The 144,179-nt window shown below is 49.2% G+C and overlaps 1 protein-coding gene across 1 annotated transcript; it reads right to left on the bottom strand.

The window, feature by feature from the left end:
* On the bottom strand, positions 29,632-115,664 carry BMP7 (bone morphogenetic protein 7). Its single transcript, XM_018057630.1, has 7 exons — positions 114,731-115,664; positions 84,096-84,288; positions 59,173-59,321; positions 40,293-40,490; positions 35,332-35,408; positions 33,387-33,497; positions 29,632-31,671 (listed from the first exon to the last, which is right to left on the bottom strand). The coding sequence occupies exons 1-7, from the start codon at positions 115,146-115,148 to the stop codon at positions 31,522-31,524; spliced, it is 1,296 nt and encodes a 431-aa protein (XP_017913119.1). The 5' UTR covers positions 115,149-115,664; the 3' UTR covers positions 29,632-31,521.

The raw sequence follows: 144,179 nt of genomic DNA, 5'->3' as shown, positions 1-144,179 counted from the left end.
GCATACCACCCTCACAGGTTCTGGGGCACTGGCATCTCTGGGGTGTTGGCATCCACAATGCTCTATCACAAACAAACGCTGATACAATTTCTGGTCTCCTCTCTCATCTCAAATGGTTCTTTACTCACAGACTGTGTAAACCTGAGACAAAGGGCCTCAGGGAGCAGGGGAGTCAGGGCTGCATAGAACTGAGAGCAAAGGTGAAAGTTCCTGATAAAAGCAAGGTGTGCAGGAAAAGAGCTTGCCTTGTTCTCCTGCTCAGAATGCCATCATGCTAGGATGCTTGACTTGGAAGCTCAGCAGCCATTTTGCCACCGTGAAACAGCACCAAGCATGGGGATTGCAAGCCAGATAGAGGCCAGGCTGAGGCCATTACTGAAGAAAAGGCATCAAACCAATCTTGGAAGCTTCTATCTCCACACAATTGGTGGGGTTACTAAATCTTTTATTTAAGCTACATTGAGGTATGTTCTATTCTTTGCTGATAAAAACATTTCTAAAAGATATGAGTGATGGTTGCGATCATTTGGAGTATTGCTCAGCATCAATCACTCCCCTCTCCTGCACTCTATGGGCAAAGTATCCCTCCTGACTTGATTGACCATGGACCTGGCTGTGTAATTTGCTTTGGCCAATGAACATTTGTGGACGTGACACAAGCAGTGGCCTCCAAAGTGTGTGCAGGCTTTGGCTAGCACTTGTGCCCCAGTGACCCACCTGGAGAAGACTAACCTCAGGATCGGCTGCTGCCCCTTCAGTTTGAGGCTCAGAGCAAACACACATGGAGCTGAGTGAGCCCAGTTTGAGATCTGCAACCCAACTCAGCAAACCCCCAGACTGAAGCAGACCCCAACAGAGCCCAGCCAAGGTCAGCTGAGCTATATTCAACCAGTCTTTGTGCTGCAACCCGCTGAGTTTAGGGATTGTGTGTTACACAGCATTGTTGCATCAATAGCTGACTAAGACAAAGAAAGTGCCAGAAGGCTGTGCCCTCCCCTTCCCTAGGACTCCCAATATTAGGTAGAGGTGAGTGATAGAACCTCCTTTTACTTCGAGGATCTGAGAACACAGAAAACCCTATGCCAATCATTTGTAGAAGAGGATTCAGGGAACAGCCAGCTCCTGGCGTCCTGAGACACACAGGGGGAAGCTGCCTCAGCAACCTCTGTCTGGTGTGCATGGGAGCTTCACAGAGTTCCTTTAGCTCCAAACTCCACAGCATCCAAAGAAAGCTTGCTGTGGGCCCTTGGGCTGCTCTGCCGATGTGGCCCAGGGACCCAGGACCCTGGAGAGGCTTTGCTCTCAAGATGCAGACTGCACAGGTGTGGCTGCTGAGAGCTGAGCCCAGGACGGAGGGGAAGGGGGCAGGCTCAGCAAGTGCCCAGGTTGGATCTCCTGAGCAGATCAGATCCTACTCACTTACTTGGGGCTAGATGGGCCCCCTCAGCTCTGCTCCAGGGAAAGGAGGAGCCCAAATCCCTCAAGTTAGGTTTCTGCTCCCTGGAACAGGGGGCTTGAAAGAGAAATTCACTTCAATTAATTCAAGAGAAATTAACTTCAGAGTTATTGTCCTTGCACATCATAGACAGTAGACCCAAATTCACATTCATTATAGACAGAGAGGGGCTCCAAAATCACTGCAGATTGTGATTGCGGCCATGAAATTAAAAGATACTTGCTCCTTGGGAGAAAAGCTACAACAACCTAGACAGCATATTAAAAATCAGAGACATTACTTTGCCAACAAAGGTCCATCTAGTCAAAGCTATGGTTTTTCCAGTAGTCATGTATGAATGTGAGAGTTGAACTATAAATAAAGCCAAGTGCCGAAGAATTGATGCTTTTGAACTGTGGTGTTGGAGAAGGCTCTTGAGAGTCCCTTGGACTGCAAGGAGATCCAACCAGTCAATCCTAAAGGAAATCAACCCTGAATATTAATTGGAAGGACTGATGCTAAAGCTGAAACTCCAATACTTTGGCCACCTGATACAGAGAACTAACTCATTAGAAAATATCCTGATGCTGGGAAAGATTGAAGACAGGAGGAGAAGGGGATGACAGAGGATGAAGATGGTTGGATGGCATCACCAACTCAATGGACATGAGTTTGAGCAAGCTCTGGGAGTTGGTGATAGACAGGGAAGCCTGGTGTGCTACAGCCCATGGGATCGCAAAGAGTTGGACACTACTGAGCAACTGAAGTGAACTGACTGATTAGAGAATTTACTTAGTCCCTGGGTGAAGTGGTCAGCTTGCTTCAATCTGTGCATCTCAGTTCCTGTTGAGCTAAACCAGGCTTTGCAAACTAGGGCTTGTGGGCCAACTCCACCCTGTTACCCACTTTTGTAAATAAAGTTTTATTGGAACCACATTACCCATTTATTTACATATTTTCCAGTGCTGCAAAAGCAGGTTGAATAAATGCAAGATGGTCTGGTCTGCAAAGCTGGAAATGCTTATTATCTGGTACTTTGCAGAAAAAGCTTGTCCACCCCTGAACCAAACTGTCCCAGACTATCTTGCCAGCTCCAAATTCTAAATCCTCACCAACTGAACTTTGCTTCCATTAAAGTAATTCAACAGTGCACACAGCATTAACAGGAATAAAACTGGCTTTATGAAAAGAAACCAAACCCTTGAGTGGGCCAGGGAGCTATTTCCCACATACCACAAAATTCTGCAGACTTCCCCCTCCAATTAGCCGACGGGATGTGTCAGGGGCCTGCCTGGATCGCACGGCAGCGGGACCCCACTTCTATCCAAGAAAAATGACTTTTCCTCTTACAGTTCACATCCCCTCCCGTCCAGCACTTCTTTGATCCTCCCTCGGCCCCGGGTTCTTCAGGAGAGGCCAAAAGAAGAGGAGAAGTCTATTTCTTGAGTTCCACATGGAAAGCTGCTCTGGCCAGACCCCACCCAGCGCTGTGGAGGCCAGCAGAAATCTGATGTTTGTGTCTATTAATCATAGGCAGAATCTGCAACTCGAGCCCGTGTACCAGAAATGAATGGAAAAAGTGCAACCTGACCACAAAAGTATTATTTTATAAATAAGGCCCTTCAGTAGTGGTTAATTGGACACACGTTTTGCAAGATTTGGGGAACGTTAAAACTATCATACTCACATTGACAGTCTGGGTTCATGTTACAGTGGTGGCCATTTTCTGGGCCCTGGCAGGCCCCAGGTTGCAAATTCCAGCTCTAAGACTTATTTTCCCTGAAGGATGTCACTTCTCCACCCCCACCCTTAAGCAAAAAAAAAAAAAAAAAAAAAGATAGAGATGGACTGAGTATATGTTTAACAGCTCTGTAAATCACTCAACATACTTGAATCTCATCAAAATTCTGCCAGAAATGATTTTCACAAAAGCAGATGGCCTGATTCGGAAACTCATTTGGTACTCTTTAAATTCCACCGGATTTCGATGAGTTCCTACTGTGTGTCAGCCCACACCATGCCCTGGGAGTAACTGAGGGAGTTGTGTCTAATACTTGGAACTACAGCCAAGAGAAAGAGAAAGCTTCAGGGGTGGGAAATAGGAGAGAATGTCCAGGAATACAGAAAACTAGCCGCAAGGATCATGAGATGCAGCTCAGGCCCCTGTTTGTTCTGGGGCCATTTAAATTTCACAAAAATCTCATGGAGACAGAAGATCAAATTCAAGACCAGTTCTGAATACTGTCTCCCACTTTCCTCACGCTCTGCGGCTGATGTGGGAACAGTACAGGGACTTAGCCACACTAGAGGGACAGCTAGAAGGACAGGTTGAGAGCCCAGAAACTTTATACACTTTATCACTGATTCCTTAAAAGCGACTCCAAAAGGCAAGATCAATTATTATACCCAGTCGTCAGATGAGCAAACCAAGTCTCCTGAGTTTCTCAGTGCTGCCATCAAAATGTTCCTGGGTATAGAAGAAAATTGGAGAAGAAAATGGTAACCCACTCCAGTATTCTTGCCTGGAAAATTCCCTGAACGGAAGAGTCTGGTAGGCTACAGCCCATGGGGTTGCAAAGAGTCGGACACGACTGAGCAATTCACAGTTTCACTAGTTCACTGGTAGAAGAGAATAGCACGTAAGCTGGGGACTTGAAAGGTCTTCCCATATCCACCTGCTGCAAAAGCAAAATTGCTTTGAAATCTGAGATTTTTACAAAATAATTTTATTGATTTATTTTTAGCTGTGCTGGGTCTTCGTTGCTGTGCTCAGACTTTTTCTAATTGCAGTGAGGGCTTCTCATTGCAGTGTCTTATCCTGTTGAAGAGCACAGGCTCTAGGCATGAGGGCTTCAGTAGTTGTAGTACATGAGCTCGGTAGTTATAGTTCCTGGGCGCTAGAGCACAGTAGTTGCAGCACACAGGCTTAGGTGCTCCTTGGCATGTGGGATCTTCGAGGTCCAGGAATTGAACCCATTGTCTCCTGCATTGGCAGGCAGATTCTTTACCACTGAGCTACCAGGGAAGCTCTGAAGTCTGATTTTTAGTGAGTTGTTTTTTTATATCCTTCTGTATAACATTTCTCAGTCTGTTTTTGCATAAAAACAATGTTTCTTAATGGTCTATCAGTAATTCCAGAAATTTCCCCCGAAGCAAAATTTTAATAAAATTACCTTTCCCAGAGGACATGCCTCATTTCTTCAGTGGCTTTTCCAAATCCTTCACTGCTGACTTTATCTGGAGAGCAACATGCCCCCCCTTAAGAAGCTTGGTTAGAGAGCGGGACGTGTAAACCGATGGCCACTGGCCCTCTGGTTCTGTTTGGCTTGTGTGGTAGTTTTAAGTTTTCACACACATATACACGCACATCCAGATTTCCAGGGGCTCTTGAAAAATAGCTCTTATGTGTCTCTGAGTAGTGGCAGCCCCTTCGGGCTGGGCATGAGTTCTGCAGTTTATCCAGTCCCCACCACTCCCTAGCGTCCTATACTCAGACAACGTCACTGACTTATATACTCGTTTGGACTCTGGAGACATTGGATATGGGTTCTTGGATCTATTGGCATTTGGGGTTCAAAGAGCTAAAAAGCCACTAGGTCCTCCTTGGAAGGAAGAAAGAAAAGTCCATCACAAAAGAGCCCTGTAGGGCTGTGCCAGGCAACATGGAGGGAGGAAAATAGCCTCCGTGATGTTCAAAGAAGCCATTTTATTTTCCACTCTACCTCTGATGCTGCCCGGGGTGATTGATTAGAGAAGCTCGTTTCCTTCGGTTGGGAAAAAAAAAAAAAAACAGAATGCAAAAGAAAAAGCCAGTGTTCGATAAAACATGGAGACATGACGCAACAGTGCTTGGAACCCGTGGAGTGGAGCTGTTAATTGCTTCCTTCCCAGGGACGGGATGCTGGTTCACCCCCTCTCATGCACTGGGTTGTGTTTGTCAAAGAAAGTATCAGCCTCCCATAACTCTCTGAAATGATACAATACATCACTTGAAAGTAAGCTAGGATCAACACGTTGTTAACCATTTGATCTCGCAAGTCAGAATTAATGATAGGTATTTTGCACAAAGAGAATAAAATGAATGTTAAAAGCCTATTTACGTTAAGTAAAGACATTCCTGCTGCATCAGGGTTGAGTTGGAGGCGATTTCCTGCGGCACAGCTGTTCCACGTTTGTTAGTCTGCGGGTGGGTGGCAGCAGCCAGTAATCAGAGACAGACTGAGAGTGCGGGAGCTGGTCTGATGAGGGGACGGGAATCTTCCAGTGGAAGATCCCAGGGACCGCCTGGGGGGCCCCCAGTCCATGCAGAGCAAACTCCTTCAGAGCTTTGGGAAGAGTCAGGGATCAGTTTCTTCATCTGCAAAATGGACTTCATTCGTTCATTCTGAAAATACTCGGAGAGCCTGGGCTGGGCATGCGGGTTCTAGTGGGGAACAGAACCAGGTTCCTACTTTTATGGATCTTACATTCTGAGCAAATCTATTTTAACAGGTAGAGAAACAAGAAGATTTAGAAATAATAATAATTTAAAACTTCTAGGAGCAGGAGGGATAAATTGGGAGATTGGGATTGACATATATGTGCTTGCTTGTTTTAGTTGCTGAGTCGTTTCTGACTCTTTGCAACCCCATGGACTGTAGCCCTCAAGGCTCCTCTGTCCACAGAATTTCACAGGCAAGAATACTGGAATGGATTGCCATTTCCTTCTCCAGAGGATCTTCCTGACCCAGGGATTGAACCTATGTCTCCTGTATTGACAGGCAGACTCTTTACCACTGAGCCACCAGGGAAGCCCATATATAAAACAGATAACTAGTAAGAACCTATTGTACAATAGGAACTCTACTCAATACTCTGTAATGACCTATATGAGAATAGAATCTAAAAGAGAGCGGAGATGTATATACATATATGTATATAAACATATATATGTTTATGTGTAACTGATTTTGCTGTACTGCAGAAACTAACAATATAAATCAACTATACTCCAATAAAAATTAATTTTAAAAAACCCTCTAGGTCATGATGATGCTAATAAGAGAACAAATGAAATGAGATATGCCCTAAAAGGACCAAGATTGGTGGTCAGGGACTAAGGAGGTGATACTGGAGTTGAGCCCTTAATGCGTGTAGGTGGAGTAGCCAAGCAAACACTCAGGGGCAGAATGTTCCATCTGCTACTGAAGCCCGTGCAAAGGCCCTGAGGCAGGACAGGGCTTGGGGATGTTCAAGCTACAGCAAGATGCTGGAAGGTGCTGGAAGCAAGGAAGGGAACAGAGTGGAGGGAGAAAATGCTGGAGAAACAGGGACAGTAATATGGAAGGCTCTGGACACCAAGAGCCTGGCTGCTGTGTCAGGTGTAGTGGAGGCTCCACTAGAAGAATTTCAGTGGGAGCATAATGAGATTTGATTTTCATTTTAAAAAGTTCTTTGACCCTGGTTGGAGACAGCGGGGGCAGTGGAATCAGGGGAGCAGGTTCAGGTCATTGGCAGGGACGCTCCAAATAACTGGTTTTTTTGGGAGGTGGTGGTGGGCAACACCATTCAGTGCTCCTAGGGAGTTAGAGGTTAGGATCTAGGAAATGTTTAGAAAAATCCCATAGAATGGGGGCGAAGGGGCACACAGGAGAGGCTCAGTACACACAGAGTTGACTTCCTGCACAAGCAAGCCTGCTTCTTGAGCTCCTTTCTCCCACTGACCACAACAGACCTTGCACAGAGACCCTTTAATTTCTCAGATTCATCAATTTGCTGTGACTGCCCAGACAAATGAGAGGTTTTCTGGAGAGGATCAGGGACCATCAGAGAGGGCTTCAAAGCTGGCTCAGCTCCCCTGAGTGGAGTGAGTTTCTTGTCCACCGGACAGCTCCTGGGGTGTGAAGGCTGGGGAAAGAGAGTCACTGAGGTCCTAGACAGACACCCCATCAGAGATCCATCCCCTAGTTGTAGCAAGGAATGGCCACCAAGCAGAAAAGAAAGCAACTGGTCTCATTTCAAATGTTCCAAGTTAGTATTTTCATCAAATATCGGCTTGAATTAAGTTCTATTTTCCATTCAAAATAAGATCTTTATATTGCAAAGAATTTTCACCTGTTCAAGTTTATATCCATATTCAACAAACGCTGTTCTGAACACCCCTGCTGGTGAGAAGGTTTTAGGTAGGGCACAGACCTTTAAGATTTTTTGTGTTTACTTTTAACTATATTGGAGAAAATATAACAAGCACATCAAACACATGACTTAGAACTGCTTGTGTGTGTGTGTTAAGTCACTTCAGTTGTGTCCGACTCTTTGCGACCATGTGGACTGCAGCCCACCAGACTCCTCTGTCCATGGGATTCTTCAGGCAAGAATACTGGAGTGGATTGCCATGCCCTCCTCCAGGGGATCTTCCTAACCCAGGGATCAAACCTGAGTGTCCTGCATTGGCAGGTGGGTTCTTTACCACTAGCGCCACCTGGGAAGCCCTGGAATTGCTTAAGTCAAGGCTAAAGTGGGTATTTAAGTGAGGAAAAAGAAAGCAGGGTTACAGTTGATTTATATAAAATGCTGAATAATAATTTGGTTATTTTATGGGTACAAGTAAAAATCATGGAGTGACTGAGCCTGGGGAACTCTTGTTCAGCAGATGGCTGCAAATCTAGAGAACACACTTGACGTGTGCTATTGCCTCCAGATGACAGGTGGCAAAACAAGTGATAAATACATCTCTCAAGTCATACATCTGGTTACATGCCAGGGACCAGATGATAGATTTTTTTTTAACCCTTGGCTCAAGGGTTAAGTCTCTACCGGGCTAAGAAGTCACCTATTATAACATGTGATTTTTGCAAACTCACCCCAATACAGCATTTCTCAAGGCTTCTCTAGAAGAAGAGAAAAACATGATAAAATGTGATAAATATCACTTTGTTCTTATTTTGCCTTCAATAGCAGTGACTCTCAACCAAGGGTGACTTAAGCTCCCAGGGGACGTGACAATGTCTGGAGATGTTTTGGGGTCACAGATGGGGGTGAGGATGCGGTGGATGGAGGCCAAAGTGATGTTTACCATCCTCCCAGGCCCAACTCAGCCCCCACGACAAGGAAGGAGTCACTCCAAATGTCAGTCATGTTCAGGCTGAGAAACACTCTAGGTCCTAATGAGGACCCATCTTACTTATTTCATGAAATCGAATCTCAGACTGAAGGACTGGAAATTCATCTCTCTATTGCATTACTAGCAATTACCCAGAAATGAACATTTTGTTGGCCAAAATGTGGGGACTGTTTTCTCATGAATAGCTTTCATATAATAATATGACTAATAAGAGCAAATGTTTACAGAGTCTTCATGTCATACCAGACATGAGCCTGAGGACTTTGCATGTAATCCTCACCACCATCCAATCAGGTAGGGATAGAAGGGGACTCTGAGGCACAGAGAGGTCAAGCCACTTGCCTGAGTCCCCATAGCCTCTGCCTCAGAGGCAGGATTTGACCTCAGTCATTCTGGTTCCCAAACTGGTGTAACTACACTGTTGTTCAAAACAGTATTGAACATGTAGCCTAGCATGTTAGAGTAAGTATTTTCTATGGGACATTTAAAATGTTCATTATTAGATGGGGGGAAGTGCCACACAGAAGACTTCTGTTTTTCCTGAGTCGGTCTTCATGAAGGAGGACGCACTGCTATTCCAAGTTATTCCCTTCTATTGTAGTTGCTGTCCTTAAGTTGTGTCCAACTTATTGTGACCCCTTGGACTGCAGCTCACCAGGCTTCACTGTCCTTCACCATCTCCTGGAGCTTGCTCAAACTCATATTCATTCATTTGGTGATGCCATCCAATCATCTTGTCCTCTGTTGCCCCCTTCTCCTCCTGCCTTCAATCTTTCCCAACATCAGGGTGTTTTCCAATGAGTCAGCAGTTTCCCTGTTGGCCTTCATTCCTTTGGGTCCTCAGGTGCCATGTGAACTGAATGGGAGTGGTTCATGGGGAGGGCTTTTGTTCAGCTTCCCAGACCCAGGACAGATCATCAGCTTGCTTGAGTGGGATATTCAGGCTGGATGGTGAGAGTAGAAGATTCTGAAACTGTGCAAGTCTTATCATTTCCTTCCAGGGAGCTAAGTGCATCTAGTTCTGGTTCTATTCCAGGCACTATGCAAATAGTTCCTGGCTGCTATGTCGTCCCAGTCCCAGCTCTTTGGGGGTAAATATTGTTCATTTTTGTTTTTTATTGGGTAGAGTTCACTTAACACAATTCGGAACTTTAACCATTTTAAGGCATGCAGTTCAGTGGCTTTTCATGCATTCACAATTTTGTGCAGCCATCACCACTGTCTAAGGCCAGACATCTTCATCTCTCCAAAAAGAGACCTCATACTCATAAAGAAGTCATTCCTTATTCCCCATCCCCCAGGCTTGGCAACCACGAGTCTACTTTCTGCCTGTGTGGATTTGCCAGTTTTGGACAATTTCTGTAAATGGAGTCATGCAATATGTGATTTTTTGTGTCTCGGTTTTTCAATTGGCATCTTGGCTCCAAGATTCATCCATGTTGTAGCAGGTGTCAATGCTCCCCTCATTTTCATCACTGAATAATATTCCACTGTATGGATATAGCACATTTTGATCATCCATTCACCAGTTGATGAATGTTTGGGTAGTTTCCCCTTTGTGGCTATTGTGAATAATGCTGCTATGAATACTCATGTACAAGTTTTTGTTTGAACACCTGCTTTCAGTTCTCTTGGGTATGAAATTTAGGAGTGAAATTTCTGAGTCCTGTGCTAATACTATGCTAGATAAAGTCTTAAGCTCACTTGAAAAATGGAAACTCTCACGGTGTAAACTTGCCCAAGATCACTCAGTAGTAAGCATTAGGGTTGGAATTTGAATGCAGGCCATGAGGCCATAACCACTGGGATCCCCTGCCTGTCATAAAAGGAGGCTTGGGAGAAACTGTACACAGATCAAATGACACAAATGCTCATTTATTTCTGTTAACTTTTATATCCTTTTGGTTTAATTTTATTTCATTATAAAAGTAATCTTTGCTCTTTGTGGCATGCCAAATGCTTTTTAAAAGCAAGTATATATTTTATAAAGTCCACACAAGGTTATTTTTAACATAAGTAAATGCAGTGATGGCATGATACCCTAACAGAGTGGCGCTCAGCTTTAATCAGTTTAACCTTGGGAGGGAAGGTTGAGCCTCGGTGGCCCTGGGCTGTGCCATCCCAGGAACCCGAGTGATGGGGACTCTGTGGGCCTCAACTGAGCCATCCCAGGAAGCTGAGGACTGATGGCCAGTGACGATGGCCCTGAACCAATAGCATCAGGGACTGGGTGGTGCAGCGCCATCCGACTTATGTTTATTCTCAGATAAGACGCTATCTTCTCTCACATTTTTTTCTTTTCTTCTCCCAAATGCCTATTTGAAAACTACTGGAGAATGTCCTCTCCCCAAAAATGAGGTAGAGAACATTTGAATCAAATAAATACATACATGGGGTCCAAGATTCAGAAGATTCAACACAAGACAGAATCAGAAAGAATCCTAAGGACACAGGGGACCCAGGCCAAGAGAACACTGAACCCACCTTGTTAGAGAAGTCTTCAGGAGTGATTTCCTCAAGAAGACAAGCTTAACAAAACACCCAATGTCCCTGAAGATTTTGAAAAGAGACAAATAAATAAGTGTTTGGATTTGAATTACTGTTAAGTATATAGAAAATTCAACCAACATAAAACACTGAAAAATCATTTCACTCCAGGAAAAACAAGATAAGTAATCATGATATACTACATGGCTTACCTTTGAACAGACAGCATGCTCTTGCTTAGTTGATAAGTCGTGTCTGACTCTTCACAATCCCACGGACTATAGCCTACCAAGCTCCTCTGTCTGTGGGATTTTCCAGGCAAGAATGCTGGAGTGAGTTGCCATTTCCTTCTCTGTCCTTCACATTTTTTTTAGATAAGGAAACTGAGGCTTGGACAGGTGGGCTGACTTGGTGTAGGGAACTGGCTGGTCTGGGAGCCAATCCAGCTCTTTTTGACCGTAAAGCCAGAGAGGTTTATTTATTATTTACTCTCTGCCTTTATATTCATCATTGCACTTGATTCACAGCAAACCTGTGAGTACGTACTTTCATCAGTTCGATTTCTGGTCAGGGAGCTAAGATCTCACATGCCTCATGGCAAATATATCTGTGTATATATATATATATATATATATATAAAGCAGAAGTAGTCTTATAACAAATTGAATAAGGACTAAAAAATGGTCCACATCAAAAAAAACAAAACAAATCTAAAACCACAACAAAAAAGGAGGTCACACATCAGCACAGACACCCCTGTTTATTTTAAATTTGTATGTAATACTTTGGTTTTTGAGTGCTGACTCTGCTGAGTGCTAATAGAATATACTGTTTAGCTTAATCTTTCAAGCACCCCTGAGAGGACAGTACTACCCATGAGCAGATTTAGATACAAAATTGAAGACTTCGGGTTCTGTCACCAGCTATGGCCACACAGCCCTCAGAGTAAGAACTGGATTCAAACCCAGGCACCCAGACCCAGAAGGCACCCACATGAAGGCACTCCCTGATCGATGGCCACAGAGCTCTAACTCCTCCACCACGGCCTGTGGCTGGTGGTTGGGGTCTGTGGGTGCATGGCATGGCCCTGTGTTGTCCCTAGAGACTCATGCCCTGCACCAGCACCCACCTCCACTTTTAAATGTTTTTAAAATATTTAGCAACACACAACCTGAGTGTGGTGTTGGCTGTGCCACTGGGTGAATGCTGTCCCTTTAGACTCTGGGCTGGGGGCAGTGCAAGAGGCAGATTCAAATGGCTCTTTGCCAACTTGCAACTTTTGGCTGCAGCCAAAGTGAAGACCATCTCTGTTCTTCTTCAAGAGCAGGCAGGTGCAGGTGCTGCCTGCAAGCCCTGACTCCCAAGCCTCTTCAAATGCAGAGCCCCAGGCGGGAGGACAGAATTTGGAAGATGCTGGGATTGTGAATAGCTTTGGAGAAGTAGCCAAGGGGATATGGGTTGGGATGGGAGTAGGGGATAGGCTCTGATGCCTGGCCCTCCATGTGCAGGGCAGATGCAGGACGGGAAACAGGAACCACATCAAAGTGGTGGGAGCCCAGGCCAGAGTGGGTGGGGGCTGAGGAAGTGTACAGCACGCTGATAAAAACCCAAGCCCCACAGAGCCACCTCCATGTGCAGGCATGGAGCCTGGACCAGAGGCGTGAGCAGCAGTGATGTTGGCAGGTCCAGGATGGCACTGAGAACTCAGGCTTGTTGGTCAGGGGGTCACCATTGCCAGTAAAGGAGCCTGAGGGAGCATGCCCTGCAGGGGTTAGGATCACAGGCTGTGGATCCAGAGGGCCTGGGCGCAAACCATAGCCCAACCAATTGCTAGGATTGTGGTGATGATTGCAAAACTCTGTGAATATACTCAAAATATTGACTTGTGTGCTTTAAGTGGGTGAGTTGTATGGATGTTATCTTTAAAAGCATTAGTCACTCAGTCATGTCCGACTCTTTGCGACCCCATGGACTGTAGCCCGTCATGCTCCCCTGTCCATGGGATTCTCCAGGCAAGAATGCTGGAGTGGTTTGCCATTTCCTACTCCAGGAAATATTTAATTACACTTAAAAAGTGCTTTTTAAATTCCAAAGTGCTGGACAGTGGCTGTTATGATGATGACCACAGCACAGCACTCACATGCGTGTGCTCACACACTCACACTCACATGCACACACACAGTCCTGGCTGCCTGAGTGCCAGACCTGCACCACTCCCCTGCTGGATTCTCCCTGTTTATGCTTCATCTTTAGGAAAACACATCTGCTGCCAAGTCCTCCAGGGAGAAGCCCTGAATAAATACACCAACTAGGAGGAATCCTTCCTGCTGCAGACTTCATCCTGTGATCTGCAGCAGAAACTGGTCATCAGGAGTCTGGTGGGACACGTGATATGGAACCTCCAAACTCTCCCCAGGGCAGGGACAGCTTTCTGACCTTATCAGGAGGTGCACAGCTTTCTTGCCTTGGTTCAGGTTGCAGATGACAGCAGGCTGAGGAGACTAGTGCCCAGATATGCGGCTCCCCAGAGGAGTCAACATTCAATTATGTTGTGGTGACTTAGTTGGGGGCACCTCTTCTCCTCTCTCTTTCTCCCTCTTACCCCTCTCTCTTACCCCAGTTTTTGTGTGTGTCCATCTCTGACCCTCTGATTCTCTTCTTATCTTTTCCCATTTCTCCTCTCATCAGCATGTTTGTAGCTACTTCCATAGCTACAAAATGGCTGCTGTACCTCCAGACATCACAGCCACATTCCAGGCAGGAAGAAAAGGCAAAAGGAACATTAAGCAATGCCTCAAAATATTTTGCAGGTGTTTATGACATAGACACAAATCAGTAAATGTTTGAATGCTCCTTCTTTTACCTAAGCACCCCAGAACCACCACCACTAAGGAAGATTTTTAAATTTCGCTTGCTCAATATTTTCCTTCTTTCTCGCTCTATAAAGTGGTCAGCCTATTCCTGGGCTTCTGTGAAATAGAAATGGGAGGATAGATAGAAGCAGAGGAACTGACAAAGCAGGAGGCACAGGATGGGGAGAGGGAGGGACTGACCCGGCTTGGGAAGTCTTGGCAGTTGTGATAGTTCTGGTACTTAAGCCCTGTGGGCTTCTACCAAACCTGCACTTACCCCACCCACAACCGGCATTTTAGCTCATTCATTCATTCATTCTTTCTCTCAATCCCCCATTGATCTCTCCCTAACTTCAACAAGAACTAAGGGGTTCGTCTCTCAGACAGTGATGCAACAGCCTTGGACTTGTGAGCCTCCCCCAGAAGACTGTCGGCTCTTTTGGTTCCTTTGAGACTGGGAGTCCAGCATGCTGTCTGTTAGACAAATGGAGGAATGCAGGGACGTGCCACCTGCTTCTCGGAGAAGGACCCTGGGTGAAATTAAAAAAGCTCAAATGATCAGCAATTTTCTCCATGACCCCTAGATGCTGGAATCTTGCTGTGATACTCTGGTCTGGTTCTCCTCTGAGGTCAGGACCCAGGAAGCCTGATTGGACCATCTTATAACACCTGTGCTGTTACAAAGCCTGGAGCATCACCTTGGGGGGATGGAGGCAGGCAGACACACTTCCACACTGGCCAGCCTCCTCCCTCCCACAGGACGGGCTGGGCAAGTCCTTGCTTGGTCCTCATCTGTTACTAGGTGTCAACATGTCAGTGCTGGGGGAACCAGGATTCCAATTAACTGTGGTCTCACTTGGCTGAAGGTTGGCTAAAGACCTTCTCTTTCCTGTACCTCCCGTCTCAGGTGGTGGCAATCTACACCAGGGTGGGGATAATTTCCACCTTGAGTCAGGTGGGTCCTCGAAGAAATGATAAGCCTGATAACTGTAATAACAGCAATAATAACACCAGTCATCGTGTACTTATGATGCTCCATACTCCAATGTGCTAAGCGCATGATATTTATTTTTCTTTTTAATTTTCACACCAGCTCTATTAGGTAGATGCTAATAATTATATCCATTTTGCAGATAAGGAAACTGAGGCTCGGGGAAGCCAGAGAACACAGCCAATAAGTGGGTGGCGGTGGGACTTAATCGGAAGGGGTATCATCAAGGCACACGTTTTGGTCCATGCTCTCCTCTAGTCACCCTTCTGCCTGCCCTCTACCGACTGCCTTGTGTTGCACTTTCCTTGCTCTTCATGGGAGTTAACTTACTCTAAAGTGTGAGTGACTGCTAAGCTCAACTTATCATACAAATATTTACTTTTTAATTTTAAATGCTAGTTTATCCAAATGCATGTGTAGTTGGGGGAGTAGAGGGTGCATATGCGTGTGGTCAGTCACTTCAGTCATGTCGGACTCCTTATGACCCTGTAGCCTGCCAGGCTGCTCTGTCCATGGAACTCTCCAGGCAAGAATACTGGAGTGGGTTGCCATGCCCCTCTCCAGGGGATCTTCCCCACCCAGGGACTGAGCCCATATCTCCTGCATCTCCTGCGTGGCAGGTGGATTCTTTATTGCTGAGCCACCAGGGAAGAAGCAACTTACAGAGTAGCAGTTACCAAGCAAAAAGGCACCTTCCCTGTGTCTGTGCCCAGGGATGAGACCGGGGTGCAGAGGAAGACCTGCTGACTCCCCTTCCATCTACACAGGCTGTTGCTCTAGAGACAGTGAGAACATCACTTCCAGCTCTGCTAGGTTGTGAGTAAGCCCTTCCAAGCTCTTCTATGGAGACTGTTCATCTCCAGCCCTAATGACCAGCCTGCTCTCTGCATTTCCAGGTCTTGTTTGGACTGGAACAATTTAAAATGCTCTCTCGTAATTACAGAGGTTGTGCAGGCGGGGGCTGAGCCTCCGGGAGGCCACTGGACCTGCACGTCTCCACCACAGCCAGCAATTTCAGTAATGATAGTCATGCCTGCCGTTTATCTTTGGGGTTTCCAGAAATACAGGGACTTCTCCAGACACTTGTGACTGTCTGTGATATGAGTGATTCAGTCTGCGTCATCCTCTGAGGCCGTGAAGACCACCGTCTGGACAAGCCAGAGCACTTTCAGTGGCCATTCAGGGAACATTAAACTCAGATGAATTCAGACAATTGACAGGGTGAAGAAGACTTCAAAGCTGCAGCTGGAGAAAGACAGTTTTTCCAGGACTCAGGGATTTCCTGGGATGTAGGACTTCCAGTTTTAAAAACAAGAAAGTCCTGGCCAAAGCAGAATGATTTGGTCACCCTTTTCCTGGTGAACCCAGGGAACTGAACATACATTTTCTTTGCTCTATCCATAAACTGTGCCAAAAATAGTTTTAAATAAAGGTATGACTCAGATAATAAAGAACCTGCTTGTAATGCAGGAGGCCCGGGTTTGATCTCTGGGTTGGGAAGATCCACTGGAGAGGGGAATGGCAACCCACTCCAGTTTTCTTGCCTGAGAATTCCATGGACAGAGGAGCCTTGGCGGGCTACAGTCCATGGGGTCGCAGAGAGTCAGACTCGACTGAGTGACTGACACTTTCATTTTCACTTTCATATATGAGAAGAAAGAGCTAAAAGAGTTAAAAGAAAGAGTAGTTTCTTCTGCTGCTCCTGCTGTTGCTAAGTCGCTTCAGTCGTGTCCGACTCTGCGACTCCATAGACAGCAGCCTACCAGGCTCCGCCATCCCTGGGATTCTCCAGGCAAGAACACTGGCGTGGGTAGCCATTTCCTTCTCCAGTGCATGAAAGTGAAAAGTGAAAGTGAAGTCGCTCAGTCGTGTCTGACTCTTAGCAACCCCACGGACTGCAGCCTACCAGGCTCCTCCGTCCATGGGATTTTCCAGGCAAGAGTACTGGAGTAGGGTGCCATTGCCTTCTGCGGTAGTTTCTTCTAGAAGGCACTAATGTCCAGATTCAAGGTGCCCATGTCCCCATAACAATAAAATTCAACGTGATGAGTATTCAATTCATCTGTATCCCCACTGCAGGTAAGAGCCAGTGCGGATGAGGTGGGTCACAGCTGATCTTTATTGTAAATCTGGTATTATAGGTTAGCTCTTTATTTAACTCTGCACAAACAGAAGCTAAATTTAATACGTAATTAAAGGAGAGTTTTCTATGGGTAAGAAAAGGAAGAAAAGGAATTGATTTTGTATACATCTGCAAAACAGGGGGTGGTGGCGGGGTGATCTGCTTTCAAGCACAGCTGGATTCCGCAGCTTAAGTGATGTCACCAAGGGCTAGGATGGCTATGCAACCCAATTTGGGACGTTTGCAGTTTTAGCCCAGAAGTATCCACACTCCAGGGAAAGCTGTCTGTCCCAGGTACACTGGGCCAGTTGGTCCCCCCTACAAGAGCCCAGGTTTTCTGTCTTTCTGCCCTGCCCTCCTTGGGGTCAGCATCTCGCTCAGATCCCACAAGGCGGCCCCTTAAACATTTGTGTGTCAGCCAATGCCAGGTGTCTGCCGCTGTTAATGTCACTACCTATTTTTTTTAACGTAAAAAAAATCTCTTACTCAAATTTTATTTTTAACCTTCCTATTTTTCGTGCATTTACGTTTTTTGTTAAGCTTCCCAGCAAACCTTTTTTGGGAAGCAGTCCATCTATAAATCCTAAGTCAATAAATACATCACTCTCCTTCCCACAGGTGTCCTGGTGGAGCCAGTGTTCAGGACAGACCCGCCGGGCTTCCCAATGAGCAAAGTGAACTCTAGCCTGAACGACTGCACTTGTTCCTTTAGAGCAGTCAGTGAGCAGGACATTAGACACTTTTGTGTGACTGTGAATCCCTCTCAAAAAATTAATTAAATTACTTTTGAATGAAATGTTAGTTCAAATTAATTTTAAATCAATTCAAAATTAATTCAGAATACCAAATTTAAAATTCAATGGAATAGTTCACCAGCATACGTAAAAGAAAAGAAAAAAAGATATATCAAATATTGTTGAGGGTGTCCAAAAGATGGGATTCTTAATCATTGGTGGGGAGAGTGTAGCTTCCGTCACCTGGCAGAATCAGCCAGAGCAGATGATTCACAGATCCCGTGACTCAGCTTGGCTAGTCAGTTCCTAGTGGGAGACCCACCAGAGTTAAGAGCATTCACAGCAGCGTTTTCTAAGTAAACAGAAGCTGGAAACTACCAAATGCCCATCAACAGTAGGGTGGATGGTCACACAATTCAATATTATATAGCAACGAAAATGAAACAAAGTGCAACTAAGCACAGCAAGATGAGCCATAATGTTGAGAAAAGAGGCCAGTGTTGTGGAGCAAGGATGCTATTTCGTTCGTATAACTTTCCCAAACTGGCAAAACCAACCTATGGAGTGAGCTTTTCAGGCAATGATTACTCTGAGAGGTGGGGTGATGATGTGAAGAGCACCTCTAAGGATCATGATCCTATTGCCTGACTGATTTCAGGGGCAGAGACTCACTTTTTATTCATATTGTGAATATCCTGCATAGCTATCATACTTCAGTAGAAAACTGAAAATAACTATATGTGCATAATCTTGATCATGTTTCCCTTGTCCAAGGGTTGTGGGGACCAGGCTGATAGTGACCCCCTATTATCCTGTCTCAACTGAAATGGCACCATCACAGCCCCATGAATTCTCTATGGACCCCGTCACTATCTCTCTGGGGGTTGCTTTCTCTGGCTGGTGGGTTGTCACTTGCTTGTTGGCTTCCATTGGTTGATTGTGTTGTCTCTGCTTTGCCTCCTCACCTGCGAGCACAGGAGAAGAGGAGGCTGTCTGTCTTCTTCCTGCTCTGTGCTCTGTTTCCAGAACAGTGTCTGGCACAGAGGAAGAGCTGAAGCTGAAGCAGTCCTTGTAAGGGCTGGATGTTGAAAGAACTGGTCAGACATCTGTCCACAGAACAGAGGTATGGAAGTGTGTAGTGTTTATATCCAGGCAGAGGAGAGCATGGAATAGGTGGGTGATGTTTTACCTTTTCCGGTATGCAGTTCTTTATTTTCAAATCTGGGATCAGGAATAATCACTGTTAACCAAAGGAGCATTCTGAGGATGAGTCGTAGGCAGCCAGAGAAAGGCTTAAGGAATGACATTGCTGGTGAGCACCCTATAACCAGTGGTAGGGACGGGAGGTCACAGCTAAGCAAAGGCTGGGAAGAAATGCCACCTAGATGAGTCCACCCTGCATCCCTGGCACTCACAGGCCCTGTCTGGCTGAGGATATGTGGGCAGGAGCTGTAGCAGGTCTCTATAAACACGTGACTCTCTGTGGGTGTCACAGACCAGGCATGACAGACTCTGCCAATGTCATGCCTTCACACACAGGCCTCCAGCCCGCCGGACTATTTATACCCCTGGAATGTCACTGGGCCCCCGGGAAGCAAAGACCCCATCAAGGTCACGGCCGCTGCCCTGTCTCAGTCCTGGGCATCTGAGAAGCCCCACTCAGGGTTATCACCAGGCCCCTCTGAAGATAAGGAGCCTCCGCTTGGCCCCACTAATGGTATTATTTTAGGGACCACTCAGAAGGACAGGCTGGGATGGAGGCCCAGGTCATCTGTCATTCTTGCCTTCATCAACACGCAAAACAAGAACGGAACAAAGGCCAGTGCTTGTTTGAAGGGCTGGAGAGGCTCCGCTGAGCTGGAAAGTCATTCTACCCAAAGACGCTTGGGAAAGGCATTTGCTTAGAACAACTCTCCATCTCCCCCTGGATGGCCCACCCCCTACCCACAGGCCAAGTGGGTTGCCAGGTGGAGGGGCAAAGTCATTGCTTCCAAACTCAGGGCTGGACAAAAGGCCTAAAATGATTTCTGCTAAAACATCCTGAAGTTGATCAGATCTGGATTCAGTTAGAAGGGTCAGAGCTCAGATATGTAGTTTCTCTGTTGGCTTTAGCTATCCAAACCATTTTTATTCAGCATTTCTTTAACTTCAATAAGTTGGACATGTACACGCAAGCGTCAAGGACAAGGGCATGGGTCTCTGAGCAAGTTGTGACAACATCTCATCCCCACCTTCACCCCCCACTGTCCCTCACTCCCGCCCCACACACAGGCACAAGCTTTTCCTGGAAATTATTTAGTCTGTTAGTCAGCTCATGGTATTAAATAATGACGTGAGTTTGGAAGAAGACGGATCTGAGGTCAGAGTCATCTTTCTTAATCTCCCTCAGTCCCTTCCTTTCCCAGAGCAGGAAGAGAGGAAGGAACCACAGGGTTGGGGATGAAAATCAGAAGATCACTTTCAACGCTCCATTAACACATGCTCCTGGGCACTCCGGAGAAAACATCTCACGGATGATCCCAAGCTGTGACCCAAACGCCAAAGAGGACAATCGGGTGGAGCTGACAGACAGCCCCCAATCGCATCTTGATCTGAACTGCCAGGCTCCAGGGGTTAGGGTTAAAGTCCTCACCTACCAGGAACAGAACCCAAGTCTCCTGACCCCTGGCTTGTTAACAACATTAAAGACATTTATTCACCAAACCACGTCAAGGGAGCTCTGCTGTGTGTCAGGCCTTGGGTTGGGCATGGGGGACACCACAGCAGCCTAGAGTCCAAGATGGACAAGAGCCACACAAATAAGGGAAGCGTTCAGTTCGTCAGGTGGCAATGAGCTTTACAGAGAGAAAGCAAGCAGGAAAAAAGACAGGGAGGGCCAGGGCAGAGACTGCAAGTCACCCGCGGGCATCAGGGGAGGCTAGCAGGCAAGTTGATTTGGGACAAAGACCTGAAGGAGCTTAGGCAACAGCCTGCAGCTGTCTGGAGGAACAGCTTTCACGGCTGGGTGGCGGGACGGGCGGGGTGGTGGGGAGCAGACACAGCCAGTGCAAAGGTCCCGAGGCAGGAATGTACACTCGGCATGTGGAGACCGGCAAGTGGGGTGGTCCACCTGGAGTGGAGTGTGTGAGGGGAGGGGGGTTAGCAGGGCTTACAGGAGGCTGATGATAACCCCAGAGAGGGCCAGGCCCTGAGCTGTGGAAGCGGCAAATATATCACCTTATAGAAGGCGTGACATATGTTGGTTTGTATCAACTGCTTTCCCTCACAACACTTCTGACACCAAATGTATGGAGGGCGGGGGTGGTTTCTCTCCACATCAACCAGTTCTCCAAATCTCTTGCTGTCCAGTCACTGTCGTGTCCATCTCTTTGTGACTGCATGGACTGCAGCATGCCAGGCTTCCCTGTCCTTCACTATCTCCCGGGGTTTGCTCAGACTCATGTCCATTGAGCCAGTGATGCCATCCAACCATCTCATCCTCTGTTGTCTCCTTCTCCTCCTGCCCTCAATCTTTCCCAGCATCAGTCTTTTCCAATGAGCTGGCTCTTCGCATCAGGTGGCCACAGTATTGGAGCTTCAGTTTCAGCATCAGTCCTTCCAATGAACATTCAGGGTTGATTTCCTTCAGGAGGGACTGATTTCATCTTCTTGCTGTCCAGTTGTCCCTACAGTCTTCTCCAGCACCACAATTCAAAAGCATCAATTCTTCAGTGCTCAGGCTTCTTTATCGTCCAAATCTCAGGATATCAACAATTCAATTCAATTCCAACACTGTCTCCCCAGAGAGAGCACAGACCCCAGAGTTTAAATATTCGGGCACCAATTGGAAACCCCAGGTTGTCACCTGTACTTCTATAAATCAGGGGTTTCCACAGCCCCTCTTTGGGTTCAATAATATGCTGGAGTAGCTTTTGCAGGGGTCCTCAATCTCCAGCCCACAAACTGGTACCTCCTGTCAGATCAGCGGCAGCATTAGATTAGAAATAAAGTGCACAATAAATGTAATGTGCTTGAATCATCCTGAAACCATCACACACCTCAGTCTGTGGAAAAACTGTCTTCCACAAAGCTGGTCCTTAGTGCCAAGGTTTCGGGACCACTGGGCTACAGAACTCAGCAAGGTGCTTTACTTACTATTACCCGTTTATGTGATTTAGGTCATACCTGAATGGTCTAGTGGTTTTCCCTACTTTCTTCAATTTAAGTCTGAATTTGCACTAAGGAGCTCATGATCTGAGCCACAGTCAGCTCCCAGTCTTGTTTTTGCTGACTGTATAGAGCTTCTCCATCTCTGGCTGCAAAGAATATAATCAATCTGATTTCGGTGTTGACCATCTGGTGATGTCCATGTGTAGAGTCTTCTCTTGTGTTGTTGGAAGAGGGTGTTTGCTATGACCAGTGTGTTCTCTTGGCAAAACTCTATTAGCCTTTGCCCTGCTTCATTCCGTATTCCAAGGCCAAATTTGCTTGTTACTCCAGGTGTTTCTTGACTTCCTACTTTTGTATTCCAGTCCCCTATAGTGAAAAGGACGTCTTTTTTGGGTGTTAGTTCTAAAAGGTCTTGTAGGTCTTCATAGAACTGTTCAACTTTAGCTTCTTCAGCGTTACTGGTTGGGGCATAGACTTGGATTACTGTGATATTGAACGGTTTGCCTTGGAAATGAACAGAGACTATTCTGTCGTTTTTGAGATTGCATTCAAGTACTGCATTTAGGACTCTTTTGTTGACCATGATGGCTACTCCATTTCTTCTAAGGGATTCCTGCCTACGGTAGTAGATATAATTGTCATCTGAGTTAAAGTCACCCATTCCAGTCCATTTTAGTTCACTGATTCCTAAAATGTTGATGTCCACTCTTGTCATCTCCTGTTTGACCACTTCCAATTTGCCTTGATTCATGGACCTAACATTCCAGGTTCCTATGTAACATTGCTCTTTACAGCATCAGACCTTGCTTCTATCACCAGTCACAACATCCGCTGGATCATGGAAAAAGCAAGAGAGTTCCAGGAAAACATCTATTTCTGCTTTATTGACTAGGCCAAAGCCTTTGACTGTGTGGATCACAATAAACTGTGGAAAATTCTGAAAGAGATGGGAATACCAGACCACCTGACCTGCCTCTTGAGAAACCTATATGCAGGTCAGGAAGCAACAGTTGGAATGGAACATGGAACAAGAGACTGGTTCCAAATAGGAAAAGGAGTACGTCAAGGCTGTATACTGTCACCCTGCTTATTTAACTTCTATGCAGAGTACATCATGAGAAATGCTGGGCTGGATGAAGCACAAGCTGGAATCAAGATTGCCGGGAGAACTATCAATAACCTCAGATATGCAGATGACATCACCCTTATGGCATAAAGTGAAGAGGAACTAAAAAGTCTCTTGACAAAAGTGAAAGAGGAGAGTGAAAAAGTTGGCTTAAAGCTCAACATTCAGAAAACGAAGATCATGGCATCTGGTCCCATCACTTTATGGGAAATAGATGGGGAAACAGTGGAAACAGTGTCAGGCTTTGTTTTTGGGGTCTCCAAAATCATTACAGATGGTGACTGCAGCCATGAAATTAAAAGATGTTTGCTCCTTAGAAGGAAAGTTATGACCAACCTAGATAGTATATTCAAAAGCAGAGACATTACTTTGCCAACAAAAGTCCATCTAGTCAAGGCTATGGTTTTTCCCGTGATCATGTACGGATGTGAGAGTTGGACTGTGAAGAAAGCTGAGCGCCAAACAATTGATGCTTTTGAACTGTGGTGTCGGAGAAGACTCTTGAGAGTCCCTTGGACTGCAAGGAGATCCAACCAGTTCATTCTGAAGGAGATCAGCCCTGGGTGTTCCTTGGAAGGAATGATGCTAAAGCTGAAACTCCAGTACTTTGGCCACCTCATGCGAAGAGTTGACTCATTGGAAAAGACTCTGATGCTGGGAGGGGTTGGGGGCAGGAGGAGAAGGGGACGACAGAGGATGAGATGGCTGGATGGCATCACCAACTCGATAGAAGTGAGTTTGAGTGAACTCCGGGAGTTGGTGATAGACAGGGAGGCCCGGTGTGCTGCAACTCAAGGGGTCGCAAAGAGTCGGACATGACTGAGCGACTCAACTGAACTGAACCCATTTATTATAAAGGATATAGCTCAGGGTCAGCCACATGAAAGAGATGCTTGGGAGAAGGAGATGGCGGGGAAGGAGCATGCGGCCCCCAGGCCTCCTGATTGCCACCTTTCCAGCAGCTCCACGCACTCACTCACCTGGAAGCTCTCCAGCCTTCCTCCAGGTCAGGGGCGGGGCTGAGAGTTCCAACCCCCCAATCACAGGGTCCTTTCCTCTGTTCAGTGTAGCTAGCTCATTTGCATAAACTCAGGTAGGGCTGAAAGGAGCCAGTTATGAAAAACCTAAACTTCCTATTCTTCTCATCACTCAGGAAATTCCAAGCCTCTTACAAGCTGTGTGCCAGCAACCAGAGACCAAATCCAAATATTTATCTTTTATTATATCCTGCCTTGCAAAGGATTGAGGATGTTGAGATGGGGAGATTTCCTAGGTTGTGTGGGTGAGCCCCGATGTAACCACAGGGTCCCTGGAAGAGGGAAGGAGGAGGGCTGGAGAGAGTTGTAAAGAGATGCATAGATGTCCCAGACATCTTCATTGAACAATTGACAGTGGCAGAGGGTGAATCAGACACTGGGCAGTACTCCTAAGTTCTCGCTCTGTCCGCGGGACACGGGGCCAGCTATGGAAGCTTGGGGATCCAGAGCAACATGGAAGCACTCAGAGCCCTGGGTGGTACCCAGGCCACATGCCCTGGGGGTAGCTATACAATCTTACAGCACTGGCCACCGGCGCTAGGACAAGACTATGGCTACGATGCCATTCTCGCAGCCCTGAGCTAGGGCCAGCCCCAGGCCTGCATTCCATGGAGTGGGGGGCTTGAGACCTGGCTCCACTCGGCCACCTCCTCTGCCACCAGAGAGCCATGGCGAAGATGGGGCGGGTCGGAAGGACCCAGCGCCAGGAAAGAAGGCACTGCCCGCCTGGCCCAGGTGCACTTCGCCTCTGTCCAAACAGCTGTCATGACTCCAGAGACTTTGGAGAGCTCTGTGTTTTTCCCCTTCTATTTTTATTTCCTCAAATCTAAGCCCAAGAGAGGCCGGTGCCAGAATGCTGGAGGGATGTGAGCCAGGAGGACCTGATCCACAGGCAGAGGACACCGTGTCTGGAAGAGGTCACTGTGAACATCCCTGGAAAAGATGGATGGCCTCCAACCTGGGGCTACGAGAAGGCCTGGGTCCTGGGAGAGGGCAGGGAGTTGCGCGAGGGGGAAGACCCCACAGCTGATTAAATAAGGGAGCTGGACTTTGAGCTAGTGCTGACCCCAGGCCCCTCTGCCCAGCACACACTCCCTCTGTGTAACGAGAATTCACCCCTTCTCAAATAAACATTTGTAAGCAGGCAGCCAAGGCCTTTTCCCAGGGGCGGTGAGAGGGCCTGTTCTCGGCTGCCTCTGTGTCACCTTGACCAGGTGCTACTTCCATCTCAAAAGATAGAGAGGTCTGAGTGTTCACCCCACCTCAGCCTCTGCATATGAGGAGCAGGAAGAGGCTCACCTGGGGCAGGAAAGAGTAAAATGCCACTTTCTCCGGGAAGCCCTCCCATATTGCTTCATCCAAGCCCCTGCCCCGGTCTTCCTATCACGTCCTCTCTTGCTCTTGGCACGTTCCATGGCCCTGTCGCAAGGCCCTTTTGCAGCTTTCAAAGCCTTTTCCTTGCTGCCTTCATTGCTGCCTGACTCCCTCTGCTCTGGCTTCCTTGCTATTCCTCCAGCCTGGCAAACAAGTCCTTCCTCAGGACATTTGCACATGCTAATTCTTCAGGCAAAAGTGCTCTTCCCCTTGGTGACCCCATCGCCTTTCCCTGACCACCCTTTCTGAGAGCCTGGCCGCCGACACTACCCTCCCTTCCCTTGCTCATCATTGTCGTTTTTAGTTGCTGAGTCCTGTCTGATTTTTTGTGACCCCACGGACTGTAGCCTGCCAGGCTCCTCTGTCCATAGGATTTCCCAGGCAAGAATACTGGAGTGGTTTGCCATTTCCTTCTCCAGGGGGTATTCCTGACCCAGGATTGAACATGCATCTCCTGCATTGCAGGTGGATTCTACCACTGAGCCACCAGGAAGCCCCTGCTCATTATTACTCACCACTAAATGACAGGCACAGCAGACACTATGCTCGGTACCCACGGTACTCTTGCTGCTGCTGCTGCTGCTGCTAAGTCGCTTCAGTCGTGTCCGACGGTGCGACCCCACAGATGGCAGCCTACTAGGCTCCTCTGTCTCTGGGGTTCTCCAGGCAAGAATACCAGAGTGGGTTGCCATTTCCTTCTGCAATGCATGAAAGTGAAAAGTGAAAGTGAAGTCACTCAGTCGTGCCTGACTCTTAGCAACCCCATGGACTGTAGCCTACCAGGCTCCTCTGTCCAAGGGATTTTCCAGGCAAGAGTACTGGAGTGGGGTGCCATTGCCTTCTCCGACGGTACTCTTAGGAGCCTACAAAAATATTTTAATGTTTATTTAAGGAGAAGATAAAAATACAATGCAGCCTGATTTGTATTCATCTTGATACCAACACAGTCATAATAGAAAACCTGTGTTATTTTGTTTGGAGAAAGAAGCCCAGGTGGCCACGCTGTGGTGCCAGACACTGTTGGTTTCCTGTGCCCCGGGAGAACACATGCTTCCCTAAGCAGAGGCTGTGCTTTGCTCCTGTAACGCCAGTGTCCGCAGCCCGGTACACAGAGGACAAAGGAACTAGTGAGTGAGCGAATGAAGGCTTCTGGCCAAAAAGGATGCCTGTGCTGCCCCCAGACACCTTTGCTCCTGCAAAGGGAACTGTGGTTTGGCCATTTTTATTTATAGTCTTCCCTCCCCTCCACAGCTGACCAGCCTTTCCCATGTGCTGCATCTGGGTCCAGCATGCCTGGGTGAAGGCTTGGAATGGGTGGGGGAAGCTGGGCTGGGCTCCGACAACCCCCTTCCAGTCGTGGGGCAAGGAAGGAGCTTCAGGGCTCACACAGCAGCACTCACTGCAGCTGGGGGCACAGTGAGGACCATGGAGGTCAGCCAGGATGCCCAAATTCTGCAGCAGGAAAGCGGGTCAAGGTCTCAGAAGAGGGATAGGCAGCTTCATGATGAGGGCTGAATGGTGGTCCCCTCAAAAGACACATCTGCATTCTAATCCCTAGGATGTTGGAATGTGACCTGACTTGGAAGAAAGGTCTTTGCAGACGTAACTAAGGATCTCAAGGCGAGATCATCCTGGATTATGTGGGTGAATCCTAAACCCAGTGACAAGTGTCCTTCTAAGAGACACACAGGGGAAGGAAGGACACGGAAATTTGGAGAAGCCATGTGAAGACAGTGGCAGAGACTGGAGAGGTGCAGCCACAAGCCGAGGATGTCAGCAGCCACCGAAGCTGCAAGGAACACAGCAGGTGCCTTCCCTGAAGCATCTGCAGGGAGTATGGCCCTGCTGACACCTGGCTGACACTTACAACCTTTCAGAATAGTGAGGACACATTTCGGAACGGTGAGGACACCTCTCTATCATCCTTTGTGATAGCAGCCTTGGGAAACTGATATACTCAACTTCTCCAAAAGACATGAACAGAGGGAAGGACTCAACATGTACATGTGAGAATTTTCTGAGCAGGTGGCTCCATGAAAACTGCTAAGCCTCCCAGCCTCCCAGCGAGGTGCACACATTGTCATCACCAGGTAACGAAGTAGAAATCAGGTCAGGCAAGCTATACTGTATAGCAGGTGGGCCTATTGGGCCCAGCCAAGGGGGAAGCTAAAGGTTCAATGTCATATTCACAGATGAAGTCCCTCAAGCCACTTGGAAGCGGAAAGGAGACCCAAAACCTGAGCCTGTGGCCGAGGACTTAGCATGCATTCAGAGACAGATGTAGGGAATTGGGGAAGGTCATTTGGAGAGTTTCCCCACATTTCACAAACAGACCTCGGAGGCTCTAAGATAAACACAGGGTCGAGCCTAGGTGTTGGGTCCCAGGTCCAGCAATTATTAGCTGGTGACGTTGAGTAAACACCTTCACCTCTTTGTGCCCTCTTAGAATGGCCACTGATAACATCACGTCAAGTGGTGGTAGCCATGGTCCCTGACACAGGTGCCCAGTGAGTGGGATGAGGAGATGAGGCTTCAGGGTGACAAAGAGCAAGAGAGGTGGGAACCAGGAGGGAGTAAGGTGCAGGCCAAAGATGATGTCACCTGCAGTGCTTCAGCCAGACGCACCTGCCTGTGGGGATCCAACTGGCAGTCTATGGGGGAAAGTGAGCCAGAGAGCAGCAACGGCTTGTCTTCTTCCCTCTGAAGTGTGGCTCACTCAGTCAGGCTTTTAAAAAAATTACTTATTTAATTTTGGCTGCACTGAGTCTTTCTTGCTGCGTGGGCTTTCTCTAGTTGCAGCAAGTGAGGGCTACTCTCCAGCCGCAGTGCGAGGGCTTCTCATTGAGGTGGCTTCATCTGCAAAGCAGGGGCTCCAGGGTGCCCGGGCTTCAGTAGTTGTGGCCCAAAGTCTCAGAAGTTGCAGTTCCTGGGCTCTGCAGCACAGGCTCAGTAGTTGTGGGGCACAGGCTTAGTTGCCCCATGACATATGGAATCTTCTTGGACCGGGGATCAAATCGATGTCCTCAGCATTGGCAGGCAGATTCTTAACCACAGGACCATCAGAAGCCCTCAGTCCAGCTTTTACTTTCCTACTCTTAACAGAGACAGGGGCACGCATCAACAGATAACCGACACTTTTAAAAACAGCAGCTGACGTTTGTGCCTTCCTGAGCTAGATAAGAGGGAGCAGTGAAGACTGTGGCTACAACTGTGCTTGGGCTCCAGCCGGAGCCGCCACACAAGAACGGGGCCTGGGAGAGGCCAGATTTGCCAACTGCTCAGGAGAAGCCAGAATTTGAGATTTTTTTTCACCCCAGTTTTCAGATTTTCAAAAACGTGTTGGCAACGAATTCACTTTTAAAAAATGTATAAACACCATGCACGCAGGAGGAATAAGACACGTCTGCAGGCCGCATCTGGCCCTCTGGTGCGCGGCTCTGGTCTCCAGCCTGGAAACAGAACACAAGCTGGATCACGCATCGGGACAATGACAAGAGGGTTTGGAAACCAGGGGCTGGAACTTGTTAGGAGCGGCTGCTTCATTTGAGGCAACAGGGAAAGAGCAGGCAGCCGGGCCAGGGAATGGGCCCAGATTCTAACATCCATCAGGTGACCTCAGCATGCACTTCAAAGTGGAAAGGGACCCGAGCGACTGCTCCACACTGCATGGCTGCGGACTGCTGCGTACACAGCAGGCCCCTGGCTGCCTTCGCCAGGCCCGTTGGGGGCCATCCATGGCTCAAGCCGGGAGCCAACAGCAGCCCCCAAACCGCTGAAATAATTTGCACTAGACAATGCTGGGCTCTGGGGCCTGCGCCGCTTTAAAGTTTTGAGTGTACACTCCCCCTACCCCCATTACTATTTCTTTTTCTTTCTTGTGCCTCTGTTTTATTGGGATGACTAAATCTTTCAACTATGTTAGCAGTAAACACAGCTAATTTACCCCCTGCCTCTTTGAAACAGCTGCTGACAGCTGCACTGTAATTCAATCAAGGATCTTTGTAGTCAAGCCTACCAAATTCGCATTTGTTGTTTGGTTCCATCTCTCCTGCCCGGAGCCCCACACAGCTGTACCGAATACTGATGAGCGTCCCTTTCTCCCCCAGGCCTGGATGATAAACAGTGTGTTAATGGTGGAGGCTAAGGCAAAGAGTTCTCAGCAGACCAAGAGAAGTCCAATATCCAGGCATTGAGAGAAAAAACAACACAGACATACACAGGCCCAAAACCAGAACCAAATGTCTTCTTTTATTGCAAAGTCAAAACCCTTTTTATTTAGTCTATATACAGCATTTTCTCTGAGGACTGCTCTATGCAACGGCTGAAGGTACATCGGTCTGACCATTTAATAAATAGTCTTAAATAAGAAAATAAACAGGTTGGAGGAAAGCAAGCTTGTTGTCCTGAACAAGGGATTGGAGAGGGTCTAAAATGAGCTTCAGATGGACATAAATAATTTCTTTGTTTTTTAACAGCTATTTACAGGTTTCAGTGTACAAATGATGCTAGGGGTGTACGTGGTGTGAAAGCTTGCAGCAAGAGGGAATCACGCCAAATCCCCAGATCTGTCAATAGACAAAACAAAATGTAACAAAAACAGCGACTCTGACTCTTCCCCATTGACCAGGCAGAGTGAAGGCTGCAGCCCAAGCTACTGAAGAAGAAAAAATAAAAGAAAATTAAAACAGGGCCCCGTGTTTCCAGGAACTAACTTAATCAACATGGAGAGACAGTTCTTCACTAGACCAGATCCAAGGGGCTGCAGGCGTCACCTGGATAACCCTGTTCTTTGTTCACAGACAGCCTGGTGGTCTCCAGGGCCCATGGTGCAGCTGGAGGCTGGGAACCTTCTGGCTAAGGTGAGGGAGGCATGTGCCAAGGGCCATGTCAGAAATGGTACCTTCCAGTCAGAACACTCTCAAGACAGCTTCCTCAGCCTTCTGTTTGAGATGCATATCTGCACATCCTGCTCCCAGCAGACCTCCCACTGTGTCATCTTTCCCTTGCTTCCAGGGGCTGAATCTTTTGCAAGGTCCTCCCGTAGGGGTCTGCGAATGAAAGCTGGTGACTACAGAGGCCCTCATCAGAGCCCAGACTCTAGGATGCTGCTATCAATGGCCAATAGAGGTGTCTGCTTGGGGGATGGATGACTCTCCTGCCCACCCACCCTTGTTAAGAGCTAGTGTGCTTCTTAAAATAGGGCTATGGTGGCCCTAACTCAGGATTGAGCTGCAAGTTTTGTCCTGACTGCTTTTCTTTCACTGCCACCTCTGACTTCCTACTGGGGGGAGAGTTGGAAAGCCAATTCCAAGTGTCTGCCAGTGCTTCACACACTTATCTTAATTTCTGCCACCAGGCACCTGGCTGAACGATGGAACCTACTTATCCTTCAAGGTCAACACACTCCCAACTCCAAGGAGAAATTTTCCCTCTCCTTCGCTGGACAATTCTTGGCTTTGGGGTGAGTCTACATAAACAGTGGGCCTGGGCAAGCCTCAGAATGAAACTGGAATGGCACAGAAAGGGGGCCTCCACTCCCTCTGCCAGCTACAGCTTCTGTTTATGAAATCAGAGTAAACCAAGAAATGGGGATAAATTGTTTAGGAAAATATATCTGTACCATCCTAACCATTTTCATTCATTCGTTTTATTGTGACATTTATTACAGGGACTTGTGTGTTCATCTTCCTCTCGCACAAATAAGAGCGTGCCCACCCCTGGCCACACCCCCTTTCTCCCGCTGCTGGTGGCTGGGCTGAAGAGTGTCGTAATTACCCCTGGGAATGAGTCAGTGCACGGCTGAGACTTCACAGCCAGTGATCGGGGCCCAGCAATTTTTCTTGATATATATATTTTTTTCCTGTTAGGTTTTGCCTGCAGCAGCTTGTAGGATCTTGTCCGTAGGATGCTGATGAAAATCGGATCAAAAGCCATCTGCCTCTCAAATTCCTTAACACTCCTACAGCATTATAGTTGGGGAGAGGGAATGGGAAGGCCTCACAAAATGCAGGTGGTCTGCTGGCTCCTCGCCGAGGAGGTGGGAGGTGCTGGACGGTGAGAGACCCAGGATCCAGAAAACCGTGACTCGGAAGCGTGTGACTTCCAGGAAGAGCTAGTGGCAGCCACAAGCCCGGACAACCATGTTTCTGTATTTCTTCAGGATGACGTTGGAGCTGTCATCGAAGTAGAGCACGGAGATGGCATTGAGCTGAGTCGGAGCACAGCAAGGCTTGGGCACTGTTTCTGGGTTGATGAAGTGCACCTGGAATACACCCCAAAACGGTGGTGGTGGTGAGACCTGGAGAGTCACTCCTCCCTGGCCTCCATATTTCTGTAAGGAACAGGTACTGCTTGGACAGAATCCCTACTGGTGACACTCACTGGGCACTCCCAGTACTAAGCGCTTGATGGCTAACTAACTCAGTTCCAGGGTTATCCTGGACTTACAGATGAGAGAACCAGAGCACACAGGGTCACACGGCATACAGTTAGGAAGATACTGGGGGCCGGGTCATTCTCCCTCATGAGGCTGTCCTCTTTGACATTCCAGGATGTTTGACAGCATCCCTGGGCTCCACTTCCAGAAGTCAAAGGCACTCCACCCCCACCCCTCAACTGTGACAGCTAAAAATGTCTCCGTATGTGCACGCCAAGTTGCTTCAGTCGCCTCTGACTCTTTGCGACCCTTGGACTGTAGCCCACCAGGCTCTTCTGCCCATGGGATTCTCCAGGCATGAATACTGGAGTGGGTTGCCGTGCCCTCCTCCAGGGGATCTTCCTGACCCAAGGATCGAACCCATGTCTCCTGCAGCTCTTGCACTGCAGGTGGATTCTTTACCGCTGAGCCACCGAGGAAGCCAGGCGTTGTCAAATATTCCCTGGGAGGCAAAACTGCCCCGAGTTGAGAACCCCTGGGCCAGACAAGGGTCGGTCTGCAGGTCAAACCCTGCTCTGCCACATGTTTTTATAAATAAAGTTTTGTTGGCACACAGCTACACCCATTCATCACACAGCGTTTGTGGCTGCTTCTGCATTATAACAGCAGAGGTGAATAGCTGCAACAGAAAACTTATGACTCTTAAAGTTCAAAATATTTACTATCTGGCTGTTTTCAGAAAAAGATTGCTGGCCTCTGGACCAGGCCTTTCCTGTCCAAGAAAAACAAATGCAAATCACAAGTGTAATTTAAAATGTTTTAGTAGCTACACTCTACAAAATGAAAAAGAAACAGGTGTAATAAATTTAAATAATATAATTTAACCCTGCATTTCAAAGCTATTATCACTTCAATATACACTTAACGTAAGTCATGAATGAGATATTTTACATTTTTTTAAACTAAGGCTTCAAAACTCAGTGTGTATTTTATAGTTGCAAAACATCTCAATTGAGATTGGCCACATTCAAGTATTCAAGAGCCACATATAAAAGTGGGTACCATATTGGATGGTCCGAGTCTAGGCATATTAGATGATTCTGCCTCAATAAACACCCTTAAATGGCTAAGCCACGAAATCAAGGCCAGGAGGCAAAGATGTGAACTCTGGGAGGGGACTAACTCTCAAGCCTGCCTCACCTGTAGGAAGCCCAGACGTTGTGGAGCAGGGGATGGGGGAAGCCCATAAAGGTGGATGCTTACTACCAGGAACAAGCCAGACTGAGGCAAGGCCAGGACAACTGCCCTTAGGCACAGTGATGTTTATTTATGATACTTTTAGGAGCCCATGAAACTGTTCTAGCTGCTTTTAAAACTAGGAGAAATAAATGCACTTCAGGGTTGAAGATCATACACAATGATCATACTTATATGCTGTTTATGGAGGAAGGGCCCAGGAAGGCAACAGGGCCTAGAGCTCCAGAAATTCATGACATGTTAGAGACCTGCTGTGGCCCCAGCTTGGAGGGGCATAAGGCTGGATCTGGCGGCCCTGCTGCAGCAGTGGGCCACACCCCGGACGGCGCGCAGGCCACACTCACCAGCGTCTGCACAATGGCGTGGTTGGTGGCGTTCATGTAGGAATTCAGAGGGAAGGCGCACTCCCCCTCACAGTAGTAGGCGGCATAGCCTTCGGGTGCGATGATCCAGTCCTGCCGGGAGAGATCAGAGAGCGTGAGGGGGGGCGTGGTCAGAACACCCTGAGAGTGGCAACTGCAGGGTCCCGCCCTCCAGGCCAAAAGCCTCCTCCTGTGGGCCAGATTCTGAAGCTCCTAGAGGTCAAAGGCATAGCCCACCTCCTTCTGGGCAGCTGGGGCTCCTGCAGAGGCAGAAGAAACAGGAGGCAGCCTTTCTCGGTCCAGTGCGTGAGTGCTCAGCCGCTTCAGACTCTGAGACACTGTGGACTGTTGCCCGCCAGGCTCCTCTGTCTATGGGACTCTCCAGACAAGAATACTGGAGTGGGTTTCCATGCCCTCCTCCAGGGGACCTTCCCAACCTGGGGATCGAAACTGCGTCTCCTGTATCTCGTGCACTGCAGGCAGATTCTTTACCTACCCATTGAGCCAGCTGTGAAGCCCTTGTCCCAACAGACAGTAAAAATGAGGGGAAAACCAGGGGGCTGGGCTGAGCCCAGAATGGACACTGGCTCTTCACTGAAAGGCGGGACAGACAGGGGTGACCGGGGGTATCAGTCTTACCCCTGCTATGTGGTAGCACATGGACAGTCTGTTAACAAAGCCTTCAGACCTCGCTTCACCCAGCACAGTGCCCAATACACTGTGCGACTCAACAAAGGATGCTTTGTGGTCAGGTCAGGACAGAAATGGCGCTCTAGCACTAACTACACCCCTCAGGGGCTCAAGTGCACCTGGGGGCTCCATTCCACACTAGAATGTGAGCAACCCCTTAGACTGTGGATGTTATCCTAAAAGTGAGGACAGAATCCCAGGAGAGCTCCAAGCTGTCTGTGTGCACAAGAGCCCTGAGGGCATATCTGGGAACTCTGTCCTCTGGGAACAATCTGGACCCTCCCACGGAAATACAAGCTCTGTGAGGGAAGAACAACAAAACCAGTGGCCCTGGTAATCTCATGACAACACCCTCTCCAGGGATATTTGGGCTTCATGAAGGCAGGCACCTTGCTATGTCCAAGGCTGCAACTCCAATGCCTAGAAAAGGACCCAGGAGGTCATAGAAACTCATCAACAGTTGAGATACTCTTTTTCTAGGATTCATCCCTTGCCCTTTGCCCTGCTTCAGCTAAATGGTTCTATAGGGGGTCAGCCATGGTCCTAGGACATGATTCCAGCCCTATAATACCTGATTGGTTCAGGAACAAGCACCTAGCCTAAGCTGGGCCAATCAGCCCCTTCCCTGGGAATCTGAAGCACAGATGGGGGAAGGAGGGACAGACAGACACCACAGAGGGTGGGGGCCCACCCTCCAGGTGGCTGGATTCCAGCACATGGACTTGGCCATATCTGAGGGAAGCAGCCAGTGCAGGATGCCAATGGGGTTCACGTGGAGAATGAGGTTCACAGTCCACAGTGTTTGGGCTTTCGTTTCTAGCCTGAGTCTCTAGCAGAAACCAGGTTTCTGCTCCTGGGTTTCATGAGGCATCCCTGCAACCTCTAGTTAGGACATGAGGCTTCCCAGGTGGCTCAATGGTAAAGAATCTACCTGTCAATGCAGGAGATGCAGGTTCAATCCCTGGTCAGGAAGATCCCCTGGAGGAGGAAATGGCAACCCACTCCAGTTTTCTTGCGTGGGAAATCCCATGGACAGAGGAGCCTGATGGGCTACATTCCACGGGGTTTCAAAAGAGTTGGACATGACTTAACGACTAAACAGCTGGAATCTCAAGAGATGAGAACCACGGCTCACTGCACATAGGGGACCCAGTCCCACCGCCATGGTGGGGAGCACAGGGGAGCCCATACCAGAGGCTTCCAACACCGGGGCAGACCCAGCCACCCTCCCCCTTACCTGCCAGCCCAGGTCCCGGAAGCTGACGTATAGCTCGTGCTTCTTACATGCCTGCCTCTGGTCGCTGCTGCTGTTTTCTGCAGTGATGGGGAGCAGAGGTGCAGTACCATGGGGAGGAAGAGGAAACACACGCGTTAATGCTTCCTCAGTCTAAGGCAGTGGTGCGACCGCAAGCAAACTTTGGGAGCTGGACACAAAGGTCATTCAAGCATCTGTACCCTCAAAACTCATTTCTACTCCCTGAAAATGGCCTCCGTAGGGGAGGTACCAAAGCCCCCATCTCTCACACAGCCTTAATTGACAGCTATCCCTGGATCCTCCTGTGCACACTGTTTCCTCTGGTTTGGTTGCTGATGTCTGCCTGGATTCCATGTGGGAATCCATGTCCATCTGCATCCCGTCATGCCTGAATGGGCGCGTCATGCCTGAATGGGGGCGGGGTGGGGGGTGTGCTGCTCACGCCTCGAGATGCTCAGCCCCATGGAGGGAGGCAGGAGAAGGCACAGACAGGGCCTGGGACAAAGCCCCCACCACCGAAAAGACACGAGAGGGCAAAAAGTCAAGTCCCATTGACCTTTCAGAAAAACACAACACTGAGGTTTCTCTGCGGAGCGAAAATTATGCACTGGGGTTTTCCAGAAGTATGTAGAGTTGGTAGGAATTTGGGGTGTGGAATTGAGCAGTTGTAAACATGCAGGAATATCTGTTTCTCTGTCTCATTCCTTGTGTCTATCTCTTTCTCTGTCTCCCTTTCTCTCTGACACAAACACACACTCTGCTGCTGCTGCACAATCTTCCCTGTACCCAGAAGCAAGAGGGATTCATTTTTTTTTTTTTCTTAACCACAATCTCTCTCTCTTCCATCTAAAATTTCCCACAGGCTTTCTATTGGTTTTTTTTTTTTTGAATATTCCTAATTTTACACACATCTTTATATCTAGAGTTGAGAGAAGACATTTTAAAAAAATGTACAAACCAGTGAGGAAATGACGATTATGACAGAATGGCCTATAAGGTTCTAGGAGGGAGGGATCCTGGACTCTAGGAAACACTCAGAACCAGTGAGATGATCCCAATGAGGGGGGCAGGCAGCACTGGCCTTCGGGTGTCTTGGGCCCTCATTACCTTGGTGCCCAGTACGCCATTCATTCATTTGTTTGTTTGTTCATTCACACAAATTGTTACAGAGCATCTGTGGGTTTGCAGATACTGGTTTGGGCACTGGAGCGACAAGTGTGAATGAAGCATCGAGGGGCTTATCTTCCAGCAAGGGAGGCAGATGATAACCAAATGAGTAAACACCAATTACGTTCCATCTAGATGAGCATGGAGGAGGAACTAAGGGAGGAGAGGAGGACAGGAAGAATGTGCTGGGGCTCTGTGCTGTGGGTGCTAACCCAGAGCCTTCAGAGGAAGTGGTGCTTGTGTAAGGACCAAAGGAAGTCAGATGATGGGCCAGGTAGGAGATTCCAGGATGAGGACAGGGTGGGATGGCGAGGAGGGTTAGAAGCCTGCAAGAACCAGGACAGGAGTGGTGGTGGGCAGAAGGACGGGAATGAGGCGGCGATGCTGGGGTCGGCGGTTGGCAGCGAGGAGGGGAACGGTCTGCACTGAGCTCCACCACTGGGGGTGAGGGAGGTTAGGGAGGATGGAGCAGGAATGGGGGTCCTGGGCCCCTCTTCCTCACCTCAGGACCTAACCTGAGGGCTGAAAGAGAGCGAGAACACCAGCTATGAGGGTAGCAGGGCTGCTCGAGGGCCTGGTGGTCATTCATATGCAAAGGTCAAGGCCAAGGGGCCCCTCAGAGGGGAACCGAGCAACCTCCTGGACCATTCACACTGTGCCATCTGGAATGCACAGACACTGAGCAGAAATCCAGGAAGGCCTCCATCGCTGGGACCATGCCTGTAACCCCAGGTAGCAACTCCACAAGCCTTCTTCCCCTCCTTCCCTGTAGACAGGCAGAAGGGAGAGGGGAGAGACAGGAGTGACCTCAGCTGTGATGCTGTGTGAAGGAGCCTCAACAAGACAAAGGTCTGAGCACTTTAGCCTGGGCCAGGGGTGTGGCAAAGAAGCTGTGTGTTGAGAACTAACATTGCTGGCTGTTTGGTGCTCTGAGTAAAGAAGAATCTGAAGGTACGTGCAGGCTCACTGAGAAGAAAGTGCCTTAATTGATTAGCAATGTCTAATCAATTACGAGTAGGGGCCTCAGTGCCAATTTCCCCAACCTTGAAAACAAGGCAGTGATATTTGGCTTAATGTTGAAGCCCAAGGCCCCACAGGCCAAGGCCCAGAGCAGCTCCTGAAGCTAGTTGTGGGCATGTCAGTATGGGCTGGGCCCTGGCTCTGCCTTCAGGGACCCCAGACACCTGGCTCCTTCAGGCTCCCCTGGAACGTGGCTGCTCTGGGAGGAAGTGGTCAGAACTATTTCACTCTGACCTCTTCTTAACAGAAAGACAAGGAAAAGGAAGAAGAGATGCTCAAGAAGTGGACTCCCAGCTGGCCTGCCCTCCTGCCCTGCCCCACCCACCCCCAGCCAAAGCGGGCAGGCAAGCAGGAGCTGCTTCATCCACCTCCGCAAGCCCCGCCTGAGCAGCTGCCTGGACTCAGCTCCCACCCCCACGGGGCATCTGGCGAAGATGGCTAATGACCAGGGAGTTGGGTCCAAATGGGGGTGGGAGAAGGAAGTGGAAGGGAAGTGAGGATCCCAGCTTCTCACCCCAAACCACACAGTCTGAAGGGCAGTTGAAGGCCTTTGGGGGGCAAGGCCGGTCGGCAGAACATGTCCAGTCCCTCCAGCACACACAGGACTCCCACGAGGGAGGGGCTTCTGCTGGTGTGCCCCTGCGGCAGGATTCTTAGCCCATCGCGGGAGGTGTGTGTGCTCAGGCGCTCAGTCGCATCCGACTCTTTGTGATCCCATGGACGCAAGCCCACTATGCTCCTCTGTCCATGGGAATTTTCTAGGCAAGAATACTGGAAGGGGTTGTCATTTCCTCCTCCAGGGGATCTTCCTGACCCAGGGATCAAACCCATGTCTCCTGCATTGGCAGGCAGATTCCTTACCACTGCACCATCTGGGAAAGCCATGATGGGAGGAGGTAAAGCACGTTCAATGGGCATGTGCAGGCAAACACACCCTACGAGATTCTGGTTTTTTAAGACTATGGTGGGGCCCAGGCTTTGGTATTTTTTTTAAATTAAACCTCCAGGCAGGATTTAAGTGAACTTCAAACAGGACCAGGAAGTAGAAATCTAGAGCAAGAAAGCACATCCTAGTCAAGGTAGATGAGCTGTCATGTGAGGTAGTGAGGGCCCCGTCCTGGGGGTTATGTAAGTGGAGACGATGGCGGTTTGGTAAGGATGTGGTGGGGGAAGCTGGGTGTGCAATTCTAAGACTTTGAGGGCAGTCCCTCCCCTTTCATTACCTTGGTTAGACCACTACACCTGACAGGCCTCTGAAACATGGGAGATTTTGCAAGGCTGACATTTGCCAGCACTTCCTGCCTGCCTGACATGGAAAAGCCTCTAGCAAGTCTCCCTACGCTGACCCCTCTCCAAGCGCCCCACCCTGCTCCCCACCATTCTCAGAGCAGCCAGAATGAGCTGCTTATCAACCCCACCCCACATCGCAGCTTGAAACCCTGCAAAGGCCTCCAAATTTGCTTTGGATGAAATTCAAACTCACGATGTGGCTCCCAAGAGGACACTTGACTCTGCTCACTCCCCAGCCGCACCCTCCCTGTCCCAGCCACGTGGCCTGCCCTCCACTGCCCGCCAAAGCTGCCATGAAAACTCCCTCCACTGTGCGTCCCACTGTCTGGAGTGCTGGTCTCCAGCCCACCCAACCTCACCTTGGGGGCACCAGCTTGCCCCTGAAGAAGTCTCTGAACCATCCCCTAAAGGGTCCCTCATCACTATCTCCTGGCTCCCAGGGCTGTGATCAGTGTGCCTGTGAATGACAGCCCTCTTCTGCCCACCTTGCATGAACTGTGGGCCATAGCTGGGCTTTCGCTGTTGAACCCCAACCCCCAAAAACCTGGCATAGAGCGTGCTTAAAATACAAATGAAGAGATTTTGTTGCTTTTAATTGGGGGGATCAGATTCTACTTGAGCAGCCTATAAAAGAGTGGATGCACCTGCCAGAAAAGAATTCTTACAAAATCTCTGCGCACAAACTCTGGAACCACACAGACTCACTGGAGTCCATCTGGCAGGGCGCCCTGCTCTTAGAAAACATCACCAATCACAGTAACTGTATTTTTGATTTTCCCTGAAAAGGAAAATGAACAGCAATTTCAAAATTCTGGAAATGACCTTCCAGGTAAGGCAGAAGAAGCTATTGACAATATATGTGGATCTGAGGGTGGGGGCTGCTCTGCCACACCCCCTCACCCTTCTAAACACCCCACGCTCCCTTCCACACTTCCTCCCACCAACCCCAGGCCTTTTCCAGCTCATGATGAACCCAGAGCTGGGAAGACTCTACAAGAAAATCTTACCATCCATGTTCAGCAAGTGTTAAAGTTTGCCACGAGTTTCAGATGCATTTCACTTGAAGAAATAAAATTAAAGATATAGCAATTCCCCCTCACTTTTTCTCCCTCCCTTCCTCAGGATGATGGGGTGAAGTCTTTCCTCTGTGTATGTTTTCATAGTTTTCCTTCATTTATTTGTAGCTCTTGTTTTTTTTGTTTAGAAATTTCGCATGATTTGGCATTCTGTGATACTCATGTTCTGCTACTTGCATTTCAAAATGAATTTATGACACAATTTACACAATGAAGATGGTGAGCTCTGGGCAGGAAGGGATTCTGTGGGTGGTGCTTCCTGCTATATGGGTTCCAGAACCATCTGTGGAGCACATGCATGGATGTTGAGCCACCCCTGGCTGGAGTCCTGCAGGGGGCTCCCTGTGGGCTCCTCGGGGTCCATGGAGCAAACCCCCCACCCCGGTGTACCTGCGACGTTGGCCACCCGCAGGGCTTCCTGGTTCTTGGGCGTCTTGGAGCGATTCTGGCTGCGCTGCTTGCCCCCCGTGGAGCGGGTGCTGCGGAGGTGGACTTCAGTGGCCTTGAAGAAGGCCACCATGAAGGGCTGCTTGTTCTGGGGCCCCTGCCGCCCGATCAGGCCCGCCAACTTGGGGTTGATGCTCTGTCCTATATGGGAAGCAGTCAAATGCCCAGAACAGGTGGTTAGTGGGAAGGGCTGAACAGATGTCACGTTAGCGAACCTCACAATGTCCATCCATGTACTCGCCACACCTCCATCACAAGCATGGCCTCAGCACTGCCTCTACCCTGGGTTGTCCCAGGAACTTGGAACACAGTGGGAGTCACAGAGAGAACTCCCTGGCCTCTGGGCGTGCACACTGGTGGGGAAGGCAGGCAGGAATCATGCAGGGCAGGGAGCCCGTGGTGATGTGTGCGCGGAGACAAACGGAGCCGGGAGGGGTGTGACACAGTGTGACTCAGCGGCTCGCGACTGAAACCCCCACCTGACGCCCAAAGGAAGGGGGGTGGTGGGCAGGCAGTGGAACCTCTGAGTCCTGGTCTGACTCCCCATCCCTCTTCACCTGGGCCCAGCCACATCTGGAATCAACTTTACCAGCAGGAGAGACAGCCTTGGAGGCAGGACAGGCTCTGGCCCTGGGCCCACCCTCCTGGGTTCACGTCTGACCTCTGCCATTTGACACACAAATGCTCCCAGCAGACCTCTGCACACCGAAAGTGCTCATTAGATTAGATGCTAGTTCAGGACAGTGGTCCAGGAGATCAGACACGTGACGTGAGGGCTGAACCCAGGGGCCCTGGCTCTATCTGAGAGGTCTGGGGAATGCAGCGGAGGCTGTGCACAAGCACTGCTCAGTGGCAAAGGATCTGAAGGAAGCCAGAACAAGAGGAAGAGGGATGCCAAGAGAATTGGCAACCCCGGATACTGGGTGAGAAGGCGGGTGAGGCAGTCATGGTGTTCTGTGCTCTGAGGGTGGGTCCAGTGTGATGGGGGCTAAGAACAGGCTACCAGCTGCAGCAACAATGAAGCCATTGGTCAATGCATACTTCACTCATTATTGAGACGTATTAAAACGTGTTGTTACCCCAGTGTTAACTGATCAGAGACATCTCAGTATTCACTTACGTGACAAATTGCCAGCCGCAAGTGTTAATTTCTGCAGAAGTTCCCCCCGGTCAATAACTACTATCATGTCCAGTGGTGATAAGTATTCCAAAGGAAGATAAAGCAAGAAGACAAAACAGCTCAGAGAGGCTGAAAACTTGCCCAAGGACAACGAGCTTGGAAGTGAGGGAGCTGAATTTGAAACCAGGGCAGGCTGCTTAATCATGACAGATATGGTCCCTTCAAGTTTGGTGAAAGGGGCTGGAGGCCAGCGAAGGCACTGGGCCCAGTCACTCTGGAATCAACTTTCCTTGGAGCTCTCCAGACAGGCCAGATGTCCACAAACCCAGACGTCCAAGGACCAGCTCAGCATCAGGGACATTTGCTTTAGCTGTATTACAGCAAATGTTCAAAACAGCTCCCCCACCCACCACTACCTCACCTTAGTCCCTCTTAACGCCAGCTTTCCTGCATTCTTTAGCAGGGTTTCCTCGAGTTCACTCATCTATAATTTGAATGATTCTATAAAAGAAACCATTAAAGTCGAGCCCCTAGGAACTGTGCACCACCCCCCTCCCCGCAGAAGGCTGTTAGGGCAAAATAAAAATGCCTCCCTGAAAATCTGATGCTGTTTCAGATCCACTAAATGCAGTCACTGCACCTCTGAGGGAAGGTGTCTGGCTCACTTTGGCCGCTGGCAGTACAGCCAGGTCCAGGGTCCCACAGCCTCAGCTGAGAAATGGAAAGACAGAGGGAAGAGGGTCTCCAGGTGGCTGAAACCTACATCTGCAGGTGACCAGCCCATGAGGGAGCTGCATGCTGGGGCTTCTATTTCCTCATCTGTGAAACAGGGGCAATGCCAATTGTCTCATCCATGCCCTCTCCCTCCCACCCCATTTCTTGCTATTCAACTCAATTTTTATTTAGGCAGCTGTGTCTTAAACTGACTCCAGCCTGGCCATAGTGGGCGGGGCCTGTATTCTAATACTCAGCAACCAACCCTCCAGCCATAGTGATTGGTTCAAGTGACCCAGTTGAGCCAATGAATGGAAGTTTCCAAGTGTAGGGTTCAGAGCAACCTTCTCTTTCCCTGGACAGCATTGAGGAAGGAAGGAGAGCCCAGAAACAGCCACCATCTGGCAACCATAGGTGGACTACATCACCAAATGGGGCTGGGCTGGTGGAAGGAAGGGCAGAGAGAACAGACATGTGATTTCTGGTGATATCACTGAGCCACTGGATCAAACCAGTTCTAAAGCTGGCCAGATTCTTGCCCCAGTCACCCAAATGAATAAACCTCTTTGACTGTTTAGTACAAGTTGCCATCTTAGGGTTTTTCTTACCCCCTTTTCTTAGAGGCTTGGGGACTAGGGAACAGGGTAGCAAGTTATCTTGGGCCTGGCGGAGCACAGGCACTCAGAGGGTGGGTATGGATTATTCCCCTTCTGTCACCAAATATGAGAAAAGATTAAGGCTTGAAAGGTAAAAGCTGTGTCACCACAACAGACATTCAGCTTCAACAAAACACAGGAGTATGGAAAACTACAGTGAAATGTCCCTTCACTCCCACTAAGATGGCTAAAATAAAGGCAGACAAAAAACAAATACTGGTGAGGATGCGGAGAGAGTAGAACCTTCATATGCTGCTGTTGGGGTTATAAAAATGTGGCAGGTATTTTGAAAAACAGTTTGGCAGTTCCTCAAAGAGTTATACACAGAGTTCTCATACAACCCAGCAATTCCACCCCTAAGTATACACCCAAGAGAACTAAAAACATAGGTTCACAAGTGTTCACAGCAGCATTATTCATAATAGTCAGAATGTGGAAACAACCCAAATGTCCATTAGCTAATGAATGGATAAATAAAATGTGGTGTATCCATACAAAGGAATATTATTCTCTATAAAAAAAAAATGAAGTACAGATCCATGTTACAGCATGGATGAACTTTGGAAACGTTATGCTATGTGAAAGAAACCAGTCACAAAACATCACATATTATATGATTTCATTCATACGAAATGTCCAGAATAGGTAAATCCATAGAAACAGAAAGTAAATTTATGGTTTCCAGGAGCCTGGGGAAGGAAGGGCATGGGGTGAGTGCTAATGGACAGGAAGTCACTTACAGGGAAGACCACTAGACAGTGTGATGACTATACAAGAAGGTAAATGTACTAAAAACGACTAGATGGTGAATTCCACGTTTTGTGAGTTATAAGATAGTTTTTTAAAGTACAAAGAAGGAAAAAAAGGACAAGGACTTCCCTGATGGTCCAGTGGTAAAGAACCCACCTGCCAATGCCGGGGAAACTGGTTTGATCCTTGGTCCAGGAATATCTCACATCCCTCAGAGCAACTAAGCCTACGTCACAAATACCAAAGCCACCTTGCTCTATAGCCCGTGCTCCGCAACAAGAAAAGTGACTGCAATGAGAAGCTCCAGCACCAAAACGAACAGTAGCCCCCACTTGCCACAACTAGAGGAAGCCTGCACGCAGCAGGTCAAAAATAAATAATACATAAATTAATTCATTAATTTAAAAAAAAACCACAGGGGTAGGAATGATCCATCCACTGAATGCTGGGAGACAGTTTTTGTTAATAAATAGTATAAGGATGCCTATCACAGTGCCTGGCACTCATGGATTTAATGACCATTTACTAAATGAACGAGTGCCTTCCATACCAACAGCGGATGGAGCACTCACAGGCCATCCAACCCTCTACATGGTCCCACAGAACAGATATTGCAATGTCACTTTATAAAGAGAAGAAAGGTTACACTATGAAGGCCTTGCAACAGGTCGGTGGTGGAGCCAGGATTTGAACTCTGTTCTGTTGGAGCCAAAGGTCAAGTTCTCAGCTGTGACATCAGCATGTCCCAGAGCTGCAAATACCCCAGTCTCCCTCCTGGGCTGTCCCATGTGCTAAAAAGAGGTCAAGGTTCCCTAACACAGGGTGGAGGCTGACATGAGCTTAGAGGCCCTCTTCACTCAGGGCCACACCTCCAAGAGCCACCCAGGGGTGGGGGAGGAGACAGCTCTCTCCCAGCCTCGTCTTCTCCCTGGTGTTCCTTGAAACATCAACTATGTGACCCTGGTAACTGGGAAGAATGCGGAATAAGGACTCCGAACTGGCTCCATCCCCTGGCTTCCTCTTGGGGTTGTTGTTGTTCAGGTGCTAGGTCAATGTCCTTTGTGACCCCATGGTCTGCAGCATGCCAGACTCCCCTGTCCTTCACTATCTTTTGGAGTTTGCTCAGATTCATGTCTATTGAGTCGGTGATGCTGTCTCACCATCTCATCCTCTGTCACTCCCTTCTCTTTTTGCTTTCAATCTTTCCCAGCATCAGGGTCTTTTCCAATGAGTCAGCTCTTCACCTCAGGCAGCCCAAGTATTGGAGCTTCAGTATCTGACCTTCCAATGAATATTCAGGGTTGATTTCCTTTAGGAGTGACTGTTTTGATCTCTTTCCTGTTTAAGCGACTCTCAAGAGTCTTCTCCAGCACCGTGGTTCAAAAGCATCAATTCTTCAGCACTCAGCCTTCTTTATGGTCCAACTCTCACACTGGGACATGATTACTAGAAAAACCGGACATTTGACTATATGGATCTTTGTCGTCAAAGTGATGTCTCTGCTTCTTAATACGCTGTCTGGGTTTGTCATAGCTTTTCTTCCTGTTAGGGTGGGAGGTTATGAAAACACTACTTAGTGCTGTCCTTGTTGTTTCACAAAAAAACTGGCTTGGGGGCAACGTACTGTGGACATCTTTCCTTGTCAATGGAATGCATGTTGATCTCATCTCTTGTGGCTGCCCAGGGGTCTTGCATCTGCAAATCCTTTTGCCTTGTCCTCTTCCGTCCCAGATTTGAACAAACAACTTGCTTATTCATTTACTGGTTCGATCAACGATTCATGGAGCCCCCACTGTGTGCCAGGCACTGTGCTGTGCTGATGCTGGGCGTAGCACCAAGCAAGGTGGCAGCCCCCATGAGCTGAGCAGAGAGGGAGATGCGCTCAGGGACGAGGGGGGGCTGGTCAGCGGTGAGTCACATGAGGTCTCCATGGGGGCTTGGGGTCATGTTCTAGATGTGACAGCAGCCCCAGAGGATGTGGCAGGGCCAGAGTTCTGTGATAAGAGGCCCACTGGGGCTGGTGTGTGGGGAGCAGATAGAGTGGGGAGAGGGGAAGCCAAGTGGGGGTCCAGAAACAAGCCCCCACCCACCATGCCCTCCCCTGGACCCCCATAGTGCTCAGGGCAGCCTCTCTGGACCCTGAACACACATCGTCCTCCTACAAATAATCAGCAACTCGGGGCAGGGATGGTCCTCTGCACCCACTGTTCCCACACAGGCTAGAGCTCTCAGACGGGACCCAAAGCTCGTTTCACCAAAACTCTGGCCCACAGGCAGGAGAGATCAGAGGCAGGACTGGTCACCAGCCCTCGGGCTGCCTGTCTGTGCAGGCAGCTAGATCCTGACCAGTATGCCACTGGCGGTAATGTCATACTTAAGCATGTCGTACTGAGCCCACCCAGCATTTACATGTTGAAACTTTCACCTTTTTACTGCATTTTACAGTGCATGGAAAAACCCTAGTCCAGTTAAAGGGATTTTCCAAAATTCATACCCCAAAGTTTGCTAAGTCTGTAATTCTGTAAATAGTTTGAGCCTTTCCTTCTAGTCTTTTCTCTTCTTACCCATGCACATATTTGATAAAGTTGGAATCATACTTTGGGGGAAAAAAAGCACGTTCACCAAGAAGGTGATCGCAAATACAGCCGCCTCTCTATCCAGCACTGGGCATTTGGGCTGATGGTTCTCTGGGGCACTGTCGTGGGCATTGCAGGATGTGTTAGCAGCATACTTGGCTGTTCCCAAAATGCATCCCCGACATGTTTGCAGACCTGGCCATGTGTCCCCTGGGAGCAAAATGTCCCAGGTTGAGAGCCAGCAGTTATGTATACCCTCCCAAAAGTAAGTTAGGCAACAGAGACATGCAAAAGGGAAGTCACTGTGGTCAAGTTTTTTGATGTGAAACCCAGAGACAATGTGATGCTTTGTTAATGCAGGACAATGGGATGAGGGGACATGGCATGGAGTACCAACCAGCCAACTAAACAATCCACTCATCTATTTACAAATATCCCTGGTGCCCACATGTCCCGAGCCCAGCACCGCTCTGTGCCCGGAGGGTGGAGGGGTGTTCCGACAGGAACAAGACAGGTCTAGGCCCTCATGAGGCCGACAGAAGGAAGGGCTGCCAAGTGACAGGCAGAACATGATATGGTGTGATTCCACAAGGGAGCAAAGAAAGTTAAAGCATATACCAACATATGTGGATATGCACATACATAAAGTTTATTTTTGTTTTAATATCCCCACAAAGGGCAGAGAAAGGCTATATTGGGGGAGAGGACGTGTGGGTTGGCTGGGAGAGGAATTCCTTCTCATTTTATGATGTTACAATATATGGGCTTCACTTAGCACTTACAAGTATTTGTTTTATTTGTCTCTAAATGTCCAGGGCAAACCACACTGAATAGAGAGCCAAGCCAAACGTATTAGGTAGAGGGATTGAGCTGGGTGACATTCATCTAGGGAAAAGAGACACATCTTATTTTAACATAGGTCTGTATCTTTGGGAAAGATGAAAAGGATTTATATTCTAGACAAGTGTTAGTGCTCGTGCTCATTCACACAGGGGTGTCCAACTCTTTGGACCCCAGAGACTATAGCCTGCCAGGCTCTTCTGCCCATGGGATTTTTCAGGCAAGAATACTGGAGTGGGTTGCCATTTCCTCCTCCAGAGGATCTTCCCGTCCCAGGGATCAAATCTGTGTTTGCTGCATCGACAGGTGAATTCTTTACTACTGAGCCACCTGGGAAGCCCTAAATGAGAGTTAATAGGTTTAAAAAAAAAAACCTGAAGATTTGCCCAAGGATGGGGTTATCAGATTTTGCAAATAAAAGTACAAGATGCTCAGTTAAATTTGAATTTCAGATAAATGAATAATGTTTGCAATACATGGGACATACTTATATTATGTAGTGATTTGCTGTTTGTCTGAAATTCACATTGAACCAGGCCATTCACACTGAACAACCATCTATGTTTTATCTGCCAAGACATGCTCCTTTAGTCAAGATAGCCTTTCCTGGCATGTGATGGTGACTGACCCTGCCACAGACTATAACAACCACAGTGCGGAGGCCTCCCACTCACCCAACAGGTAGGTAACAACTCTACCAATTGCTGATTTCTTCATCCTTGGAAGAATTCATGGCTTGCCTGTCTGTGGGGTATTCTGTTTCTACCTTTTGACTTTTCTTAAATTTTTGTTTTCAAATTAATGTATAGGTTCCAACATTTTGGCCACCTGATGTGAAGAGCCAACTCCTTGGAAAAGACCGTGATGCTGGGAAAGGTTGAGGCCAGGAGGAGAAGGGGGCAAAAGAGGGTGAGATAGTTGGATGGCATCACCGACTCAATGGACATGAGTTTGAGCAAATGCCGGGAGGTGGTAAAGGATAGGGAAGGCTGATGTATTACAGTCCATGGGGTTGCAAAGAGTCGGACGTGACTGAGTGACTGAACAACAAAAATCGCCCTTCTTTTGGTAAACAGATCTGTTTTAATGTGTGTATGGGTTCATCTCAGCATCACTTCTATCAGGATACAGGGCACTGCCCACACTCCAAAGAATCCCCTTGTGCTGCGTAATCTCAGTGCGTCCAACCAGGGTTAAGCCTGCCCTGTCCAGGGGACAGTGGCAGTTTTTACAACTTGGGGCAAAGGATGCTACTGGCATGGAGTGGGTGGAGGCCAGAGATGCTGTTAAACATCTGACAGCATATAGGACATCCCCACCCCAAAAAATACACAGAAAATGACAACAGTGCCATGGTGGAGAAACCCTGCTTTCTTGTTGCTCCCTTCCCTGACTCCCAGAATCTAGCGATGCCTGACCTTTTTGCATCCTTACAGGTTTGCACTTTCTAGACATTTCATATACAGGCACGCCTAGTTTTCTGTGTCAGCTTATTTCAAGCCACGTGTCTCTGAGATACTCTCATGGTGCCATGAGTTTCATGGTCCACAGTGTGGATGCATGAAGTCTGGTGATGCATCAGCAGCTGAAGGGCACGTAGGCTGTTTCCAGCAGGGGTGAGCACAAGCGTCGTGAGATGTTTACGGACAAGTTTTGTGTGGACCTACGTTTTCATTTCTGTGATGTGAAGCAGAGATGCAATCCTTCACGCTGCCCATGTCCCACATTCTTTGCACACTCTCAGAGTCGATCAGGGCTGGCATCATCCCGCCTGCCATCTAGAGAGGCCGGGGAGGCTACAGAGCAGCTCTGCTTCCCTGGCAGGGCTGAGTCTGCTGCTAACACTAACCAGGGGTGGCCAACTAAAGTCCATGGGCCAAATCCAGCCCTCTGCATCTTTTTGCAAATACAGTTTTGTTGGAACAAAGCCTTGCACATCCATGCACACATTTACCATCTGCTTTGCTGCTGCTGCTGCTGCTGCTAAGTTGCTTCAGTCGTGTCCGACTCTGTGCGACCCCATAGACGGCAGCCCACCAGGCTCCCCCGTCCCTGGGATTCTCCAGGCAAGAACACTGGAGTGGGCTTTAGTCCATATATTTACTGCCACTCTAATGACCAAGTTGAAGAACCTCACAGAGAGCGTCTGACCCACAAAACCAAAACATTTATCATCTGGCACTTTATAGAAAGAGTTTACTGATCTCTGGACTAACTGACCCAGATCCATATAATTCTAGACTTGTAAAGAAAACCAAAAATGTCCCTGTGAGATAAGATGCCTTTACTGTCTATTATCTGCCATGGAAAGGGTTCCTGGAAGAGTGGGCTCTACCCATGGCTGGTTCACAGCAGATTATTGAGTATGTGCTTCATGCCAGGCACTGTGTGGAACCCATTCTGCGTCCGGCTCCTCAGGCAGGACCACTGTGCTACGTGCTGTGCTTAGTCGCTCAGTTGTGTCTGACTCTTTTCAATCCCATGGACTGTAGCCCACCAGGCTCCTCTGTCCATGGGGATTCTCCAGGCAAGAATACTGGAGTGGGTTGCCATACCAGGGGATCTTCTCAACCCAGGGACTGAACCTGGGTCTCCCACATTGCAGGCTGATTCTCTACTGTCTGAGCCAACAGAGAAGCCCACTGACTACTAGCTACTCCATTTACAGATGGAGAAAGCTGACTGGAGGCTACAAACTTGACCACTGAGCCTTCGCCGAGTGCAAGTGGCTGGAAAAGCAGAAAGGAGAGATTGCCCAGGCACGGACACAGACCACTTCTGGGGCCTCCAGGAGTTGGAGGGATCCATGGAGGCTCAAAGGGGAGGTCCTTACAAGAGGCGGGCCAGGTGGGGAAGGGTGTGGATGTTGGACTCTGGGAAGTGAGTTGAGGACCAGGGACGAGCCAGCGCATCAGGCCACGGCTGGCAGGTCCCAGTGGCCCGAGCAGAAATGGCACGCCCAGCCCAGAAGAGCCCAGGAGTAGACGAGAAGCACAAGATGGGCCGCCCAGAGAGGAGGGAGCGCAGCTCAACTGCAGAGAGTGGGGGCATTGTGGTTTTCTTGTGGCTTCTTTGTTTTCCAGGCCTACAGCTGTTGGGTGCCCCTCAGAGTCCCAGAGCATAAGAATGCTCCTCCTTCATTGTGCAAAACACATTAATTCCAGCCACTCCTCTCGATGGACTAAGTGACCAGTGAGAACACAGTTAATGTTTGTGACATCTCCTTGCCCCAATTTCCCAAGGCCACCCCAGCCGCCAGTGACCACCAGCCCTGGAAGGACCCACCCCAGCCTCCTGGTCATCAAGGCCTCTTCCTTGGTTCTCTCGCTCTGGCTTCTGAACAAACAGGATGTGAAGCAATCACAAGGGCGAAGGCACCTGGGAGCCAGCTGTGCCTCGGGTGGACTGCTCGCCAACCTCAGCTTGACGGGGCTTAGTCTCCTCGGCCTCTGTGGGCGATTGGCTCACTCCCGGGGTTGTCCCCAGCTGCTGCGGCTGGCGCCACACTTGCACAGCATATGCCCTCAATCCTTTAAGTGCCTCGCAATCCCATTTGATCCCATCTGGGCTGATCAAGAATAGGGATATGTACTCTTGCAGCCCTGGAGAGAAGCCTGAGGGCCTCTCTGCACATAGAAGTCCAGCATGAGCCTGAATCTGCCTCCTGATGGCAGAGATAGGTGGGTGGGAGCAGAAGGGGCCCTTCTGGTCTTGGAGCTCTGGGGAGGTCAGGAAGCTGGAGGTCCCCTACGAGAGAGTATGAGAGGGGAACTGAGACCCTCAGATTATATTCTTGGGTCAGGGAGCCAGGGCTGATCAGTGCTGCCCTCCCAAGCCGTCAGTGATTTCTTAAGCAGACAAGGGAGAGAAGGAGGATCCTGTAAGTAAGGACAAGAGACTGGAACCCTTGTCTTGGGAAAAAAGGAGTAGGTGCTTCTGTGTCTGCAAAGATGTAAAAGACTCCAGCCCAAATCAGTATTCACTTCGCCGCTGCTTGGCAATGGGAGGCAGTATCATGAATGCCATGTGCAGGAAGCCCCCTGAGCCGTCCTCAGGATGGGAGAAGCCTTGTCTTGTTCAAGCTGGAGCAGAGTCTACAATAGTCCCCTGGCCCATCAGAGCTCCACACAGATGTTTGTTGAGTGAATAAATGTGCTTTCAACGTAGGCCAAAAGGCCCTTGACTGTAGGAAGCTGGTTCTGACCACCAGGTGCTGGGGCTCAGAGGGTTCATCATCACTTCCCAGGCTGGCATGCAGGCCCTGGGCTGACTTGTCCATCAGGCCCGGTGGTCAGGCCCACGGTATTTTTAGGGGCCCAGGAAAACACTGTAACGTCTCTTAAAATCAGACACAAAACATGAGGTTTTTAGGGCTGGACACAATGTTTTCATTTTTAATCCAGCTAGGATTATATTCGTTATACCCAGATGGTTATAAACGTAATTTTTAATATTTTTGAATGGAGGGAGGACCCCTGGCCACTTCAGTGACACTGGCTCCTCTAGTTAGTCCTGTGGGAAACCCACTGTCTTCTGGGTCCTTTTTCAAACTCCCTTCTCAGGAAAGGGGATTTGGAGAGAACAGCCAGGCAGAAACCAAGACGCTTTAGGGTCCCGGGCTCTGTCTGCATGGCCAGCTGTGCACCCAGCAGGAGCTTGTTAATGACACACTGCCCCCAGGTATGGCCACTGGAGACGTCATTCCGCGGACTGGGTGCTGGCCCTGGGCTCAGCATTTTACATGAATTCACTCTTCCTCCCAGCCATAATCATGCCCGAGGAACAAGGGACATGGCATCAGAAGGTTGGACTGAATTCCTAAGATCACATGAGGCCGCCCTGTGGAGCACCAGGCTCCTGGGTCCTGGAGTCAATGCAGGAGCTGCAGGCCTAACCCCCTTCTGCTCCTGCATGAGACCCCCTGGTCCAGGCAGGCTGTGAGGGTTCAGCTCTCAGTAGCACCTCCTGGACAGCCCCCTTGCCAGCTGGAAAGCCCTCCACTCTAGTGTCAGGGTCCCTTCTGCTCAGGAGGCCTCTTCTCCCCTCTCCCACCACCCCTGGGGGGTGGGAGGGTGCCCAGCCTGTGTGGCTGGGGCAGGGGAGGAGCTTCCTGTCCTCGTCTGTGCAAGGCGGGACAGCAGACACCAGCCCTCCTTCCGGCAGCATCCCATCCTCAGAGATGAGATGAGGCTCTCCACTTGGTTCCTGATGAGCCCCAGGTGCCCGAGGGGTTTATGGGCTTGCTGGCTGGCGGAGGCCCCAGCTGTGCACACTTTCTGACAGGAGGGCTGCAGCTGGAGGAAGAGGAAACAGATACACGCTTCCTGGGTGGTCTCAGGCAGCATTTGGAGACCGGGCTCACCTCACCTCGCACCAAACATCAGGAAAGGAGGTCTGTAACTCCTGTACTTCACAAGGATGGAAGTGAGCTCGCTGTAAGATGCTGCATGCCTAGCTCAGCGCCCCATCCCCTCTCCTCCCAGATGGGGCACTGGGAGTTGGGCACGGGTGCCATGCCCTGGAACTCGTCCTCTCCAGGTGCCGTCCAAGGCAGCGATCCTCACTGAGTTCATGTTACACCTAGCAGCTAGCAGGTCCCAGGGCAGGGACCAGGCTATTTCCACAGGCCACGCAAGGCTGGCACACAGTATTTGCCCACTAATCTGCCCATCACGTGGACCCCAACATTCACAGACTCCCCAGCAGGCCCCGCTGATCTTGCACCTGTGTAGGCATCCAACATGAGATGGTTTGAACTCACGTTTAGATGTGGCCAGCCTGAGCACCATCTTATAAACAGTGTACCCCAAAACATGGGGCATGACTTCAACAGAATCTTATTACTGGGCCAGATCCCAAGTTACTGAGGAGCTTGCAAGAAAAGGCAGATTCCTGGGCCCATCTTCGGGGACTTGCCATCAGAGGGTCTGGGGGTGGAGCCTGGGAATCTGTATGTTCAATGTGCCTGCCACCCTGAGGATTCTGATGCAGAAGGAACCCCGTGGAGGAAAAGTTTCCCAGCCAGGAGCCTGTGGTCTCAGAAATGCTGGGCTCTCTCGCTTTTTATCTCATCCCCCCTTCAAAGATCCCGAAACTCACATGCCCAGCTGGCCACTGAATATTCTGCCCCTCCCAGATGGTGTGGGTGGGTGGGCCTTCCCTGACTTGGGCAACCAGACCAAACTTGCTGCCTCAGCGTGCACAGCACCTGGACAAGTCAGGTCCCAGGGCGGCAGCATCCATGCCCAACTCCAGGGCCCCATAAGGAGAGGAGGAGGTGAGGCACCAAGTCAGAGGCCCGGCATCAGACCCTTACCCTAACTCTAGGCAGCATCTTGCGGCCCCTAGGCTATACTCCTCCTGCACGGAGGCAGCTGATGGAATATGGAGACTCAACACCCCTCAGGGGCCTCAGTTCCCTCGCCTGTCCCATGGAGATGTTAATAATAGCATCCACCCAACTGGTAATGGTGAGGATTATAGGAGACAATGGCAGAAAGCACTTACTTTGTGCTTAGCAGCTACCACATGTTAAGCAATTAAGCTTTTCACTCGCATGAGCTCATCTAATCCTTCACAACCACCCTGAGAGGTGGAAGATATTATTAACCCCATTTTCCAGATGAGGGGCATTAAGTGACTCACCCTGGGTCATGTGGCCAGAAACAGCAGAGCTGGGACTCAAACCTGGGGAGTTTAGCCAGCTCCTGAGCCCAAGCTCTAACCATCGGGCTATGACACCTCAGTACATGCCAAGCCTCAGCAAAAGGTGGGGGACAAAGACCCTGGGTGTGGGGGAGAAAGGGGTTGGCAGGCTTGACACTGGGTTGAGTGTCACTTAAGAGAAAAACCGAACCTAAGCCATCCCGAGCCAGAAGGGTAGGCAGGAGAGAGGAGCACCAGACCCATGAGGTCAAGTTAGCAGGCCAAACCCATATCCACAAGTTCAGGGAAAAGGTCACTGTGAAGGAAGCAACCAAGTCTCCCTCAGCCTCACTTGTGCCCCATACCTAATATGTTCCACAGGGACTTTTAAGAACAAAGAAGAGCTGAATGAACCTATTGCCAAATAAGTTTGGAATTCATCTATGCTGTTGACCCTATCAGGAGATTCACAATGGACATCGGCAAAATAAAGGTTCTGATAAGTCCTCCAGTGAAACCTACTTAGTTCATCCCACCTAGCCTTTCTTGCACGTAACTGATCATGATTCCTCACAGAACACAGTTTGAGAAACTCTGGTCGTGGCAAACTCCTTCCATAAACAGCATTTCTGAAAATAATATTTTCAGCTTTTCTGGGCCATGGTGTCGCTGTCACAAGTCCTCACCTCTGTTGCTATAGCACAAAAGCAGGCTCAGGTGATGGCATAAACCACTTAGTATGACTGTGGAATACTAAAACTTTATTTACGGACACCAAAATGTAAATCTCATATAATTTTATGTCACAAAATAGTCTTTAAAGATTTTGTCTCAGCCATTTAAAAATTTGACAACTATTCTTAGCTTACAGGCACCCCAAAACAGGCTGGAGGCTGAATTTGGTCCACCATGCATAGCTTGCCAATCAGGCATAGAACAACAGGAAACTACAGTACCTTCTAGGACCCCACTCTAACGTGTTAGGGGCACGGAAAGGGGAAGGAAGGTTTGGGGTGGGAGGGAAGCTTGGGGGAAACCATCAGTAGGAAGAAGACTAGACTGGATGGAAGACAAGTGCGGCCCTAAACTCTGTGACCGTTCCCATGTAGCATGTGGCCATAGACAGATAATCCTGGAGAAAAAATTATAAAATGTATCTATGCTGTCTAAATCTACTTGGTAAAACCCAGCACTGACCACAGTAAAAGAAAAACTGAAAACTGGAACAATATTTACAGCTCAATCACAAAGGACAAAATGTCCCTAAAATGTAAAGCAGAAAAAAGCCCAACACCCTCTGCAAGCAATGGACAGAGGAGACAGACAAGGAGGAAATGGCAAATTTAGAGGAAGGGCTCAGCCTCGTTCAGAGGAGAGAAAAGCAAAGCAAAACCATGAGATCCCATGTGTCATCTATCGGATTAGCCAAGACAGGTAAGTTTGAAAGCTGATGAAGACTACGCCTGCCAGTGCGGGAGAGGCATGTTTGATCCCTGGGTTGGGAAGATCCCCTGGAGGAGGAAACACCACACCAGTATTCTTGCCTGGAAAATTCCAAGGGCAGAGGAGCCTGGCAGGCTACAGTCCATGGGGCCACACAGAGTTGGATACGACTGAACGACTGAGCATCTTTCTTCCAAAAAAGAAGGGGCACCAGTGCCCTCATACAAATGGAATGACCTCTCAGGAGGGTAAATTGATAATACTGATCAAAACTACAAACAGACAGTGTAACTTTTAGGAACTATTCCTAGAGTTACACTCACTCAAGGGGCCAAGGACATATGCGCTGCAGCCCTGTTTGTGACAGTGAAACACGGGAAACTCGACATTCATCACGGGGGGCCTGGATGAGTCACCGTTGGTGGTAGTAACAACTTCTAGGGCATGTGTATTACGAGCCGAGTCCTCTTCTCAGCCCTCGCTACTCAAAGCACAGTGTGGGGACCAGCAGCCTCTGCATCGCTTGGGGGGCATTTGGACCACAGCCTCCTCTTTGCCCCAGACCTGCTGAATCAGAATCTGCATTTTCACAAGAAGCCCAGGGATTCCTGTGTACCTCAGGACATGCTTTTTAAAAGTTTTCTGTATTAACTCACTCAACCTCAGAACAAGCCAATGGCCCAGTTCAGTTCAGTTCAGTTCAGTCGCTCAGTCGTGTCCGATTCTTTGTGACCCCATGAATCGCAGCATGCCAGGCCTCCCTGTCCATCACCATCTCCTGGAGTTCACTCAGACTCACGTCCATCGAGTCCGTAATGCCATCCAGCCATCTCATCCTCTGTCGTCCCCTTCTCCTTCTGCCCCCAATCCCTCCCAGCATCAGAGTCTTTTCCAATGAGTCAACTCTTCGCATGAGGTGGCCAAAGTACTGGAGTTTCAGCTTTAGCCTCATTCCGTCCAAAGAAATCCCCGGGTTGATCTCCCTCAGAATGGACTAGTTGGATCTCCCCGCAGTCCAAGGGACTCTCAAGTGTCTTCTCCAACACCACAGTTCAAAGGCATCAATTCTTCGGTGCTCAGCCTTCTTCACAGTCCAACTCTCACATCCATACATGACCACAGGGAAAACCATATAGCCTTGACTAGACGGACCTTAGTCGGCAAAGTAATGTCTCTGCTTTTGAATATACTATCTAGGTTGGTCATAACTTTTCTTCCAAGGAGTAAGTGTCTTTTAATTTCATGGCTGCAATCACCATCTGCAGTGATTTTGGAGCTGAAAAAATAAAGTCTGACACTGTTTCCACTGTTTCCCCATCTATTTCCCATGGAGTGATGGGACCAGATGCCATGATCTTCGTTTTCTGAATGTTGAGCTTTAAGCCAACTTTTTCACTCTCCTCTTTCACTTTCATCAAGAGGCTTTTTAGCTCCTCTTCACTTTCTGCCATAAGGGTGGTGTTGTCTGCATATCTGAGGTTATTGATATTTCTCCCGGCAATCTTGATTCCAGCTTGTGTTTCATCCAGTCCAGCGTTTCTCATGATGTACTCTGCATAGAAGTTAAATAAGCAGGGTGACAATATACAGCTTTGATGTACTCCTTTTCCTATTTGGAACCAGTCTCTTGTTCCATGTCCAGTTCTAACTGTTGCTTCCTGACCTGCATACAGATTTCTCAAGAGGCAGGTTAGGTGGTCTGCTATTCCCATCTCTTTCAGAATTTTCCACAGTTTATTGTGATCCACACAGTCAAAGGCTTTGCCATAGTCAATAAAGCAGAAATAGATGTTTTTCTGGAACTCTCTTGCTTTTTCCATGATCCAGTGGATGTTGGCAATTTGATCTCTGGTTCCTCTGCTTTTCTAAAACCAGCTTGAACATCAGGAATTTCATGGTTCACGTATTGCTGAAGCCTGGTTTGGAGAATTTTGAGCATTACTTTACTAGCATGTGAGATGAGTGCAATTGTGTAGTAGTTTGAGCATTCTTTGGCATTGCCTTTCTTTGGGATTGGAATGAGAACTGACCTTTTCCAGTCCTGTGGCCACTGCTGAGTTTTCCAAATTTGCTAGCATATTGAGTGCAGCACTTTCACAGCATCATCTTTCAGGATTTGAAATAGCTCAACTGGAATTCCATCACCTCCACTAGGTTTGTTCGTAGTGATGCTTTCTAAGGCCCACTTGACTTCACATTCCAAGATGTCTGGCTCTAGATTAGTGATCACATCATCATGATTATCTGGGTCGTGAAGACCTTTTTTGTACAGTTCTTCTGTGTATTCTTGCCACCTCTTCTTAATATCTTCTGCTTCTGTTAGGTCCAGACCATTTCTGTCCTTTATCGAGCCCATCTTTGCATGAAATGTTCCCTTGGTATCTCTAATTTTCTTGAAGAGATCTCTAGTCTTTCCCATTCTGTTGTTTTCCTCTATTTCTTTGCATTGATCGCTGAAGAAGGCTTTCTTATCTCTTCTTGCTATTCTTTGGAACTCTGCATTCAGATGCTTCTACCTTTCCTTTTCTCCTTTGCTTTTCGCCTCTCTTTTTTTCACAGCTATTTGTAAGGCCTCCCCAGACAGCCATTTTGCTTTTGTGCATTTCTTTTCCATGGGGATGGTCTTGATCCCTGTCTCTTGTACAATGTCATGAACCTCATTCCATAGTTCATCAGGCACTCTATCTATCAGATCTAGGCCCTTAAATCTATTTCTCACTTCCACTGTATAATCATAAGGGATTTGATTTAGGTCATACCTGAATGGTCTAGCGGTTTTCCCTGCTTTCTTCAATTTGAGTCTGAATCTGGTAATAAGGAGTTCATGATCTGAGCCACAGTCAGCTCCTGGTCTTGCCCAGGTCTTGCAGCTGAGTCACAAGGGAAGTACCCAATAACTCGGACATAGCTGCCTCTGGGAGGTGGAATGCAGCAGCTGGAGGAAGGACGTCAGAGGGAAGCTATTCAGTGTTGCACACATCTGGAACTTAAATTTTGAGCCTGGAACACGTATTGTTAATACCTAAACTAAAATACGGGCTTCCCTAGTGTCTCAGACAGTAAAGAATCTGCCTGCAATCCTGAAGACCCAGGTTTGATCCCTGGGTCAGGAAGATCCCCTTAGAGAAGGGCATGGCAACCCACTCCAGTATTCTTGCCTGGAGAATCCCATGGACAGAGGAGCCTGGTGGGCTACAGTCCATGGGGGTCACAAAAGAGTTGGACACAACTGAGTAATTAACACAACATAACACACTAAAATATAAATTTTTAAAAACTGGTATAAGAAAGATGTTACACATCCTAAAACCACCCCCACTTCATAAGAAATAGACTTTGTGGAAGGAGAAATTGGCACAGCCAGGCCCACCCTACTGCTCCACTTGCCTTCCTGTCTGCCTTCTCAGAAAACACGGTCATGGCATGTGGGAAAGATGCTGGGGGAGGGCAAACAGTAGGTTCTCCAAGTATTCGGGATTCGGCACTACACTCAGTCTCTTGGAAGGGGGTTCATGCCTCACACCAGTGCAATGTCCTTCACTGGGGAGATTTTGCCCTGCAGGGGACATCTGACAATATCTGGAGACATTTTTGGTGTCACAAGTGGGAGAGGCTATTGGTTTCTAGTGGGGAGAGGCCAGGGATACCATGAAACATCCTACAAAGCCCAAAAATCCCAGGATGTCCTGTGTCCTGAATTTGAGGGGCCTGCATCAGCACAGCTCAGATGTTGAATGTGCGAGCATCACTAGGGGCTCAGCTGAAGTGCAGGTTCAGATAGGGCAGGCCTGGGACGGGCCAGAGGGTCTGCATTTCTAACGGTGGGGGCCACCTGTGCTGCTTTGGAACCACACTTGGAGCAATGAGGCCTTACCCAACCCAGCTTTGGCCAACAGTGTAAATGCCATATGAAAAAGGGGTAGAGACTGCTTTCATTTGGATTAGGATGCTGGATAGGAAGTGCTGATGGGGTAGGGAGCAGAGGAAACCTGGTCCTAATAGACATGAGTTGAGCTCCCTCCGGGGCCTACAGTTGCGGGCCACATCTGCACGAGCTGGGGTGCTGGCCAGGGACTTACCGTCCAGAGTCTCCACCGACAACTGCAGGCCCAGGTTGTGCCGCGGGTTGACGACCCAGTGGTTGCTGGTGGCTGTGATGTCAAAAACGAGCCAGCCCTCCTCTGAGGCCCAGAGGGTGCGGCTGTCGAGCAGGAACAGGTCAGACTCCCTGCAAGAGAGGAGAGAGATGCAGGCTCCAGGTCAGCAGGTCGTGGCCTGGTCACCTCCGTCAGCCAGTCAGCCACTGGTGCATGGGAGGACTTTGTGAGTGGGGGAGCTGGCAGGAGGTCTGCCAGCCCCTCTCCCGACAAAGTGCGTTCATCAGACAAAGATCCAGCCATGGAGACAGCCGATGGGAGACAGAGTGCAGAACGGGGGTAAAGAGATATACAGGAGACAAGGAGCTGCTGTAAGACAGACGTGCCCTTCAGATTTGTTGGGGGTGACAGAGGATGAGATGGTTGGATGGCATCACTGACTCAATGGACATGGGTTTGAGCAAGCTCTGGGAGATGGTGAAAGACAGGGAAGCCTGGTATGCTGCAGTCCATGGGGTTGCAGAGAGTCAGACACGACCGAGTGAATGAACAACAACAACAATGTTGAGGGAATACCAGTGGGACAGAGGACAGGAAGGCAGGAATCTCGCCATCTCCATGAGGCTAGAATCTCAGGGAACAGAAGTTCACCCTTGTTCACTTATTCACCACTTGCCAGGCACTGTCCCACGTGCTCTATACATGTTGTCTCATTCAGTTCTTACAACACTAGATCTCTGATGGATCCATGATAAAACCATGACTTGCCCAAGGTCATTTTTCCAGGAAGATGCTAGACTGGGGCTTCAGCCTGGCAACTGAGCACCAGTGCAGAGATGCTCCTCATTTTCACACTATATAATTTCTTCATGAGGCCACCAAGCATTAGGAAGTGGACCCCAGACTAACATCATTAGTAGAGGGAGTACTTTAATTCTCTTCCTCAGATTTGTAGTAGAAAATAGTTAAAACCGCAATTGACCTTGTAAGGATGGAGGGTGAATGAAGATGGGTAGATGGATGGATGGATGGATGGATGAATAGAAGAAAGATGGATGGATGGATGGATGGATTTTTACATTCCTAGATAGTAGAATTCGAGTATATAAGATATCATAATGTCCCTTTGCAACTTTTAATTATAAGAATTAGAAACAAATATTTTGAGTCCTTTGATAGCCAGTTAATATATTTGAGCTCCTATACTGTACCAGGCAGTGGGTACAGTGATGAACAGCATCCAACCAGTTCCTGCTCCAAGGTATTGACAATCTTTTTCATACTGGGGGGAATCTAATTTTCCTGGGAAATTACATGGTTCAGTCGGTAAAGAATCTGCCTGCAATGGAGGAGACCCGGGTTCAATCCCTGGGTCGTCAGGAAGATCCCCCGGAGAATGAAATGGCAACCCACTCCAGTATTCTTGCCTGGGAAATGCCATGGACAGAGGAGCCTGGCAGGCTACCATCCACGGGGTCACAAAGAGTCAGACACGACTGAGCAACTAAACCACCACACCATGCATGTGATTGAGATACGACTTCCGAGCTCATGGACAGCAAGTGGAGTCACAGTACAAGGCGGTGCCTTGTCTCCTAGCCAACCAAACCACAGTCTCTTGTGACTGTAGGACACTCACTGCCTCTGCAATGCAGAGAGATCAGAGGAGCAAGGAAGACTTTTTAGAGCCACAGAGCATTTTGAGGATGTTGTTCAACTTTCACGGCCAAACCGAATTAAGATAAGGAGACACTCTTCTGTGATCCATTTACTTCTATTTTTTTCCCGGGGCCCTTTCAGATGTAGCTTCAAAACTGACTTGGAGAAGGATGTTCACACAGATCCCAAATGAGAGTTTCCACTACTCTCTTCATCTCCAATTTGCCTTGATGGCTTTCCTAGCTATGGAGAGTTACCAAGACTGTCAACAAACCAGCTTGCTGCTCTCAACAATTAACAGATGAGAGAAGAAACACACTCCGAAACAATCCCCTCACTCGCTCAGGCTCCCAGGGCCCCAGCAGGAAACCACCACACTGCAGCACAGAAGTCATCAACCTGGGTGGCGACTCTGCCAGAAAATTGTTATTTGCAGGAAAATGTGACCAGATATCCGGATAGGCCCTGATGGACAGTAAAACAATGAATAGTAACTCAGGGAACAGAATCAGGCCTTTGGAGAGAGAACGCTTTGCCAAACGATACTAAAAGTTCTCTTATTACAGCCGGGACACCGAGGGCCAGATGTTACAGGCGAGCGTTGACTCATTGTGAATCAACGTGCATGCGAGCGCAGCCTCCCTCCCCTGAGTCCTGGTTCGCAGTGTGTTCCAGCCTTGCTGAGGAGAGCCAAGCCTTCGTAGAAGGCATTGGGACAGGACAGCCCTGTCAAGGCGGGAGAGTGGGATGCTTACACAGGCTCCGCTGTGAGATGGAGGGCTCAGCCCCAGGTTGGCACCATGAACAGGACAAGCAAGAAATTACTCAGCAGCCACGTCCAGACAGACGGCTGAGAAAGTGCGAATTTCTTGACACCACCTGGAGCATCTTATTAGAAATCAATGGCTCTTACTCCAGGAGGAACAAACAAGCCCTTTGTGACATGTATATTCACCACGAACACACCGACCTTCCTAACTCAGCCCAGGTGAGAGCAGAAGCTGGACACGTCAGGGTGGGGACCCCGTGTGTGCCAAGTCACTTCAGTCTTGTCTGACACTTTGCGACCCCGTGGACAGTAGCCCATCAGAATCCTCTGTCCATGGAATTCTCCAAGCAAGAATACTGGAGTGGGTTGCCATGCCCTTCTCCAAGAGATCCTCCCAACACAAGGGCTGAACCCATGTTTTCTACAGCCCTTCAACTGACAGGCGGATTCTTTGCCACTAATGCCACCTGGGCTTCAGGGAACCTAAATGCCCTCTCTCCCCTTTGCCACTGCTGAGAATCTAGGTGCTTTCTGTGCACCAGCTCCCTGATCTCCAACAATCAGGTTACTGTTCCCATTTTATACACAAGTAGAGTGAGGTTTAGAGAGGGGAGGACAAAAGTCCACATTGATAAACCTTGAAAGTGAGAGAACCAGGGCACAGTGCTGGAAGCGTGACCTGAGGACTTGGGCACTTAAGCCTCGTCACTTCCTTAACTCAACCCCTCACCAAGGGGCAAGAAATCAGGAGCTTGTTCAGTCCTGCACGATGCGTGTTATTGTCACAGCATTGTGGGGAGCAGAGAAAATATTAGAGAAGGGGTGTGGGATGAAGTCCAGGCAGCAGGGGAGGAAGGAAGCAAGTAGGGCAAGCCAGCTGATTGCAGAGCCTCAGTTTCCTCCTCTGTAAAATGGCCAGAATGCCCTCTCCTGCAGCAGGTGAGGGAGCTAAGGGAAGACTACTCTAAGGACAAACTCCCAAGGCTCCTGGAGCATTGCTATAGTTACTCCAAGTCATGCCAGTGTTGGTGCACAGTCCCTGCGAGACAGCAAGAAATTCTAGGATGGGGACTTTATCCTGGTCCCAGTCCTTATGTGATTTCCTAAGATCCCCACATATCCACCCAAACAATAGACCACATATCCACTCAAACAACATTCACCTTTGACACCAACATTCCTCAGAGTGTATCAGGATGTTCACAGTCATGCACTGTCTGCAAACATGCCATCAACAATTCCTCCTCTCCCTCCCCATGCGCAGCGCTCTCATAAATGGGGAAGTCTGCTCGCACCTCTCACATCTGCAGGGACCATCTGACTCGCTGCGGACCAGTGGGAAGGAGGCCCTGCCATGTCCAGGGCAAGAACGCAACAGGCTTCTCGGATCTGCTCTGCTGCCCACTGGACCGGCAACCCTGACTGCTCTACTGGAGAGAAGGCACGGAAGGGGAACAGGGTAGCAGCTGTGGAGGAGGAGGGTCTACGAGGGGAGAAAGAGAGAGAAACCAAATCAGCCCTCACGGGAGGCGCATCTAGGGCGTTCTGGCCCCATCCACGCTCCCAGCTTCATTGGGGACTACAACAGACACTACCAATAGTAGAAAAACTGCCTGGCTGAGCCCTGCCCAAATTCCTGAGCAATTAAACGACTGTTGTTCTAGCAACTGCGTTGTGGGTGGCTTGTTCACCACAGAGATAGAACCCAAACAACAGTCACACTGTTCAGAACCGTAAAATGGACAACTGACCTTAATCTACTGAGAGGGACAGATGAGTGAAACAGAGAGCACACCCCAGTGCTTCACAGCTCCATCAGAGGATGTGCTTGCTGACAACGGGGATATATGGTATTAAGTAAGAAGGTGTCATGAACAGGATGTGTGATTTGCAAATTTCTGGGAAAATAGAATATGCTAACATTGGTTAAGAAAAAAAGAAACAGAAAATTCGAGTCAAGATACTCAATATGTACTAGTGACTTGAAATAGGAGTAAAACACCTTCCCTAATCCACATCCAGATGGTTTGATACTGTATTTTTACCAAGTTCACCAAATTTTTTTTCCAGTTTTTTATTTTTTTAATTTTAAAATCCTTAATTCTTACATGTGTTCCCAAACATGAACCCCCCTCCCACCTCCCTCCCCATAACATCTCTGTGGGTCATCCCCATGCACCAGCCCCAAGCATGCTGTATCCTGCGTCAGACATAGACTGGCGATTCAATTCTTACATGATAGTATACATGTTAGAATGCCACTCTCCCAAATCATCCCACCCTCTCCCTCTCCCTCTGAGTCCAAAAGTCCGTTATACACAGCTGTGTCTTTTTTCCTGTCTTGCATACAGGGTTGTCATTGCCATCTTTCTAAATTCCATATATATGTGTTAGTATACTGTATTGGTGTTTTTCTTTCTGGCTTACTTCACTCTGTATAATCGGCTCCAGTTTCATCCATCTCATCAGAACTGATTCAAATGAATTCTTTTTAACGGCTGAGTAATACTCCATTGTGTATATGTACCTCAGCTTTCTTATCCATTCATCTGCTGATGGACATCTAGGTTGTTTCCATGTCCTGGCTATTATAAACAGTGCTGCGATGAACATTGGGGTACATGTGTCTCTTTCAATTCTGGTTTCCTCGGTGTGTATGCCCAGCAATGGGATTGCTGGGTCATAAGGTAGTTCTATTTGCAATTTTTTAAGGAATCTCCACACTGTTCTCCATAGTGGCTGTACTAGTTTGCATTCCCACCAGCAGTGTAGGAGGGTTCCCTTTTCTCCACACCCTCTCCAGCATTTATTGCTTGCAGATTTTTGGATCGCAGCCATTCTGACTGGTGTGAAGTGGTACCTCATTGTGGTTTTGATTTGCAATTTACAAATTCAATGCAATCCCTATCAAGCTACCAGCCATATTTTTCACAGAATTAGAACAAATAATTTCAAGATTTGTATGGAAATACAAAAAACCTCGAATTGCCAAAGCAATCTTGAGAAATAAGAATGGAACTGGAGGAATCAACTTGCCTGACTTCAGGCTCTACTACAAAGCCACAGTCATCAAAACAGTATGGTACTGGCACAAAGACAGACATATAGATCAATGGAACAAAAAAGAAAGCCCAGAGATAAATCCACACACACATGGTCACCTTATCTTTGACAAAGGAGGCAAGAATATACAGTGGAGTAAAGACAATCTCTTTAACAAGTGGTGCTGGGAAAACTGGTCAACCACTTGTAAAAGAATGAAACTAGATCACTTTCTAACACCGCACACAAAAATAAACTCAAAATGGATTAAAGATCTAAATGTAAGACCAGAAACTATAAAACTCCTAGAGGAGAACGTAGGCAAAACACTCTCCGACATAAATCACAGCAGGATCCTCTATGATCCACCTCCCAGAATTCTGGAAATAAAAGCAAAAATAGACAAATGGGATCTAATTAAAATTAAAAGCTTCTGCACAACAAGGGAAAATATAAGCAGGTGAAAAGACAGCCTTCTGAATGGGAGAAAATATTAGCAAATGAAGCAACTGACAAACAACTAATCTCAAAAATATACAAGCAACTTATGCAGCTCAATTCCAGAAAAATAAACGACCCAATCAAAAAATGGGCCAAAGAACTAAATAGACGTTTCTCCAAAGAAGACATACGGATGGCTAACAAACACATGAAAAGATGCTCAACATCACCAAATTATTAAGAGAAAATTGCTTTCTATACAAACTGGTCAAGAAAACGCAAGAGGCAAATTGAGAAGCTATCTTGTAAAGCTAGCATGATTCCAAAGACGGAGAAGGCCAATTTGAACAGACATTTCTTTAAAGATACACAAATGGCCAGTGAACACACAAACAGAGGGTCAACATCATTAGCCATTGCTGTTGTTTGGTCGCTGAGTCCTGTCCAGCTCTTTGCAACCCCATGGGCTGTAGCCCGCCAGGTTCCTCTGTCTGAGAATTCTCCAGGCAATAACACTGGAGTGGGTTGCCATTTCCTACTCCAGGGAATCTTCCTGACCTAGGGATCGAACTAGCGTCACCTGTGTCTTTTGCACTGGCAGGCGAATTCTTTACTACTGAACTACCAGGAAAGCCCCTTAAATAGCACAACTCTGAATATACTAAAAACTAATGAATAATACATTTTACAAGGTTGGCTGAATGATGGTATATGAATTATATCTCAGTGAAGCCATATTTTAAAAAGTGAATAAAGTCAACCTAAGTTCAAAATATAGAGCACAGTGTCATGATGCTAACAACTTTTTCTAAGCTGACACACCTTACTTGGGGAACCTAAACACAAATACTCCGGAGCTGCAGCAACAGTTCCTTCTGAAGGGTGTTTCTCTCCTCTACACACACATCAACATTGGCTCAAGTCAGCAAACACCATCTGTTTCTGAAAGAAGTGAGACAGTACGAATCTGCATATTTCCAGTTTTATTGGGTCAGTGGAGCAAACCCCGGCACGGTGGCTGGCCTGGCTTCACCTCCTTTTCGGGGTGGGGACAGTTCTGCCCACTCCTCCAGGCTCACAGAGGCAGCCGGGCTGGGGAACAAACTTAACCTCCCAGTGAAAGAAACACCAGGAGATCACGAAAGCAGACTTCGCTCCTCCCGAAATCCAGGCTCCCCCAGTCCTTGCTCTGTGTGAGGCACAAACCACCAGTGATCCCAACTCTGTGGCGGGGAGGGGTGTCAATATTTAACCACCAGCCAGGGGACAGAGTGGGCTTCCCTGGTGGCTCAGATGGCAAAGAGTCTGCTTGTCATACAGGAGATCTGAGTTCGATTCCTGGGTCAGGAAGATCCCCTGGAGAAGAGAATGGCAATCCACGCCAGTATGCTTGCCTGGAGAATTCCATGGACAGAGGAGCCTGGCAGGCTATGGTCCCTGGGGTTGTAAAGAGTCTGAAACGACTGCATACCTAACACTTTCACTCTTCACTGGGGTCAGAGTACTACTGGGGCTTGCAGGCTCCCCCTCCCAGGGACACCCAGGAGAGTAGCTGAAATCTAACCCACAGAGGAAAGCAGGAGGAAGCCTATGCCATCACCTGACCCAGTTTCCAGCATCTCAACCCACCTCCCTCTGGAAAGTTCTACCATGACAGAAAAGTGGGTATTTTAAAATCTCCAGCGTGGGAAGGTGGAAAGTCCTTTTCTTTCCGCCCCTTCCCTGCTTTTTTTTTTCTTTCTGCCCTGTGGTTCCTTAGAGACTATTTAGAGACTGTGATCTCAAGGAGGGCCTTTGCCCACGACCCATTCCCGGAGCAGTAGAGCCCCACGCAGGATGCAAGATGCCAACCGCTCCGCCCAGGGCCTCTGAGAAATCATTAACACTTTGCACACTCTTAGCTCCTGGGAACACAAGCCTGGAAGGATGGGAAGCCTGAGGATTCCTCTGGCCCCTGGCTCTGCAGGCAGGAGTGAGAGTTATGGTCCAGGGGCTGTGAGTGCATCTCACCTGAGGACAAGTAAACCCTGAGGAAGGACCCTCAGGGTGAGCAAGACAAAGGAAAGCATTAGATTCGAGGGGTGAGGCTGCCCAGGGAGGTCATTCCTTGAAAAGTGTCTCCTGAGGGAGGCCAGAAGGGTGAGCAGGGCTGATGTAGCCCAGGGCAGGAAGTGTGTTCCAACAGAGGGAACAGAATGTGCAAAATCTCATGAGAGAGGCAACCGTGGAGGGGCTCCAGGAGCTCGGTGAGCACAGGGGTGGGCCGTGGCACGAACCTGCAGGGCGGCCTCCGGCCACGGGAAGGTTCCGATGCTGGGAGAGCAGAGAGTTTTAAGCAGGGAATGGAAGTAATTGGCTTTGGGTAGACTCTCGCTAGGGCTTCCCAGGTGGCTCAGTGGTAAAGAATCCATCTGCCAATGCAGGAAACTCAGGTTTGATCCCTGGGTTGGGAAGATCCCCACTCCAGTATTCTTGTCTGGAGAACCCCAAGGAATGAGGAGCCTGGCGGGCTACAGTCCGTAGGGCTCACAAACAGACACAGCTGAGCAACTAAGCACAGCACACAGACTCTCCCTCAGCCCTGCTCTGACCCTCACCCTCACTCTGTGGCTCTTTGGGAAACTGCAGGGCTGGACATTTCACTTTTAAAACCCTACATGTTGTAAACAGTTTCTGGGCCTCGAGAACACTCCTCAGAAGGCAGTAAGCGATGGAGAGGCCAGAGCTTTCCCAGACTAATTCGATGTCACGGAGGGGGAGCAGGCGATGGCGCTGCTAAGGATGAGTCAGGCTGGGAAGGCAGCAGCCCCGCCACTATGCACCTGGAGTCGGCCCAGCCGGCAAACATCAGCCCTGCAGGGAAGCGGGGAAGGAGATCAAAGGAGCCCACGGAGGAAGTGGGGCGTGGCTGCCCTGAGGCTCTCGGTCCTGGGAGTGCCCCTCTGGGCAGGGGAGGACCCAGCCCAGATCCCAGAACCCCACTGGGCTTCAGGGAATGCCCCATCTTTCTTCCAAGTCACCCAGACTGTCCCTAGTGATCCCAGGACAGGAAGATGAAGTCAGGGAGGTCCAAGGCTTTTTTTAAACATTTTTTTTTCTTAAGGCTGCGCCTATCCAGGAAGCCTAAAATTAAGTCATTTGGGGAGAAAGGTGGAAAAATACACACACTAAAGCACAATATCCTCTCGCAGCCAGAGCACGAGTCACCAGCCCACAGCTTCCCCACCCCCAGGACTGTCTGTCCATCTGTCTGTCTGTCTCCCTCCTCTCTTCCCTTCCCCATCCACCTACCAGGGCATTCACAGGAGGGTCAAGAACACTCCTTCCCAGAGCCCAAGAGGCCTATGTTATCAAAGTCAGGATGCAGATCAGCAGCCATTAAGGTCTGGGTCTCCGCTGCCCCGTTTGCAAGACGAAGGGTTGCAGTTTGCCAAGCTCTCAGAAACTGTCTCCCACAAATAAAGTATTGAGAGAGGAAAATGAACAGGTTGAAGACCACAAAGTTCTGTATTCAAATAAGACCAGAAATCACCAAGAGCAAGCACCAGAAGGCACTAAGAGGTTTCACGAGGCACATCAGCTCTCGAGAGGCTCTGAGAGATCCTGGACTGTAAAGAAACCATATATAGTTCTTAGGACTATAAAGAAAGCTGAGCACTGAAGAATTGATGGTTTTGAACTGAGGTGTTGGAGGAGACTCTTGAGAGTCCCTTGGACTGCAAGGAGATCAAACCAGTCCATCCTAAAGGAAACCAGTCCTGAACATTCACTGGAAGGACTGATGCTGAAGCTGAAACTCCGATACTTTGGCCACCTGATGGGAAGAACTGAGTCATTGGAAAAGACCATGATGCTGGGAAAGATTGAAGGTGGGAGGAGAAGGGGACGACAGAGGATGAGATGGTTGGATGGCATCATCGACTCAATGAACATGAGTTTGAAAAAGCGCTGGGAATTGGTGATGGACAGGGAAGCCTGGCACGCTACAGTGGACCTCCCTGACTTCAGCCTGGTGGCAAAGAGTTGGACATGACTGAGCGACTGAACTGAGATCCTGCTGCAAAGCACTGCCTCCTCTGGCCATGGAGAGTGCTTACAGAGGCTCTGAACTTGTCTACACATGCAGATCATGGGGGCCGGCGGTGGACAGCAATGAGGACTGGAACTAGAAATGGGATGCAGCTACCAGCTGGAGAAAACATCCAGGAGGTCTAAGTGGAGCTCAAGATTCTCCCCAGGGTAGATCATACTCTGAGGAGGTCGGGGATGTAGGGTTGTGAAGTAAGGCTTTGGGTCCTAGGAAAGTTGAAATCAAATCACCTCAGAGTGATCCTGGGAAGGCTCTTTTGTTTGTAAAGTGGGGATAGCAATGAGCACTATTCTAAGGATGCACTAAGTACAGTTGAGATGCCTGCATGGAGCTGAAGGCTTAAGGCTCCAGGGTACAACAGAGCTCACTCACAACCACATCATTCTGCCCCTCCGAGAGGCAGCAGTCTTAGAACAGGCCTGGCATGGAAACGGCCCATTGAACCCCACGATACCTAAGAGGCAAGTCCTGTTGTCCCTTTCACAGGAAGGAGAGTGAGGCTCAGGGAGGCTTACAGAGCTCCTGGGGTGGAGGGAGAGCAGCCACCTAGAGGAAGCTCAGCATCCTCTTTCCACCCTTCTGGCCCCTCCCTGCTTCCATCCCCAGCAGCCCTGCTGGGCCTTCAGAACCTCCATTCTGAACAGATCACCGTCCTGCTCTAAGCCCTTTATTAGCTCTTAGAATAAAAAAGCCAAATTCCCCACTGTGTTTCGTGAAAAAGGAGAGGATGTAACTGCTGGTCCAAACTGGGGAACACTGGGGAGAAAAAGGAGGCATTGACAACTCCAGGTGGGCACAGGGGGGCATTTGTCACCCTTCCTATAGGCTCTGGCGGGGGGGGCTGGTCCCCCTCCCTCTCCAACACCTCCTCTCACCCCACTGTGCTTCTGTCTGCCCCCCAGGGCTCCAGCCACCCCAGCGTCCTTTCAAGCTTTCATCTGGGCCAGATTCCACCCACTCCAGGCCATGGTCCATGCTGTTCCCACTGCCTGGAACACTGTTCCCTGTCTTTTTTCCCCTGTCACATCTGGACACCCTGCAACCCCCCAGGGAAGCTCCTGCCTGACGGGCACATCCTCCTTTCCAGCACTCAGGTTGGAGCTGAAATGTGCTCCTATGGTTCTCAGGTTTTCCTCTCACCCCAACACACTGTAAGCTCCTCAGCGGCAGGAACCAGTCCTGCTTTGCTCACCTCTGTCGGCATCCCAGGTTCTAGCAACCAACATAGGACACAGTAGGTCTCAAAGACCTTTGAATGAATGTGCTGCTAACTGGAGTTTTGTTTCAGGCAAGGAGGTTTTCTGGTGTCACTTTCTGTAGTTTTATGTTACTCAAAAAAAGGACGAGTGAGTGTTGTTTCTAATGATTCAAGTGCCTCTGGGCTTCTCTGGTGGCAAAGTGGTAAAGGATCTGCCTGCAGCGAAGGAGACATGGGTTTGATTCCTGGATCGGGAAGATCCCCTGAAGGAGGAAATGGTAACTCACTCCAGTTTTCTTGTGTCGGAAATTCCATGGACAGAGGAGCCTGGTGGGCTACAGTCCATGGGGTCGCAAAGAGTCAGACACAACTGAGCAACTGAGCACACACCCACACAGGTGCCTCCAGAAGTGGGTTTACCTCCACTTCCCTGGGCCTCGGGCCACCATCCACTCCATACCCACCGGGAGTCTTCTTCCAGCTCATGGGCACCAGGCTGCCTGGTAACGCAGGCTGGTCTGTGCCCAGGCACCTCCACATCCCCCACCTTGCACAGGGCCTGCCTGGGTAGTCGCAGGGTGGCCAAACCTCCCCCAGCCCACCCCAGTTGGAGGCTGCCTGGCCGCCTAGGCTTCACCTCCTCCACTTCTGTGTCCTCAGCCCTTGGTCAAGGTCAGCTCCCTGATCTGCATGTTGTCAGGAGAAACCCAGAGGACACAGATGGGCAGGGGACCTCGACTAGGAAGAAAGTCAACCTCCAGTTTACTTTGGGACCCAACTCTTGTTCCTGCTTACTTAAGATTCCAGGATTTGGGCCACAGAATTCCCAGAAAACTGGTGGTCTGGAATTTTGTTCACCCCGGGCATGATCCCTACAGAAACCAAACACTGAGAAATGAGCCATGCTGGGGATTTCAGAGCTCAGAGGTGAGACATAAAGGCCCCTGGGTGCTCCCAGAACAACCAGGCCTTGTGGGGCACGTTGTGGAGCTCTGAGACGGGAAATCCCGCGCGCCAGGCAGCTGCCTGCGTCTGGCATCCTGGGGGCGGGCGGGCGAGACGCCGAGCATGGGAGACTCATCTTTCGAGACTTTCCCCGGTTGCTCCATTTCCTCCAGCCTCCAGCTCCAGCCCGAAATAGCACAAGGTAAATTCAGCCTCCTTCACACACACACTCAAGGAATAAACAAACACACTCATGTTGGGTCATCTTTCCTACCTTTAAAAAAAAAAAGAACCACAGGCTGTTTTAAGATTCCAAACCCAGACACAAAAACGTTAAGTGAAGCTGGGAAAAAGGAAATGAACTCAGCAATGGAGTTTGCAGACAGAGCAAGTGTTGTGAGGACCACAGTCCAGGTTTTCAAAAACAAAGACCAGATCGCGAGGCAGAGGAGGTAGGGGTGCTGAGACTGCGGCCCCTCAAAACAGAGAGGTGACAGGGCGCAGGCAGGCTGAGGACACACCCCTGTGCCGGGCATCACACGTGCCTTATGCCACTGTACCCCTGCCAGCCCTGCCAGGTGGGCACACTTGTCCTCTGTTATATTTTGTCCCTCACCTAGGAGAAGATCAACGGCAAAGTGTCTGCCCGCAATGGGGGAGATCCAGGTTCGATCCCTGGCTCAGGAAGATTCCCTGGAGAAGGAAATGGCAACTCACTCCAGTATGCTTGTCTGGAAAATCCCATGGACAGAGGAGCCTGGTAGGCTATAATCCATGGGGTCACATAGAGTCAGACACGACTGAGCGACCTCACTTTCTTTTTTTCAGGAGAAGATCCTGAGTCAAGGCTTGAATGCAAGTGGTTTGTCTGAGAAGTGACCCCAAGAACCACCAGGAAGAGGGCGGGAAGTGAGGCAGGGATGGAAAGAGGTCAAAACATGGAGCTGGGGGCATCTGGGACTCCTACCCGCCAGGCCCCCCCGGACGCTGTCTGAACATAGTTCTGCATGGTACTTCCTAGGGCACGAGGAGGCTGGAGTCAATATCCACTTGCCCTTGCCCACCTGTGATGGAAGGATGCTCTGGGGGCTTGATTCCACAGTGAGTTGCCTGCATCCTCGGGTCAGAGAAAGCCCCAGGGCAGGAGAGGGCAGAGCCGAGCAGAAGCAGCTAGACTGTGGCTCCAGCCAGCCGTCACAGGGAGGAGGCCTTGTCCCAGGTCACAGCTGGCAAGGTCAACACAGCAGGAGTGCCCATCTTGGGCAGCCAGGGACTCTGTCCCCGTGATGATCTATAGGGGGAACCTGTGGGTGGGGGACCTTGGAGAGAAGACCCAGTGATGAAGGGGAAGCCAGTGGGTGGTCCCTCTTACAGGAATCAAGACTACAGACTTCATGGATTCTTCTCCTAGGAAGAAGGAGGGATGTGCCCCAAGCCCTGCACTTGTGAAAGTTTCTCAGTCATGTCCAACTCTTGGTGACCCCATAGACTGTACAGTCCTTGAAATTCTCCAGGCCAGAATACTGCAGTGGGTAGCCTTTCCCTTCTCCAGGGGATCTTCCCAATCCAGGGATCAAACCTAGGTCTCCCGCATTGCAGATTCTTCACCAGCTGGGCTACAAGGGGAAGCCCAAGAATACTGGAGTAGGTAGCCTTTCCCTTCTCCAGGGGATCTTCCCAACACAGGAATTGAACCGGGGTCTCCTGCATTGCAGGTGGATTCTTTACCAGCTGAGCTGTGAGGGAAGCCCGCCCTGCATGTGTAATGCTGGGAGACGTTCTCCAGGGGTTCTGGTGGAAGACGCTCTCCAAGGAGACACCCCATTCTTCTTCCTTTGACAAGGGCTGGCTTCTCGGGGAGCTGCGCCTTCAAACCCTTGTCCCACCTGAAAACCTGACTCACAAACCACCCCACACCCCTATTCCCCCGGTCTGTGGACCCAACCCTGGAGCCAAAGGTAGAGCCCAAATCCCTCACCCACAGCATCAAGGGGAAATAAGACATCTGCTTTTGGACCCAAGTGTCATCTTTAAAAGCCCCTAACTAGGCTCTGAGGAAGAGCCCCCCAAATTTAAAATCCTACCCCCTTAAAGGCTCTCATCATCTAGTTTTCACTCAAGAAGAGGAGCCACAGGATGTGTGTCAGGCACCAGGGGTGCGATGGTTGAAGGCCCCGGAGGCCACAGGCTGAGGACCCGGCGATCTTGACAGCCTGCATGCAGACTTGGAGGAAGCGGGTGTCGAGTTGGGTTTTGAAAGGGGTCAGGTTGAGACAGACGAGCAACAGTAGCAGAGGATTATGACTAAATGCTCTGTCTAAAGCTGGTTGATTGTCAAGGTCACCAGGAAGAAGCAAGGTATAAGAAACCCATAGGCAAGAGGTGCCCAAGGAGACGTGACGACCAAATGTCACGTGACATCCTAGAGCGGAAGAAGGGCACCGAGTAAAAACCGAGAAAACCTGGGTCAATTATTGACTTCAGTTCATAATAATAATGCATCAACATTGGTTCCTTAAATACAGCAAATGCACCAAACTCACCAATGTCATTCGGCTTCCCAGGTGGCACAATGGTAAAGAATCCATCTGCCAGTGCAGGAGACGCAAGAGACACAGGATCAGTCCCTGGATGGGGAAGATCCCCTGAAGGAGGACATGGCAACCCACTCCAGTATTCTTGACTGGAAATTCAGGACAAAGGAGCCTGCCAGGCTACAGTCTCCCGGGTCACAAAGAGTCAGACATGACTGAAGCAACTTAGCACACATGCACACGCATGGGGGATCTTAGCCCCCGGACCAGGGACTGAACCATACCCCCTGCAGTGGAGGGCGAAGTCTTAACCACTGGACCACCAGGGAAGAGCCACTCCCCCAACTGCCTCCAAATGCCCAAAGCCCTGGGCACTATAGAGGGAAAAGAAGAAAAGGGTGCCATTGCGGGCTGGCAGTTCGAAGACAAAGGAGGAGCCAATGTTTGGAAGCATGCTGAGCATCTATCCAAGTGCCAACTTCCACCCTGAACTTGAAATAACCAAGGGCTTCCTTAGTCACGGTTGACTCCTTTAAAACATCCCCTTCCTGGTAAGCCTGCATTTCCCATCCTTACTGAGTTCACATCTGAACAGGCACTTTTCTTCCCAGCTACAGATGACCGCTCATGACCAAATTGAAAAATATTAATTCTCTCTGTCTCCTGCCAAAAAGGCTAAAGCAATTACAGGCCCTGATATGAAACACAGATGTTAATACATTTGGAAAAACAGACTCCTATGGACGAGCAGAGGTCCAAGTATGAAGTGCTTTTGGAATTAAAGCGCTGGGATCAAGTTATATAGCCAGCCCCCAATACTGAAGCCCATTCTTCCAAAATTCATTCCAGCATAGGGATCCCGGGGCCAGGGCACACAGGCTGACATGTCCCCTACTTGCAAACAAGAACCAACCCACCCTTGGGTACCCACTGGCACACAAACTCAAAATAATATAATTATAATCATCACAGGGAAACTTCCCTGGGATCGAAAAGTATTATAATTATGGGCAATTTTCACTTTTTGGAAATTGGGCTCAGATGCTGAAGAAAGATTGCAAGAGAGGTGTTCTCGGGTTTCAGTTCTGGAAGAGAGAACACATTGGAAGGTTTGCAAGGATGGACGGACCCAAGGCTGGAGGCTCAGGAAGTGAGAGAGGGGCGCCAGCAAGTACCTGTTTCACATAGCCTTGTGCCAGCCACTGCGCCTGGTGCTAAGACTCCTCGTGAAAGACACTGCTACCGTCAGTCCATTCAGGAAGCCCATGGCTAGGAGGCTAGATCCCTCTAGCTCCATTCATGCTTATGTGTCTTGCTGAGCACCTACTGTATGCCAGGTACCAGGCACAAAAGATGGAACAGTGAGCAAAGCACACCAGATGCCTGTCCTCAAGGAGAGTTCGTCCCTGGCTCTGCTCTTGGGCCACCATGATGGTCTCCACACTCCCACTCAGATCTTCGCTGAGGCCCAATGAGGCTCATGGGGGCTCACGAGCCGCCCGACTCCAAGTGGATCCCGAGCCCTTGGTCTTTACTGACTGTCCACACAGCATCTCTGAGACAAGCAGGGCAGCTCTTCTGTCTTCTCAGCCTCAGTTTCCTTGTGCAGAAAATGTTTCCATCCCATTACCCATTTCCTAGGATTGCCATGAAAAGAAAGGGATGTGTGTATCCACCAGCCAAGGAGGAAAACCAGATATGATCAGGCACAGATACAAACGTCCTTTCCTTAACCCCTAGCCCACTACTGTGCCTCAGTTCCCTTGCCTGCAAAATGGAGTGAATGGTGGTACCCCCCTCGGGGGCTTGGGATGGGAAGGACAGTGACAGCACACTGAGTGCTCTGGGCAATCAGCTTCATCATCGTGCAGGTTACATCACGAATTCAGAAGACATCGGCCAAACGAACGAGATGTAAAGAAGGGGCCCTTTCTATGAGGTGGGTCTGCAAGGGGCTGCCTCATGGGACACTTGATCACCTTGACCTTGGCATTCATTAAGTATTCAATCCATGCAGTGACAGGAACAGGGCAGAGAAGCAATTCCTTATAAAGGCTCCTCAGCATCTCTATTTGGAATCTCCTCTCCCAGAAAGGTGTCTCAGTTGCCACCTGCTCACTCTGGGGAATCGAACACTAGCAGAACATCGTCCTGGGAAAGGAGGCAGGGCAGGAATCTCCACCTGCACTGAATGGATGACAGGACTCCCACAAGGTCCCTCAGATCCTCAAGGAAGCAGGAAAGAACAAGGAACAAGTCCACTCTGGGGATACTTGGACTTGTTACATCAGAATTCTGGGGGGGTGGAGGGGGTTGGAGGGAGGGGGTGGACCCAGCACGTGAAATTTTACTTGATGCCTGGTTTTGAATTCCGCCTTTAGTGTGCGGCCTCGGGAAGGTCATCCGACCTCTTTGTGCCCCAGTGACCCCATCCACAAAATGGGAGAATAACACGTCTTGAGGATGCCGTGAGGACTTAGAGAGGGTGCGGGCAACTTGGAAGCACTCGACGCAAAGAATTGCCACCACTGACTTGTGTCTTGCCCTGTGAAGCCAGTTTGGGGATGAGTTACAAAAGGAAATGGAAGGCACAAAGGTTTTAAAAGGCATCAAGGCCCACATTGGCCCTAGCCCACAGGACAGGGGGCCAACAGACAAGTGGTCCCGGGCTGCAGAGCAAGGCAGGCCAACTGCAACTTGACCAGCACAACTTGAGCTGGACACAGCTTGGTGTCCACTCAGTGGGGGTCCACTGGATGCAGGTTTTTTCCCAGCGTGATCCCTTTGGGCACGTGAGTAGACCCCAAGGGCCCCTGAGTCCTGCTGAAGCTGCTCTGTACCGGCATTTGGAGAAGGCCCTGGAGGAAGGTGGCCAGGAGTGCCTGGGTACCCTGGACCAGGCTGCTGCCCCCTGACCTTCTAGGACATTCCAGCCGTGCCTGGACAGCCAGTGCTCCCTCTTTGCCCTCTGGGAAGCTGAACCAGCAACTCCCAAGAAAACAGCTCAAAACCAGAGCTCACGCCCTGGGGCGGAGGTGCTGTGGTGCGAGGTGAAAGCCAGGAGATGCAGAACCAGGCACGTAGGCCCTCTGTGGGAGCAAGAAAACTTCAGGAGCTCCCAGAAACCTCGACAACCAGCGCCCGACAGCACCTCTCCATTCAGCCTGCGCCTGCCCCTGCCCCTGTGCCGCAGAGCTGTCAGTCAGGGCCTAGGCCACACTCGGGCTCAGTCCTCTGGGAGGGAGACAGTCTTCTCTGAGAGACCAAGCCAAGAGGAGTCTGGGGGCCTGGGCAGGAAGAAATCTCTCCCCCTTGCTCTCCTGGGTGTGTGTGACAGCCCACAGAGGGAGAAGAGCGAGCTCAGACAACTGTTCTCAGTTTGGGCTACACAGTGAATCACCTGGGAGTTTAAAAAATCCTGATGCCCAGCCATACCCCAAACCTCAGTCGTGTACTGAGTATGCACATAATTTGCGACCCCTTGGAAAGGGCTCCTCTGTCCATGGAATTTTCCAAGCAAACATACTGGATTGAGTTGCCATTTTCTCCTCCAGGGGATCTTCCTGACCCAGGGGTTGAACCTGCGTCTCCTGCTTTGGCAGGCGGATTCTTTACCATTGAGCCGCCTGGGAGGCCTGGTTATGCAGGTGATTCTAATGAACAGCCAAGGGTCAGGACTACAGCCGGGAACTTGGAGTCACCCTGTTTGAGCCTCTTTCCTCCAGGGTGCCGCTGTGACCAAGAACGCAAGCCCTGGAATCCAAGAGACCCGAGGCGGAGTCCCACCTCTGCCCTGTTGGAGCTGTGGGGTCTCAGGTAAATAACTTCCCCTCTCTAAGCCAATCGCTACACCTGGGAAATGGGGATATCAGGTCTCTGCAGGGTCATCTCCAAGGTCCTCAATGAAGCTGAAGTGCCCTGCAGTGCGACCATGTCCCTCTGCCCACTGCTCACAGTGACTGAAGTCAGATAAGAGGCAGTCTCGTTACCAAGTCCTGACACGACAGACTTGGGAAGGGTCTGATGACCTGCTGCCCTAGGGCTGCCCCAGGGCATGGAGACTGCAGTGCTTTGCCCACAACCCCCACCCCCCCACAGTGGGACGTCCTCTCCCGCAGCAGTTCCTCTCCCAGTTCTGTGCATCACTTCCCCGGGAGCTTGTCAGACACACAGAAGCTCAGGCCGCACTCCAGCCATCTGACTTGGAACCTGCATTTTCACCGTGTCCCTCTGAGGTCACCCTCCTGGCAGCCCAAGTCCCTGAGACACACCGAGGGACATTTTTTATCCAGCTGCCAGCTTTATCTTGACTTTGGCAGTGATGGAGTCCCCATGAGGGGTTCTGCTGGCTGGTTGCCGCCAGGGTGTCTCACTGACCAGCTGTGTTTCCTACAGGTGGGGCAGATCTGCAGAGAAAAAGCATGGACCCACAAGGAGAGGGGAGGGGAAGGGGGAGGCTGGAAAATGTCCAAGTTCCACAAATGAAACCCATGAGCTTTTGGGACCAGCACCTTCACCCTGAGTTGGAACCAAAGCTAGAGCCAAAAGGGACAAAAGTGGGACCAGCTCCTGAAAGCCGAGCCCCACTGCCCAGCCCCTGGTCCAGGGTTCAGAAAAGAAGGGCAAGACTCTAATCCCTTAGCACCTCTCGCCACACCTCTTCCCCAGCAAGGCCACTGAAGCCAAGGCCACCTTCCCCAGACCTGCTCCTCAGCCCCCACTTCCCCCACAGCAGGCCAAGGGCGGCCCCAACACGCTTCTCCAGCTGCAAGCTGAGCCCGAGGGCCATGGAAGGCCTCCAGCTTGGCTCATTATCGGAATTTAATCTGGATTCCAAGAGATCAAGAGGACTATGTGGAAAGTGGCTGCCACAGGGGGAGAGATGCTGAGGCCGACCCAAAGCCGGCTAATCCCCAGCACCCCGAGGGCTTTCCTGGAGCTCAGGCAGAGCCTCGCCAGATGTCCCAGCTCCAAGCTCCGCGCAGCTGGGCGGTCGGTGTCGGGGAGGCCAGGACTCCCTTAGCAGAGGGAGCAGGCAGCTACACGGCGAGGCGGCGGGGGTGGGAACAGGGCTTCTCTCAGAGTCAGATCAGCCAAAGGCCTTCAGCTTGAAGAGGGTGCATGACCCAGGTTGGGGAAATGCAAACTAGGGCTCCACCTCCAAGCAAGCTCAGGCTTACATCCCCATGAGATACTGCAGAATTGCAGCATAGAGAGGGTAAAGGCAGTCCCACCCCCAAAACCCAGAGTCCTTCATTTTCCTAAGCAGGTCTCTGCATCCTCGGCAATGAAGGTGATGATGATGGTGACGGTGGTGAGGATGGTAGTGGTGAAGGTGGTGAGGATGGTGATGGTGATGGTGGTGAGGACGGTGGTGACGATGCTGACAGTGATGGCGATGCTTCTAATATCTGCTAAACCTTCACTGAGCACTTACTATGCTCGAAGTAAATTTGTCAGCTCCCTTTATCCTCACCACAACCCTGGGAGGTAGGTTCAGTTATTATCCCCATTGCACAGAGGAGGAGGCTGAGCCTCTGAGGGGTTACTACTTCCCAAGGCCACGCTGGTACCGGGATTTGAATCTATACTCTGGGTGTTTTTACTTTGTTTGTTTGGCCATGCCTTGCAGCATGCAGGATCCTCGTTCCCCAATCAGGGCTGGAACCCATGCTGCCTGCAGTGGAAGGACAGTCTTAACCACTGGACAGCCAGGGAAGTCCCCAAATCTACACTTTAAAGAGCTGGACTGTCCTAGCTGGGGAATTACATCATAGGATCATTTTGATTCTGGATTCAAAAACAAAACCCACCCAGAAAAAAAGAATCAATAATTTTTTGAAAAAAAATTTTCTAACCTTTTAACTTTTGGAGAATGAGGGCCTTGCTTCTTTCTTTCCAGTACTATGGATAAGAAGTTTGGAAGTCTAAAGCAAGCAGCCCTGCCTGCCCACTGGCTGCCTCTGTCCACTCCCTGCTCTACACTGTACTTTGCACCTGCCACATCGTCCTATGCCACCGCCTCTGTTTGAATGTCACCTCCTCGAGGGGCAAGGACTGGGGTCCAGTCACACCCACCCCCACCCAACACACAGCAGGTGCTCAAACACTTGCTGATGGGGAACTGGGTCTCCCAGCAAAGCCCAAAGGCCCCTAAGGCAGGAACCCAAAGCTGGGCTGAGCGTCCCCAGAGATGGCCTATGGCTAAGCTGCTCATCAAGACAAACTGCGACGCTGGCCACAGAGCCACTGACAGCTGTCCTGCCCATTCCTCTTCCAACCACAGTGACTCAGGCCTTCTTTTTCCCCTGGGCCTCCAGATTCACCCCCCCAGATCTCAGGCAGGGGTGAGGAGGTGGCCACTTCAAACTACGACGGAACCAGGTGCCCACGAAGACAGCAAGTTGACACAGGCAGAAAGACGAGGAGCTGCCGGCAACCACTGCGGAAGCTAAAGGCTGGTGTTTCATCTAAGCGAGGACCTGGTGGCGTGCCCCACCCTGGCACCACTGCCTCCCTTCTGTCCTTCCAACAACCCATGCTTGCTTGTCTCCACCTCAAGACAGTGGCCCCTACAGTTCCCTGAGACACCCTCTCCTCACCCCATTTCAGATCCTTCTAAGTCATTCAAACACCCCCAGCTCAACAAGCCGTCTAGGAACACCAATCGCCTTATCAGGCCAGTGGGTCTACTTATTTGCTAAGTTGTTGACTGCCCATCTTCTTCACCCTATTATGGATGGAACTGTATCTCCTGCAAACGTATACTCCAGTCCTGCCGCGGAGACCTCTGAATGGGACCTTCTTTAGAATTAGGGTCTTTACGAATGTAATTAGGTAAGTAATGAAGTCGTGCTGGAGCAGGGCAGCCCCTAAGCCAACATGACTGGTCTCTGTATCAGAGGAGGAGAGGCACACAGAGAGCCCTCAGAGCCGTGTGACAACAGAGGCAGAGACCAGCGCAGTGCGGCTGAGAGCCAGGGATGCAGTCAAAGGCCAGCCTCTTCCAGAAGCTGGAAGAGAAGGGCAGGATCCGTTCCTGCAGACGCCACCCGGATTTCAGACTTCCGGCCCCCAGCTCTGTGAGAGAGCACACTTCTATTGTTCTCAGCCACCCCATGTGTGGCGCTTTGGGAGGGGATTTATAAATGCCCAACGGGGAATTCCCTGGTGGTCCAGTGGCTAAAACTTCGCCTTCCAATGCAGAGGATGACAGTTCAGTCCCTGCCCTGGGAGTTAAGATCCCACATGACTCATGGCCAAAGCAAAACAAAACATAAAACAGAAGCAATATTGTAACAAGTTCAATACAGACTTTAAAAAAAATCACCCACATCAAAAAAAAATTGAAAATAAAAAACTGCCCAGCTTTGAGACAAGGTCCCTGCCGCCATGAGCTGGGCTGGTTTATCCCAGTGGTTTAACAGAGGTGGTTGAATAAGTGAATGGCTGGGCTCCCATGGGATCTCTCCAAATGCACTGGCCTCTGTGTCCTGTGGGGGCAGCTCGTGCCCACCAGCCCCATCTTGCCATCACTGAGTCTCTGCTGTTCTTCCCAGCACGTGGACTGGAGGGAGAAAGCATCGCAGGTGCTTGGGGTGCTAGTTGGGGTGCTCCTCACATCAAGGGCAGTGCCTGAGGACACTCCAGTCCTGAAACAAGCTCCACCCACATCAGCAGCATCCCAGCTGACCCCAGTGACCCGGCCAGGGAGGGGGAGCACATTCCTGCCTGGAAATCTTGGAGGAAGAGCCACCCAGGTGACACCAATCAACCCTCTCAGTCCTGCTCAGCCAAACCCAGTTGGGGCAGCTACATTCCTGAGGTTAAACCTCTTGATGGAGGTTTCTGAGGCAGGTTTGGGGAGCCTCCCAGGAAGCCCAGAGTGTGAGCTGGGCTCGAGGTTTGCACAAGGGGACCAATCAAGTGCCACTAACCAATAGCCTCTGGGTACCTGCCTCACCCTCAGTACATCAGCCTTCACTGAAAAAATACAGTCAAACATATGCTCTTGTTCAAGAGCCCCAGGGGCTTTGTGAGAGTATGGAGCAGACATATGTCACCCTTGGGGAGTGAACTCAATGCTTCTTGTTGTAATTGGGTCTGGGAGGCAGGGTCCAGACTGCCAGGGTTAACTGGGGCTTCTGACGGCCTTCAGCAAGATTTGGAGGTGACTGACAAGGCTGTCGCTGCCTGCCCAGAACCATACCCACATTCCCTCCCCACTGGAAGGGTCTGTCATCCTCTCCAGCAGGGGGGCAGTACAGGAAAGTGTAGACAAGTGGGAACCCTAAAATGCAGATATAGTCCACACTGAGATGCCATTTGTCACCCATCAGACAGACTAACAAAGATCAGAACGGTTTGAGAAGACCATGTTCAGGAGTCCATAAGGGCCACAGGCGTCCTCTATGTGGCTGGTGGAAGTATAAACTGACATAACCTCCAAAGAGAACAGTTCAGCCAAGTGTATCAGAGTTACTGACGTGTGGGCCCTCGACCCCACAATTCTGTTTCTAGAACTGTATCTGACTGATAGGCAAGTGTTGGCCACACAGCCCATGCTGTTTATAATTCATAAAAATTGAGAGCTCAGCATGTGCACACAGACAATTGGCTAAATACCTTCTAGTACCACCTGCGCGATGCGAGATGCATGGTGATGAGAAGAACAAGGATACTCCCGGGTAGTGATGTGAAAGGATCGACAAGGTTCACGGTCAAGACCATGAAGGTTTAGTAACAGATGTAGGTGCAGGAGACACTGCAAGATGAGATACCATTTGTAAAAATATTTAAATGCACAAATATACTTGCTGATTTGAAAGAACTCAAGAAACTGGGGGCATAGACAGTTAACTAAGACAAAACACTGGAAACAGTCAAGAAAAACTTGGTTTTCTAGTGTTTAAGATGACCCCCCAAGTGACAGTGCTTGCCAAGCCAAATGTGCTAAAGGTTCCCTTTCTCACTGAAGAGGCCAGCACAGTCCAGCAGAAAGAAGGCACCCACACTGTCTTCCTTCCATTAATTATGATGAGTGGTAGGGAGGGGGAGGTCTGACATCCCAAAATGTCTAAACACTCAGCCACCGGGTTGCACGACCTAGGTCGAATCCACCTCCGGACTTCAGAATGTCCCTGTTCGGGGAATGTTCCAGCTCATTCTCTTAGCCTTCTCACCCCTTGGAGGACTTTGAAACAAAACTAAAAGGTCTCAAGAAATTAAAGTCTTTCAACAGAAGCTTCCAGTTCCTGACCTCAAGATTCTTGGAAGGCTAAGAGTTCTCTGCCTGTTTATTTTTCATTTGTGGATTTTTATCCCCTAAACATTTCATTACAAACAGCCACTTTCATTGGTGCCCTTATATCACATGTTGGGTTTCAGTGATGCGTGGGAGATAGGCAGACTGTGAAAAATGCTTCTTCCTCTTCTTCATCCCCCTAAAGACACACTGACCCAGGCGACCCATAAATATCCATAGGGGGCCACACAACTGCACGCTCCCGTGACTGTCCCTATTCCTGACCCAACCTGCTTATGGTGATAGTTTTAAGAAATGGTGACATACACCATTGTGTTGTTTGGTCACTATGTTGTGTCTGATTCTTTGCAATCCCATAGACTGTAGTCTGCCAGGCTCCTCTGTGCATGGGATTTCCCAGGCAAGAACACTAGAGTGGGTTGCCATTTCCTTCTCCAGGGGATCTTCCTGACCCAGGGACTGAACCCACATCTCCTGCATTGGCAGGTGGATTCTTTACCACTGAGCCACCAGGGATGCCCAACCTACACCATACACTTTCTCTAAAAAAGATAAACAGCCTGGCATGTGGTTGGTGCTCCCCCAGTCAATCCTAAAGGAAATCAATAATGCTGAAGCTCTAATACTTTGGCCACCTGATGTGAAGAGTCGATGCATTAGAAAAGACCTTGATGCTGGGAATGATCAAGGGCAGGAGGAGAAGGGAGCAAGAGAGGACAAGATGGTTGGATGGCATCATCGACTCAACGGATATGAGTTTGCACAATCTCCAAGAGATAGTAAAGGACAGAGAAGCCTGATGTGCTGCAGGCCATGGGGTCGCAAAGAGTCAGACACGACTGAGCAACTGAACAGCAACAATAACATGGGGAGTAGCCACGACAGACCGTGCCTCATCCTCTGCCGCTGCCTCCTCTCAGCAGGAGCTCAGGACCCCGCCCAGGCCCCGGGATGGTACCCACCTGCCCAGGTGCTCTTGCAACACCTGGTAGACACTGATCCGGAATGTCTCATTGTGGAAGTGTTCCCGGATGTAGTCCTTGTAAATGCGGAACTCAGCTGCAGTCACGGCCTCCCCTTCTGGGATCTTGGAGAGATCAAACCGGAACTCCCGGTGGTGGTAGCGCGGGTGGAAGAACTCTTTGTCATGTTCCACTGGGAAAGGAAGGAAACACACATGGGTACCAAGAGCTCATTAGTGACTGGGTTTCACTCTGCAGCTCAGAGTCCAAGCATCATGTCTATGCTTGATAGAGACCTGCCCGTAACTGGCAACCCCTGCTGATGACTGCCTGTTCCAGGCCAGGCCAAGCCGAGAATGGGGGTGTGGACCTCCAGTTTACAAATGAAGACAGCTGAAGAACCCAGAAGTACAAAAATGTATGTTTGCCCATTGTGTGCTCTGTGATGGGTCTCACACTGAGCACTGCTGGCCACCACATGATAGAACATGGAGGCAGGATTTAGCCCCATTTTACAGATGAGGAAACTGAGGCTCAAGGAGGCCAGGTAACTTGCCCAAGGTCACAAGTTAGGTGAGTGGCTGAACTCTGAAACCCACACTCTTAACCTTCATACTCCCAGGAGGCAGGCGGCCTGACACTAAGTATCAGTTGTGCCAGGTGAGGTCTTAGCCAATTTACTTGACCGGTGTGTGTGCCCCTTCCTCCAGGGTTAACACTGGCCTTTTCTCATAGGGAAGATCACAGGAGGTAATGTTTAGGACAGAGCCAGGCAAATGGAAAATAACTGCATTTGTCGTAGTTACAGAGCCTCTCAAATGAGCTTTGAGAGAAACAATCACCATAAGAGAAATAAAATGTGCATGCGACCCCATGGACTATAGCCCCCAGACTCCTCTGTCCATGGGAGTCTCCAGGCAAGAATACTGGAGTGGGTTGCCGTTTTCTCCTCCAGGGGATCTTCCTGACCCAGGATCCAGCCAGGGTGTCCTGCACTGCAGGCAGATTCTTTACCATCTGAGCCACCCACAAAACCTCCCCACTTATATACAGAGCTGGCAATGAATGGACGGGCAAGGAACATGTCCGCATAACAGTGGGGGTGTCCAGGTGGCCATCCACTGTGAAAGCTGCTTTCTTCAGACTTGGATAATGTACAAGTACAAGTTGACCCCCTGACCAGCCCTGGGGCCTGTCTCGATCCTGAACCTCCACTGTCCCGCGCAGCCTGACGCCTAGTAGGGCTCCATTAATCTACCGGATTCAATACATTAGTCTTCGTGTAATTCCCGAATTATAATTTTTTAAACAGCATACATGCAGTAAAGCACACAGACCTAAGTGTTCCTGAAGTTCTGTGAATTTTCTCAACACAAACGCCCCCAGAGCACAACACAGCACATTCACGACTAGCGCCAAAGACACCCCCGCAGGGCGCCTCCCTAATACCAGACCCTCACTTGTCCCCAGAGGTGACTGCCATGCAAACACCCGATAGCACAGACTCACTTTTCCCACTTGGGGTCTCCCCACCTGCATCCGCATCCTTCAATCAACCGTGTGTGCCCCCCACCCGCTCTGTGGCTGCGTGGAGCAGCAAGTCACTCATTCAGCTGCTGTACTGGATGTCACTGTATGGACAGGCCACAGCTGACTTTTCTGTAGGCATCTGGGTAGTTTCCACTTTGGGACCATCACAACTGGGGCCATGATGAACATTCTTGCTTTTTGGTGAACACAGTTCTATGAGGTAAACACCTTGAAGCAGGACTGCGAATGCACAGAAACCAAAGGTTGGTCAAAGGTAAGCATTGTGAAGGAAGGGGCATGGAGAAGGGTCCCCGAGTGTTAGCCTGGAGTGCCTGGAGTGCAGTAATGCCAGCAGTGGATGTAACTGGGAGGAAGAACCCCACAGGCGAAGCAGGAAGGAGGAAAACACATGTGGAGGCAGACAGGTTAAACTCGAGGTGACCTGCAGGAAATCCACGCAGGAAAGTTGACGGGAGTTTTGAGAGTCCAACTGGGGACTCCTGAGTTGCATTTATGGATCACATTTTGTGGGAGAGAGGCACACACAAGAGAAAAATGTAGTGCCCTCGGACCACTATTGCATGAGAGATGGAGAATACAGACATGGCAAGAACTCAGTCCAGGGAAAGAAGCAGGACTAGAGATAGGCCAGATGAGACAACCAGCCTGTGGCCAGACTCAGATAACAGGGGCAGGGTGACCATTCACGGGATTTGGTCATCAGCTGCTCAGAGACCCCAGGCAATGGTCATGGTCAAGACAGCCATGCAGAAAAGGCAGAAAGATCAAGACTGTGGCCAGCGGCACATGAGAGACATTTGCACCATGAGTCGGGAGCGGGGGACGGTCTACCCATACAAGGCTGCCTCCACTCCCTCCTCCAGCAGCTCTCCTGGCCAGGGCTAGGAAGACTTGATAAACAGTAGTAATCATGTTAATGGCCCAGCTGCTCCTTCCAAAAACTTTACGGTTTTTAGAAAAAGCTTAGTTAACTTTCCAGACTATGCGATCCTTTCACTGTTCCCTAAGATGCAGCTAATCTAAGAGAGGGGACCCAGAACTGTACAAGCTAAGGAACACTTTCCACGTAAAAACTGTAAGTCCAGCATCAGAAGTCTGTTCCTCACTCAGGAGCTCAGTCTGGACCACACAGCTCCAGTTATGGGCCGGGAGCAGACCCTTGAACCCCTTTCAAGAGGCTCTGAGAACCAGCAGAACCAACCAAAGTCCACAGTATAACCAGAAACTAGAGCTGAGTTTTCAAAGACCCCTGACTGCTTAGGATCCCCTGGCCCAGTATCCCCACCCCCCAAGCCGATTTCACTCTGAAGCTTTCAACCCCATCTCCTTCCTGTCCTAGGGGGATACGATCCATTCAGAAGATTCTGGCACATGCCAGAATTCACTGGAGCTGATGTTACCAAGGCTGCTGTCACCTAGTGATTTACGGCCCTGCAGCTTCAAGGATGTGAAATTCGATGACGGCTCTTCATTCATTCCAAGATTTACACGGCAAGATTAAGGAGCTTGAAAAAGCCGCCAGAGGCGTACCGTAAATTGGGAGTTCTAGAGAAGTGAACGAACATTACAGGAGAATGCTCTCTTAATAACATGAGCGTTGATACACCCTGTTGCTCTTACAGAAGAGAGGAGACAGTCCTAAACATAGTGAAAAGCAACATCGCGTAAAAGTCTAAAATGATAAACCCTGCCACGAAAATATTTCGATGTCTCCTTGCCCCCCACTGTATTCTACAAGAATTTCTTGACTGCCCAACATGAGGGAGAGAGCACTGTTGACCTGCTAGAGGAGAGAAACTGATAAAAGCTCACTTGGATTGTAACTCTGACACCCACCCAAACCCCAAGCTAGGTAAGAGCCATCATTTTTAAATGTGGTAAAAATGCAGGGTTTCCCCCGTGACTCAGCAGTAAAGAATCCATCTGCAACACAGGAGATGTAGGAGACATCGGTTCGATCCCTGGGTCAGGAAGATCCCCCAGAGGAGGAAATGGCAACCCACTCCAGTATTCTTGCCTGAGGAATCCCAGACGGAGCAGCCTAGTGGGCTACCGTCTACAGGTTGCAGAGTAGAACATGACTCAGTGATTGAGCACTCTCGCAGGCAGCAACAGCACACAAGTGTTCTAATTTTTTCCACAGTCTCTCACCAACACTTATTTTCTAATGATCTGTTTTGATAGTAGCCATCTTATTGATGGGAGGTGGATGGTCACCGGTCTCAAAGCCCTCCCACAGGCCTGAATGCAACATTACATGTCACACATACACAATTCCTCAAATTCTTATAAAACCCCTGCTCAGAAGTCAGCACATGCATTGGCTCCATTTTACAGATGAGGTCACTGAGGCTCAGAGGGGTAAAGTTGCTTGCCTATGGCCATACAGCTGGTCTGAATACTTCCCCACTCAGCCACACTCTCTCCCTCATGCCAGGAACCACTGCCAAAACTCTCAGCCGGGTAGACAATAACAAAAAAGACACCCCTAGGACTCCCCTGGCAGTCCAGTGGTTAAGAATCCGTGCTTCCGTTGCAGGGGGCACAGGTTTGACCTTTTGTTGGGGCACTGAGATCCTTCATGCTGCACAGTATGACCAAAAAATTAAAATTAAGAAAAAAGACCTCCCTAAAGTATACTTCAAGCTCTCAACACACATGACATGATCACAACAGTAATCTCCTTAGAAGCTAAATTCACGTGAAGACTGCATCCTGCTCAGGTCCCTCTTTGTAAATCTTGCTTGTGCCAGAGTCACCCCGAGGGAGGCTGACAGCTTGAAGGTAGGGTAGCATTTATCCGTCTCCCCATCATCCCTCCCCAGCCCCCCAAATCAGGGGGTGGGCCCTGCCTGGCAGAGGGCACACAAGCAGCATTGTCTCCCCTGAACCGCCTCTTCAACTCTCGAACTTTCCACCAAATGCTTTGGCTGCCAATAGGACCACCTGGAGCCCTAGCGCCAGGCGCTCCGAGAGGGTCTTCAGAGACACTGCCTCCTTGTTAGATGCCGGGGGCTGCATCCCAGGACGGGGGGCGCAGAGGCGAGCCCACTGGCGGCCAGGCTTTTTGTCATAAGCATGGCAGCCGCGCAGATGTGGGGTGGGGGTGGGGCAGGGAATTACTGTACCGCAAGATTAAACACTCCGGTGTCAACATGTGTGCAGTGTTGCTCGAACAATGTTATCATTGTGAATTGAATGGACCAAAGGGTTTAGGGGATGGGGTGGGGAGAAGGAGAAAAGATGGGTTTAATTATCTCTAGGGCTGAAGCCAGTTGTTTGCCTAAAAAGCCCCAGACGCTGCTAGAGCTGCAGAGAAAAAAGGGCTATAAGCTTCCATCAACTTTTCCACCATAAACTAAGGCAGACACCCTTCCCCCATGAGTACCCCATCTCCCCAGGGGGGAACCCACCCCCAAGGATCTCTAGGTCCCCACTCCCTCTCCATCCTTGGCTAATTGAAAATGAAGGGAAAGAATGGAAAGCAGTTACTATTTCGACTAAACTAGTGATTCTCAGCCTGGGGCAATTTTGTCCTGCCCTTACCCTCCCCGAGGGCTACTGGGCATTGAATGCCTGCATCCTTCCCCCTACTCAGCCCCTGTAACAATTTAGGGAGTGTGTGCTACTGGCATCTGGTAGGTAGTGGCCAGGGACATTGCTAAACATCCTCCAAACTATAGGGGATGGTCTAGCCCCAACTGCCAACCAGACAGAATTGAGAATCCTGGAGCTAACAGACACACAAGCCTCATGAAATCTTAGTTTCAGTCCCAACCGGGCTCTCATCTGTCTAGGTGGAACCTCAGGCTCAGTGGGCCTCAGTTCTTCCCTCTGTAACAAAGGAATGGATTTAATTGTTCTGTGAAGAAGGCTGAGCGCCGAAGAATTGATGCTTTTGAACTGTGGTGTTGGAGAAGACTCTTGAGAGTGCCTTGGACTGCAAGGAGATCCAACCAGTCCATTCTGAAGGAGATCAACCCTGGGATTTCTTTGGAAGGAATGATGCTAAAGCTGAAGCTCCAGTACTTTGGCCACCTCATGCGAAGAGTTGACTCATTGGAAAAGACTCTGATGCTGGGAGGGATTGGGGGCAGGAGGAGAAGGGGACGACCGAGGATGAGATGGCTGGATGGCATCACGGACTCGATGGACGTGAGTCTGAGTGAACTCTGGGAGATGGTGATGGACAGGAAGGCTTGGCGTGCTGCAATTCATAGGGTCGCAAAGAGTCGGACACGACTGAGTGACGGAACTGAACTGAGCTGAAGTCCCATTTCACTTCTGTTGTGTGTATGTATGTGTCAATCACTCAGTCATGTCCAACTGTTTGCAACTCCACGGACTGTAGCCCACCAGGCTCCTCTGTCCATGGAATTCTCCAGGCAAGAATACTGGAGTGGGTTGCCATTCCCTTCTCCAGGGGATCTTCCCAACCAGGGGACTGAACCTAGGTCTCCCCCTTTGCAGGAAGTCTTCACCCTCTGAGCTACCAGGGAAATCTTCACTTCTATTCAGTTCAGTTCAGTCGCTCAGTAGTGTCAGACTCTTTGTGACCCCATGAATCGCAGCCTCCCTGTCCATCACCAAATCCTGGAGTTCACTCAGACTCACGTCCATCGAGTCAGTTATGCCATCCAGCCATCTCATCCTCTGTTAGGTTGTACCATAAAGAGCTGGGAACTTTCTATCGATTTTGACCTATATGTGGTTCAACCTAAAGTTTAATTTTACACCTTCACTGTCCAGTATGATAGCCACTAACTACATGTATATACTGGGCACTTGCAATGTGGCTGGTGTGGCAGTGTCTATATTTCTTTCAGAGTAATTGGTTTAAATTGAAACAGCCCCATGTAACCAGGGGCACCCATACTGGACAGCAGATACAGAAAAGCTCAATCATGATGGAACTTACATAAAAGTTCAACCATGGTGGAACTTTCAATTGGACAGCATGGCTCTGCGGCATCAGTGGGCTGGCTTCTGATAGCGACATGACAATATAGAGCTTATCACTAATAAGGGTCAACTACATGTTCTCAGAGATACACCAGAGGTTGCTCCTCAGAAAGTTCCCAGGGTGAGAAATTGCATGGAAGTGGGGAGAGCTTCGGCTTCCCCCATGGCTCAGCAGTAAAGAATCCACCGGCAATGCAGAGGATGCAAGAGATGAGGGTTCCATTACTGGGTCAGGAAGATCCCCTGGAGAAGGGCACAGCAACCCACTCCAGTATTCTTGCCTGGAGAATCCCATGGACACGCTCTTCATTTTCATGCATTGGAGAAGGAAATGGCAACTCACTCCAGTGTTCTTGCCTGGAGAATCCCAGGGACAGGGGAGCCTGGTGAGGTGCTATTTATGGGGTTGCACAGTCAGACACAACTGAAGCGACTTAGCAGCAGTAGCAGCATGGGGGAACTTAATTCCAGAGCTGTGGGAGAGGCCTGGAGTGGACACAGATGGGTCCCAGGCTTTCAGTCTGTCTGTAAAAACAGGCATGATGACCCCTGCCCCAGTCACAGGGCCACCTGGGAGCTTGTCCCTTGGTAAGTGACTTCAGGCTGAATAATCATCAGACCCACCAAGTTCAGGGGCGTGGGGGCAGGGGCACGGCCCCGAGGTCCCCTCCCCTTCACTGAGCGGGCCATTCACCCTCCCTGAACACCTCCTCCTCGCCCATCCTGTTCATTTCCTTCCTAGGAATTCATGCTCTGCATTCATGATTGATTGGCCTGTTGACCTGTTTATTAACTGTCTTCTAGCTTTTAATTTCTAGAGTAAGACCTGGGAGAGGGCACAGGGCATATGATGCTTGAACATGGAGCCAGGATGGGGTTTGAATCCAGGCTCTGTCACCCATGGGGCACTTCGGCAAGTTACTCTTTGTCTGTCAAATGCAAGGATGAGGAGAGTAACCCTGACTTCACTAGGTTGGCATAGGATTAAAACAGACCACAGATCCTCAAGCTTCAGTGTGTTCCAGAATCGCCGGGGAGCTTGTTAAAACACAAACCACTGGACCGACTCCCAGTCTTTCTAACATGGGAGATCTGGGGTGGGGCCCAAGAACCTGCATTTCTAACAGGCTCTCAGGAGACGCTCATGCTGCGAATCCTCTGTCTATGCGATTCTCCAGACAAGGATAGTGGAGTGGGTTGCTGTTTCCTTCTCCAGGGGATCGAACCTGTGTCTCCTGCATCTCCTGCATTGACAGGCAGACTCGTTACCACTAAGCCACCAGGGAAGCTGGGCTCCCTTAGGAGGGCAGAAAAGCCCCCTGCAGCCCTGCTCAGCTGGAGAAGCAGCTGAGAATTTGGGCTGAGATGGGGCCTGACAGCTTGGGTTGACTTGGGTTCTGCCAGCAGTGACTTGGGACCTGTGAACCCATCTCTGTGAGGCTTAGCTTCCCCTTTGATAAGATGGGAACACAAAGAGGCCCCCAGTTATGGGGTTGTGGTGAGAATTCAAGGAGACAGAGGCCAGCAATCATGGGACATGACAGGGACACATGCCAGACTAGAGCAGGCCCCAGGAGTGGCTGGGGCGGGAGAGGCACCACAGGAGCCCGCGCTCCCCTCCCCCAGGACAGGAGGGTGCCTGCCCAGACCTTCCCCCAAAGCAGGCAGAGACTCCTGGGTCAGCTGGGCAGGCACAGCTGGTTTAAGGTATTTTAGAGGCAAATCAAATCAAATGAGAATTTATAATCCTTCCTGAGGTCTGGGTTCCATCAACCTAAACTCATTAGGCCCGAGCAGTGCAGGTGCAGCTAAGGAAGAGATTGTTCCGCGTTTCCTCCATGCTGGGCACCCATCTCCCTTTCAAAATAAGAGTCTTCTCTAAAACCCCACATACTTGGAGCAAAACTCTCATTACAGAGGCATCAGCTTCCATTTCTGCAAATAGGACCATCAAGAGACGTGCAGAAGCCAGTCCAGGGGACTGGCAGGCGGAGCCTGGCAGAAACCAGCAAACCAAAACCCACATTCAGAGGACTTCCCTGGTGATCCAGTGGTTAAGACTGCACCTTCCTGTGTAGGGTTATGGGTTCGATCACTGGCCAGGGAGCTAAGCTCCCACACGCCTCATGGCCAGAAAGCCAAGACATAAAAAACAGAAACGATACTGTAACAAATTCAAAAACGACTTTAAAAATGGTTCACATTTTTAAAAATCTTAAAAAAAAAGACCCTCCTTCATTTCATGCTCATATTTTAACAAAATGAACTTGCCTTCCCAAGCTGAACTATCAAAACATCCTGAAAACTGCATTGCTGTCCCTTGAAACTATTTCTGGTAAGTGAGGGAGAATCAGAGATCAAACCAAACAATGGTTCTGAAATTACAGTGTGAGTCCTCTGGTGAATGTAACTGCAAACAGATTTCCAATGTGAGTGTCCAGTTTACATGAATCAGGTCTGAATAGGGGTCATCTTTCCAACTCATTGGAAATGATTAGTAGGATTTAAGAAGTACGAAAGAGCTTCCCTGGTGGCTCAGAGGGTAAAGAATCTGCCTGCAATGCAGGAGATCTGGGATCAATCCCTGGGTCAGGAAGATCCCCTGGAGAAGGGAATGGCAACCCACTCCAGTCCCATGGACACAGGAGCCTGACGGGCTACAGTCTATGGGATCACAAGAAGTCAGACAAGACTGATTTACTACTGCGCAATCAAATGGATAAAGATTTAAAACAGGCAAAACTAGTCTATGGCATTAGAGGATAGGACAGCAGCTGCCCGTGAGTGAGGGTGTCACAGGGCTCCTGGCAGTTAGTCACATTCTGTTTCTTGCATCTGGGCACTAGTACTCAGACACCTGAGTGTCTGAAAGTGTCTCACTTTGTGAAAATTCCTAACTCCTCTAGCTTTGTGCACTTCTGTACACATGTTACACTTCAATAAAATTTTGTTAATAATATGTATCAGCTGGCTATATCCATCTCCAGTTCTACTCAAGAAGTATTTGTCACCATAGTTCCCCAATTTTAAGAGGTGTGATTAATTTCATACCAACTCTTTGGGGAAAAGATACTAACATTTTTATCGATTTTTAAAATTTGGCTATGCCAGGTCTTAGTTGCAGCTCAGGATCTTTAGTTGTGGCATTTGAACTCTTAGTTGCACCGTGTGGAATCTAGTTTCCTGACCAGGGATTGAATCTAGGTTCCCTGCATTGGAAGCATGGAGTCTCAGCCATTGGACCACCAGGGAAGCCCCCACCTTTATCAATTTTAAGACATCTTGGTTTCAGAAGCATCAATAATCAAAGAAATGGAAGATTTAACCTAAAGCAAATAATTGGGAAACGCTTGCATGGCGTCCTACCACCTTATGACAGCAAAGCTGTTTATTCACTTGTTCTAAACCCATCCCTGAAGCCTGAGGTGCAGCTCAGGATCAAGATTAAGTAACTGGACTCCCAAATTCAAATACACTTTCTGGGCCAGCTGATGCTTCTCTGTGCTCAGTTTTCTAGTCTCCAAAATAGGGGGTACAGTCATAGCCCCCACCTGGAATGGCTCTTATGGGAACTAAATAAGCAATAAAGGCCAAGAGAATAAAGGGTGCTTACCATCCTTGACAAATGTTAGCTACTAAGATTATTACTATTTTTATGACTCAGTTCAGTTCAGTTCAGTCGCTCAGTCATGTCCGACTCTTTGCGACCCCATGAATCACAGCACGCCAGGCCTCCCTGTCCATCACCATCTCCCGGAGTTACATGCCTCCAACTCCCCAATCTAGCCACAAAGGCTAACTCTCAGAAACCTTATTTATGTAGCATGGTCTACCTCCTAGACCCGACTGATTCATGAGTGAACATGTAATTCAAGCTGTCTAAGAGTCCCTAACCAGGAATTTCAGTTGGGTGCAGTAGCTCAATTGAGTCCTCAGGAACTTAAGTTTCTTCTGTCTTTTTGCCCTGCCATTGTCTGCATGTTGACGTTTAGTCCTTAGGGTTGTTGCCTAAGGGTCACAAGATGGCTGCCATGGCTCCAAACATCCCATTTTCACAGGACCACATTCAAGGTAAGAAAAGGAAGAAAAGGACAGAGTGTTCTCTTTGTTTATCTGTCACTTACCAGAAGGCAAAATATTTTTCAAAACCACCTCCCACTCCTTTCTACTCCCAGCAGATTTCCTCTTGTATCCCACTGGTTAGACTAGCATCTCATGGCCATTCCAACCCACTAGGGAAGCTGGTAAGGCAAATATGTGGCTAGCCAGAGAGCCATAAACACAAGTTGGTGTTGGTGGCATCTTTCTCCCAATAGGCAGGGTACCAGAGGAATACAGTGAGGCAGAGAGGTCACAGGGAAGCAGAGATGTGCAGAGATGATAGACATAGAGTGAATAAACCTTGGGCTCTTTAAGGACCTGTTGCTATTATGTCCTTTCCAAAGTCTTGTTGTTGGTCAGCCATGAAGTCTGACTCTTTGCAGCCCCATGGACTGCAGCACACCAGGCTTCCCTGTCCTTCACTGTCTCCTGGAGCTTGCTCAAACTCATGTTCATTGCCTCAGTGATGTTATCCAACCATCTCATCCTCTGTCTCCCCTTTCTCCTCCTGCCCTCAATCTTTTCTAGCATCAAGGTCTTTTCTAGTGAATCAGCTCTTTGCATCAGGTGGTCAGAGTATTGGAGCTTCACCTTCACCATCAGTCATCCCAAGTCTTAGGCATGCATTGATTTTCTTTTCACTCTCCTTAAACTGGTTTGAAGATATACTTTTTGTCTGGAACCAAAGAATTCTTTACATATAATGTTATTCACAGCAAACACACACTGCCCAGAAACAATTTCTGAAAATACCTCTACATTCTTTGCCCCTGATCATCTCCTCCAACCAGAAGTCTCTCGTTTCCATCTCTCTTGGAAACAAGTAGAAGTAACCCACGCGCCCGGAACCCACTTATTCAAAAAAGTTCTTACAGGCTTTCAGCATACAAACAGGGTTTCGACCAGGATGGGCAGGCCTTGGGTCCGAGCAGCTCTTGGGTCTGAGCAGCTCTCTACCCTCGGCTCATAAACAATGACACAGGTTTTAAAAATGTCTTAAGTATCTCGATCTGCTCATCCTCTTTCCAGAGGGAGCTAGGAGCCTCCTATCCCACAAGCAGAACTCAGTCCAAACCCTACCTGGTCTCTGCTTCCTTCCAAGGGACAGTGATGCTGAGCATCTCAGATCACTTTTAAGACCTTTGCTGCTAGTCTAAGGAGATGGTGATAAAGTAGTTTTCAGCAAACAACTGGCTGTTGGCCAGAATCCCACAGAGTCTTCAAAGTCAGGGTGAGAGATGCACCTATTCACAGGTTTGAGTTTAAAGAGAAACTGAAGTCTCTCCAGAGGCTACAGAGGGTCTGGTTGAATTAATGCCAACATGCAACCCACTTTCTGTATATATTCAGTGTGGCACACTATATACGGAGACTTTGCAACTAATTTGTTAAATATGGAAGCAATGTATTGAGCATGTGCTCAGTTGTGTCTGACTCTTTGTGACTCTATGGACTGTAGCCTGCCAGGTTCCTCTGTCCATGGAATTTTTGAGGCAAGAATACTGGAGTGGCTGCCATTTCTTTCTCCAGGGGCTCTTCCTGACCCAGGGGTTGAATCCCTATCTCTTGAGTCTCCTGCATTGGCAGGCAGACTTCTGACCACTGAACTACTTGGGAAGCAACCAGTTTAGGGTTCCTTTTTTTTTTTTTTATGCATAGTGCAGAGTTGAGTCAATCATGTGCAAATAACCTGTGTAAATCCAACTATACACCACATAGAATAAACAAAGAGGGAGAGAAAAACAGCTTAGATTATTAATATTTGAATGTGGTTACCCAATGACCACTTTCAACACACTTTCCATCCCCACACTTTCCCTCTTACTGTGTGGGCCAGGAGCCACTTTCATACCTTTCCATCCTTCCTTGCAGCAAGATCAGGCCTTGTGAACCAGTTTGGGTCAGGGGACTTACAGAGACACCTTCTACGGAAAGCCAGGAGACAGGCAAGCAAGGAGAGCTCTTTGGGCCCTTCCCCTTTCTCTTGCCCTGAATGTGGGAGTATATGAAGATGTGATGTCTGGGGCTGCAGCAGCCATCTTGTAACTGTGAGGTAATAGCCATAAGGCATCTGAGGATGGTGAAGGCAAGGAGGAAAATTCATGGATTCCTGGATGATATCACTGAGCTGCTACCCCAAACTTGGAATCATGTCATTGAAGACTTGCTGTTATGAGAGATATTGATATGCTTTTAAAGCTGAAGCCACTGTTAGGCAGGTGTATTGTGACTTAGAACAAGTCCTAAAAGAGACATCATTCCTGTCCACAGAAGCAAGGAGTAGCCTTTGGGAGGCATGTGTCTTACAGTACTTCCTATTCATGAAAGTAGTGCTAGTGGTGCTAGTATTTACAAATAAGCATGTTGGTACAGGATGGCACGACACTAAAGCTACTTGTGTCAGCTCATGCATCATGGAAGAAGCACAATCTATCCCAATGCTGGAAGAAAATACAACAGTAGGGACTTCACATACAGAGTGTGTCTATCTCCAAAGTGGCACCTTCCTAAGGAATTCCAAGGGTAATTTCCACTCTGCCCATTTTCTGTCTGACCCACTACCTTTAGCCTAGCCCCTACAAAAGGGCAAATGCAGCATCACACTCCCAAAATGTCTAGGCCTCGTCAAATTCTATAATGGGAGATGAATAAATAATATAAATATAGTTTTTCAAATGTAAAACTGCTTAGGTGAATGTACTCAGTTGCTGTCCAACTCTTTGGGATCCATGACTGTAACCCACCAGGCTCCTAAGTCCATGGGCGTTTTCAAGCAAGAATACTAGAGTGGGTTGCCATTTCCTCCTCCAGGGGATCTTCCCAACCCAGGGACTGAACCCACATCTCCTGCACTGGCATGCGGATTCTTTACCACAGAGCCACCAGGGAACCCACTTAGGAAAGTGCAGAGTCTTCAGTGTGAGGACTAAGTTGGACTGGGAGAGGAAGTGACAGGCATCCGCAATGAGGGCAAATCAGGACAACAGGCCATCACAGAAGGACCATGAAGAGACTCTGCAGCCAGTCTGGGCTCCAAACGCAGTCCCAGGAGCAGCCCCCATTTACTGAGAGATTGTTGCTTTCATCCCATTTAATCCTTGCTGCCCTGGGCCCTAAGCCACCCATGTACGAGAGAAACCGCAGTGAACTCAATTGGCTTGCATGCATGCATGTTCAGTTGTGTCCAACTCTTTGCGACCCCATGGACTGTATGTAGCTCACCAGGGCTCCTCTGTCCATAGAATCTTCCAGGCAAGAATACTGGAGTGGGTTGCTGTTTCCTCCTCCAGAGGATCTTCCCAACCCAGGGATTGAACCCGGGTCTCCTGTGTTTCCTGCATTGGTAGGAAGATTCTTTACCACTAGCACCATACGGGAAGCTCTGGGCCCCCCTAAATTCATATGTGGAACCCCAACCTTCAACAGAAGAGTATTAGGAGGTGGAGCCTCTGGGACATGATGAGGTTTAGCCGAGGTCATGAAGGGCGGGGAAGACAGGCAAGTGAAAGCATCGCTTCCAGCCGCTAATGGTACATGTGGGGCACCTGCTGCCAGGTGGGCACCGTGCTCAGCTCTCTTCCCAGATCCTCACAACAGCCCTTAAAGAAGAAGGAAGAGGCCTGAGCTCTCTCTCTGTCTTGGGAGGACATAGCCAGAGGGCAGCCGTCTACAAGCCAGAGACAGAACAGAACCCAGCCAAGCGGGCACCCTGATCTTGGACCTCCAAAGCTGTGAGAAATAAGCATGTGATGCTTCAGCTCCCCAGGCAGTGCTCTTCTCTCCTGGGAGCCCAAGGCAGCTAAGACAGAAGCTGGCGCCCGGAGCACCTGAGTGCATCAGTCACTCGCATGAGGTCACACACCTTTCCCTGGGACTCCAAGCCAGGCAGACCTGCTGTCCCCAGAGCTGAGCAAGTGACTTGTCACCCCCAAGCCCCGGTTTCCTCACACATAAGAATAAATGTGGAAATCGTGCTATTTGATGAGTGATCAGTATATGGGTAGGTCCTCACTTCAGGTGGAAAAATGTCAGTCACCTCAAAAAATGAGATGAGACAAGGAAATGCTGGGCTTCCCAGGTGGAGCTAGTGGTAAAGAACTCACCTGCCAATGTAGGACGCATAAGAGATGCGGGTTTGATCACTGGGTCGGGAAGATCCCCTGGAGGAGAAAACGGCAACCCACTCCAGTATTCCTGCCTGGAGAATTCCATGGACAAAGGAGCCTGGCGGGCTCCAGTCCATGGGGTCGCAAAGAGTCAAATACGACTAAAGCAACTTAGCACACACACACAGGAAATGCCACCGAGTCCGACATAGACAGAGTTCAGAAAAAAGGGTATAATTTTACTATAAAAGCCTTATTATTCATTTTTTAAAATAGGCCAGTCCACAGTTGTGTTTGTGTTGTAAGCTGGAGGGCTTACTGAAAGCTAGTCCTGACCATCGGGTGTTTCCTACAAACTCCGCATCAATAAACACAGATTACCATCAGCAAGAAGCAACTTTCTAGTATAACAGGATCCGTAATAAGAAGGCCAGATTCCTGGTTTGCCTTGTGCTCAGTCAACAGAGACCAGCTTTGCACTTCACCACAGGGCATCCAGCCAAGGGGAAGACAACCTGACCCCGGGTCCTACAGCGCTCAGCAGGTGGGATATGTGTCTACACAGCTCCCACCCCCAGAAAGTGGCGGCGGTGCATCCCACCGCCCCACATGCCAGGCAGAGGAGCAGGAGGACCTGCACGGGCCGGCCAGCTCCAGAGCGGTCCGAGTTTGGGCCGGGCAAGTAACAGCATTGCTACCAGCCGCTAATGTTACATATGGGGCGCCTGCTGCCCTGCGGGCACTGTGCTCAGCTTTCCACCGCCATCCCCCCACCTTGGAGGGGACAGATCCTCCCAGCAGCCCAGGAGGCAGGCGCCAACACGAACCCAGAGGAGGAAACGGGAACCTAGAGTCTAATAATCTGCCCAAGGTCACAGAGCTAACAAGTAGCAGAGGTGGGATTTAACTCATGTCCGATCCCAGAGCCAGTCTTAGCTACCACCTGAGATGTTTTAGGAGATTTAGAAAAGAAAAAAAAAAAGAGGACGGGGAGGGGCCTGTTGGGAAAAAGCAAATTTAGGAAAAGCTGTACAGTCTACTTGATCTCCTTGATGGGAATTCATGATGCCTGCCCCACATGAGGGGCTTCCCAGGTGGCGCTAGTGGTAAAGAACCTGCCTGCCAACGCAGGAGATGTAAGAGACAAGAGTTCAATTTCTCGGTCAGGAAGATTCCCCTGGGGGAGGGCATGGCAACACACTCCAGTATTATTGCCTGGAGAATGCCATGGACAGAGGAGCCTGGCAAGCTACAGTCTATAGGGTTGCAAAGAGTTGGACACGACTTAAGAGACTTAGCGTGTATGCATGCATGCCCCACATGAGAGATACCAGAAAGTGTTCAAATCTGTTTAACCAAGAGTTTGTTCAAACTCGGAGGAGCCCCTCCAACATCCTGGAAAAGAAAGGGTATCTGTGCGTCACTGGATGTCCGCAGAAAACAAAGGAAGCAGATAAAACTCAGGGTTTTTCTTTTTTTTATTATTTACCTTTCCCCAGGTAGAGGGTTCTTGATGTCCTAAAGCAGGAGTCAGTAAACTTCTGTAACGGGCCAGATAAAAAATATTCTAGGCTTTGGAGACTGTGCCGTCTTTGTAGCAATCACTCAACTCCGTGGATAGAGTATGAAAACAGCCACAGACAGGACGCAAATGAGTCCCAATTAAGCTTTATAAATACTGGAGGCTGAATTCCATCTCATTTCCACATCATGGAATATTCTTCTTTTACCACTCTTTTTTAAAAAATAAGCAAGTTATTTTTGCTCACAGCCTGCACAAAAATTAGCGGGTTTCCCCAATTTATTTCCTGCAGCTTTGAGCTGCCTTGAGAAATAGAAACTGCAGTTTCTGTGCTCCGGGCACCCACTTGCCCCCGGCAAGTTACCTGCTGGAGGGAGGCAAGGTAAGAGAGAGAGTAGTGAATAGTGAAAGTCGCTCAGTCGTGCCTGACTCTTTGAACCCATGGACTGTAGTCTGCCATGCTCCTCTGTCCATGGGACTCTCCAGGCAAGAATACTGGTGTGGGTTGCCATGCCCTCCTGCAGGGGATCTTCCCAACCCAGGGATGGAACCCAGGTCTCCGGGAATGGTAAGGCAGATTCCTTTCCCATCTGAGCCACCATGAAAGCTGCAAGAGAGAGGGTTTTGCCCTGTTTCCTCCGGAGCAAAGTTCGGGGAAAGAAACAAAGAGAGACCAGTTCTAAGTGTGTGTTCAATCATTTTTTAGTATCACTGGGCAGCAGGTGCTGTAAAAATATTTTGGCTCCCAGGAGACTTTAGAGATCTGACCTCCTTTTCGTCTCCAGGGTGTTTCAAATCCAGGCAGAGCTGGGATCCCAGGACAGGGCTCACGTTTTGATTGCAATCTGTCTTCCTTTCAACTGGAAAATGATCCATCAGTCTTGTCCCAACTCATCACTATGGGCAGATGGGTTTGAAGCAAAAGTTCCCAAGTCAATTTCCAAGTTTGAGGAAGTGAAGTCGCTCAGTCGTGTCCAACTCTTTGCGACCCATAGACTGTAGCGTACCAGGCTCCTCTGTCCATGGGATTTTCCAGGCAACAGTACTGGAGTGGATTGCCATTTCCTTCTCCAGGGGATCTTCCCAACCCAGGGCTCGAACCCAGGTCTCCCGCATTGTACACAGACACTTTACCATCTGAGCCACCAGGGAAGTCCTTTGAGGAAAGGTACCCTAAACCAGGGCTTCCCTGGTTGGTTCAGTGGTAAAGAATCCGCGTACCAGTGCAGGAGACACAGGTTTGATCCCTGGATCAGGAAGATCTCCTGGAGGAGGAAATGGCAACCCACTCCAGTATTTTTACCTGGGAAATCCCAAGGACAGAGGAGCCTGGTGGGCTACAGTCCAGAGGGTCGCAAAAGAGTTGGACTCAGCGACTAAAACAACAACATCAAGCCTAAACCAGTGGTTCTCAATCGGGGGCCATTCCCCGCAGGGCACCTCTGATAGATGTTTGGAAACATGCTGTTTGTCACAACTTCTGGCCAGCTCGCATGTAGGGGCTCAGTGATGCTTCTCAACATTCTACTACAGCACACAGGATGCCCTCCCCCGCAACAGAGAAAAGTGAGCTGAAAACGTCAGCAGTGCCAAGGCTGGAAACTCAGCTCTAAAGCTACCTGAAAAGGCTGCTTCCAAGCTCCTAGGGTGTTTGAGGCCCATGAGACCCAGAGATTTCTGGATCCCCTTTCCCCATCCCCCCACCAGTATATTAAGACAATTAAGAGCTCAGGGGTAAGTAGCTTCATTTATTGTTTCCTCCTAAAGGAAATGACCAACCAGTGCCTCCACCCTATAAACATTTACTAGCCCTGGAAGGTTCTGAGGCCCCCACTGCCATTTTTAAGGGCTTCTCCCTCATCAAATGTTAGGTCAAGTCAGTCAGAAAAAGGAACCTGAGAAGGGGAAGATGCGGGGGGAGGGCGGGGGCGGGGGGAGCACATTTCACAAAGTTCAGGACCAAGAAGAGAATTGAAAGACCTGATACGACCTACCCACCCAACCCCTTTCTTGCTTATAAACAGAGGACTGCTTTACACAGGGCATCTCTCGAAGAGAGGCAGAGAGAGTTTTAGAGGTCTCAGGACACTGCCACGTGGGGCTTTCATTTGCTGGCTGAGGCCCCGTTGGGTTAATGGTTCTGTGGATTGATGAGTTGTTGGTCTTCGGGGCGTGATATCCTGAGCACACTCTAAGACAGCTCCCCAGGTCCACACCGCCAAGAGCCACCTCAGGGCCGAGCTTCCAGCGAGGACTTTTCTATATGTAGTGGGAGAGCTTTCTGGTTCACTGGGGCTTGGAGAAATGTAATCACAGAGAAGAATGCAGAGGGTGGTGGTGGTTTAGTCACTAAGTTGTGCCTGACTCTTTGCAAAACCATAGACTGTAGCCCGTCAAGCTCCTCTGTCCATGGAATTCTCCAGGCAAGAATACTGGAGTGGGTTGTCAGTATCCCCTTCTCCAGGGGATTTTCCTGATCCATGGATCGAACCCATGTCTCCTGTATTGCAGGCAGATTCTTTACTGTCTGAACCGCCAAGGAAGCCCTGAATGCAGAGGAAAACGTAACAAATATCCAGGTACACACAACTAACACTTGCTCTTCAGTCGCTAAGCTGTCTCCAACTCTTTGCAACCCCATGGACTGCAGCACACCAGGCTTCCCTGTCCCTCCCCGAAACTCCACTTTCTCCAGTAGTTTGCTCAAACTCATGTCCACTGAGTCTGTGATGCCATCCAACCATCTTATCCTCTATTGCCCCCTTCTCCTCCTGCCTTCAAACAACTAAGAATTAACAGGAGTCAATATCTTGGTTGCTTCCTTTATCCCCCCCGTAAACTTCTTGTTTTAGAAAACCTTTAGATCGATGGAAAAATTGCAAAGACAGTATAAAGTTCTCGTGTATACTCAATCAGCTTCCCTCAAGATTCACATCTTCCATAACTGTGGGACACTTGTCAAACCTAAGAATTTAACACGGATGGATTACTATTAACTAGACTCCTAATAGTTTTCAGATTGCATCAGTTTTTCCATTATTGTCCTTGTTCTGTTCCAAGATCCAACCCAGAATACCACACTGCACTTCCCAATGGTTTCTTATTATTGAAAACATTTTTTTTGCTGCTGCTGCTAAGTCGCCTCAGTCGTATCCGTCTCTGTGCAACCCCATAGACGACAGCCCACCAGGCTCCGCCGTCCCTGGGATTCTCCAGGCAAGAACACCGGAGTGAGTTGCCATTTCCTTCTCCAATGCATGAAAATGAAAAGTGAAAGTGAGGTCGCTCAGTCGTGTCCGACTCTTCACGACCCCATGGACTGTAGCCTACCAGGCTTTTCCGTCCATGGGATTTTCCAGGCAAGAGTACTGGAGTGGGATGCCATCGCCTTCTCTGTTCATACCATTTTTTTTTATTGCTTCTAAAAATTATTCATTTACTTATTTTTGGCCACATTGGATCTTTGCAGCTGGGCACAGTCTTTCTCTAGCTGTGGAGAGCAGGGGTTACTCTCTAGCTGAGGTGTATGGGCTTCTCCGGCTGCCGAGCACAGGCTCTACAGTGTGAAGGCGTAGTCGTAGCTTGTGGGCTCAGTAGTCACGGCACGCTGGCCCTAGAGTGCTGGCTCAGTAGTTGTGGGGCATGGGCTTAGTTGCCCTGCAGCATGTAGAATCTTCCCAGACCACGGATCAAACCCATGTCCCCTGCATTGGCAGGTGGATTCTTAACTACTGGACACCAGGGAAGTCCAATATTACTTTTCTTGGTTTTGGCAGGGGGAGTCAAGTCTTATTATTAAAATAGAAGAAACAACCAGAATAGTTGAAGTTTATTTAAAACTTCCCCCCAATCCCATCCCTTTCCTGCCTCCCTAAAGGCGACTGGTGTGAGTTCTGTGGCCATGTTTCCGTAATGTTACCATATATGTATTCGCCCAAAGATAGTATTATCTGGTGATCTTGTGTGTGTCTATTGTGACACCACGAGGAATGCTTACACCCTAAACATCCTTCTATACAACTGGCCTTCTCTCTCTTGACACTCTGTTTTGAGTCTAAGTTGATACATAAAAAAAGAAGTTCTTGCATTTCCCTTCTGTTTCATTACACACGTATAAATAAATTTATCACAAATTTATTTCTCCAGTCCCCCACTCACGGACATTTAGACTGATGGTGATTTGATGTTATTACAATCAGTATGCAATATTTATTTCCATACATGTGGTAAAAACTACTCCTCCTTTCCATACAGTGTCTTGAGGTATTGCTATTAAAATATCAGTCCCTAGCTGCCTCTGGAATTTTTTCCATCAGTGGGGTGTGGGGTGCAAATAGGAACCCCAGTACATAGGCACTCAGGGCCCTTGACCCTGTCAATAATTCTTAATGCACAGAGACAGAATAGAGGGGAGTTTCCACAGCAGGGTGGAGAATGAAGGGGAAGGTGTGAGTTCCTTATCTTTATCTTCCTCTTCAGAGCACACAACCACAAAGTCAAGGTCAAGGGCTGAGAGGCTGTTCTGGTGGTCTCATCACCACTGCCCTTGTGCTCCATCTCCACCCTTCACACACCTCCACTGGGCCCCCGGAGGAAAGCGTGAATGGGTTTACATTCAGCAAGAGCTGGATTCAAAGGCCAACCTCACCACTTCCTAGCTCTGTAAATTCGGGCCCCTTTAGCCTCTTCCTCCCTAGAATGGGAATGATACGTCTTGCTATGCAGAACCAGAGAGAGTGGAACCAGATAAGGGAGGCTGTTATAAATCCATTAGTGCTACAGAAAGATCTCAACCCTCCCACGTTATCACTATGATTTATTTCAGCGATGCATTTAGATAATGAAGGAGTCTCTGACATTTAGTTTCTAGATTCAGCTTTGCAAGACCCTGCCTGGAGACCCTGCCTGGACAAGGAGGTGCCTCTGAAGGAAAAGCCGGACCTCATGACAAGGCAGTCACCTGCACAGCCCGGACAAACACCAGCCAGAAGGGCAAGAACCTCTTGAGCCAAGATGAGTGTCAGGCTCCTTGATTCTCTGGCTAGTGAACCCGAGGGCAGCTGAAGCATGCTTTTGCTGAAAGACAGGTCCTAAAGAGGCGAGTCATTTTACAAGGGAAGGGAGAGAAGCGGTTATTCTTGTCCAACCACGTGAATACTTCAGTGATTGGGACACTTCCAGAAACACTGTTCTCCAAAATGGGGTGCAAGGATTTAGGGTAAGGAAGAGGGATCCAGTGGGACATGGGGCGGTAAATAGCATACTCTAAACTAAGTTTCAAGAACTGATGAACATCAGGGAAGATGGGGATTCAAAATATCTCTGCATAACTAAGTGGATGAGATTGAAAAATACAGATCTTATTACAGTAAGGCGGCCAACAGTTCACTGCTCCGTTTCCATAATTTCATCTGGTGAGAGCACCTTCGCTTACAACAGTGTGCTCATCATGAGTGCCATTTCACAGTTGTCTTTTCCCAAGCTTGGGGTGGGACTGTCATCTCCTGCCACTTTGGGTCAGGTCTGGCCATGTGACAGGCTCTGACCAATGAAACGTGGGCAGAAGCACCCATGTTGCTTCCGGCTGCAATGAGGAAAAGCCCATGGACAAGCCATGCTGTCTTTCCCTTTGGTACTATAACTGGTGACATTCAAGAGGGTGGCATTCAAGAGGGCAGCAGCTCTACCAGCCTGGAGTCCTGAGCACCCTCCCTCCTGGCCGATGTGCAGAGCACCCTGCCAACCCACAACGCACCCGTAACAAGAGAACAACAAGGCTCTGTGATTTCAAACTACCAAGATTTGTGGGGTTCTTTGTGAACTCTTGATGCTGACTAGACGAAGGATCAAAATAATCAAAATTTAGGACCTGACCTTTAGCTTGCTGCCTCCAAACTGCTGAACTGCAAGTTTTGAAAGACCAAACTCCATCATGTTGAAAATTTTAGTGGTAGCAAAAATTACATTTGTCTGGCTAATGAATTAAACTTGCAATCTTTGCACTAATTACTGATGATCCATTAGTTAAAATGTGTATTAGTGAACATCAGAATTTTGAATTTTTTTATCTTTAGTGCCTCCTACTTAGATTTCTCTTTTAGTCTTTGTTTTATAAAGTACAAACCTAAAACAGGAGTAATTATATGATCTATTTCTACTTTGGGTGTGTACTCAAAGACTTATTAGTAGGGATTCAGTATTAAAAAACACTCAGGGGGACTTTCCTGGTGGTCCAGTGGCTCAGACTCTGCACTCGCAATGCAGGAGGCCCGGGTTTGATCCCTGGTCAGGGAATTAGACCCCACATGCTGCACTAAGACCCAGCGCAGCCAAATAAATAAATATAAACACACACACACACACTCAGAAGATACTGCCTTAGAACAGCTCTACGTCTTTCATGCACACAAACTGCCAATGTCTGAACACTTTTTGTGCCATGAGAATTCTGCAGGGCAGGGCAAGAGTAGCCTAGGAAGAATGCCTGAGAAAGCAGTCAAGAGGAGAGTCCTTTATTGAAGGCCAGAACACAAGTCATCGAAACTACAGAACAACCCGCCTGCCTTTGAGTGCGTGGTTAAACCACTGGGCAGACAAGCGCAGGGACCATTCTAGGTGGACGGCCATGCTAAGTGCTTGGGTTCTTTTTTTTTTTCCAGACTACATGAAAGCAGGAGAGAGGCTGGCATTACAAGATGGTACAGGCCTAACTTCAATGTTTAAAAACGTGCAAGTCCGCGATTTTGGAAACACTGCAAGTTTTTATTCACAGCCAAATTTAATTAAGCCAGACAACAGAAGATTGAAACTTGAAAGCTACTCTGGGGAGATAAAGAAGTGAAAGAATAACATGTGACCTCAAAGATGTGGGGAACCTTAATACTCGCTAAGTCAAGAGTTTTCAAATAGTGTAGAAAGAGCTGAAGAGAATTTATGGGAAAACTTGGGTGAGAAAGCCCACCCTGCGTCTCAGGCCCTGGAGACCTCCGCCATCCACTGATCTCCAAAGGCTTCCAAACACACTGAATCCACTCAGGGATTTGTTATCCCAGCCCTAGCTGGGGGAATGGGGGGCGGAGGGTAGCCTTGCACCTGCTCCCATAAAAAGTGGGGAAGTTGTGCCGGTCTGTTAATGAATGCTTTGGGCTTGTCACTCCCTCAAAGGAAGAGACAATTTGTACTTTGACCACCTTCCAGGAAGGGATAGGAAGAAATATGTCAGTAATGTGAGTTTTTGAAATAAAAAATTTTGATTTTGGAATAATTTTCAATTTACAGGAAAGTTGCGAGGACAGCACAGACTTCCTGTGCAGCCCTCATTCAAGTTTCAGGTGCCCTAGGAAGAAAATTTTTAAATAGCCATCAATGCTAAAATCGAGAGCAAGTCAGCATTAGGCTCTGTGTGTGTGCTCAGTCGTGTCCGGCTCTTTGTGACCTCATGGACTGTAGCCTGCCAGGTGCCTCTGTCCGTGGGATTTCACAGGCAAGAATACTGGAGTGAGTTGCCATTTCCTTCTCCCGGGGATCTTTCCAACCCAGGGATCAAACCAGGGTCTCCTGCATTGGCAGTTGGGTTCTTTACCACTGAGCCGCCTGGGAAGCTCCAGCATTAGACTCTACCTATCCTCAGATAAGTTTGGTGTGCTCAAATTTCACTGATCTCTAAAGAAGAAAATGAATGTGTGAGGGGTATATGGGCGTACACAAAGATGTACATCTTTAGGGCCATTTCCTTCATATCTCTGAAACAACATGGGTGGCTTAATCTTGGTATTTTAAGATCAAGTACTTAAAAACTGAAATTTGGACTATTATACCAACGTGCATGGTGATCTGGCCACCAAAACAGAAACAAGGTTCCCCATCTATTGTGCACCTACTGTGTACCAGACTCTACCCACACGAGATTTGATTTTGTCTTTATGAGGGTCTGTGGAGGAGGAGATGCCTATCCAGCTTTCTAAAATGAAGAAACAAACTCAGAGACATTAAGTAACTTGCTCAAGGTCACACAGCTAAAATGCAACCATAGTGGAAACAGACACAGGGGTGTAAGCTGTGTCTAAAGAGAATCAGTGTGGATGCCGTGCTGTTCTCGCTCGCCAAGTCACACCCTCTGCTGTCACCAGGAACTTCCGCTACACGGCAGTGAAGCCCCCCAACCCCCCACCCCATATATCACCCAGAATTAGCTGCAAAGTGTCAGGAAACTTGGCCAGGCAGCCCCAAGCATCAGTGAGGGCTGGAAGCCTTCACCGTGAAGCCCTTTATAGAAAGCCGCAGTTGGCAGCCCCTGCTCCTGCATGGGAACAAATTAACATTGGCATTCCAAACACAGGAAAGGAAGGAAATTGGAAACACAGTTTATACTTGGCCAGCTCTTTGAAATACTGTACCATGCTACCGACATCAATTAATGAAAAGCAGGGTTGTGCTGAGAGGCTCTGGTTTGCAAATGCATTAACACACGTTAAACATGTTTGTACAGGAACCAGATTATAAGCACCCTGGCTCCAAAACAATAAAGCAATTACCCTAAAACTGGTGCTCTCAGAGTTGTCATTAATTCAATCCACTCCACTCGGATCAGCTAAGGCTTTTCTCGGCTCCCAGCAATGCCTCCCGACACAAATGTTGAAAGGACAGCATCGCACATGCTACTCGGAGTTTCACATAAGTAAGTGTCAAGCTTCATGCACTGCTAATATCCCCCCAAATCATAAACACTCCACTATGGAGAGGGTGGGTAAAACACAGAGGCAGCCCTGGTATTCATCCACACTGCCATTTCACGTCAGGTTTGGGCAACTTTTCCCCACAGAAGGTTAACTGGGAAGTATCTGTTCCACATTAAGCAATATCGAGTCACATTTTTTGTCAAATAATATTTGTCAAATGCCATTTGCTGCAAAACCCAGAATTCAACTGCAGCTGAACACACAACTAATACCGAACGGTTCACATAATAGCTGTGGTTGTACATGGGATCATTTGCCGCGAAAGCACCCCCCTTTCCTCTATAAACTGTTTCAGGAATTGGAAAGAAAAGCCTCTGAAGCTCTGGAATAAATAAAGTACTGTGCCTTGAGCTGCCCGGTACAAAGGACCCAGCAGGCTGGGAGAACAGACTCAAAACAACCAGGAAGGCAGAGAAAAGATTTTAGATGACGGGGGCAGGGGTGAATCGCGGCATGTCTGGCTTGCAGAGTCAGCCTCGGCTGGTTTCTTGAAAGACTTGCACCTTCACACACTGCGCTTGCGGGTCCAGGCACCTGCAAGCACACCCTGGAGCCAGGCAGCAAACCTCCCTGATGTGGCCGGTGCCTCACCCAGGTGACATCGCCGCTCACCTCCATGCCGATCTGGTATCCTTCACATTGTCGGAGCAATCTGGGTGTGCAAAGCTAAATGCATTCTCCTTTGCACCACAAATTAACAGTTGCTATGTAAATATTGGCATTTCCTCACCCCAGGAAGGCGAGAGGAGGCAAAATGACACCGGCGTATTTGATTGAAACTAATTAAAAGCAGAGGGTCAAGCAATTCAATATATTGATTTTACCAGTGGGACTTAAATCTTCTATAATAAGTGTACACAGCTGCAGTGTTCTCCCACCGCCACGTTTTAAAGGCTAATCCTCACATTCCTTCTGACAATAACATGACAGGTCCCACACATCCCTGCCTGTGCCCTAACCCCGGTGACACTGCCAGAGCGAATTAAAGCAAAGCACTCCAGCATCCCTGGCCACAAACCATCCATGCCGACAGCCCCCAGCAAGGTCTGAAGAGGTGGTCACCAAAAAATGAACGGGGTCAGCGCCTGGTCCAAAGGGCTCTCCATTCAAAATCTCCAGCTGGTTAAATGGACAGGCAGGCTGGGGAAGGGTGGAGACGGGGAGAGTGTTAGGACACTCTGATTCTCACAATGGGCCAAATATGACCTTACCCAATGGGGGGGGGGATGATATTAAAGCGATACGGGTGATCAATCAGTTTAGATGAGGCTCTCCCTGGAATGAAGTCATCACTCTCTCCAAGTTCAGCAGACATGTGATATTTGCTCACATCGCAGGCACGCCGGTGGTCAAGGGATCGCAGGCCAGCTGTGTTTATCTCGGCAGAGGCTTGACAGGCAGCGACGCGATGGAAGGCCCCGACCCAGAGCTCACAGGAGCTGCATCTCAGAAGCTGTTTCCTCTCTCTGTGCAAGCAGAGAACCCCTCTCTGCTTCTCCAGGTCTCCTCTCTCACCCCCTTCAAGGGCCACCCTGCAACCGAGTGACAACTCTGGAATCAACCACTCTGGAATCAAAACCACAAACAGCCATGAGAGCTGGCATCCAGGGCTTGGCCTTAACCTGCTCTGATTCCAGAAGGGAACTACAAAGACGATCCAAAAAGTTCAAATCTGGGTCACATATATCCTTGGGAGGAGGGTGGGGGAGAAGATCTTTGATTTATATAAGCAGGAAAATGAGGTTTAAAAGAAGTGATGTTGAAAGGGTTACTGAAAACACAGCTGTTGGTGCGCTCCTATAGTGAAGGCGCTCTGCAGAAAAGAGAGAAAGAAAGAGAGAAGGAGGGAAGGCTGGGTGACATCTATATTAACCTCTGGCTGCTCACCAGTGAAGGCCGGCGCTTGAGCGCTGGAATGCGGGACAGCCCTTTCCAAATTTTAACACAAGCCAGGTTACAGCTGCGAGTGCCTGCAGCCCGTGCTCCCTCGGCAAGCACTCCCTGAAGGAAATTTTTAAACTGTAACTGAATCTTTTTCTAATACTCTACAGTGGTAGGGCCTGTTCTGAAGGGGCAAAAGGAGAGATCTTAATGCCAAACACTTGTCAACAAAAAGGATCACCAGATGGTATAAAATAAAAGTAAAACGGAACAGCCTTCTCCCTGTGCCTCCTCCCTGTGCCTCGGCTACATTAACAAAAGCCACTTCTAGACCCTGAGCCCAATAAGGACAGGTTTCCAACTTCCTTTTTTTTTTTTAACCTTAACTTCGAAAATGAAACAAATTTGGTTCCTTCATAACCTGGACCAGAGACAGACGTGTACCGCACACCCCCAGTGCCACGGGTTTCTTTAGAAGATTCCAGAAAGAACTGCTGAATTTCTCCAAAGACAGAGGGTGGGGGGCAGCTATAGCCGGATTCAGTTTGCAGAATTCACATTGCCTGGGGACAATTTAAGAGAGGGTAGCCTGTTTTGAATTCCAAAATTAAGTCTACACAGAGGAGTTGGGGGCTTGTTAATCCAAACCAGTTTACAAATCTCGCCATTGAATTTAAGAGGCCCAGGCTGGGAAGATGCGAGTCTCCCTCTGGCAGTTCAGCTAGCGTTACACGGGCTTTACTGTACAGGCTGGTCTTTGTCACAAGGTGCGGTCTGAGGTCCTCATTCTCAGCACCTGGTTTTGTCATAAATCCTCCTCTAGTTCCCGCTCTAGTTTAGATCCCACTCCAGCCTGGCAAAAAGCTTGAATTCTGAGGAGAATGACTTGCAGGAACAAAAACCAGTCTGGCTGCAGGCAGAGGGAAGAAGAAATGTACCAGGTCTGCAAAAGCCTTCAGAATTCAGGCTGAAGTCCCCCAAGCACTGCAGGACAGCAGGGGTATGCAGTGATGGAGAAGAGGGTGGTGGAAGGAGGAGGGGCTTTGGGGCAAGGACCGGGTGGTGGAGAAGGTCAGTCTGCCTTCAAGGTCTCTGTCGACAATCCCCAATGGACCCCTTGGGTCCCTGCATGATAACAAGAGGTAGCTGCATATGAATAAATGAAATTTTCTCACTTTTAGGTAAAGTGTGAGACTAAACACACTTCTTTAGAAAACTTTGTATGTTACAGGTCAATATGAACTGCAATCCAAGGAAAAACCGTGTGTTTTCTCTCAGCCTCCAAGCAAGTCTCCTACATGCCTCCCTCCAACCCCCAGCCTCCTACATGCTACCGCCAGCCCCTCCTGAGCAAAATCTCAGAACCCTCACAGAACAGAAGAGATCGGAGGTTAGTTCCCATACTGCTGCGAAGCAGAAATTAAAGGGCAACCATAGAAACATCTACAGGAAGCGTCTTGCCCAACTGCGGTCCAGGTCTTCACCCAACTAATTACCTCGAGTTTTAGGGGCCGACAAAGAAAGAAAACAAGGTCAGGGCACTCTGTTAAAAGCCACTCTGCCATCTAATTTGGAGTGATGTTCCAGAAAGTAAGACCTGAGAAAGTCAGGACTGTCCCACAAAGCCCAAAGCCAGCCCGACTGATTAAGAGGCTCAGACAAGCCGGTCTTTGTCCTTTCAAGATGAAAGAAATGTGGCTAACGGGTTGAAAGGTGTGTGTACAGCCAGAGAAGGAAAACCACCCAGCTGTGGCCTTCCCAAACAAGTTCCAGCTTGCTCCCCCATGCCATGGGGGAGCAAACAGCCCTGCCTCAAGTTTCTCAGAGGTGCCCAGCTGGCAACCTGGTCCTTTTCTGGCATGTGGGGAGCCCGGGTCTGGCCAGGCTGCTGGTCTGTAAGTCGTAGGGTCCTTTCCAAAGCACTGGGTTTGCAGAGCCCTCCACAGAAGCCAGGGCTTACAAATACCTTTCGAATGACCTCAGCCAGGCTCTGATGGCCACCACCGGGACCTGCTGCCTTCACCGAGAGTCGCTGGTACCCAACAGAACAGAAAGATACCATAAATCCCCAGCCTGAGAAAGGGCCCTGGTTAACCCCTGGCTTCAGGATGGCTACAGAACTCTGCTTTAACTGATGTATTTATATGTACATATTTGGGGGGTTTCTTTAGTTTCTGGTATAGGTCACAAATACACGTTGAGGGGGGAAAAAAATCACACAGATAGAAGTGCAGACAATGAAAAAATCTGGCCTTAACTCCCAATCTTTAAGGCCCCAACCCCGTTCTGCCCTGCCGCACACCCCCACCCCGGCCCCCAGTGAAATCTATTTCCAGTCCATCGTGTCTTTCAGTGGGAAAGGATGATACACCGCGTGTATGTAACCTCACTGATCTGCACCTTGCTTTTTTCCACCTCATACATCTTGGAGACTGTTCTAAATCAGGACATACGGGGTTGCCTCATTCTAACAAGCTGCCTAGTATAATTTACACTTTCTTTAAGTCATTTTGGCATCCAAACCTCCCACCCCTTGCTCTCGTTGAAACTCGTTTCACTATTTGATTTGGGGCTATTATTAAGGACAGACAATGGCGTCCGGGGAACTCCAGGGACCTTATCTGGTGCAAGAAGCGCTAAGGTTGATCCGCGCTTCCCGCCGCCCTCCATCCACGCCCCTGGTGCCCCCGAGAGGGGCTTTAGGACCATTATTTCCCTGTTGACACAGCGCCGGTGGGCGTGAGTTTGCTGTCTTGACTTCGTACGTATTTTCGCAGCAAGTTACACATGTAGAATGAAAGCGGCTCAGGAAACAGCGCTATCAGGGCGTGTTATCTCAGAAACCAAATATTTGATCATCAGCCCTACAGCGCGCAGTCGGGGGTTAGTTTGAGCAAGCCTGGTGAGTGTGCGTGCGCAGATGGAAGGGGAGCACGGCGCCCCCGCCGCAGCGCCAGCCTCGAGGTCCCCGGGGTCGTCGGGGCTCTGGTCAGAAGTCGGGTCCCCTAGCCTACCCCGGCGGCGTCTGCTGGGAGATCCCTCGCCACCCATTAGCCGAAAGCCATGGTTTGCGCCCCACACGCGATAAACGCTGAAAACGGATTCTGCCGGTCCGGGACCTATCATTAAATATTTAAAATAGAAAGCTCGCAATGGCCATGTTTCTTCCCCAGCTCCAGCCAGGAGAGCTGAGAGCGAGGGGGGAGCCCAGCGGCCAGGAACGGGGCCCCCGAGGCGCCCGGGGCGCGCTGCACGCTATGGCGGGCGCACCGGGAGGAGACAGGTAGGGCTAGCCAGGGCCGGGATAGGAGGCAAGGCCCGCGATGCCAGGGCCGGGCAGAGCAGAGAGGGGCTCAGAAAGGGCGGGAAGGCAGCTTCGCGGAGCAGGGCCCTTTAAATCCAGGTAGCGCGGGCCGAGCCGGCCGGGCACAGCTCACATGACCGAGCCCCGCGCTTTGAACTGAGCCGCGGCCCGCCCGGCGCCTCCTGCCCCAGAGGTGCGGCCACCGATTTAACCCAGAGAGGGCTTCAGACCGGTCCTTACTCCCCCCAAACTCCCACAGGTCAGATGAGCCCGGCTCGCCCTACCTGCGGCGCGCGCGGCTAGGGGTCCACTAAGGCAGGGGGGTGGGAGACCCTTGGCCAAGCGCTGCAGTTTTGCTAAAGACCAAGAGTGGAGAGATGGGCGGGCTGGATGTTAAGAAGCGGCCCCCTCCCTGTCCCAAAGCGACTCCTGACCCAGAGGCGCACCCCCTCCCTCCCGCCTCCACTCACCAAGGTTGACGAAGCTCATGACCATGTCGGCGTCGGTGAGGAAGTGGCTATCTTGCAGGCTGGCCAGAGGGGGGCCTTGGGTACTGAAGACGGCCTTGTAAGGATAGGAAAAGCCCTGGCCGTCGGGCCCGCCGCCCTCCTCCACCGCCATGGCATTGTACAGGTCCAGCATGAACATGGGCGCCGAGTTGTGCTTGCCCTGGAGGTGGGGGCGCGGGCGATGGGGCAAGCCCAAGATGGAGAGGATCTCGCGCTGCATCTCTCGGCGCTCCTGACTGCGGAGGCGCCGATGGATGAAGCTCGAGTGCACCTCGTTGTCCAGGCTGAAGTCGGCCAGGGCGGAGCGCAGCAGGAACAGCGGCGCCCAGAGCGCCACGAAGCTGTGCGGCGCCGCGGCGCGCAGCGAGCGCATGTGCATCGCGCCGGCTCTACGCGCGACCCGGGCTCCGGGCACCCGGCACCAGGGCCCCGCGCCGCCCCAGGTGGCAGAGGGGGGCAGGCGGCCGTCCACGCCGCTCGGTCACTTGCTGCAGTTGGGTCCCGCTGCGCCCGCGCCGGACATGGCCCCTCCCCGACCCGCTGCGCTCTGCCTGGACCCCCGCCCCCGGCTCGGCTCTGGCCCCGGGGCCCCTCGCCCCGCACTCGCCCGGGCGCACCACGGGGCTGGAAAGCCGGCTCGAGCGAGCGAGAGAGCGAGCAAGGAGGCGGGCGCGGGTGGGAGGAGCAGCCAGCAAACCCAGGAGCCGGGAGAGCGAGTGCCGGGGAGGCGGCGAGGCGGCTGGCGTGCGGGCGCTCCTTCCTCTGGCTCCTCTCCCGCTCTTGCTCTCGAGCGGCAGGGACCCACCCTCTTCCGAACTCCGGCCCTCAGAGCAGGGGCCTCAGGTCGCTCACCCAGCCCCGCGCGCCCTTGATCGCACGAGAGGCCGCCTCAGGAGCCTTAGAGTGGTACGCGCTGGGGCCTGGGAGGAGGAGGAGGAGGGGGAGGAGGACGGGCTTCCAAGGGCCCCTCCCGCGCCCGCGGCCTCCCACCTGCCCTCGGCCCCGCCCTCCCCCCAGCGGCGCCCAATGGGTTCATTCATTCCTTCTAGTGCGCTCTACAAATATTTACTGAGCGCGCGCTGGGTGCCCAGCGCCCGGCTGAACGCCGCGGGGATGCGGAGAGGGGAATCCGAGCCGCCCCTGCCTTCTCCGGACTTGCTGTCCGGACAGGGTAGGAGGCTGAGCGGGACCCGTGGGATTCGCGCTGCGGTGAAACACGCTGGAGAAGATCGGAGGAAGCTCGGGGATAAGGAAGGCTTCCTGGAGGAGGTGGCACTCGAGCCCTTCACCCCTCTTACCCCTTGCCCCTTGCATTTACTCCAGACACGCTGATCCCTCCCTGAACTTGTTGCCAGTTTGCCTTTGTACTTGCCAGTCTTTCTGCCTGAACCCTCTTCCTTACTTGTCTCTGACCCCACCCCAGCCATCTGGCCAGCCCTCCACCTCCAGGTGCCACTCAGGTGCCACTTCCTCCCAGACCAGCACAGATAAGGTTCCTTTCCCTCCTCCCCACACACCTGTTTTCTTTAACTCCTCCTCCCTCCCCTGTCTGGAATGACTGTTTTAAGTTATTTGTCCTGTTTTTATTGTCCTGTCTCCCCACTAGCCAGGGAGCTCCCTGGTTGCCCAGGCCCGTGCTCTCTCAGATGCCCTTGAATCCATGGCCTGGAAGCCACTGTTACTACACAGTCATGACTGTTGAGTGATTGAAATTTTGTGGGCTAGAGAATTCCTCCCCACCTCTGAGACTAGATAGCTGGCCCGCTGGCCTTGCATGCAGTTCGCCTTTGCACCATAGACCTTGTCACATGCTCCTGGCCTTCTTTCTTCTCTCCCCTCATTCATTCATTCCACAGATTGACACTGAGTTGCCCACTTGGGGCCCAGCTCACACTGAGCATGGCACACTGGCACCCCACACAACTCAGAACTGTGGTGGGACCTTGAGTGAACTGCTGCTCTTTGGAGCCTCAGTTTCTTCAGCTGTAAAACCAGGAGCAAAATCATACTTGACCCAGAACGGCAGCACCATGGGTCAAATTCAATCTTATCTCCTTTCTTTCCTGCCACAAGGAGTATGTCAGTCGATGAGTCGTGTTAGAATCTTTGTGACCCCATGGACTGTAGCCTACCAGGCTTCTCTGTCCATGGGATTCTCCAGGCAAGAATACTGGAGTGGGTAGCCATTCCCTTCTCCAGGGGATCTTCCCAACCCAGGGATCGAACCTGGGTCTCCCTCATTGCAGTCAGATTCTTTACCATCTGAGTGACCAGGGCAAACCCACGAATCAGTGGTTCCTAGGTGATGGGCTAGATGAAGGGTGACCACAGGGAGTCTAGGATGAAAGGTAAAAGGCTGAGTTTGGGGACAATGGTTTCCTTTGAGGGGAGGCGTCTGGCTAAGTCTCACTTCGGAGAGGCAGAAAGCTCCAGGGCTGATCAAAAGGAACCTGATCTTCTGAGTTTTCTGAAGGAGAGGCGGTTCTGCCATGCAGCCCCCTTTGAGGGCTTTTGGACAAGATGGCAGTGTGAGGGGCCGCATGGGTGGAGGTAGGCAAGGCAGAATCCTGGTAAGGAGAAACACAAGGCTGCAGGTCCTAGCCATTCAAGGGGCATCCTGGCCTTGTTATGCAGGCCACATGCTGTGAGATGGAATAGGTCCCAGGCCCCCTGGCCCAGGGCTGTGCCTCTGCCCTGTCAGTAAGATGCTGTGAAAACCCCTCCACCTGCATTTGTCCGTCGACTTGTTTTTTCAACAAAGGTTTGTTGAGTACTTCCTGGGAGTCAGGCAGGGTGGGCTTCATGGGCATGTGACCTGGTAGGAAGAGTCTCACACTTGGCTTAAAGCTCTCCCGTTGCCATATTGCAGCTCTTCATGATACCTGAACAAAGAGGCCCTGATTTCATTTCACGCTGGGCCTTGCAAGTTATGAGGCCCATCCCAGTGCCAGCACAGTGCTGGGCTGGAGGGGACAGGAGAGAGTGAGCTCACACGGTGGCCTCCACCACTTTCCAGGCCAGGGGAGACAAAGCAGGAACCTTACATGTGGTTTGGGGTTGGGAGAGGAAGAAGTGCTGGGCCATGGATTCTCTCAGGCAGGGCACAGCATGCTCCCACAGGGCATGTGGGAGGGTCTGGGGGAGTGCCCTAGATGGGCACAGTGGAGGGTGAGAAATGACACAGGGACCAGCCGATACAGCTGGAGCAGCACTGGCTGGTCCAGTGTCCACCTGGAGCATGTGTGGCCCAGCTCACAGTGGCCTGTGATAGAGTGAACAAGTAGGGAGAGGTGGAGGGAGGTGGGAAGGGGATCTCCCAAGGGAGATGCCTTTGACCTGAGTCCTGGAAAAATGAGAAAGAGAGGGCTTTCCCAGGGAGAAGGAGCAGGAAGCGCAGCACAGGCCCTGCAGAGAGGGGAGAGGCCAGCAGGCTCTGTCTTCCCAGGGCTGCCTGTCCCCCCTGCTTAACTTGGAGCTGGCCTTCCAGGGACAAAGACACTGCAGCGGCTGTGCCACCTCCAATGCCAGCTGAGATAGAGGAGGTTGTTTTCTTCTAAAAGCTGAAATACTACTCCTTTGCAGCAGCTCTCTCTGCTTTTAAATCTGCTGACAAATCTTTTAGGGGTGGGGGATTTTAACAAGCAAGTGAGGCAAGGGGTGGGGACCCCAGGTCTTGGTGCCAAGAGTTTAAATCTGAAAACAACTGATTGGTCAGCATCTACTCTGTCCCCCAGGGAAAGGCCCTAAGGCCCTGAAGCAAGGCAAATAGGTGGGGAAAAAGTGGAAGCAGTGACAGATTTTACTTTCTTGGACTCCAGAATCTCTGCAGACGGTGACTGCAGCCATTAAATTAAAAGATGCTTGCCCCTTGAAAGCTGTGACAAACCTAGACAGCATATTAAAAAGCAGAGACATCACTGGGTCGACAAAAGTCCATCTAGTCAAAGCTGTGGTTTTTCCAGTAGTCATGTACGGATGTGAGAGTTTGACCATGAAAAAGGCTGAGCACTGAAGAATTGGTGCTTTTGAACTGTGGTGCTGGAGAAGACTCTTGAGAGTCTTTTGGACTGCAAGGAGATCAAACAAGTCAATCCTAAAGGAAATCAGTCCTGAATATTCATTGGAAGGACAGATGCTGAAGCCAAAGCTCTGATTCTTTGGCCACCTGATGCGAAGGGCCAACTTATTGGAAAAGACCCTGCTGCTGGGAAAGACTGAAGGCAGGAGAAGAGGGAGGCAGAGATGGTTAGATAGCGTCACCCATTCAATGGACATCAATCTGAGCAAACTTCAGGAGACAGTGAAGGACAGGGAATCCTGGTGTGCAGCAGTCCATGGGATCACAGAGTTAGATATGACTTAGCTTCTGAACAACAACAGCGACAATTCCACTGAGCCTGGCACACAGCAAGTGCTCAGTAAGTATCTGTTGAATGAATAGCAGTAGGCATCACCATTACCTAAAGGGTAATGGTGGACCTCGGAGAAAGCAATGGCACCCCACTCCAGTACTCTTGCCTGGAAAATCCCATGGATTGAGGAGCCTGGTAGGCTGTAGTCCATGGGGTCGCTGAAAGTCGGACACCACTGAGCGACTTCACTTTCACTTTCACTTTCATGCATTGGAGAAGGAAATGGCAACCCACTCCCGTGTTCTTGCCTGGAGAATCCCAGGGACGGGGGAGCCTGGTGGGCTACCGTCTATGGGATCACACAGAGTCGGACACAACTGAAGCGACTTAGCAGCAGCAATGGTGAACCTAGGGCTGAGCATGCAGGCCCCAGCCTATGACATCTCACACAGTCCTCACCCCGCCCTTGCTCTGGATGCCATCTTTTCTCATCCAAGACAGAGACAATGTGCTTTTCGTTCCTGAGACCCAAAAAAGACCAGATTTCCTCTGAATTCCCCCACCTCCTATTTAGCTGTCTATTTCCAGTGATCCATGCTGGGAGTAGTGGGAGGTGGCTCTTTATCTTTCCTGCTTCCTCCCTTAAAGGAGTCCTTAAAACTGCCCCAGGCCCCCAGTGAATGCCTGCTGGATTGCTCAATGAATGAATGAATGAATGCACACCACGCAAACGAGAATATCTGACTAGGAGTACATGAGATGCCAGTTTGAAAGCCGAGGCCACCAGCAAAGGCCACCAGGATTGTTTGGAGAAAGTCTTGGGTAGGGGAGCTGGAAGTCTGGTTTCACACTTCCACCCTGCCACTTGCAGCCCCATACCAGGGATTTGCCATCTCTGTGCCTTAGTCCCCCCATCTGTATAAGGGGGGAGGTCTAAGACCTCTTGTCTTCTAGGGTTACTGGGAGGATTCAGAAGTTAATTCAATTCATGTAGCTGGCTTCACAAGGTGGCTGGGGCACAGAGAAAGCATTTGATAGATGTTAGTTACCATCTGGATGAAAAGGAAACTATGTTAACAGGAAAGCCTCCTAAGCTTAAAAATAACAACACAACTTTTCAGGAGGGTCTGCTTTTTGGCCAAGCACTGAAAGCAAATGTATCCTGACTAGGAGCAGATCCAGAGCAGGGGTGAGGACACGCCGAGAGGATGAGCCGAGAGAACAGGGCAGAAGGGGAGAGCGGAGCAGACATGAAAGGGTAATTCGTGCATTCCGATCCTCTCATTGTCCCCCAGCCGCTTCTCCCATGCCATCCAGGGCCCAGGAACTTCCCTGGGGCCTATCTCATTTCCCCAGCAGACAGCCCCCAACCACCCACCCCCAGTTGAGGTTACCCCAAGCCGGGGCACCCAGCTCGGGGCTCCTGGGCCTGTAACCCAATCTCCCCGGTCTGCTCCACATGGGATGAAAGATGGCCTGGAAATCTAAGGGGTGTTATTGTGTCTGGCCAGCCCTGGCTGAGTGTCCACACACTCGCTCACTGGCCCCCCGGCTCTGGGTAAGGAGTTTTCATTTCATACATCATCAGTCACATCTTGCAGAAGCGATTTTGACCAAGTCAGCATATGTCTCGAAAGCAATAAAAAGAAGAAAAGAATCCCGCTGACACACACATTCAGTGGGAGGTCGGGACCTCATCTTCAAGGGCAGGACTCTGCTACTATCTGCCCTGGAGGAAGCACAGCAGGCCTGGGGGCTCCCTGGGGCCCCAGAACAGCCAAGGGAACCTGAGGCCGCCCCCTCTGTCCACCCACCTGGCCAAGGCCTGGTGACCTAGGCCTCAGAGCCCAGTAGGGAATAGGGGGGCCAAAGCCTCCTCACGCATGGGCTTTAAAAATCCTTGTGTGCAAAGAGATCTACATTAGAGAGGAAATGATTTTAGCACACCTGTAATTCAATGTTGCTTTCCATGCACAGCTCTCATTGTGCTGGAGATGGAGACACATGCCTACTCACGCTGGGACTTTCTCTGCGCAATTTTTTAAACAGAGAAGTAAGATACTAAACAGTTTCTATCAGTGTTAAATACATGTGGCAGTAGCCACCGCTCCAAATGAAAAACATGAACATCAGAAAGACACACACACACACCCCCCTCCAGAAAAAGCTGATGCCCAAGGTGAGATTTCCATGATCTCCCAAACAACTAATGGCAAGATGCGGTTTTATCACTAGCTTGGCTGTGATTTCTTCCTTGATTGGGAGGCGATCTGAATGGGTTTTGAGAACTAACTAGTCTCAGTTCAGCTTTAGAGGAAGCCCTTTCTCCCTCCTAGACATGACTAAGAGCTCTGACTAGTCCAGAGCTTTCTATTCCACTGGGCACCTGCTAAGCCCTGCACTGCCTTAGCCCATGTCACCCTCTGACACAGAGGGCTGCTATTCTACTTCTCAGACCACAGGAAGGAGACTGGGACTCTGAGAGCGCCTTGCCCAAAGTCACTCAGCTCACTCAAAATCACATCCATCTACGCAGCCCAGGCTCCTCACCTTCTAGTGGTTTAATGGTCTGGAAGGAGACCTTTTCTCCTCTGCTTGATTCTAAAGCGACACTTCTCCATTGCCACTGTGCACACATCCCTGGGGAGCTGTCAAAATGCAGATTCCCACACAGCTGGTCTCACTGGGACCTGAGATTCTGCACTTTCACCCAGTACCCAGAGGGGTGCGATGCTGCTGGTTCAAGGACCCCAAATGTCTAAAGTTACAACTAGCTTTCCCCTTAATTCCACTAAAGGGGACCATGAACATAGACATGACGACAGCTAGCAAGGAACCCCAGGCCCAGATACAACAGGGGAGGGGTGGGAACCAGAGTGAACTGTGGGTGATACCTTCTGGGAATTTGATTCCAATGTTACCAGGTAGTTCTAATTTTCAAGAGAAGCTGGGAATTCAGGTTTACATGTGACCACTCTCGATGAGCATCTGTTGGCAAAGACTTCCGTTTGTTTTTGAATTGTGAGACTAAAGAAAACCCCCTCTACCAGTCAGATTCGGAAGGCTGCCTGCCTCTGGCCTTATAAAAGGCTCTGCTTGTTTGGGAGGACTAAAGCAGCCTTCCCCTAAACCAAGCCAAAGGAGCACCATGGCTAGGACATTTCTAAGCAGATTCCTTTAATCCACTGTTCCGGGAACAGAGGCAGAAAAGATAGGACCTGCCACTTCCTCACGTCCAGGCAGAGTTCAACTCCCTCTCCAATTGCTTTTCTGATAAATTCACCCTCCCCTCACCCTGGGTCAGAAATCACCTAGAAACTTCAAAACCCAGAGTTCTTTCTTTAGGAGCAAGAATATTGGTCTTCTAAGCATCACCCTCCTTCCAGCTCTATCTGAACCCTTTCTTAGGTTTGGGAATTTCCCATCTTCGGAAGCAGACCCTGCCCTCCATTCCCCACACCCCCAAATAGGAGCAGAACATCCCGAGATGCACTGTCCCAGCCTGCTTTGCAACCAGAGCATTGGCATGTGACCAGGTCTCAGCCAATCAGAGGCATCCACCCCAGAAGCTATTATTCTGCAGAGCAATTTGGGGCCATGTTCCCAGCTGCAGAGCCCCCAAGCCCTCAAGGTTCTCCAGCCTTCCTGGGAGTTCTGCAAGCCTCCTGAGATCCTCTGATGAACACTTTTTCTGCACCAGTTAGCCCCAGATGGTTTCTGTTGCCCACAGCTGTGAATCCTGCAGGACACAGCATCAGGGAGCGAAAAGGGGCCATGGCTATCACGTGATCTAAAGTTTACAGACCTCTTTTTTTTTTAGCAGCTGAAAATTTTGGTTACGAAGCTTTCCACAGATGGCCAACACAGAAAATAGAAGCATAGCTTCTCTGATTCAGTACAGCAAGAAAGCGGGTAGGGTTGTTACACTTAGCAAATAAAAATATAGGATGCCCAGTTAAATTTGAATTCCAGGTAAACAAAGAATAATTTTTAGTATGTTGTTGTGTCCGATTCTTTGCGACACCACGGACTGCGGCACTCTAGGCTCCCCTGTCCTTCACTATCTTCTGGAGTTTGCTCAAACTCATGTCCATTGAGTCAGGGATGCCATTCAACCATCTCATCCTCTGTTTCCCCCTTCTCCTCCTGCCCTAAATCTTCCCCAGCATCAGGGTCTTTTCCAATGGGTCAACTCTTAGAATCAGGCAGCCAAAGTATTAGAACTTCAGTTTCAGCATCAATCCTTCAATATCCAAAGAACGTTCAGAGTTGATTTCCTTTCGGATTGACTGATCTGATCTCCTTGCAGCCCAAGGGACTCTCAAGAGTCTTCTCCAGCATCAAAATTGAAAGCATCAGCTTTTAGTATAAGTATGTCCTATGTGTTATTTGGGACATATTTATGCTGAAATTTCTTTGTTTATTGAAAAACATGTTTGATGATTTACAAACAACCCAGAGGCAAACTGTAGAGCCCGATGTTGTACAGTGAGTCAGGGCAGAGCTTGGATTCCAATGCAGGCTCCTGGCTCCCAGAGTCCCAGGAGATCTTCACTGCTCTGCACCATGCTTCTCTCCACCTCTCCTTCTTCTTCCTTCTCTTCCCTTCCTCCCTGTGTTTCTGACCATTTTTTTTTTTTAAGAAAAATTATTCTTTCCTCTACTCTGGGTTTTATCTTTATTGTCTCCTCCTCTGTCCTGCAGGCATACCCTCACTCTAAGTAGGTTAGCCCTGACTCATGTGAAAAGATAAGTTGGAAAGATGAATAGATCTGGGCTCGTCTTTTGCATGATGTGAAGACTAATGAGAGTTAACATTAATGACACTGCTGCCTGGTGTTGAGCGCACTGAGCGCATTACAGATTATCTTTTTTTTTTTTTTTTTCCGGCTGTGTCATGCAGCATGTGGGATCTTAGTTCCCCGAATGGTGGGATTGAACCTGTATCCCCTGCAGTGAGTGCCAGGTCTTAACCACTGGATCACCAGGGAAGGCCTATTACAGATTATCTTGAACCTTCTAATAACCCTGAAATCAGATGCTGTGTCTCCCATGTCACAGATGAAGACATGGAGACACAGACATCAAAAAACTTCTTCAAGACCAGTTGGCTAATGAAGGCCAAAGCTAGTATTCAAATCCTGGGCAACCGGACTCTGACTCCCTTATTCCCTCCTGCCACACCTCTGCATTAAATCCAACTCACAACTTTTATTTCCATAGCTTACATGATGACTGGCTGGTGAGTAAGGCTGCCAGATTTAGCAAACAAAAATATAGGTCACCAGTTAGTTTCAGATATACATGATTAATTTTAAAATATTATGGCCCAAATGGTGTGGGACGTATCCTAAAACTTAGTCATTGTGTATCTGAAATTCAAATTCAGTTTAACTGAGCATCCTGTATTTTATATTTGGCAGTTCTACACTAAGGGGCTCTTCTGAGTAAAGCAAGAAGCATCAGTTGTGTCCTACCTCAGGACCTTTGCACTTGTTGCACCATCTGCCTGGAAGGCTCATCTGCCAATATGCCCATGGCTCCCTCCTTCACCTCCTTTAATCCTCTGCTCAAATGTCATTTAACCATTGAAGCCTTCCTCACCCACCCTACCAGAAATCACAGTGTCTCCACACTCCTGTCTTCCTACCTTCCTCTCCATGTTTTTTTCTCTACAATACTTGCATACGTTTATACTCAATCGTGTCCGACTCTTTGTGACCCCATGGATTGTAACCCACCAGGCTCCTCTGTCCATGGGATTTCCCAGGCAAGAATACTGGAGTGGGTTGCCATTTCCTTCTCCAGGGGATCTTCCTGACACAGGGATTGAACCCGCACCTTTTGCATCTCTTGCATTGGCAGGTGGAATCTTTACAATTGTGCCACCTGGGAAGCCCTCTACAATACTCACTACCCCCTGAAATATTATACAGTTACATGTTTAATGTTTCCCACCCTGCACAGATTTGGGGCTGATTTGTTCACTAGAACCCACAGGAGTGTCTCACGTACAGCTGATGCTCACACATACTTGTTGAGTAAATGAATTCATTCCCTGAGCGCAAGTCTTGGTTTCTGCCTAGACACTGCCTGACTCAGAATCAGGAGCTGGCACCCTGTCCCCAAGGCAACATCCCTAATGTCACCTTTTAGTCCAGCATCATGGATGACCAAACAACCTCCACGATGGCTGCAGATTAGAAAAGCCATGTATTCAAATATTCAAGGGTGGTTTCCCCTTCTCATCCAAGGGCTTATGCCCCAGACAACTGAGTCTCGGGAATACAAACCCTAAAAGTCAACTTTTCCCATTAAAAAAATTTTCTTAATTAAAAATATTTTTTTAAATTTTTTTTTTACCCAGTATTCAGAGTGTGTGCAAGCTGCCTGCCCCCAGGAACACTGTAGACAACAATGTAAAGCACTTCCATGTCAGACTGAAGGAAAACACTTACATACATTCTTATCAACAATAAGCTAAATAGTCTGGGTTTCCAGGCACATTACCTGCATGACCACATCTAATCATCAAAACTCTTTTGAAATCAGTATTTTGAAACCAGCCCTTTTTACACATGAGGAAACTGAGGTTCGGAGGAAGTAAGCAGTTTTCCCAGAAAGCAATGAAATCAAATATGAACTCAGAGAGCCTGATATCAGGCTCTGAGCCCATGTTCTTATCTGTAAAACAAATGTAATAACAAATGTAATAACAGTTCCTCCTGGCTGGGATGTTGTGTGAAGTATCTGCATGGGCCTCAGTGCCCACCACAAGCAACTCTGCCCCTTTCCCAATCAGAGATGATTATGCTAGAGGTGGCCACCTAAGGGCCACCATTCCAGGCTGGCCAGAGTGATCAACGGCATGGCTTAGAGCAAGACTTCACTTTCACTTTTCACTTTCATGCATTGGAGAAGGAAATGGCAACCCACTCCAGTGTTCTTGCCTGGAGAATCCCAGGGACAGGGGAGCCTGGTGGGCTGCCGTCTATGGGGTCACACAGAGTCGGACACGACTGAAGCAACTTAGCAGTAGCAGCAGAGCAAGACTTATCAGACCAGAGCAAGGTTTATCAGATTCACTCTCTTTCGTATTCAAAGTAGAAAATTCCTGAAAAATGAGGCTTATCATGAGAAAATGGTAGTGAGTCCAGGCTAGGAGATAGAAAGTGAAGGGAGTATAGCTATGATGGGCTGTGGGCAAGCTGGCATCACAAAGCTCAAGGCCACGGTGTCAAGAGGCACAGGTTGTACGCTGCTTTCCCCTGGATCCCCAACCCCATCCTTGTCTGAGAGTGCTGACCTCCAGTCTTACACAGTGCACACCATGAGTGACTGTCTCTGGCAGCCCTGGGGTTTTTTTTATTCATGATTTGTTCACATTTATATACTGGGCAGTCTCTATACAAGCCCTGCAGTAGCAGCAGTGGAAAAACATTCAAAATTTCTTATATTCTAGTTGGAGGAGACAGACAAGAAATAAGAGTTGGTGACAAGTTCCAAAGAGGAAAATAGAATCAAGAGAGAGCTCAGAGCAACAGGAGGGGGAGGCCTCTCTGGAAAGGAGATGTCTGAGAACAAACCAGGCATGTGACCAAGTGCTCCTGGTGGAGGAAACAGCAAGTGCAAAAGCTCCAAAGTAAGTCTCGAGAGCATCCTGGCTGCTTGACTCCAGAAATCATTTCTAACTCCACATTTTCCTGGGGTGTGATGGTTCCCTGTGCCCAGATCCCCAGACACTAGTGTCTTTAAGATCCCCACGTATTCCTTGGGTTGGATTAAGCGGGTACCTAGTTCTTAGAGCTGAAAGAACTCAGCCTGAATCAGCCTGGGTCCCTGTCCCCAAGCAGAGTTCAGACACTGTGTTGCTGGGTACTCATCCACCTCTCCTGCTCTGTAGCTTACCATCCTCATCTGCCAGACTCATCCCCAGCTGCCTGTACAGCTCGTGTTCCCGGTGCACTATCTGCAGCTGGAAAACGAGGAAGCATGATGTTCCCAGACATCAAAGAGGTTACAAAGATTGCAGTCACCCCAGAGCCAGACCTTTTCCTGCAGCTGCTGTTTAGATACTGAATCTGGCATTTTTTCTCCAGGGCTCTAATGAAGGGTAGAAGCTACCAATGTCCCCAGCCGTCACTCCCTCCCCCGCCATAATCTGGGGCTCTCATGTCCCTCCACATCTCTGGCACTGTAGCCCTGCTTTTGGTTTTATGAGGTAATATTCTTTGATTCCCAAATGCCTTGTGGGAATTTGCTGGGGCTGGGAGGTGGGAACCTGAGAAACAAAAGGATGATTTACAGTCATTCAAAAGCATCATTCTAACCAGAAAATTTAATTTACAGACTTTCGGTTCTTTCATTTCCATTTGTGAAAGAGGAAAAAGAAAATCAACTGAGGCACACTGAGTCCCTCTTGCTTAGAGGTTAGTTCAAGGCATCTGCATCTTCAGAAAGCCTTCTTGGCATTAAGCAATAAACAGGCCAAGCAGATAAAACCACCCTGTGTTTAAAAAGCTGGTCTGTCTCCGAGGCAGAATTTTTATAGATAAAACAACGGAATGTGACTCGGAGAAGTCATCTTGTAAAAATGGTCCCACGTCGACACAGAGCTCCTCACTCAGGAAGTGAACCCTATAAGAGACAGGAAGGTTTGGGGGAATTTAGATAATTCTCGACTTTTGGCTTCAAAAGACTACCTTAAAGCCCCGTGTCGCCTAGATGCATTTTTATGTTGCAAAATTTCTTCCACACCTCTGCTGTCTCATCACTTGAAATGCCCCCTCTCTCTCTCAGATCATCAAAACGACCCAATAGGTCCTGCAGAAAAAGGAATGTCTGTACGGAAGGTTTAAGAAATGATGAGTTCAGAAAGCATCGCAGGCTTCTTCACTGCTGGTTCCTCAGTCTTTAATTAGAGTACACGGTTTCCCTGAGCTGTGACAGCAAGTCAGGGGGCTGTCGGGAGCCAGTGCTGAGTGCAAATCCAAGTGGCGCCGCTAAAAGGGAGCTCCGTCCAGGCAGTGCTGGGCCAGGGGCTCACGGTGCTTTCTTCTCTGTGCCTTTGTTTCTCTCTCTCTCTCCTGCTTCAGCATCTGTCTAAACGTTCATTATTTCCTACCACAGACAGGCTTCATTTGCATGGCAGGAGATCTCAGCCACGGATGCCTCCAGTGCTGACTGATGATCCTGGGTAGGGCTGGGGTGGGAGCGGCATCCCACTCCCAGGAGAGGATGTCCAGGTCTTGGTCACCTTGTGGACCAGGAAATGGTCACCTGACTGCCCCTAGGTCAGAGTAGGGGTCATGATAGGGGACCGTATGCTTACTAGACTTCAAAAGGTACTGCATAGGGACTTCCCTGGCGGTCCAGTGGTGAAGACTCTGTGCTTCCACTACAAGGGGCTCAGGTTCCATCTCTGGTCAGGGAACTAAGATCCCACATACCCACATGTGGCCAAAAAGGAAGAATAAGAAGGGTTAGGGTTTGGACTAGAAGGTGATGTAAGTTGGGATGTGTTTGGCTGCAGGAAACTCTGGCTGGTGTCTTAAATAATATGATCTTAAACATCATACTATTCAAATACTCAAATACTATCAGCTATTTCAAATCCTAAAAGATGATGCTATGAAAGTGCTGCACTCAAATATGTCAGCAAATTCCAATATGCTGGAAAACTCAACAGTGGCCATGGGACTGGAAAAGGTCAGTTTTCATTCCAATTCCAAAGAAAGGCACTGCCAAAGAATGCTCAAACTACTGCACAATTGCACTCATTTCACATGCTAGTAAAGTAATGCTCAAAATTCTCCAAGTCGGGCTTCAACAATACATGAACTGTGAAATTCCAGATTCTCAAGCTGGATTTAGAAAAGGCAGAGGAACCAGAGATCAAATTGCCAACATCCGCTGGATCATAGAAAAAGAAAGAGTTCCAAAAAAACATTGATTTATGTTTTATTGACTATGCCAAAGCTTTTAACTGTGTGGGTCACCACAAACTGGAAAATTCTTGAAGAGATGGGAATACCAGACCACCTGACCTGCCTCTTGAGAAATCTGTATGCAGATCAGAAAGCAACAGTCACAACTGGACATGGAACAACAGACTGGTTCCAAATAGGGAAGGAGTATGTCAAGGCTGTATATTGTCATCCTGCTTATTTAACTTCTATGCAGAGTACCTCATGAGAAACGCTGGGCTGGATGAAGCACAAGCTGGAATCAAGATTGGCAGGAGAAATATCAATAACCTCAGATATGCAGATGACACCACCCTTATGGCAGAAAGCAAAGAGGAACTAAAGAGCCTCTTGATGAAAGTGAAAGAGGAGAGTGAAAAAGTTGGATTAAAACTCAACATTCAGAAAACTAAGATCATGGCATCCAGTCCCATCACTTCATGGCAAATAGATGGGGAAACAGTGGAAACAGTGACAGACTTTATTTTGGGGGTCTCCAAAATCGCTGCAGATGGTGACTGCAGCCATGAAATTAAAAGATGCTTACTCCTTGGAAGGAAAGTTATGACCAACCTAGACAGCATATTAAAAAGCAGAGATATTACTTTGCCAACAAAGGTCCATCTAGTCAAGGCTATGGTTTTTCCAGTGGTCATGTATGTATGTGAGAATTAGACTATAAAGAAAGCTGAGCCCCAGAGAATTGATGCTTTTGAACTGTGGTGTTGGAGAAGACTCTTGAGAGTCCCTTGGACTGCAAGGAGATCCAAGCAGTGCATCCTAAAGGAAATCAGTCCTGAATATTCATTGGAAAGACTGATGCTGAAGCCAAAACTCCAATACTTTGGCCACCTGATGTGAAGAACTGACTCATTGGAAAAGACCCTGATGCTGGGAAAGATTGAAGGCAGGAGAAGGGGATGACAGAAGATGAGATGGTTGGATGGTATCACCGACTCAATGGACATGAGTTTGAGTAAACTCCAGGAGTTGGTGATGGACAGGGAGGCCTGGCATGCTGCAGTCCATGGGGTTGCAAAGATTCAGACACGATTGAGTGAATGAACTGAATCGAAACATCATACTATTGTATGTGTATGTCTGCATGCTCAGTCGTGTCTGGCTCTTCGCAGTCCCTTGAACTGTAGCTCACCAGGCTTCTCTGTCCATGGGATTTCACAGGCAAGAGTACCAGAGTGGGTTGCCATTCTTTTCTCCAGGGAATCTTCCTGGACCAGGGATCAAACCCCCATCTCTTGCATTGGCAGAAGGATTCCTTACCACTGAGCCACCTGTGAAGATCATACTATTACATGATCTCAAATATCAACAGGTAAAAAGGTAAATTGTTTTAGAATTGGCTCAGAAATTCAACAGAGTCACAAAAGACTCAGGCTGTCTCCATTTTTCTTCTCTGCCTTCCTGATTAGGTTGGCTTTTCTTTCTCTGCTTTGTTAACTTAAGGTCACAAAGGGCTCCCACAGCTCCAAGTACCATGCCGTCGCACAACCTGCTCCAAAGATAGGAGGGAGTGGGCATGGAAACCACTCTTCTGCCTCTTTGTCTTTTTACTGGGGATGAACATTTTCCCAGAAGTCCCAGGTGAACTTCCCTTTTATTCCATTGGTCAGAGCAGATCACATTGCCATGCCTCGATGCAAGGGAGGCTGGGAAACTAAGTACCATGTTTATCTCCTCTGTTGTTCTAAGAAGCAGATAGAGAAGGCCTGCCAGATGGATAAACGACAGTGATTCCATGGGAGTGTATTAGTCAGGGTTCTCCAAAGAAAGAGCACCAATATTTATTGAGATTTATTATAGGAATTGGCTCATGAGATGAGGTGGTACAGTGGTAAAGAATTCATCTGCCAATGCAGGAGTCACAGGAGGTGAGGGTTTGATATCTGTATTGGGAAGATCCCCTGGAGAAGGAAATGGCAACCCATTCCAGTATTCTTGCCTGGGAAAGTACATGGACCCAGAAGCCTGGCGGGTTGCAGTCCATGGGATCGAAGAGTCAGAGATGACTGAGCGACAAAGCTCACACACACACACAGGATGCAGGTTAAAAAGCCCTACAGCCTACCCTCTGTAAGCCAGGGAAACAGAAACCCTGGGGATGTAATTCAGTCTGGGTCTGAAGGTCTGAGAACCAGGAGTGCAAATGTCCAAGAGAGCCAATGTTTTCCCCCAAGTTGAATCCCAAACAGTAAGTCTTGTTCCTTTGGCTCTTTTTGTTCTGATCTACTCATGAGCTGGAAGGAACATGGTTCTGAGCTGCATCAAGCTCCCCACAGCAAGAAGAGCCCACAGCCCCATGAGCTGCCCATCCAAGAAACAGCCAGACAAGGAGTCTGGAGGTCTAACAAGATGAGCTTCTGAACCTAGCATCCCTAGAAATTTCATTTTTTCCAATACAGAAACAAATAGAATTAAAAACGAATTTTGTTGTTATTCAGCCTCCAAGTCATGTCCGACTCTCTGTGACTCAATGGACTGCAGCTCACCAGACTTCCTTATCCTATTCTATCTCCCAGAGTTTGCTCAGCTTCATGTCCATTTACTCGATGATGCCATCCAACCGTCTCATCCTCCATCATCCTCTTCTCCTCCTGCCTTCAATATTTCCCAATATTAGGATCTTTCCTGATGAGTTGGCCCTTCGCATCAGGTAGCCAAAGTATTGGAGCTTCAGCTTCAGCATCAGTCTCTCCAATGAATTGTTGTGTCCAGCTCTCTGCAACCCCATGGGCTGCCGCAGGCCAGACTTCCCTCTCCTTCACTATTTCCCTGAGTTTGCTCAAACTCATGTCCATTGAGTTGGTAATGCCATCCCACCATCTCATCCTCTGTCACCCTTTCTCCTCTAGCCCTCAATATTTCCCAGCATCAGGGTCTTTTTAGAAAAACCAAAATTTTTAAATAACCTCTTTCAGGTGGTCTGCTACAAAGGATAGGTGGCACTGAGCTCTTCTCATGTCCCAGAAAGCTAGCCACAAAAATGCCCATCCCCCATGACACACAAGCAGTTCCATTTTGGGGCAACTCTCTCCGTGTTTGGAAAGTTCTGGAGGCTTACCACAATTGCCCCTATCTGTCTGAATCTTCTTGGCTGCACTGACCACAGAGCTTCCAGGGCAGGCATTTAAAATCAACCTAAAGACACCGTTTCACATGCTTCTGCCTCCGTGTACATTTTTTCATAGTTGAGCTCCACACCGTTCCTTGCAGACAAGACTGGCATCCAAGCCAGGAATTCTTTCAAGGCACTCTGTATGCATGAATATGATCACCTTGAGCTTGGGCAGGAAAAGGAGCGCTCCAGTTACCAGGGGCTTGGGAAGGCTTTTAATAGGAAACATTTGTGCCAAATAAAAAGCCGCCTCCTCGTGTTTTGCTTTCGTTGTAAATTATCTGCTCCAAGGATCCATCCTGAAGTCCCTGTGGCGGGCAGACTCCGAGGCATGGCTGCGTCCAGATTTGTGGCTTCGTGCAGATAGATTTTCAGCTGTTGCGTCCAAACTGCAACCAGGGGACAATACGAACAGAACAGCTTTTGTTCTGATTAAACTGTTTTTAATGGTCCCTTCTCAGCCAGGCCTCAGTGGAAGTCTCAACAAGGCCACTCATTGAGCCGTCCTTGAAAGAGCCAAGTGGGGCAGAGCACGCGGGACCCGGCGGGAGGGGCTGGCGGCCCTTTACTCAGCCCTGGTGGTCCTGCCGCAGAGGAGAACTGGGCTGTTTTATTTGTCTAAAATGGAAAAGGGAAGGGGGTTGGTGTGAGGGGGACTGTCCCACAAATTTCCATAATTAGTGCCATACTCAAACACACACACACATGCACACGCACACACACACACACACACGCACACACACAAACACACAGTAACATCAAATATCATCCCGGATGGACAACTACTACAACTGTGTGCATGCTCCATCGTGTCCAACTCTTTGCGACCCCATGGACTGCAGCCCTCCGTGCTCCTCTGTCCATGGGATTTTCCAGTCTAGAATACTGGAGTGGGTAGTCATTTCCTTCTCCAGGGGATCTTCCCAACTTAGGGATCAAACTCTCGTCTCCTGTGTCTCCTGCACTGCAGGTGGATGCTTTACCACTGAGCCACTGAGGAAACCCCTCCCAGAGGGACAGGGTTCCCAAAAGCTGAAAACCCAGGATTTGGTAGAACCAATGCAATAACCGGAACACGTGTTCCCCTGGCCGAAGGCCTCAGACTGCGTCAGGGAGCCACATTCTAACCACTGTGTTTTCATCTGGAGGTCTCAGAAGTCCCTTTGGTTCCTGCAGGATCCAGAAAACAGAAAGGAAGAAACAGGCTGAAATGTAGTAGCTGTTCACAGGGCACAGCATGCTGCCTGCTCAACACCCCTGTTAAAACCCTGGGTCCATGGAGGGTCTCCTAGGTGGACCTAAAGGATGCTGTCTCCATAACAACAAGGACCAGAGAGACAAGAAACAAAAGTTATGATTTCTCCCTCTGAGGAAGTGAAGTGCCTCAGTCGTGTCCGACTCTTTGCGACCCCGTGCACTGTAGCCTACCAGGCTCCTCCGTCCCTGGGATTCGCCAAGCAGGAATACTTGAATGGGTTGCTATTTCCTTCTCCAGGAGATCTTCCCAACCCAGGGATCGAACCTGGGTCTCCCATATTGCAGGCAGACGCTTTACCATCTGAGCCACCAGGGAAGTCCTGAAGAAGTTTACCCTTTTTTAACTGTATATGTGCAAGTGAGATTTTAAATGTGCTTATTTGTTCTTCTCTAAAGAATACCTGTTGGTTTCCCCCACATCAGCGAAGTCCAGATGAGTTGTTCTCAGCCAGGGGTGAAGATTCTGCCCGTCAGTGTCTGGGGACATTGTTAGTTATTCACAACTGCAGGGGGTGCTACTGACATCTGGTGGGTGAAGATCATGGGTGCTGCTCACTCTCCAATAGGGCATGGAACGGCCCCGCAGCCGAGAAGCATCTGATCCAAATGTCCACGGTACCAAGGCTGAGGAACCCTGGGCCAGAATAAAGTGACCCAGACTCATGGCCAAGACTGGAAGGGCCCAGAGCCTCGCTTAGTTAAAAGTTAGGAAAGATGGAATTGCTTTCTGATGGGCGGGGGCACAATTCCTCCCTCCCAAATGTGTCAGAACAGCAAGGGAGGGGGACTGCTGCTCTTTGAAGCAAGGGCTTTGGGGTTAGTCTTTATTTGGCACTAAATCATCTTAAATTGCATGGGGAAATGGAATACAATTCAAGTTATATTACTAATCAATCTTTCAGTGGAATAAATCATGTGGGACGATATTCTATTAAATCTGTAAGTAATTAAAGGTCACAGTGGACTTTGTGGGTGAAACTCTGGACTTTCATCAACCTTCGCTCATGCTCACCCCCACCCCAGAAAACACACCTGCTTCTATCACAGGGGACTGTCAGGAGGTAAACCGTGCTTCTTATGTGACATATTGATTTATTAATCACGTCCCTTTTTCTCCAGGAAGTAATGGGAAGGGGCTGATAGCAGAGAACTTTGAACAGAGAAGAGGGAGAAGCTTGGGATCAAATTCTGAGGTTTGAGTCTCGGCCCAACCAGCTGTGTAATCTTGAGCTACCTGCCCACACCCCACCCACAACAGCCCCGAAACTTTGGGTTTTCTCATCTATAAAAAGGGAATAAAAATAATCCCTTTCTCCTAGGGTTCTTACCAAGATTAAAATGAGATCAGGGATTTAAGCGGCTTAGCATACTCCCCAGCCCTGGGAAAAATTCAGGAGATGCTAGTTATCTTTCTGATCCAGCTATGTCCTTCTGCAGATCCAGCAAAGTCTGGAATAATGAGGTCCCCTCTGTATTCCTGGGGCACCCCACTTCTCTACATCCACTTAATTATATTGGCCCTGGGGACATATGTGACTTGGAATCGCCCTTCTCCTCGAGAACGTGAGCTGTATGAGAGCAGACCAGGTCTGCCGTAGCGCTAGGCACAAGAACACAGCAAGCACTCAGTAAACGCTTGTGAAATGAATGAACAGTGAAGAGAACATCTGAGCAGTATCAAGAGCCTGGATCTCAAGTCTTTTCTCTCCAAGTCACTAGCTATGGACTTGGAATTTCAACGCCCACAGCCTTCTCTTTCTCCCTTGAATACTGAGTGCATCAGGAGGTGCTGGCCCCTCTACCTTCAAGGTAGGTTCTGACTCCACCCACTTCTCCCACCGGCACTTGGACTCTGACCACCATCACCTCTGCCTGGAGAGCCTCCTGCAGGAGCCCAGGTCACACTTCACAGTTGCTCCACCCTTCTGGCTGCCCTTCTTTACTGCCCTTGCTCCATTCCAGATGTCCCAGCCATCCTGGCCTCCCCCAGTATCAGCACCCAGACCATCCATCAAAAACAGCCTCTTCTGCTCTGCAGTTTACACACTAATGGTACTGCCCCTGAGTTAGTCACTCTCAAAATTCCTTTTATTTAAGGTTATTCAGGAATTGGATGACACTGATTCACAAGACAACTCCTTTCACGCTATCCCCCTTGTTTTCAAACGTTTCTTGGTTTTTCCCTCCCCTCACAATGGACCAGTTTCTTGGTGGCTAGAGGTCTTGGGGGTTACTCTCTGTGGTGCTCACATAATTTTTCCTTTTATGGATGGCTTTGAGGGTGGCAACCAAGGGCAGACTGACTGAAATCTGAGCTTTGTCTTGTGTCAAGGTCCAATGCAGTGTTCTAATTTCATTTTAGCTATTACAGACAACAAAAACCAAAGCATTATATATCTTGCCTTTTTTTTTTTCTTGAAAGTGAAAGTGTTAGTTTCTCAATCATGTCCAGTTCTTTGTGACCCCATGGACTGTGGTCTGCCAGGCTCCTCTGTCCATGGGATTCTCCAGGCAAGAATACTGGTGTGGGTTGCCATGCCCTCCTGCAGGGGATCTTCCCAACCCAGGGATCGAATCCAGGTCTCCGGTACTGGCAGGATTCTTTAACATTTGAGCCACCAGAAAAGACAATTTCCTGATGCATACAGTAAGCTAACCTCCCAGGAGTTAGATCCAACTCTGAATTCCATTAGCAACCTTTATCTTGCTGCACTCTTGCTGTTCCACACCATAGGTGACCACGTGGTCATACAGGAATCAAAATTTCCTCATCCTACACCCTTTCATCCTCTATTCTCAAGCCACATGCTTCCATGAGCCAGTGCTGGGCTAATTAATCCCACTTCTGACACCAACTATACGCTCTGTTTGTACTCTCAGCACTTCTAACACCAAATGTATGTGTGGGTGTTTTCCTACACCAACTAATTCTCCAACTCTCTGGATACCAATTGGGTATCCTATAATTCAGTTCAATCCTGATACTAACACCTGGAATTAGACCCCATATATTAAGGGCTCAGTCCCAAAAGACTAACCTGACATTAGATGTCAATCACAAGTCCTGGACCTCCTGCACTGCTGACCAACTAGCTATAAACTGAGGGTTCCCATGAGCCCCAGGCTCAATAATTTGCTGTACCTGCTCACAGAACTCAGAAACACATTACTTACATTTACTGGTTTATTACAAAGAATAAAAACAAACACCCAGATGAAGAGGTGCACAGGGCAAGGCTGGGAATGGTCAAACCAGGAGCTTTTGTTTCTGTGGAGCTGGAGTGCCCCCCGCATCCCAGCATGTGAATACATTTGAGAACCTGGACATTTCCCGGAAATCATCATTTAGGGTTTTTTGTGCAAATTCCAGCCTCCCCTGGTGGCTCAGTGGTAAAGAATCCAGCTGCCAATGCAACAGACACAATTCGACCACTGGTCAGGGAAGATTCCCCTGAAGAAGGAAATGGCAACACACTCCAGTATTTTTGTCTGGAAAATCCCATAGACAGAGGAGCCTGGTGGGCTAGAGTCCATGGAGTCGTAAAGAGTCAGAAACGACATAGCAATTAAGTTTCATCAAGTAAGCATGATCAGTTATTAACTCATTCCCCAGCCCCTCACCCTTCCCCTGAGATTGAGGGGATATGGCTAATAGCCCTAAGCTTCTAACCAAGATCAGGTCTTTCCAGTGACCAGCCCCCGTCATGAAGCTACTTAGGAATCTACCAAGGTATGCCTCATCAGAGCAAAAGATGTTCCTATCACAAAATTCCAAAGGATTTAGGAGCTCTGTGTCAGGAACTGCAGTCAAAGGCCAGATAGTAGGAAAAAAAAGATGCTTCTATCATCCCTATTACTCAGAAAATTCCAAAGGCTTTGAGTTTCCAGTTATATGGAAGCCTCTCCACTCCACTCCTTATCTTCCTTCCTGTTCCTACCAGTATCTGTAATGGTTTGTACTCATCTGCTGTATGTTGTCTTTCTCCCTCATTGGAACAGGGACTTTATCTTCCTTATCACTCTATTCCTAATGCCGAGACATTAGGACCATTTTTAAAAATCAAGAAATATTTATTGAATGAATATAAAGATTTTTTAAAAAATAACTGATGATTGATTACTTAATGATGAAGAGCTTAATTTAGGTTTGGAAGCCGGACTGCTTGAGTTCAAATTCTGGCTACTCTACATTCCACTGAATGTCCCAGGGTATGTGATCCTAGCCACAAGAATCTTGGTCTCCTCATCCATAAAATGAGGAACAATTGCATCCATCCCTGAGGTTGTTGCAGGGATTAAGCAGTGTCCCCAGTAAGTGCTGACAACCCAGTACCAGCATGTTCGAGACATTCAGGGACTCCCTGTGGAATAAGATAATGTCTTATGGTGCTGGAGAAGGCTCTTGAGAGTTCCTTAGACAGCAAGGAGATCAAATCAGTCAGTCCTAAAGGAAATCAAACTGAATATTCACTGGAAGGACTGATGCTGAAGTTGAATCTCCAATACTTTGGCCACCTGATGTGAACAGCTAACTTTTTGGAAAAGCCCCAGATGATGGGAAAGATGGAAGGCAAAGGAGGAGATGGCAGAGGATGAGATGGTTAGATGGTTATCATCAACTCAGTGGACGTTAAGTCTGAGCAAACTCCGGGAGATAGTGAAGGACTGAGAAGCCTGGTGTGCTACAGTCCGTGGGGTCACAAAGAGTTGGACACGACTTAGCGACTGAAAAACAACACAAAATTAGTACAACCCTTAACCACTTTCAAAATACTCCTGTTGCAAGAAGGGGGACCCCTTCCAGGGCATGAAACTGGGCTCTTGTCTAACACTCAGACACATGTGCTAATAAAGCAAGAGATTTTATTGGGAAAGGACGCCTGGGCAGAGAGCAGTAGGGTAAGGGAACCCAGGAGAACTACTCTGCCATGAGTCTCAGGTTTTATGGTGATGGGATTAGTTTCCGGGTTGTCTTTAGCCAATCATTCAGACTCAAAGTCCTTTCTAGTGGTGCATGCCTTGTTCAGCCAAGATGGATGCCAGAGAGAAAGATTCTGGGAGGTGGTTGGACATGTGGTGTCCCCTTTTTACTTTTCCCCAACTCTTCTGGTTGGTGGTGGCTTATTAGTTCCATGTTCCTTACCAGGACCTCCTGTCTTAAAACAACTCATGCAAATAGTTACTATGGTGCCTGGCGAGGGTGGGTGGTTTCATCCAGTGGGCTTCCCCTAACACTCTTCCCTTTTGAACTGATTCAAGGGTTAGTGTTAGTCGCTCAGTTGTGTCCAACTCTTTGTGACTCCATGGAGTACAGCCCACCAGCCTCCTCTGTCCATGGAATTCTCCAGGCAAGACTACTGCAGTGGGTTGCCAGGGATCTTCTTGACTCTGGAACCTGGGCCGATCGAACCTGGGCCTCCCGCATTGCAGGAGGATTCTTTACTGTCTGAGCCACCACGGAAGCCCCAGATTCAGGTAGAACCTTATGGAATTACTGATATTTGGCCATTTTTACCTACACAGTGGAGAAGGCAGTGGCAACACACTCCAGTACTCTTGCCTGGAAAATCCCATGGGCTGAGGGGACTGGAAGGCTGCAGTCCACGGGGTCGCTGAGGGTAGGACACGACTGAGCGACTTCGCTTTCACTTTCATGCATTGGAGAAGGAAATGGCAAACCACTCCAGTGTTCTTGCCTGGAGAATCCCAGGGACAGGGGAGCCTGGTGGGCTGCCGTCTATGGGGTCGCACAGAGTCAGACACGACTGAAGTGACTTAGCAGCAGACCTACACAGAGCTCAGCCTAAATATGTAGGCAGAATAAATACATTACCGATCCTGTTTTGCACATAAGTAAGCGTTCCTGGTGGCTCAGACAGTAAGGCGTCTGCCTGCAATGTAGGAGACCTGGGTTCGATTCTTGGGTTGGGAAGATCCCCTGGAGAAGGGAATGGCAACCCACTCCAGTATTCTTGCCTGGAGAATTCCATGGACAGAGGAGCCTGGCGGGCTGCAGTCCATGGAGACACAAAAAGTCGGACACGACTGAGTGACTGACACACACACAAAGTCACAGTCAAGCAAAAGCCAGGGACCTTTCCAGGCTATGCAACTGGGAAACACTGGAGTCAGTCTGAATCCAGAACTTCTGCTCTGTGTTCTAATTTGGACCTTTGTGGCTTTAGGAGAAACTGGCATAAGGTGCCAAGAGAACTTCAGAATCCCTTTGTTCCCTCCTGGGTGCAGGAAAGAGGCAACTGCCCAAACAGAGGTGCCGGCAAGGGGTGGGAGCAGCTGGAGGAGGGCCTGGCAGGGACCACTTTCCAGCTGAGTGGGAAATGAACTCATTCTGTGATAAGCAGAGATGTCCCCCCAACCCCACTCCAGCCCCCAGGAGAGCCCAAGCAGCGTCAAAGCACATCACAGGGCTTCCTTTCTTCCCTTCCCCTCCCTCCCCCATCTCTCCTCCCTCTCTCTTTCTTTCCTTCCTTCCTCCCCTTCTTTCCTTCCTTCTTTCCCTTCTTCATTTTTTAATTAAACAATGACAGGATTCCGTTCTAGCGGTTTCACAAGAGGGGAAATCACTTAGCAACCTTCATTATTTTCAACTTAATAACTTCCTGGGGTGGGGGGGAGAGGCCAAGCCCCCGGTGGGTGAAATGCCTTGCTGGGTAAGCGGCTCAGGGGTCGACTCTGCAGCAAATGAAGCATTTGACCAAATACTTCTCATATTTTCTCTCTCCCCGGTAAGCGGCTTTGTTTGGAGCGCACGTTTTTTTCCCTCTGTGATAAACATGAGTGACTACAGTTGACTGCAATTTTTTTCAGCTGGCTGCAGCTTCAAAGGTTTTTGGGTTTTGAATTCCAGGCTTTTAAATTACTTTTTTTTTTTTTTGCTCTCAGACACACCTACAGTAGATAGTAGAAATATGAATTTCATCTTCAAATAAAAGAGAAATAGGGAGGTGTGTTTTGGGGAAGTTGTTATTGCTGGGGTCAGATTGGCATGAATAGTTTTTAGTGATGAAAACCCTGTAGATCATTATAACCCACTGAGCAATGGATAGTGCGGGGGGTGGGGGTGGGGGGGTGCCAGAGTCGAGCCCAAGGCTGCCAAATAATAACAGAAAACAAGTACTGAGCCCCGACCATGAGCCCCTCATGGAGATATAAAGTCATGGAGCCTCAAACCACCTAGGAGGTAGATGCCAAGATTATCCATCAGTAGCTGAAGCACAGAGAAGTTAAGCAACTTATCCTGGGTCACACAGCTCCATAGTTGAAACTGAAGCTGAAAGTGGTTTGCTCCAAAGCCGGGCTACCTCCCCAAAGTCACTCCTTGTACCGAAGGACTAACACTCTATGAGCAAGCAGCTATAAATCAAGACTATTAAAATACCTACTTTGAAGTGCTGCCATGGTGATTCAATGAGATAAAGGCATGAAAGATTCTGGTACGTGATTCCTTAAGAAACATTTGCCCGTTTCCTGCCTCTCCCAGCTGGCAGGACACATTTTTAAATACCAAAGACAAAGATTCAGACAGATTAGGGTTCAAACTGGGCACTCATCCTTTCCTGGCCATGTGATCCTGGGTGAGTCACTTAACCCTTTCTGAGCCTCAATGATGCTCATCTGCAAAATGGAGCTAATGACGGTGCAGACCTCATGGGGCTGGGGTGAGAATCAAGGCAGAGAGATGAGATAAAGGTCATCAGTATTTTTTAAAAAAATCATTAACAAGCTGGCAAAACTCCAGAGTAGGGCTAAGAGCACAGGTGTCAGGTTTGATGAACTAGAAATCCCATAAAGCAGCCTGGAGATCCCCCAAAGTTCCTATATTCAGCATCCACTTGTGCCAGCCACTGTGCTATGCTCTGCCCATGAACTGACCCAAGAGATTTGCTGTGATTCTCTCACTGAACCCCGGTAACAAGTCTGGAACCAGGTCCAGGTTTTAGCTCCATATTACAGACAAGGAGACTGAGGCTCAGGGAGAAGGAAGTTCTGATCACACAGTGAAGGGGAGTAAAGTGAGAGTTTAAACCCAGGCCAGTCCACTGCCCACCCCCTAGCCTTTGGATGCTCCACTATGTCACTGTCTGCCACATTTCTGTTCATGAAAGGCTCAGTATCCACTGTTCTCTGTTGGTTGCTGAGTGACCAGACACTGGCGTTAGACAGCACAGTCATGACATCCTTAGCTGATCCCTTTGCTATTTTCAATAAGGAGCAGATTTGGGGGAAGACCTCTGAGGTTTTTTTCATAGCTAAGTGAAGTGAGTCAAAGTCACTCAGTTGTGTCTGACTCTCTGCGACCCCATGGACAACACAGTCCATGGAATTCTCCAGGCCAGAAAACTGGAGTGGATAGCCTTTCCCTTCTCCAGGGTATCTTCCCAACCCAGGGATCCCACTCCCTTCCTAATACAGCTTGTAGCTGTCAGAGGTGAACGTGGGTCAGGATTCTTAAAAAAGACCTGAATCCCGCAAAGCAGACTTGTACAGATATGCCCTCACCCCCCACTCCAAGCAGAGTAGAAACAAATCCCTGAATTCTTGCAGTTCCCCACAACCTCCCCAAGAGCAGGTCTGGTGGGATCTTCCAACCTCCTTGCCGGCGTGGGGAGACCAGGCCGTTCTTTGTCATGTTAATGAATCATGTTAACAGGGTGTTTTAACAGAAACATTCATCACCTTTTGTGCAACAAGGCTTTCCCTTTTTGTTCGACTTAAATGGTTAAGTAGGTAATAAACGCCTATCAGCTCCACCACTACAGGCTGGTAATCCCTTCAAACCATAAATCTTCCTGAAGATTATTACTGTCCTGATAAATTAACACTTGGAGGAAACTGGTAAGCCAGGGTTTGGGGCTGCCTGTCCAAAGGAGCAAGGAAGAAAAGCTGGGTTCTCTCTGAGAGGTAGATCTCCTGACCAGTGCGGGTCTGGGAAGAGGATGTGCCCCTCTCACCCACCTAGGCTGGGATGCCAGCCCAGCGATGGTCACTACTCTCTCCCTGCAAACTCCGACCCCTTCTGTCAGTTACAAAAGGCCCTACAGTGTGCTGGGCACTTTGCTAGGCCTGAGACAACAGAGAGAAGGAACCAGATGGCACATTCCTCTGCTAGAGGCAATGGGTTCCAGGGGAGACTGGAAACGATGCCCAGTGACTCGACGCTACTTAATCATGCATGGTTGACCCCAGGAAGGAGCTGGGCAAGGGGCCCACCTCCTTGAGGTGGTGACGGTCATCTAAGAGGCGGGGTGGCTCGGATCTCCTGGTGTGGCCAGGACAGGACCTATCTCCTGGAACTCGCTTCTCTGCAGTGGCTGGATGGGAGGGGAGGTGGGGATGGGGGGATACATTCATTTCCTGCAGCTGCTATTAACAAAGCACCCAAAATGCAGATGGCCTACAATGACAAGAACTTATTCCCTCCCAGTCCTGGATACTAGACGTCCAAAATCAAGGTGTTGGCAGGGCCAGCACTCTTAAGGGAGGATCCTTCCTGGCCTCTCCCAGCCTCTGGTGGCTTGGGTATTCTTGGCTTACGGCTGCATCTCTCCGATCTCTGCCTCCATCTTCACATCATCCTCTTTTACACATCTGTGTCCAACTGCTCCTCTCCTCTCAAGACACCAATTCTACTGGATTAGGAGCCCACCCTCCTCCAATGTGAATTCATCTTATTACCATAATCTGCATCAACCCCCTCTCCAAATGAGGTCATGCACTGAGATCCTAGGGGTTAGAGCTTCAGCATATCTTTTGAGGGACACAATTCAATCCATAATGAGAGGTTGCCATCAGCCCCCCTTCTCCTGGCTCTTCCTTCAACTCCTCCAACTTCCAGGCCAGGCAGGGGTTCAGCTCCCTGGTGAAGGTCTCAGCTGTGGCAGGACATCCCCATCACCATGGTCAGAAGGGACAAGAACCAACACGAGTTCCAGTCTGTCCCTGTGGGCTCCAGCTTGTGTCTGTGGGTTCTAGCATGTTCCCCCGGCTTCCACTGCAACAACCACTTTGCCTTCCTGACCATCTGTCCTGTAGACCCAAGTGCCAGCATCTGCCCAGGCCTCCTCGGATCCCCTTTTCAGCTCCGTGCTCGCCTCCTGTCTCCCTGAGGCCCCAGACCTGCCGCTGTTTTCAGAGCAAGGCACCTGGGCCTCTTTCTCTGCACTGCCTGCCGGCACAGTGAGCTGGAGACACCTGATTGGTGCTGTCCCAGTGGCCCTGAACTAATGATCAAAAGTCTAGCTCCCTGCCTCCAGGCAGGCTGGGGTCTGAGGGTCACTCACACTCCAGAGCTCCCTGTAGGCAGGGTCCTGAGCTTAGCGTGGTGTGTGCCTGAAACCACTTCATGCTTGATACCTTCCCTCCCTTGTCCAGCGTCCCCTGGACATACATCCTCTGGAAATCATGGGCACATGAATCCATGTCTCAGGTTTTGCTTCAGGGGGACATAACCTAATGCAGTGACATTTAGCCAAGTGGTTTCAAGCTGGAGATTACAGGTCAAACTGATGGTGTTAAAGTTTTTTTTCAATAATTTATTAGTTTTTGGCTGTGCTGGGTCTTCGCTGATGCATGGATTGCTCTCTAATGGCAGCGCACATAGGCTTCTCGTTGTGGCGGCTTCTCTTATTGCAGAGCATAGGTTCTAGGGCATGAGGCCTTCAGTAGTTGCTGCAAGTTGGGCT

This window comes from Capra hircus, chromosome 13 (assembly GCF_001704415.2).
Source record: "Capra hircus breed San Clemente chromosome 13, ASM170441v1, whole genome shotgun sequence".
NCBI classification, from domain to species: Eukaryota; Metazoa; Chordata; class Mammalia; order Artiodactyla; family Bovidae; genus Capra; species Capra hircus.
The sequence above is the reverse complement of the archived record's forward strand: the minus strand, read 5'-3'. Positions and strand labels throughout refer to the sequence as shown.

What these genes read in the sequence shown, in the direction of transcription:
- BMP7 (XM_018057630.1), bottom strand. Translation starts at nt 115,148, where the DNA reads ATGCACATGCGCTCGCTGCGCGCCGCGGCGCCGCACAGCTTCGTGGCG. An exon ending in GCGGGTGGCCAACGTCGCAG is followed by an intron (nt 35,409 to 40,292) that starts GTACACCGGGGT and finishes CCATCACTGCAG; the next exon opens with AAAACAGCAGCAGCGACCAG. An exon ending in TCCGGGACCTGGGCTGGCAG is followed by an intron (nt 33,498 to 35,331) that starts GTAAGGGGGAGG and finishes CTCTCCCGGCAG; the next exon opens with GACTGGATCATCGCACCCGA.